General features: G+C 48.5%; 1 protein-coding gene across 1 annotated transcript; it reads right to left on the bottom strand.

The window, feature by feature from the left end:
• Nucleotides 1–7,626: 7,626 nt before the first annotated feature.
• GALNT14 (polypeptide N-acetylgalactosaminyltransferase 14) lies at nt 7,627–99,185 on the bottom strand. The gene is made up of 15 exons (XM_066316313.1): nt 99,051–99,185; nt 66,310–66,479; nt 47,484–47,582; nt 38,923–38,990; nt 36,365–36,430; nt 34,212–34,333; nt 29,793–29,880; nt 29,077–29,161; nt 27,579–27,682; nt 23,076–23,202; nt 20,417–20,509; nt 19,005–19,088; nt 17,726–17,870; nt 9,446–9,565; nt 7,627–8,873 (listed from the first exon to the last, which is right to left on the bottom strand). Exons 1-15 carry the CDS (start codon nt 99,177–99,179, stop codon nt 8,715–8,717), a joined length of 1,659 nt encoding a protein of 552 aa, XP_066172410.1. The 5' UTR covers nt 99,180–99,185; the 3' UTR covers nt 7,627–8,714.
• Nucleotides 99,186–109,935: the final 10,750 nt, after the last annotated feature.

The raw sequence follows: 109,935 nt of genomic DNA, 5'->3' as shown, positions 1-109,935 counted from the left end.
AGAATACACACCCCTGTATTTTCATGCTCACACTTCTCCCAGGCTACTTGATACCAAGTTGTAATCCCTTTGTGCTACTGAGTAGAGCCTGCAGCCACACTCTGAATACACAGGAATGAAATGAGAGCTCCAATTTTTCCCTTGATTTGCTACCAGAAAGAAAAAGAGGAGGAAAAAAAAAAAAAAAGGGAAGTAAAAAAACCCCTTATTATCCTCAATCTAATTACAGCCTCAATAGCTCCTGAGGATTTGGTTTCATGAAGTGGTTCATAAAACCTTCCTTGTCATTATGCCCACTAACACCCTTTGGTCTCAGGCACTGATAAGGGCTTGTGTGATTAATTTTAAATTAGCTGATAATATGCCAACAACTGCAGGACACTCCAGGCACAGCCAGGTGTCCTAGAAAGAGCAGCCTCCAAGGAACAACCTGCGAGTGCCTAAAGAGAGCTGGCTTCTCACTCTGTGAGGTCCCACCAAAGCTCCCTGTGCTCCCCCTGGCTGTGCTGGGACTGGCATCGGGCCCCAAGAGCAGGAATGTCATACCGGGAAGGGGCAGCACAACCAGGGGGCACAGCATACCACACGGATCCCCCCACAGCCAGCACTGATGGAGCCTCCACAGCCCAGGGAGAGAGGGTTCCTGGCAGCCCAGCAGTGCCCTTGAGCATGCAGGACACCTGACAGAGCCAGCAGAGCTCTTCACCCTCTGTTGCCTCACATTAAGGCAGCTCAGGGCTGACTTTTCAATCACAGCCTGGAGAACACACAGTCCCTTCCTGCCCATCCGCCCACCCATGGCTGCTGCCATCATTATTTGCCACAAAAAGTTCAAGTCAGGTTAAGAACATGTTCTTTTTCTTTCCCCAGTCTAGTAATTTCTTACAAAATCCACTTGAAAAATCCACAGATTTTTCCTTTCACTTATGGATGCTCGTGTTCTCAGGCACCTTTTGACAACTGCCATTAATTACTGTGATCCATGAACACAGCACCTTTCCTTTCCACAGCTACATGCAGCCAAACCAACAGAAGATTTGCTTTCTGCCATCAGAGGCAACAAGCCCAGCTGTGAATATCACCCTGCTCCCTGCAGAACAACCAGTGCTCGCCCCAGGCCTGGTCAGCTGCAATCTTTCCCCCTGTAGTCTCATGGACAACCTGAGTTGGCATCTCTTGCTAGAAATCCATCTGCTCCTGTTGGGAGAAACTTCTCCATGTTCCTGAGCCAACCTGACACTTGTGCAACGCGACCCACAAAATGTACCCAGTCTTAGAACTGGAGCTGACAACCTTGTTCTCAGGGAAGAGAAGGGAGGGCTCCAGCCCAGAGTTGGACTGCAATTCCACCTGGGATCTTCAACACCACTGTAGCTTCCCAAGCCCTGATACCTCTTAGATACCCTACAAATTAGATGCTACTACATGCCAGGGATACGGATTACAAAAGACCAACAGACTGGGAGAAGGGAAGGAGGAAACAGGGTGTGTTTGTTGTGGTTTTGTTTGTTTTTCCTCACTGCTTTTCCCTTCAAAGCATACTTTCTGTTTTGCTTTCTGTAGGTTGGCTACCACGCTACTCAAGCTAACAGGAACCAACTGCAGAGCAGACTGGAGGGACTGAATCAGACAGAAGATACAAGATACCAAATCTATCCAGAAAGAAAGCCACATAAGTGACCCTCCAGAGCCACCACCTACTGGGTAGCAGCACAGGTAGAACTTCACAGACCAGCTTCTAGATCAGCAGGAGCAATTTAGCATTTTATTTATGAGGCTAGTCCCTCAAAGTAGATAAAGCTGCCTCACTTGCCATGGTTATATGCTCAGTGTTAACACCCCAGGCCTCTCTAATCTCTGTAATATCATTAGGAAATATGATACACCTGTCCTGAATTAGAGGAGATAGGTTTATCTCATTTCAGAGCCAAATCACAGATGGATGGAGATGAGATCAGCTGTAAAAATATTATTTTTATTGTGCAACTTGTTACTCCCAGCAGGGTAAAAACGCCTTCAAAGGTGATCTTAGGCACTCTGAGGGGTATCTTCTGATCTCTAATGTAGTTTATATAAACCAAATTGGTTTTTGCTTCAAACAGCTTTCCATAGAAGAAAATCAATTTCAAGATGCAATGACTGCAATCCTTCACGCTGAGGATCCATTGCAAACACACCAATGCATGCTCTGGCAATGCACAGCTGCAGAGGCTGGACAAGCAATGCCTGTTACCAACACATGGGCTGTGTCCAAATCGAGGTTTCATGTCCAGGGCACTGATGTGACACACTAATAACAGTTCCATGAACACAAATGAAAGTATGTTGTGACCAGATAAGCAAATCCCTTTTAACCCCTAGAGTGTTCTGGGGCAGCCATTTCAAGCACTGGATCAGTTATCAGTCAAAATAAATCCCCCCTGAATCCGAGATCTGAGTTGCTGATCTGAGATCCACCCAGGCTCTCTGCACCCCTGTGTGCAGGTGTTTTCATGCTCAAATCATTTGAGTTTTCCTTGGTTACTCCCCAGCCTCCACATCCTGTGAACACACTCACCTTGCCCTCCATCAGCTCATGTCAGGCAGCGCTTCCCACCACTGCCAAACCTCCAGGAAACCTCCTTTTCCCCTTGCCTTCTGCACAGCCCCCCAGATCAACTTCCCAAGGATTGGGAAGGAGGTGATAGCCGCCTCAGTGTGAGGATCAGAAGTGCCCCCTCCCAACACCACACGTTCTTCTGCTTCTAGTGAGATGATCATTGTTGCATGTCCTTGTTGTCAGTGGCCTCGGGCAGCTGGAGTCCAGTAAAATTTGTAAAAGCCATCTAAATTGTGTGGACTTAGGCCAAGAGGGTCAGAGCTAATGTTAGTAATACCCTTGGATCTGTTGTAACCACATCTAGGCTTTGGGTCTGACTCTGTATTTAGAGAAAATAATCATCTCTGCTACACAACATAAGCTGGATGTCCATGGGGAGGATCCAGGAATGGTCAGCAGGATCAGAATTCATGAAAACTGCTCGAAGTGCTTGTAACACTGATTCTTCTAAAAGCATTTCAAATGCCAGAACACCATAAAAACACCACGATGCCAGTCTCCATTAGAAGAGGCTCACACCACTGCTCCAACAGTGTGAAAAGGAGGCAGGGTTTTTGCTGCAGAGACACAGACACGTGGATCATCAGGTGTCTCCATGGGTAGAGTTAGGACCACACAGTACATGTTTCACACCTGACACAAGCACAGCTTGGGTCACACGAGCAGTGCAGAGGCTTGTGATCTTTCAGAAAACTGAGTGCTGGGGAGACTTTGTTCAGGTGCTGTGTTACAAACTTGTCTCAAAGTCACTAGGGCTCTTAAAAATTACCCTAAACACGTTTCTACTGACTTGCAGACTCCCAAATCTTTCATCCTAGGAAAAGTCCTAATTTCGCAATAGCCTTCTTTTATTACATCTATCAGGTTACATATAAGCTTTCAATGCTCCTTCTCCTTTTTTTTTTTCCTCTTTGTTTGGTTGAATGGCTGGTTGATTTTACAAGTGAATTTAACCCTGTGCAGTAGCAATACCTTGTCTGGACACTTTTTCATGTAAATCACAGGAAAATGAGAGACATCATTCATTGTGATGGACAGTTAATAGATAATTATTAGACAAGTGCTTATGCAAAACTCAGCCTTGAAACTCAGTCATGGCTTCTTTTGTACATCACACAGAACCAGTTTGGGTTTCTTTAGTGCCCAAGCAGTATCAGAGAAGACAAAACAAGACCCCATCACCACAAAAGAAGAACTTTAATCTGTAAATTTATGTGTTGCTTTTTGCTATTTGCACTAAAATGTAGCTCCATTTGAAACTTAGACTCAGTTGGAGAGGCAGTAGCTTGCAACAGGTTTTTATTCTTACAGGGTTCTGAAGGCACTTCCAGTGAAAAACAGAACAGTGGACATTGGAAAAACATCCATAAATCTGGAAAATGCCACTGGATTTCAGCATGTAAGTCTCAACATAAGCTTTAACACCCATACCAGGCTTCCTTTAACTCTCCAGCCATCTAAAGCAGCTGCACATTAAAATTGGTGCTGGACTAATCACGCAAAATTAATTTAGCCAGAACATTAATGAGCAGCAGAAGTTTCCTCTGTTGCTTGTGTGAAACCTACTTTACTTCGCTTCCTTTACCCTCTCTACAAACAATGGTAGCCCCCAGCTTGTCATTGGAGCTTTTAAAATCTGAAACGTGAGCAGTGCAGATGGTACTGCAGAGCTGTGATCAGACCCTGAGCCCGAAGGAACACCAGCCTGTTACACCACACACCCTGGTTTGCTTGGGGCACTGGGGTGGGCTGACCTTGTCTGGCAGCTCAGCCCCTACTCCCTCTCTGCCCAACAGGATTGGGAAAAAGAATCTGAAAGGCAAAAGTGAGAAAAACTTGCAAGTCAAGATAAAGATAGTCATGAAGGAAAGTGAAATGAAACAACCCAAAAACAACCAAGTGATGCAAAGGCAGTCAGCCACCACTTGCAGCCTGATGCCCAGCCAGGTAAGAGACCTCCCATGGCAGAACTCCCCGTAGTTTTACCTCTGAATGTCACATTATATGGTATGACATGTGTCTTTGGTCAGTTTGGGGGAGCTGTCCCAGCTGTGCCCCCTCCCAAGCCTCTCCCCCAGCCCCAGCCTGCTCACAGGGGCAGCAGAGTGAGAGATGGGGAAGGCCTTGACACTGTGCAGGCACAGCAATAACTGAAACGTTGTTGTGTGTTATCAACACAGTTTTGGTCACCAGTCTAAACCACAGGACCTTACAGGCTGTTATGAAGAAAATGAACTCCATCTGAAGCAGACCCTGTACAGACAGATGAAAAGGGTCCAGGAAGACTGCCAGCCCAATGCTGGCATTGCATGCAACAAAAACGAATCCTTGGCTTTTTCTCTCTTCAAGACACTCACTAAAATTTTGGGAATCTGGCAGGGAAATTCAGTAAGCTATCCCAAACCACTCCTAGAAGCAGAAGAAGGGATTAGGACTCAGGGCTGTGCTTGTCTTGAACCACCACGTTTTCCAGTCTTCATCCACCAGCCCCATTCTGCTGTAGCACTGCTGGATAAACAAAGATCTTTGAATTCAGCTTCCACCTCTTTGCCACTGAATCAGTACCTCAACATGTTGTAACCTGAGGTTCTATGCACAGATGATTTGTGTTGTTACCTTATGGTACTGCACTGGTACAGAGAGAAATGAGCCCAAGACACCTAGAAATCACGTAAGTAACAATATAAGGACAGCAAGACTTCTCCAGCCCAACTAAAACCAGAGAGATTTTTTTTTCTCCCTCTCCTTTGGGAGGGAGGGGAAAAGCTTTTTTTTTTTTTTTTTTTTTTTTTCCCTTACTTTTTCTGGTGTGTTTTGGGTTTTGATTTTTTTTTAATAGCCTCAGTTAGCTCTTTCAGTAGTAGTTCTAGCCTTGAGTTTCCTGCTCTGAATCTAATTTTACCAAGGCACAAGACATGACATACCTGGAGATCATAAAGGCTGTCACAAAGCTCAACAGCCAGGATTAGAATCATATTTTCTACTTTATCTTATGTTCTTTCAAGTCAGTGCAAAATGTTGCCAAAAAGCATTACTAGCAAATGACACTGGGGCTTAAGAAGCATTGGCATGGGAGCCCATCTAGATCCCAATCAGTCACATTGTACCTGCTCACCGCATGATAATAATTTGTCTAGGCATTGAAAAAACACAAAGCAAGAAAAGTTCATCTGTTTTCAGTGTATTTTAATAAATGAAACAAACCTGAAGGTGTGAGTTGGATTTCAGCAGCAAGTTAACCTTCTCCCTGACACAATGCAAGGTCTCTGCAGGGGTGTCAAGCAGATTTGCTAAATGCCATATTGGGGCTAAATCTGGAGACTGCCAGACCATCGCCAGCTTTATTTAAAGCTCCCCAGGAGTCAGGCTGATACTCTCAGGCTTCTCTGAAAACACTGCTGATCCATAGGGATAATCTCATTTCCTGGACCATGAAATAGCCTAAGGGTTACAGCCGATGGCTGTGTGAAACACAATCACCAGTTTGACAAGTGCTGCTGTTCCCCAGGTCTTTGAGGTATGTGGTGGCTTTTGGGCCTGCAAGAGACTCAGCTGAACTTGGCTGCTGCTCTCTGGTAGGGGACACCATGCCTGATGCCTCCCTCTCCACTGCCTGCCTTCCACTGTCTCCAGACACGTTCACAGTGATCACTCAGAGCATGTTTTAGAATAGGAGGGATTTGCTATAGAATTTGTATTTCCCAAAAGGCAAGAGAGCTGCAAATCTGGTCAAACAACTCCTTCCTAGAACACATCCCTGCAGGTCCCACGGGTCCATGTGCCCAAGCACACACACATGTAGTGAGGTAGCTGTTTCTGCTAAGGCAAAGAGCAGTTGCGGGAGCTTTGGCTGTCAGGAAAACGGAGATCTTCAGCTTTGGTGGAAAACAGTAAAGCTAGATAGGTCTGAGGTCCTGCTCAGAGTGTACCTGCCAGGTGCTGACCTTCAAAACCCATGCCAAGTTGTTCAGCAATCTGAATTTTCAGAATGGAATTGCCAGCCCTGGGCAGCCCCAGGCTCCGGGCACAGTACAGGTGTGAACGTGTTACGCTTCCAGCTCTTGGGAGCTGCTCTCTCTTGTAAACATTAGACAGGGAATTACTACCCCTTGCCTGTCATCACCATTGTAAGAACTAGATGTGCTATGTCCCTGTTCAATTAAAAAGAAGCCCAAGGTCACTGCCCTCCTTTGTGAAATGGGTCCATTCCATTTGAAGTGCTCCCCTTTGTTTCCTGCTCTGAGCAGTGGCAAGGAAACAATGCCACCTCCCACCATAAAATGACAGCTTGCTCCAGCCCTTTCATAACAGAAGCCCTTGAGGCTGGCACCAAGGGAGCTTGATGAGGTTAGTAATCACTGCAGCACATGAAAAGCATTTTGCACTGCGACCTTTTGCACATAAAGAGCTATACTGGTTCTGCTTCTAAAGCTGGGAAGATTTATACACATGGCTTTCTCCCAGCACTGAGGGAGGAGAAACTGAGGCAGTAAAATCCTGAAAGCCAGCAATTTATTCAAGAAAGGATGCTGAGAGCACTTGAAGGCTTAAAGCTTATGGTATTTCACCTGCAGTTTGCAGCACAGGAAACAAAGGATAGGATTTTCACTAAATCCTAGCATTTTTAGACAGAAACTATGTATTTTTTTTCAAGTCACATTGACAGTCCTGTGAAAGTTCTCTTTGAGAGTTGCTACTAGACGAGAGCTGTGTGTGCAGCTCTTGGTGATGCACAGCCTGTTACCTGAGGCTGTAGTCACAGCTCCCCTGAAAAGCAGGCCAGAAAGGACTTTTTAGTCTATTTCTATTCCTACGACCCCTCCATCCGTCCTACTCTCCTCAGGCAGTCACCTCGCTCCCACACAGTGGCAGCACCTGACATAATCTCTGGTAAAAGACTTATCTCCAAAAGCTGAGGAAATAATTTCTGCCCGGTCTGGCTATGCTAGGGGACTTGGAGAGAGAGGTACATCGTGGCCCAGGCTGCCCGGCAGGTGTGAATGGGCAATCCCAACCCTTTTCTTTACATTGAGGGCTACAAGGGAACTGGGAAGCAGACCTAGGTAATATCTCTTTTCCTTTCTTCGAGCAGTCTTTAATTTTCATTAAAAATTAAACCTTCACCGTTCCATCAGTAGCAGCATTTTCTGGGAGTCCCTTAATCTGTAGTTTGGAAACTGGGAAACAGAAATATGACACGATTACCTTCAATTACCAAAAATATTACTTTTATGGAAGTGAAAATTTGAATTAGTTCAGATCTGAAGCAGAGCAGTGAGAGACACATAGCAAAATTTTAGGGAAGTTTTCAGTGACCCATGGCCTTCAGAGAGGAGAAATAATCACGTTCCTGCCTTTCCTCCCAGCGAGACAGAAATTTATATCCTTTAATCTCTCGCAGTGAATCCTCTGTTTGCTTGGGCTTTGGAGATTCAACAAGCACGGTGTGCAGTTAGCACAGAGCAGGACTCCCCCATCACTCACTGTTCTGATCCTGGCCACAGCCATCAAGGACTGCTCTGCCTCTGTACACACAGCATGGACATGGATCACATACCAATTCAAATGGGCAACACAGCTCCATCCATGCTGCCTGCAGAGGACAGGAACATCCACAGCAAAGTGCAAAAATAATTTAGTGTCTTCCACTTCATCCCCCACAATGTTTCTTAACATCCCTTGGCACGTCCCACCTGGTGCACCCACCTCAACCCTCAAGAGCTACTGAGATGCTTGTTTTGCTCAGCCCAGGTCTCCTTCAGGCATTAAAGGCTCTTCCACCAGCGTTTCCAAGGAGACTATTCAATGCTGTGCATGCTGAAGTCCATACAGCCCGTTGCAGGAGCCCCAGTACCCCTCTAAAACATTTCAAGCTTGTTTTTCTGCAATCCCTCCTCCTTGGCCATCACCAGGCCAATACCAGCTGCAGACCTGGTGGTCAACCTTCGCTGTTCCACCTGCAGTGCCGTGTCCCATTTTTATGTGAATGATTCTCCTCCTGTCCCACAGCACCCAGGAACCCCCAATGGTTTGGATTTGAGCCCCATCTGGTGCATCCCAGCCGCGCGTGGCCACATCCCGGTGCCCGTCCCCGCCGTGCACGTCCTCCAGCAGGTCAAGACATCACCATGTCCCAGCGCTGGCTCAGGGCTGTGCTCTCACAGGGGTTAATGACGAGCTCTTTGATGCTCTCGTTGGTGTCCCCGATGGTCTCAGTGTCCAGGCAGAAGCGAGAAGCTATGTGCTCAATGTGTGACCCGACCTTGCCCCAGCGCTGAGGGGAGACACACGACAGGACAAACAAGTGAACGAGCTTCCTCCTCACAAGGCTTCTGCTGCACTGGTCCAGCACTGAGAGGACAGCTGTAATCAACCCTTGTGGCCTGATGCTGTCAAGTACAGCGTCCCCAAACCCACACTGAGCAGAGCACACGCTGAGCATTTTTCCCATCAGAAGCACACTCATTTAACTCGCCCTGTGCCTGGCTTCAGGAAGATAATATTACTAACAGCTTTTTCCCCAGGTCACTGGTTCAAATGCCAGCTCAGTGATTAACTGCAGGGAAATGTTAGCATCTGCTGCCTGACTGGCAGCCCATGTGAACTAAATTGCCAGTTTGGGTTTGACTTCTGCATTGAAGTATCCAGATCACCACCCTCACTAATAGACATCCTTATCAACACACTCATTTAAGAGGCAAAGGGCTGAACAGGCCAGAGCCTGTACTCCCAAATTGACTGTGCTTCCCAGATGAAGTCAGAGCACAGGCCATTTAATGTGCAGTAATATTGTGATGAGAGAAAGGAAACTTCAAAGAAAATGGGGGATCAGTGAAAAGGGCTCACCTGCTTGTTGTCACCTTCTTTACAAGGTGACAGCAGCACCTGGGAACCAGGGAAGAGGGTGTACACAGACAAACACAGCTGCTGCTGGCGGACGTGGTGGTTGTACGTGTACGTCCATTCCTGCACAGAGGAAAAAGAAAAGAGGTGGTGAGAGAGCAGTGTTGATTCTTGCTATTCTTCTACCTGGAAAATAAACACTTTGGCTTGGATCCTTACAGAATCAAGCACAAACTTCACTGACTTTTAAGAGGCATCAGGAGAAGTCACTGGGATGTTTCAAGCCTCCACAAAATTGCAGTTGTCATTGAGGGACTACAGGTACCAAAGCAAATGTCTACAAAAGCTGCTGGAAGGATATGTTTCAGGAGATAAAAGATTCCATAGCCGGAACTGGGCTGTGGTTGGAGAACAAAAGGATGGGGAAAAAGCAGAAAAGAGGCAAGAATGCTAATAACCACACAATGTGCAATCCTATTTTTTGGGGGAAGAGCAGCAGAGATGCTTTGCAGTTGTCAGTGGGAAACAAAGAGTTGATACATGGCAAATGTCTTCATCTCCTGGGGCTCTGTTCCCAAATATCACAAAAATAAGAGGTAAAGTTCTGCTTTCTATCAAGGCAGTGGGACCAAATTTCAAAGGTTTGCTGTACTGATTTGCTATAACCATTGCTATTCCTGTTCCACCAGGCTGTCTTGGAGGTTTTTTCCTTTTGCTGCTTTTTCATGTTCACCAGCTTTTTATCAGCTTCTCAGCCCCAGAAATAAACTCTCAGGAGCAGACTCTTTGCCCTCTGTGATGCTAACCAAAGAACAGGGGATCTCTGGGATTACCATCTTTTTCACCACTGGATGTTTCTAGGAGAAAAAGAGGAGCAGCTGACAGTTTGACAAGGATTTCCAGATGTGCAGGACAAAGCATCACGGAGGTACAGACACACTGCTTAGCCCAGGAGTGTTTCACAGGAGTTTAGTCCAACATTTATTCCAGCTGAACATTTTCTATCACTTACCTGTGCTCGTATTACCCAGGAGCACCTCCTGAGAGGATTCCAGCCAAGGGATGTCTGTCTCCCTGTTATTCATGTGTGTGCACATCAGACAAGAGCTGGTTTGGCTGATGGGAAACCACAAACCATGCTTTTACATAACCCTGGAGAGAGACTTCTGGAACAGGTGTTTTGCTCGTAACTTCGTGTGAGCAACAACTTTGAAATTAGAAAGAGTGGGGCTGGAAGGGTTTTCTGAGGGCTCCCAGACAGGGTGTAAAGCAGGATCAACTCCTGCTGTGTAAATGGCTCTGAGCAGCAGCAGTGGGAGCAGATGGAAAGCAGGTTTCTGAGCTGTGGGAGGACAGGTGAGCAGGGCTGGAGGACCAACAGCAGGCTGCCTTCACCATCAGAGTGCAATAACCCTGCCAGAGACAGCAAGGCCAGGGAGCAAAAGGGCTTCCACTAGAGACTCCAGGAGCCACAGCAGATGCTTTGACAGGGCACAGGCTATGAGAACTCTGAGCCTGCTGTGAAAGAAAAGGTACAAAGAGGAAGCAGAACAGTTGGGAGCTCAGCTGTGGAGGAGTCAGAGCTCTGTGAGAGGTGATGTGAGCAGCAGTGTTGGCAGTGGAGGGGAAGGCAGTGCTCAAACATATGGCTGTTAGGCTGGGGCTGGAAAAATGGGGCTCCTGGGACACTTCAACCCTTTCTGAGTGCTGGAGGGGAATGTGAAGAATGGCTGCCCCACTCTCAGAGCTGGGATGCCTGCAGCTCCCCTGACTTTGAATGGTGGAGGTTATGGGTTGCATTAGCATGAGTTATTAGAGCAGGGAAACGCTTCCAGTCCTTTGGTATTTGTCACCGTCAGCAGCTGTAACTCCTTTCCTCAACTTCAAAACAGACAGCTACAGGCATTTAACTCCTGGGAATATAAATCCCACTTTCATTCAGGTTCTTAGCCACCTGGAAGGGAAAACACTCTTTTGCACAGCAGACCCAGCTCCACAAGGACTTCACACTGTGATCCTCATACTCTCTGCTTCTTAGCCCACTATTCCCCACCAGCTCATGGAAATCAAACCTGGCTTTCTGAACAGCCTGCCCACAGGCTCCTCAGCAAGAGCTGCCCAGGATCTGAGTACATAACAAGCATTCATTTTCAAAGCCATAATCCACACCCAAAGGGCCTTCTGGCAACTACTTTCCTTTGTCATATGGAGCAGGGTTTACCTGGATCCTACAGTGAACACGTTTCAGACATCCCAACCATGCACGCTGTCAGGTGCTGTGTAAACCACCAGCCTGGGAAATCAGGTGCCAAATCAGTCCAGCATCTGTGAAGAACTAAACCCTATGGGGCTAGCTCTGACATCTGTTCTTGGCACCCACGCTGCTACAAGCTGCTTTCAAAACCTGCTTTACATTTTTAACCAATTGTTTGTCATTTTAGCTCAGGATAGGGCTGAAGCTGCACCCCTGAGGCTCCTCAGCCAGTTAATTAACTCCTCATTAACTCCTGAGCCAGTTAATCCTGTAACTTGTGTATGTGTCGAATCCTCCAAGTAACTCAGGCCACGGGACTTTTTTGTTTGTTTTGACATCTTATCCTTCTGGGTTCACTGAGGTTATCTAATGGAAGACTGCTCCTACCAGAGGTTCTCCATGATTTCTTTTCAGATCAGGTTACATTCAAACCTTCACAATATTCACATCCTCTCAAGGCAGGGCCATTCTCTCATCCAGCAGTGGACCATGGCATAGAAAGGGTGGTGGTAACCATTTTCCCTAAGCTGCTGCTCATCATAAGAAGTGAGGGCTCCAGAGCTGGATGTGTGCATCACTTCCACAGCTGACACTGGATCCTACCCTCCTGCCCTCAGGCTGTCCTTCCACTGTCTTTATCTCAGCTGACAGATTTTCACACAGCTCATCTATCTCGGCAGAATGGCTTTTTTATGGAAGCCAGTCCTGTTGAAAATGTTTTATCCAGCTCTAATCATGTCTTCTTCCCTTTCAGCCCTAGATGAAAGCCAAAGAAAATTATGCAGAAAATGAAGAAATTTAAAGGAGGAGGAGGAGGAGGGAAGTCACTTGAACACCACAGAATCCATGAAGGGCTTTGAGTTAAAATACATGTCCATAACCACACAAATTTTTATCGTATCCCTTCTCTTGCCTTACTTTTATGAGTTGGGATCAATTTTTTTTTCCATGAAGAACTGCTGTATCTCCTAATCCCTGGCACACTGATGTGGCCAGCACAGCCATAACAACAGCAGAGCTTTGCACCACAGAGGTTGTGGTGGATTTGTGTGGCTGTGGGGCAGTCCATGGTGCTCCTAAGGAGCCCTGCAAGCAGCTAGCATGGCTTCAGGGCTGCAGACTCGCCTGAGGAGATGCCATCAGGGTTTAGAGCTGACCCAGAACCAAAGAAAAACAGATATATGAGGTAAAACTGTATCTCGGGTTATGTAACAAAAAAAACATTTATTCTATTCCATCTGTTGAAACTGGTTGGGTAGATGTAACTCCAGGGGAAGTATATCTTCTTACATCTTGTTACTCCAGGGGGAAGTGGGGTGGCTGTTTTCTTATTGTTAAAACCGGGTAGGGCATTGTTCTTTATCTCATTCCACCTTCCAGGGAGATACCTTCTGATAATGGGCCATTAAGGCTCACCAGTGACATGACACATACATCATCTCAGTGTTCCCTATCTCCTCCACGGGGATACCTTCTGGTAATGGGCCATTAAGGCTCACCAATGACATGGCATGTTATATTATCCCACTGTGACATGCTCCACCCAGTGGGGGGAGCAAAACCGTTCCTACCCAGATCAAAACTGAGACGTAGTGATACCAGACACTGGTTTTCCACTGGATTCCCAAAGGAAGACTGGACCCATCTCCCCATTACTGGACCCTTTCTACCAGACCATCTCTACTCCAATAGAACCACATCTGCCACTCCAGGAGGGCTTACTTTGGATGGCTTCCAACACCCTGACCAGCACGGTGTCAGGTTCTATTTCTGACTGTCACGCTTTCTAGGATTTTCTGTTTGTTTTTGTTTGCTTGTTTTTTTGTACATTTTGTACATTGTACATTTGTATTCTTAATATTTCTAGTAAAGAAACAGTTATTCCTATTCCCAAACCTTTGCCTGAAAAGCCTTTAATTGCAAAATTATAATAATTTGAAAAGGGGGGTGGGGGGTGGGGCAGTGTTACATTCTCTGTTCCAAGGGAAACTCCAGCTTTCCCTGGCAGATACCTGCCTTGCCAAACCAAGACAAACTGACACCAAGATTTCCTGCCTTTTCAAAGGTAAAGATGGAAGGGTGGTGGAGCCAGGAGAATGAGGGTGGACTTGGAGAAGACAACTACCAGCTGCACAGCACAACCAGCACCCCCCTTCCTCCAAAGCCTCAGGTAACACTAACCCCTCATCTAAGGCTTGTGACTGCTTCTCAAAGCTTTAGCATCATCTGAGCCGGCACCTGTCACTGTTACTCAGCGCTATTGTGAATTGAGGAAATCATTTTCCAGAGTGACCTTTGGCTTGGCATAGCCTGGCTGACAGATGGAACAAGGAGCCCCCCCAGCCTGGGAAGGAGCAGTCCATGGGAGCCCAGCATTCCGTGACAGCAAGTGCTCTGCTGGCCACCTAGAGGCCAGCCGTGCCCTAAGGCAGGGGTAATAGCTACAGAAATGTGCTTCTGAAGAAGGTGGAGCAATCTAATTATCAAATTATCTTCTTAAAATCCCAGGGAAGGACTTCCCAAGGCACGTAACTGCATGAGTCACCTAAGGATACCAGAGTGCTGCCCTGATCAAAGACCCTGGGATACAACTGGCACTTCCACACAACTCAGGAGAGGGAAAGCAAAGGATATGAGGTTCCCAGGACAGCCCAGGTACAGAGATGACACTGCTGCCCCTCTGCTCTGCTCTCTCAGCCTGGCTCCCACAGCTCCAGCCAGCCTACAGCTGGGGCAGGTCATGCCCATGGAGGAGAAGAACGAAGGCTTTTGAGGAGAGGAAGATCAGAAAAGAATGTTTATGGCTGAGATGTCTCACTAAAGTCACTTAGTTTGGATAGATGCTAAATGCTCTCCAAAAGAAGTGCAGATCTAGTCAGCACACAGAGGACCTCAAGCCAGCTGGGATGAGCATCAAAGCCACACCAGGCAGATCATCACACTGCTTTTCTTTCCCAAGAAGAGTCAAGCTCATGCCACTCAAATGCAGCTGCAAACCCCAGGTATTTTGGGGTGCAGGCCCAGGAAATGGATGCTGCAGTCTTCCCCATTTCCTGGCTTGTCTGAAAGACGCCTAAGCTTTACATTCCTCCTGCAGCAACTGCTTACACGTGTTATATCCAGGTCAAAGCATCTTCAGATTTTTTATCTGAAGTATGTCAGGTTTCCTGAAGCTGCTAATGACTTAAATAAATCCCAGTCAGATGTCTTTTCCAAACTCTCTGAACTAATACCAACTGACACTTGGTTTGAAAAAAAACCCCCCAACTACTCACATCTTCATTAGATAGATAAGGACAAAATTATGATCAATTATTTTCCCTCAGATGCATTTCTCTCGTGAAAAACTAAATCAATCTGTTCATTTAGCAAATGAGATGCAACAAGGCATGGAGTGCCAAGGCTCCAGAGCCTGCTGTGCCCTGGGGATGGGCACTGCACAAACATCTCTGCCTGTCACTAACTCAGGAGCCCCCTGACAGCCACTCTGGGGTCCTCAACCACCTCAAGATCCCTCTAAAAGCCACCTCAGGGGACAGAGCCCACCCTGACTGCTGCCAGGCCTTCTGGGGAGGAAAGGGTCAAGTGGATCCCCAGGATGAGAAGACAGAGCTCTCTTACACAAAGATGAAGGGTCTTCTTGTGCCTCAGTGCCCCTTTCAGTAACTCAGGACCAACACCAGACATCATCAGGGAGGTTTTTTGAGACCTGCTAAGAGTGTAAGTCTGATTTCACCACTGAGTGCTCATCTCAATTTACCCAAATAATGGATGTAGCTAGAGGTCACACAACACCCTCCCCCTACACTACAGGAAGAAAAACCTAAAATAAAGAGCAATTGATTGCCATCTGACAGCTCCTGTGCCTCTCTCCTCAAACCATGACAGCTCAGATCTTCTCACACCCAGTACTAAGATTTCATGCATGTAATGTTGGTAAAGGGCTGGGGCAGCCCAGCAGGGAGACAGCTACAGAAAGGCAATCAAAGCAACCAAATTACTGCTACTATAATAGTGATAATAAAGAATTTGGACAGCCAAGATATTTCCACGGCATTTACTGAATGCCAAGAAAGCACAGCTTTGATTTAGCTAAGCCTATTTTTCACAAAATGAAGCTGAGGGTAAACAAGACGTGACTTTAGTATGTTAAAAGTGAAGATTATTGCTCTATTCTGGTATATCAAATGCAAAACCAAGTAGCATTCAGGACTGCTGCATAATCAATCCTACACAGCCTGCTGACTGTAACACCCATGTCATCCACAAGTTCAGGTGGTCTTGTGGCAACTGAGTCATTAAAATTTAAGCTTCTATTCACAATAAAAGTTTAAATATCCTGCTTTAATCTGAACTATTCTCCATGGGTACAAATAACAAAGAACTATCCTAGAAAGACAGAGAAAGATAAAAAGGAAAGGCTTTTCTCTATTCCTGCTGTGTACTGAGTGCAGCCATTCTGCAATCTCTTTGTAATGCATTTTTCTGTTCCTCTGCAGAGTTAGTCCTGGATGTGCAAGAAATGGAGCTGCCATCCAGTGGGAAGTGTTGACCTATTGCAAACTGCTGCAGAATCAGAACAGGAAGATAAAAAGTTTGTGGTGTGAAAAATTCCAAAAATTTACTGCACAGAAATGTCAAAACAAAATGTGCTTGGTGGGAATGAAACAATCCAACTTGTTGGCATGACATTTCTCGTTTTAAAATACCACATCAAATTGGTATTTCAGAAAGACCAATAGCATTTCATTTTCAAACACTAACCTGCAGCAGCATTTTTCATTCCAATTTTCCCAGATTATTTTTAAAAAACAGCCAATTCATTGGAAGTTGCTGTTGTTGTTAGAACACTTTTTCTTCCTTCTGCAGCTAGCCCTAAAAAACATGATGACCTTCTCTCATCAGCTTGTTTTCTCTGCTGTTTGTGTAAAAAGTCTATGTAGCAGCGGAAGAAAGAAAAACAATTCTGGAACATGGAAACCAGTGAAACCTTAAGAAGTGTTACTGTGTGACACTTCCAATTATATTAACTACATTTTCTGAACTGACTAATATTCAAGTAGTCATTGTTGATTTTGCCATGCTGTGAAACAGATATTAATTTCCTGCCTACAGACAGGCATGCAACTGCCTTTGTAAGAGATGCACATAATGACATGCTTTGTTTGCACACACAAATCAGGGATATTTTAAGCAGTCTCCCCAAGCTGGGCCTTTTATATGCACAGCTACCTGGTTTGAATATATAACCATGAGGGTTAAAGATGTACAGTTGAGTGGAAGCAAGCACACCACACCATTTCCTACTGAACTGTTTCACGGCAACCATGGAGAAGCAAGGGATTGTTACCCTCCCTGTTTTATAGATGGGAACACAGAACTTCAGAACTTACTGACATGCCCAAAATCACAAAGGGACCCTGAAGCAAAGGTGAGTTCTGAAGCTGTGTGTATCCTCAGGGTCTTGCTCCAGAAATTCTGCTGCAAGGCACATGTGCATGCTCTTGGCTCTAGCATCTCCTAGGCTGTGCTTTTGAGAACATCATTCATACAGCTTTTTCTTGTCTCAGTGAGACTGAAAAAACTGAGATCATCTTCATTAAATTCTCGCTTGTTAAATGGGCAACCCAATACTGAGAGAATGCAGACTGTGAAGTTACAAACACCACTGTGACTCAGTCCATTTTGAGAGAAAAAAGGCTGAGAGATGAGAGGAAGTTACAATCCTCTTTGCCTTTGATCTGCGTAGATGAGCAGCTCCTCCTGGGCAGCAGGACGAGCTCAGCATGGGCTCCCACAGAGATGAGTGGGACACACTGTCCTGCGGCTCCTGCAATGGTCCCTGCTGCTGCCCAGGGCCTCCACCAAGGTCAGGTGGAGTTGCCAGGGTTTAAGGACATGCTAAGGAAAGACACTTGCAGAATGTGCAAATCCTCCAACAGAGATTTATCAACCTTAAGAAATCATCTTGAAGCTGCCCCCATGGCTTCTACCCATCCAGCATCATGGGGATACACAACACATCTTACCTGTGCCTTTGGTACTATACCCTTGCTGCTGTTACAAGGATTTAAGCTCAGGATGGGGAGCTCTTGGTCTTCAGACTTGTGTGACTCCAGGCAAGTCTGCCTTTGCCTGATTATCCCAGTCTGATAGAGCGATTCCTCAGGAATCCTGTGGGAACAGGAAGAAAACAAGATGGTACTGCCCTGCGCACAGGGAGGCTCAGTAGAGTAAGGTTGCACCATTTCACCTTGAGAAAATGAGGGGTAGCAAGATCTACCACAATACTGGAGCACTGAGAGCAGCATGTGGACAGGGACGCTGCAGAAGCAGCGCTCTGAGATGGATGGCTGACCTTTTTAAGAGGAAAAAATAAATAACTGCACAAGGCAAACAGGGGAGCCAGGAGTAGGCTGTGAGCAGACTGAAGGTCAGCCTTCAGCTTACAGGACATGGGAACTTTATAACAAATTGTCACAGAGCCCTGGCATTGGCCATGAATGCTGCTGTGCAATCCCACATGGCAAAAAAAAAAAAAAAAAAAAAAAAAAAGAAGCCATAAATCATCATTTTCACATAGTGATTCTGCACTCAGCAGGTCCTTGAAGGTATCTCTAGAAGTTTACTATCCTTTCTGGGGATGGCTCCTGATAGGGACCAGGGGAATGAATGCAATGGTTTCTGGAGTAAATTGGTGACTAAAAGATATCTTAAGCAATGATATTTAGCAAAGCATTGGGCTAGAAGCAAGGCAGAGCTCTTTGAATACAAGTCATAAAATCCTAGAGTGAATGGTTTCACAATAGAGAAGCCCTGAGTGCCACAGAACAGTGTCAAAGGACTAGAAATTAGGTGCTTGTTTAGTAAGAAGTAGTCATTAAGTACCAAAACACCTCAGCAGAGTTTATATGGTGGATTTTTTGCCTTGGGATACTTTTGCAAGGAAAACTCTCATTTCCTTACACAACCTGTTCCATAGCATGGGCAGGATGATACCTAATGAATTCCCAAGAGCAAATGGGAATAACTAGTGCTTTGTCCCTCACCAGTCCTGCAGCAGAACCTAGAGGAAGCAGAAATCACAGAATATCCTAAGTTGGAAAGGACCCCCAAGGATCTCCAAAGCCCTGCAGTATGTCACACTGCGAGCAAGCTGTGTTTAAAGCCAGCACAAAATTCACTCCGCCCTTCTGTGAAGCCCAAGGGAGGAGGTGCCTATGTTTCTGGAGCAGAAGAAAGCTCTGTAGGGCAGGAGGGAGGGATGGAGCACCCTGCTGGACACAGGTGGAGAGCGCACATCCGTACCGAAGTTCGGGATAAACATTTTCCAGGTACCACTTGAAGCTGTGGCATTTCAACTTCTTCCGCAGCTCCACTCTGCTCTGGACACTGTGGGAAGAAATATCACAGAGGTTTGTCAATGGAAATGATGAAGGTGAGACCCAAACACACCAAAAAGGGAGGCTGAAAGAAACCCATCAGAAATCCAGAGACAGCAAACACCAGAGCATCAGCAGCTCTGGTTTCTCTCTGCATGAGCTTGAGCAGTTGTTTTGATCTCTTTCTCTTTGGAGGTCTCACTTGGTAAAATGGCATGATGACATATTGTCATTTTAACAAGGAGTCTGGAGCTGAAATGGTTCATGGAAGAGCACAGTCATTTAAAAATTATTAGTAAAAAATGTATGCTGTCTACTATCCAATAACCCTTACCTGAATATATTAACATATTAGGAAATTAAAGCATGCTACGTGCTGTTCTAAGTTACTCTTGGTTTACAGAACTACAGGAGGCATTGATTTGAAAGAGCACCTAAATACACTGGTAAGCCAGCAGAAGTTAATCACACAGTGAAATACTTTTTTATTAATCAGGACAAGATTTCTGCTGAGGGATTGTGCTGTACAGTGACATTTTCAAAACTCCAGCTCCTCCCTGGGTCAGCCTCCACCTGTGGAGCTGTTATGAGCTGGCTTTTACGGAATAGTTAGAAGTCTCCAGTACTTCCTTTCCACACAGGTCACCTTCTCTACATCCTACTACACTAAGCAGAGGACAGAGCTGCTACTTCATTCTGTGCTGATGGATGGGAGGAGCATATTAATTCAATGGAAACAAGGGAGTTATCAGGACTTCAACTTATTTATCCTGGAGATTGAAGAGTGATCACAAGGAATTCATGTTTGGACTCAGAACCCCCTGGAGTCTGAAGGAAACTTTTTAAGGCAAAGAGGAGCATATGAAAACGAGAAATACAACACAAATATTTACAGTCCTCCTGAAAGGGAGGCATTTCTGACTCCTCACAGAATGAATGGCAAACTCCCTGCATACAAACGCTGCTTTCCAGTAAGGCATCAGCAGGACAAAAATCTGATGCTTTTCCTGCCTGTCAGCTGCCACCAACACCTCTGGATTCTCCCTGCCAAACTTCACTCTGGGATCAGAAGTAGTTCTATTTAATGCCAAGGACAGGACAGAGGCAGAGGGGGTTTTCCCCCACCTGGGTTTGGTTCACTCCCTTTAATAAACCAGCACAGCATTTAAACTGGCTGTTTATCCACCCCATTGCTGTAGCACGTGCCTATCATCAGTATTTTATTGTCACTACAGAAGCAATGCAGGTGGGTTTGCAGAGCAGGGGAGGTCTCTGTGAGCACGCACTGCAGCAGGCAGGGCACAGGCAGGGCACAAGCAGCAGAGGAAGAATCCTTACTTCCCAAAAGGCCTCCCCTGGGCGGCGGGCCGGGCGGCGTAGTAGTACTGCTTGAACTCGTCCATCCACACCTCCGCCGTGCGCTTGGTGTTCCTGAGGGGGGACATGGGACACACTGAAACCAAGGGATCTGCAAGGGGACGTCTTCCAAAATGCACCAACTGATCCATCCTGCCCTCCTCCCACCCTCGGCTTGGTCTGCACCCAAGCCCCGTCTGAGCCAGCCCATCCCTCACTACTAGAGAAGGTACTCCTTCCTTCCTGTTACTCCAGGGACCAAACACATCAGGCCAAATAAATAAAGCCTGGATGAAGAAGTCACCATTTCAAACTCAGCTGGATGCTTTTCACTCACCAGACCCAAAACTGAAGGTTGTCTTAAGCATCATCTCCAAGGCAGGAGTGCCCGGGGTTTTATTTAGTGGCCGGGATGGAGCTTTGAAAAGTTTGCCAGGTATTTGCAAATATTTCCTTTGTTTCAATCCCGAATGGACTGCCCTGCTTTGCACTCCTGGATTTCACTGAGGCAAACCTCAGCATTCAAAACTTAAAGAGAAACCACCCCACCACAGTGCTGCAGCACGAATGCCAATCTCCCACAGCAGCCAGGTGTCTGCAGAACCTCTCTGAACCTCACCAAATCTTCTGTTGATTTCAGATGGCTCTAACTCCTCTTGAAAATGCATTTCTTGCTCCATGCCTATCTGCCTATCCCTGCCCACATCAGGGGAGTCCTGCAAACTCCTCTCCAAGCAGGCCAGTGCCTCCAAGCTATTGCTGCCACACCACTTAACTGTAGGTGCTGTGGGCAGGCTCTGGATCCAGCCAAGTCCCAGGTGCCCAGAAAAGGATTACATGAAGCCAGCACTACACTGGAGCCTGAGCTGTCTCTCACACTGAAGTAGGGGCTCTGTGGAAAAATAATCAGTATCTGGCAGAAAGGTGGAGATATTTTTTGCTAACACCTCTATTTAAACTGAAGTGCTACAGAGCATCGGGTTGCCAGGAGCTGCCTTTCCTCTCAGTCTATACACTATAACATTAAGGCTGATAGATACCCTAAGGTTAATAACATCCCAGCTCCTGATGCCTACCGGTACATTTCTCCAGACTGATTTGCAGTTCCTTGCTGATTCACGGGCTTCCTCCTCTCTCTCTCTAAGGCAATAGTCTAAGTGCTCTTGCTCAAGAGATGACTAAATCAGTGTCTACATCTGTACCTAGCCCTCCCCAGGAAGCTTTGTTTGGCTTCCTGATCTCATTTGAGTTTAAAAGAAGCACGGGGATAAATGCCAAGCTCACACCCAGGCATGACACAGACACCCCCGAAGTCCCCAGAGGGCTGTGCCTGATGGGGAGTCAGACGAGCTGCACCCATTCCAGCTCCCCTTGCTCCTCCTGCAGGTGATGTAATGCAGGCACCACCTTTTCACTCACGTTTGCAGAGAATCACTCTCTGAGAGTGGAGATTCTGCCACATCCAGGCCCCTCTGAAGCAGTCTTGCTTCACCACTGAAAGCAAGAGCCCTCCTCGTGGTTCTCAAATTTGTGCTCTGCTCCTGGATGCCAGCAGTACCCTGTGCCTGTCACCGCCATCCCCTTCCTGCTCCACACACTGTGTGGCTGGAAGTCACACATTAGGTGTTAGTGAGAGGTCTAATTTGCACTCCCCCTTGACTCAAGCAAAGGCTGAGGAAGCTGCAGAGAGCCTGGGTCAGCAGTAACCCTGTGACAGACACCTGGGTCTTCACAAATGCTGCTGGTCCCTTTCTAACAGTGGGAAGCCCACACTAAAAGGAAAGCCTGGCATGCAAGCACTCATAGCTGCAGGTTAGCTCAGAAACAACCCTGCATTTACTGTAAGTTCCCCCAGTGCTTTTCTCTGTCATTCACTTAAGCAATAACGTTCAGGCTCACACTCTAAAAATGGAGGAAATCCTTCCTGACCTCACTAGCTGCTCTGATCATCTTTCCCATAGCCTATTCCCACTTCTGGATTTCCTCCTTCTTTGCCTGATGTTTCTAGGATCTTAGCACACTTCAGGCAGCCCTTTCAGTCCCTGATTCAGTCTGGGCTCCTGGGTGTGAGGAAGGGTGCCTTTCAGCTGGGATGCCCTGGCAGTCCTTTGGTGCCCATGCCAGCCAGTGCAGCCCAGTGCTGCCTCTGCTCAGGAGAGGCACCAGCCTGGAGACAGAGCCACCCACTCCAGCAAGCTGTTTGGCCCCCATCCCGGAGAGACACTGGGAACCAAATTTTCTGGTTCAGCTCAGCCACACTGAGCCCTCAGCTAAGGTCACTGGCCACTGACAGACATTGCTGGCAGCCTGATTTTAGGTCATTATAAATGTGTTCTGATGACCCCAAGGCCTAAACCACTTGATGTCCCAGCAGCCAGCACTCAAGAAATGTGCTGGGCCATCCCTCCATTTCTGTGCTGATGAAAGCTACCATATCAATGTCCTATTTCTGTCATATTCTCGACACTGGAAAAATCCTATGGGACAGTTGTATTGACTTACATTTTCTTCAGCTCAAGAAATTCTTGCCCAAGGATATTTCAAAGTTTTCCAAACAAACTCCCCTGCCTGTCTTTTCTGCTCCCCCAGTCCCTACAAGGCTGTTTCACAACAAAAACCAAAGCAAGTACAAATCACTTACTTAATATATGTATTGGCATTTCCCTCTGGAAAGACATACGGATGTTTCTTCCGAAAGACGTGCCCAACACGGCTACAGGGGATGATTTCCAGGCTCCCCCCACACATCCACACACGGAAAGAGATTTCTGTAAAAGAAGCAGCTTCAGCACTTTGTCTTTCTGTCCTGGAGCAGTCTGAATCCTGGTGTTAGCTCTTACTTCATCCTCTGCAACATTTAACTAGGGTAAATCAATTACCAGACGGGCTTTCCTAGGCACAACGGCCTTAAAAGCACATTTCAAAGCTTCTTTGCAAGCTGTTTGAAGTCAGTGCACTTGAAACCTGCCTCTAGCACAGCAGGTGCTATCACAATGGTGAGCGTGAGACCGTAAGCAGGTCCCTTTTCATACGCTGCAGAATCTTTTTGCCAGTTTTGTGCCTCCCTTATTACTTCTGCCCTGCCTGTTTCAGAATCACTTCCCTCCAAAGGGCTGTCTAGTTCACCAGGAGAGGCTGTGAATTCTCTCCATTAATGACTACAACTGTCATTATCTTCATGAATCCACCAATGACTCTGCAAAATGAGCTGTGCATCCATCTGCCTGTCCCAAAATGGACAGGAGCTTACCCTGCCCAGGTATTCTGGGCCTTCGGTGCCAGTGCTGCAATCAAGTAAGGCACACACCTTCATACAAGCAAAGGTCAGTGGTGGGAGGGATTATTCCAAAAATCGGGGTAAGTTGCCAGTATGAGAAATGTCTCCCAGACACTCCAAGCCACTCTATGGGTGGCCCACAGGGCCCTTCACAAGGAAAATGAGCCTGTGGCACAACTGACAGAAGTTATAAAGCGCTTGGCAGGGAGCTGGATGAGGTAGGAAGGGTAAGCAGAATGGCTGATCTAATGGGTCCATCTGGTCCTGATGCTTATGAAGCTATGAATCTGTAGCTCTATTGTCAGACAGTCATGCTCAGACAGAACCGGCGTGGAAAAGAAATGAAACTAAAATGAAAAGGCTTCTGCAGTTCTTTGAATCCTATTTTATCATCTGTTGACAGTGCAGAGCTGTATGTAGCATGCATCTACTTCAAAACTAGTAATTCCTTTTCACACATACCCCCCATTTAACTGCAGAATTAAGACAGGAGAACATCCATTGTCTCTGCCAGTATGTGCTCCCAGCAGTCCCCTCATATATGCCAGCACAAGGATGACTTGTCCCCAGGTCGGATGCTGGCAAGACAAGCACCTGTGGCAGGAATTGGGCAGTGTGGACAGCACTCCTCCTCCTTCAAGGGCAGGCAATGCTGGCTTACAGAGCTTCCAGCCCTTCAAAAATAGCTCACAGCTTCAGGGAGCAAAGGCCCATTGGAGCCTGGAACTCTAAAGCCCTCTGAGCACACACGGCTCAGCCCTGAGTGGCTGCAGAGGTGGGAGCCAGGCTCATGTTGCTCCCATCCTGCTCCCAGCATCCGCCTGCTCCTGAGCTGATGGGAATGCGAGGCTGACACAGCTGCAAAGCCTTCTTGCCTTGATGCCTGGGTCCAAAATCCAAGACTTTGATCCCATCCCCAACAGCTGGCCCTGGCAGCAGGGACAAGCAATGGCAGGAGTGGGAAAGCACAGCAGGGAGCAGTATTCCTTTCCAGAAATTCCCTCCCCTTCCCCTCACTGCCGTGTTTACATGCAAGAGCTGCCAACAGCAGCTGGAGCCTCACCACTTTCCCCAGTGCTGGGTATTAAGAGACCAATGAAACGTGCCCTTGTGCCATGTCCTGGTGCTATATTGGGAGCAGCCTTAATCACAGCTGCAGGGAAATGAGATTATGGTAGGATGAGGCCACTCTAAGCTGCTGCTCTCGGCTCCCCTTGCACGTGGCTGCTGCTGTCACTTGTCTGTGTGTCACAGCACTGGCCACTGCTGGCACTGCTGTGTCAGTCACAAGGGCACCCGATTCAAGGGGACAACCAGCTGAGCAGCTGTGGAGCACAGCATGGCCACTGCAAGTTGCCTTCCCCTCCTCTAGTCCTTCTGCTTGGCCTGGGAGAAGAGCAGCTCCCTGAGGTGCTAAAAGGGAAACAATCACACCGTTCAGTCCTTGCCTGATCTGTTTAAAGCCAAATGAAGAAGTCAATTCTGTGTATTGTGAACTGGAATGAGGACACAGTACACAGGAGATGCTGAGGAGTCCGAGCTCTCTGCTTCAGGCTAGTTGCACCCTGCAGAGCCTGCTCCAGGCACAGCAGAAACAATAAAAACACAAGTTTCCACAGGGAGGGATCACACATGGAGCCATCCATGGCAGGTAACACACAAGATCTCTGGACAAGCAGCCAAGAGCTAAGTGCCCCAAGGGAAGGTAAACTGAAGCACCATCTAAGGCACAGTACAGGGTGAGCTCAGAGGGGCCAGGGGAGCAGGAACCAACAGTGTGCTTCCCTTGACCATCAAGAGACATTGCCAGAGCATGTGTCCCCTCCAAGTGACCCCCATGAGGGGTGTGAGCAGTTCACATTGGGGTGCTTGGACTTCATTCAGCAAAATACCTCTAGCACTTCTTGCTGGCCTGCAAGTCCTTCCTGCCATTACTCATCTACAGGGAATTCAGTAAATTTGAGACACAGAACACCTACAGTGTCCTTGTGCCACTTTTGTTCTGCCTGAAGCCTCCAGCCCCCTCCAGCTGCCCCACCAACAACATCCAAGGCAGCAGCACTGCCCCTCAGGACCAGAGTCCTGCATTTCCCCAGGATGAAGCTACCAGGAAGAGCATGGTTCACTACAAGTGCTCCAAACAAGCAGATCAGCTCCTGCTGTCCATTCCCTGCCCAGAGGCCAGCAAGGTGCAAAGGAGAGATGGGACACACTGCTCTCAACTGCTGCACCTGCAGGAGATGGAGTTATGAGCCAGGCATGCCTCTGCCTCCTGGGCAATGGGCAAGATGGATCTGCCCTGCTGCTATGCTGACCTGCACTTTGTTGTTGCAATGTTAACCTTGATTTTGCTTTCCTTTGTCACACGAGGCCCTGGTACACCCTGCAGCATTGCCAGTGCATGTTTGGTCAGGACCAGCCTTCTGGGACATAGCATTTTCAGTAAGGGAAACCTCTCCTCTGCAGGATGGGCCATAACCAGGCATAAGGAGCACAATGCCTGCTGTCACAGGACATGGGACAAGCTGCCAGGCTGGAGCTTCCCCCAAGAGCAGGCTGTCCTGTCACTGCACATCTCCCAGGAGCAGCTCCTGCTGGCTGCTGTCAGCAACAAATGACGAGCACAGACAGACAGCAGGTCAGGCACAGCATGGCAGTTCCTCTCCTGCTCTTCTCCTGTCTAGATCCCTTCTTGAATGCTTTGTTTGGGCTATTGATCCAGCAGAGGACATGGGAGGGCTGCCACTCCCCCCCAGGTTTCCTCACAGCCACTCCACTCAGATACCTCGGGTCAGTCCAGAGGCAAGATACCCGCCCACAGAGAGAAAGCATGAAAGAGTGAGACTCCTACTGCATAATAAGATATAAATAAATAAAATATATCTAGAGGGACAAGGCATGTGAAGGAAACACCAGTGCCAGGCAGCGGACGGATTACTGCAAGGCAGCAGCATCTGCTCCCTTGGATGACTGACAGCATCGCTGTGTGTGTTAAGACACAAGAGCCTCCCTTCCTGGCTAGCCCCACTCCCCAGAGGTGCAAGCTATTACAGCCAGGGTCTGATCTGTCTGCCTGACATCGAGCGCCTCCCCCTTCTGTGGGTACAGTCTATTGCTCAGATCCACAGCACCACTGCAGCTTCAAAGAGAGAACAGCCCAGCCCCATCCAGCTCTGCTCGACAAGGGGACAAGGGACAGGCTGTTACCTCTTTCATGTGCCCTCTCAAATGTGCTTGCAGGAGATTTATGTCCATCTTGTCCCATGATAAGGGCCAGAGGGGACAGAATTTAGGTCAGCTCAACCCTTTTTTTGGTGCAGAAGTGATATTTCACAGAGAGCCAGGCAGCACTCAGCCACCCAGGGATACAGGAATGGATAAGCAGCCCTGGTACTTTGCCACCTGTTTGCTGCAAGCTGATGGAGCTACAGTTTCAGGTACTCTGCAAACTCAAGGAGGGACTGATACCTCAGTTCATAGCTTGGGAGCACTGCCATTAATGGAATAATACATATTCTTTGCTTTATTAAGGAGAAAATGAGATCAGAAAGGAATAGGAGGGAGCATGTAGCGTTCTCTCATCAGTTGGTAACACCAAAGCTGAAAACTGTGTGGCTGAAGGTGTTTACCTACAAAAAATCAAAGCAGCAAGGAAGGCAGGCAGTCCCAAACACCAACAATTGCTCACTTCCCATCACTGGTGGTTGCTGGATCTCTCCCTCTCCTAAGACCACAACCTATGAATATAAATGAGGGAAACCACCCAGAACATTCAAAGGGAAGTGTGAAATGACCTTGCATCCATCTGCCATGACTCAGAAAGGGAAGCCAATACAGCAAGGCACAGGAGGATGAAGAACAACTCACCAAAGTTCTCCCCACCCCAGATGTCCATGGCACTGTCGTACTTCCCCAGGTGGTTGAACCAGGCCTTGTCGATCACAAACAGCCCCCCAGCAATGATGGGTGTCCTGAAGAATGGACAAGGAAAAGAGGACACACTCTCAACAAACACTGCTGCAGCACCTGGATGCACAGAAGCAGCCCTTCCCTTTGCCTCCTCTTCCATGACCAGGACATTACCTATGTATCACCTTCTCACCAAGAAAAGGACCAAACACCTCAAAATGCATCTGAGCCCCGTCTTTCAGCCACCTTGGTGTTTTGCTGTCAATCATAAATTGCCTGGCACTTAATGACTGGCTAATGCACCCGTCAGCACAACTCCTACAAGCCCAAAGTTCACAGCCCTGATTGTAGGCTTCAGCATCAAAAATGCACTTAGCACTTGGGGGTTATTCACTCAGACAGGCTTTTTGCCTGGAGCCAGCCTATTAAGAGCACCATTCCACCGGGGAGAGGAAGGCAGAGCCAATTCAGAAGGGCTTTTTAAAAGCCATCACTAGCTGTGTGATCTTTATTTCAAACCAGGGTTATTTTTCTTTCTTGGATTAGCTAAGAAAACTGCACAGAGAAGGCCTGTGGGGGAGGGGAGGGCAGACCCAGAAGATAGCTTGAGGAGATTTGCTGTTTGCTGGCACAAGTCCCATCTCCATTCAGTTGAGTGTTGATGCCTCAGCATAGGCTTGGGAGGAGCCGGGGTGACTGCTGTGCCCAGGCTAATCTCCACAGTGCCCTATCCTGCAGAGTGATCAGGAATGCACAGCCAGCCTTTGGGAAGCCAGGGAGAGCTGCTGTTAACAGCAGCATCCTAAGCAGAAGCAGTGCTTTTCTCCCCTGGGAGCCTTCTGAGGCCCTGAGCTTCCCCAACACTTGGTGTCCTCCATGCCTCACACCTGGCTGGGGCTGCAGACACCAGCACCAGGCTTCCTGGAAATCCTGCCAGCAGAGATTTCCAGCAGAATGAAGGAACCTTCCATCCCATGCCTGGAGGACAGATGGCACCTCCTCTCCTGTTCAGCTTTGCTCCCTCTCCTGCACATCCCCATTTCTGAGGAGTCTTCAGTGAGGTCCAGAAGAGCAGTGCTGATGTGGGAAGGCTGGACTAGACACCAAGTTCATGATGTGGGCTGAGGACACTGCCTTGTTTTCAAGTGGTAGCTGAACTGAGAGAAGCAGCTGTCTAACAGCATTGGGCTTTTTCCTTAACCATAATCCTTAGCTCTACCAAAACCCCAGTAACCATAAATACACTCCTTCCATCTTTGTGGCATTCTCAGGCTTCAGTGTTGGAAGGTGAAGCTGTACTGCAAAACCCAGGCTAGCCAGGAGCTCACTAGAGGTACTAGAAGTTCAGAGCTGTCCTGGAAGAGGTTGCACACTGCTATGGTGCTATGGTGACACACGTGAGAAGCCTGTCCTGCCCCATGGTTACTCGGATGCTTCCTGCCCCCTCCTGACTTACTTAATGGGCTCGGTGGGATCAAGTCGTTTGGCTTTCTGCTCCGGGGAAAGCTGCTCCCATTTGAAATGCAGACTCCAGTCAAAACCTAAAACCAGAGTAGAGAAGTGCCATGGGGAGTTAGAAACTGATATGGATTAGGAGGCAATGCAGGCTGCAGAAGCTGTTGGACGGAACATTTTCCACACTTTCAAATGACTTAAGCCACAGAGATGCAGCTCTTAGAGAAAAGTCCAATGCCTACCATATTTTACTACTACATATGAACAAGAGACAACACATTGCATTACAATTTCAAAGTCAAGTGCTCCAAAGGCAAGGAAAGTCAGAATTAAAGCTGCTGCTGAAACCTAGTCCCCCTGTGCACACAGAGGCACGCTCTGATGGATACTGTGTGCTACAAATAGCACAGGCATACTAATAAGCACTACACTTGCATCCTCCAGTTGTTGCCTAGACATCTCCCATCTCCTCCTGTCGCTTCCAGGGCTGCCCAGGGTGCCTTTGACGTGACCCTTCTTTCCTGCTTGACCGCCTCATCCACTGCAGCAAGCACATTCCTCACACCTGCCTGTGTATGGAGCAGCCAGCGGGAGCAGGGAGCAATGTAAATGTGCTTTTCTGTGAGGCAGCAGGAGACAGAGGCGTGGTGCAAAGGCCGGTGCACATTCCCACTGCGGAATGGATGGCCACAGGACGTGCACAAAGCTTGGACTTACCTCCTCTGAGGTCTGAGGAAGCTGCCACGTAGGCGAAAGTGTCCAGGTTGATGATGTCAATGACGGGACTGACCACTCGGGTGGGATCCTGCAGATGCAAAAACACCCATGACTTCAGATGACACCATTCAAACTGGGCAAGGGACTCCGAATTCCTGGAGACACCAAGTGGCTGGAAGCATTGGTGTCAGTCGGTTTTGCCAGGGACAGGTGCCCCTCACTGCCTTCTCCTCCTCAGACTGTGCCTGTTCTTGGCACCCAGCTGGGCTGGATGCAAAGCTCCTTCTGCCTTTTGCAAATTCACCAAAACATTCTCCTTTCACCTCCCTTAAATACTTTTAACTGGATTTCGGAAGTCAAGTGACAAACAGGCAATTGAAATGACAGAGGAAAAAACACAGCCAAATAGCTTAAATATGGGTATTTTTTAAAATGCAGCGACTATGGCAGTAGTACAGTTAATTTTGCCAAAGGTGTGAAAGGGTTAAAAAAGAAAGACCTGATTTATTCAAAATAGTTGGTGGTGATTTAATTAACATCTTGTTATGGGCAAAGAGATTATACAAACAGTTATGAACAAAAATATCTACAGGAGGAAGAGACTCTGACAGCTTTGACTGGTCTCTTATCTCTCTTTTTCTTTTCAAAAATCCCAAACTCCAATTATAGCTCAAACTTCAAGGTTTTACCCTCACCAGATCAAATTGTTTTTCACAGCTATACAAAGGAAAGCATTTGGGCTTGCTCTCTCACTGGGGAAAGACTTTGTTTTAAAAATTAGTCCTGACAAAGAAGTATTCAAATGCAGCTGTAGGAAGAAGCAACCAAAGGCCATGAGCTAGGAGCTGGACCAGAGCTGATTTTCCAATTGAGCATGACAAATACTTTGTATTTCCATAACAGGGTCAAGCCAGGGGTCTCACCTTCACTTTCTGTGAGTCAAACATCTCGCTGAAAGGGCAGGATCTGCTGCACCTCTGTACTGCACGGGGAACCACAGCCACATCCAAGCAAGGTGAGCCTTTCAAACCCACCAAATCCATCGTGGCTGCTGCACAGTGCCCCAGTCAAGCTGCCACAGCTCAGTACAGCCAAGCATCCTTTAATTGCCTGAGGCTAGGGGGAAGGTTTTAAGCAAAGCATCTGCTTTGTGTGCTGAGCATTGCACAGAAAGGATTGCATCCACTCATTTAAAACCTGCCCCTCAAGCATCTAACTGGTGAGCACTTCTAGCCAGCTGACCCTCCCCTCCAATTTCAATTCCACAGCTACTCACTGCATGGCACAGCTTCTCTTAAGAAAATCCCTTCACATCTGGGCTGAGTACACTACTGCAAAAAGCTAACCTTGAGCAGTGCTGTCTTCTCCCTGCCTCACTTTCCCTGCCATGTCCTGGGAACATTTATATTTACTCAGCTTTCAGGAAGGTCTCTCTGACCCTCAAAAGAAAAGCACGACATGCTCAAGAGCACAGCGCTGTTGCTATGATTTATTTTGGGCTGAGCACCAGATCTTATTATAGGCAGCTTCATCCTTCTGGGTTTTTTTGATACCCACTCATACCAGGACATACTAATATTAAAAACACCCAAACCTTCAATTCTCTCTACAAACCTGAGAATTCATTTCTGCAATGCACTTCTCAAACACATCAATGTAAGGCTCTAATCCAAGAGGAAAAAACTCTGAAAATTACAAATAACAGATATATTTCAGCCTTACAGAAGAACCTCGGCTGCAGCATGGCTGAGCCTTTATATCCTGACCTTGTAATGGTCAACAAAAAGGGCCCCAGTTGCTTCTCTGGCCCCACGGCAGGAACAGGCAAGGAATAGGCTGGCTGCCCCTCATGTGTCTCCTTTTTCCCAGGACAACACCAGACTGGGGGGTATTTGAGCAGGGAGTAGGGGGTCACCATTCACTGGTTCATCCCAGTGCTGTTTGCAAATCCAGTTTTGGGGCAAGCTTGTTGAGTCATACTGTAAAAATACCTCAGGATGGATAATTACATTTTTAGAAAAGTTACTCAGTTGAAATGCATCATTAATGGCTTTAGAGATATTTGTTCCAGAAGTAAAAATAAGTGCCCAGGCCCAGACTCTCAACCACGTGTTTGCAAACACGCTGGTGCAAGACACTGACCATCACTGCTGCTCCCTGAGACAGGCACCCTCCCAGGCACAGCGCTGAGATCACCCACACCTCTCCCTTTCCCCTACACTCCATCACTTGCTCTTCCTGTTTGTTTCCAAATCCATATGGTGGTTACGTGCTGCCCACACCCACCAGTGAACATCAGGCTCAGGGGGAAAACCATCAGCTGCTGGGAAAGCTCCAGGTGGAGCATGAAGGGCACCTCCACACGGGTGCATGGTGGCACACATGGGCTCCAAGGAAAGTGGCTGAGAAAATAAGAGAAGCAAAGGGCAGGGTGGTTGGGCTGTGGTGGGAAAAAGTGATGGGTGTGCTTTGAGGCACTCACTGCTCATTTGCTTGGAACTTAAACCACATTAGCGCAAAACAGACTGTTCCTGGGAGCAACAGAGTGAAAAAACGCTCCCCATAGGCAGCTGATCCTCATGGTGCAGCTGAACAGGGAGCCCATCTCTTGAGCACAGCCTGAAGGTGGCAGCAGTAACATTTCATACACTTCACTGATCAATACTTTAACCCTGCTGGCAAGGATGGGTACAGTGGGCCTGGAAGGAGACTGAGGACTCTGCCCTCATTCCACATCTTCTGTGAGCAGTCAAAAAGCAGGCAAGCGGGACCCTTCTGGTTTTGCAGGCTCCTCAACACTCTTTGTAGTACATCTCCCCTGCTGCCTGAGGCTGCAAGATACTGGGCAAGGTCAGGGCAGCATGAGCAGCACTGCAAGCTTTCAGACTGCCTTACTCCCAGCTGGGGAAAGATTCAATCCAGAAGAGTTCACAGAGGTGATGTGTGTGTTTGATGCCGCATTCAGACCACAAGGCACTGAAGCTCCTTTGGTGATGCTGCACATGGCATTTACACTCACCTACCCTACAGGGCTGGACACAGGGCACTGTCCTGGAGCTGTGTAGGAAAGCAGACCTACCAGCCCCTTCCTGCTGCCTTCACTGCCCTTCTCCTGACAAAATACATCAAAAGCTCTGCTTGGGAAAGAGACAATTGCTCTGGATACTCCTCACTGAAGTACAAGCAGGGCTTTGGCAAAAAGCAAGGAATGCCTGCCTTTAAAAAGCCCAGAGGAACAAGAGATGCTGTGAAGTTTAGTAGTGAATCCCACCCTGGACAGGCCAGCTATGAGGCTCCAGGGGGATATCACAGCATGTGTTCTCATAACTCTACCAGAGCCATGATCAATGATATGAAAAGACCATTTCCATTAGATTACCATCTATCAGCAGTTCTGTGGCCCAGACTGAAAAACAAGGTTGGGACCTCTCCAGCACTGGCTGTGCTACGAGTGCCAGCAGCACCCACTGCCCTCGCCCATGCAGAGGGCCCTGACCTGCGGCTGTGCCCTCTGCCCTGGTCCCATCACCGACACACAGAGGGGATGCAGAGCCCAGCTGTCACAGTATCACATCTGCAGGTGTGAAAAGCACAGGATGCCTTAGGTGAGGGACACTGTGAACACCAGCCAGGCAGGTTTTTCCATGACCTACCACCTCAGCCTGCCCTTGCTCCTCAGCTGCCCCTTATGTCAATACAATTCAGTAGTTATAAAATTGCTGAGTAATTAACACTAGCCATCAGGAGCCAGAGGTGTAGCAAGGGTGAAGGAACAAGGCACAGTGAAGGGAAAGGATGGTGCATCCATACCAGAGCTGAAGGCTTCGATCCCTGCACTCTGCTGCCAGCAGGTCACGGGCACAGAGCTCCCCTGACTCAAGTGACAAGGCGCCAGCAGCCTCTGTGTGCACGTCTGGCAAGAGAGTCGCCGCCAGAGAAAGGCGAGCATCATTGTCTGCTCCGAAATCAGCAGAATTTAAATCCTATTAAATCAATTTATTAGCGCTTAATTTGCATGAAATTAAATTCGGCCCCTATTCAAGGAGCCGTCACTCCCTTAAATCATCATCACTGAGCATTCTACATGAGCCTAATTAAAATCTCTGCTGGAGCACTGCCCACGTATTCCCCTATCACCACTCAACCTGTGCTTGCCAGTTAAAGTCTCACTGCCCCGGGAGACACCTTGAGCCACCCAACCACATGTTCCCCCAGTCACACAGACACTCCACCTACCTGCTGGGTGGAGGAAGACCAGAAAAGGCCATTTTGTACTCCAAAAGATCTCTTTGTACTCCTTACTTGGATGCCTGCATGCAGCTGGTTATGGTTGGATGGTCATGCCCACTGAGAGGAAGAGGAGAGGGACATCGAGGATGCATCCCCTGTGGGTGACTCAGGTCCCTCAGGAGCACTCACCTCTTTGATCCTCTGCAGCAGAGGGAGCAGCCAGTCTTTATTCACCTCGCAGTGACTGTCCAGGAAGGTCAGGACACCTGCTTTTGCCACGTCTGCCCCTCGGATTCGGGACCGGATCAGACCTGTTCAGGGATGCACCATGTCAGCTGCTGCCCAGATGGCTGAGGAACATCCCCAGCCACCTCCACTCGTGCTTCTCCTGGGTTCTAATCTGCCAAAACCCCACCCAGACAAAACATGGCCCAGGTTCACTGTCTCCTTTCCAGTGCTGCAAGGTATATAGCACTTATATTCCTAAGATCCCCAAAGAAATAAATGGCTCCACCAAGGTTACTGATTTATGGCATTTATGCCAATATATAGTTTGCACAATTAGTTCTGCTGCCACCTTCTGGGACAAAACATGACTCAAAATGCTTTCATGACCCTCTCCAGGCAACAAATCTAACACAGATGTGAGGCAGTGGGGAATGAGGAGTTGAGGGTGACAACACCTTGTGCCAGAATTAAGCTTTTCTCAGACTACCAACTTTTTCCTACTGTGACCCCTTCTGTGTCCCAGTGACCCCCAGATCTCTCCCCCACCCTGGCAGCACTACTGATCTGCTCAATGGGAATATATTTTTCACTAAGTAAAGAGGGTTGACTTTTCAAGGTGCTTGAATTTGGAATCATTTGGAGATGGGAGTGGATTGCTTCATGCATTTGTGAGAAAGAAAAATGAAAAAAGAGTGAGGTCACGGAAAGCAGCTGCACACATGGATTTCACACTAGACTCTTTGGAAAGATTACTGCTCTTAAAAGATGCCCTGTTCCTACTTATGCAAGCTTTCCAACACGTCTCCTGCCTGCAGCAGATGCTCAAGGGAACCACTGCATAAGAAAGGAGATGGTTTGTTGGAGAACAAGAGGAGACACAGGTGACTCAAGAGGAGCAGAACTTCTTTGTGAAGGAGAAACAGTGGTTATACAAGGGGACATATGGGCAGATAAAGAGAGACACGATTTCAGGAAGCAGCGATACATCAGGTTCATGCAGAAGGTCACTGACTTTCATACTAAAAATCCCTAGGGGAAAGGGGTTAAGGAACAGCCTCTGAGCGGGAAAGGGAACATGTGAACAAAGTCTGGAGCATCCAGCATTTGCCAAGGTCTCCTCCTGCAATGCAGACTTGTGTCTGTGTCCCTCTCTGTGACTCCTAAGATCTTATGCATAGGTATGTTCTTCTTCACACACCCCTGGCCTTCCCAAATCCTGGCAGCCCCTGGGGGATACAGTTAAAGTGATGTACTCAGCAAGGTAAGGTTGAGTTCCCACATTGTGACTGATGTATAGAGCACCAATAACTGCAGGTCTATCAGCTGCTGGAGATGAGCAGACACATACCCCCATAACACAGGTGAGGAAGGTGAGAAGAAGGTGCAGGTTTATGAGGATCTCCCTTAATAATCTCCTGCCAAAGCAGGAATGTCTCTTACAACCATGGGACCGGATGGCACCCTGTCACCAGACCTGCAGAGCCGAAACCCTCTGCAGAAAGAATCCACAAAGAACCTTCTCCACTTCTCAGTCTCCTCAACCCAACACTGACCTGGACGCACACCTCAGATATGCAGCATCAAAAAACTTACTTGTTTTTAGTTATCCTAATACTGCAAACCAGCATTTTAAACACACATTCAGGCTACGGGGAATGGGAAGATGTCTCAAAAGGTTGCCAGCACCAAGCCCAGTAGGACATGCATTCATTCTCCATATAGCCCTTCTTAATCTCCCAAATATAATTAATTACTAAAAAAAAAAAATATCCCACAGAAGCAGCAGGAGCAGATCTTCTCTCTTTCATTAGAGCAAACATCTTTACAAATAAGACCCAGGGCTTTGTTTTGCCTGTTCTAATTTTCTGGCTAATAAGCTACAGCTGAGGCTCACTGGATATCTTAATAGTCCCATCTTTTTCAGTGAGAGAAGGGAGATCCATTTCAAATCCCAGCTCTTTATCACATTTTCTTTTATCAGGGCCCCCCTTATTCCCAGGAGCCATTGACCTCCTTGTTGACCACTCCATGGAGTAGGTTTTCCCCGGCTCCGTCACTCTCACACCTCCCAAACGCTGTGTTTCCCCCGTGGGTTGTGGGCAGGCAGCTCTTACCTTCCCGCCGTCCGTTCCGCAAGCACTTCACCTTGGGGAGCTGGCCCAGCAAGCGGCAGTCATCGGCTTGGGAGACACAAAGGGGGGACACGTCACCCTCAGCCCCCACCGTGGCTCTGGCAGCAGAAATGGGGACTCCTAGGACAGACTGGGAGCAGGGACAGGATCCTATCCTGGACTGGTTGATGGCTTATTAGGGCAATGGCACTGCTGGGTCACAACAGCCTTACCCCTCAGCTCATGGAGCATAAATTGGGCCTGGCACAGCAGCAGTTTTCATAAAACTAGTGTAAATTCAGCAGATTTACACTGAGAGCAGCTGAATTATGCTCTAAAATCAGCACAGAAAAGTTGTGGTTCGGGTCAGAATCTAAATTTTTGCACATTAATGCAAATGACTATTTTTGGTAGCTGCAAAGCAATGCACAAGCTGTTGATGCGTGTCTGCCTGGCAGGGCAGGAGCTTCCCGTGGTGGGCTGGAGCCTTCAGCAAGGAGAGAGGGGTGCTCAAAGAGAGCCCTGTGGAGCAGCTGGGGGCTCCTCATACCCTGGGCAAGAAGACCATGGGGCAGAAAGGCCTGACAGCCACCTACACCTGAGCAAGGGAGGTCCTGCAAGCCCCCACACAGCCTTAGGATCCCTCTTCATCTGAATTTCTCCCAGCAAAGTGGAGGGAGATGTCAGGTGTACCCATCACAGCCCCCTCCCCACACTATGACCTCCACAACCCTTTAATGGCTCTCACCCTTCTGCCTCCTCTTCCTCAGCACTATAAACACAGAGATGAGTGCCCCATCCCCTCTGCCCAACCCCTGAACCCACACACCCCCCATCAAGCACTTTCACCAGCTCCAGAAATCTGTCAGCAAGAGATCACTGTACCCACACCCTCAACAATTCAGGGACAGAGCTGGAACAGGGGAGCAGAAGTGGCAGGGCTTGGCTACAGACTCACAACGAAAATCTGCTGGGGATAGTGGGAACTCCTGTGCTGGAGAACTACATCCCAGTGAATAACAAGTCAGCAGGCAGAGAGAGGTGAGAAACAAGACACAACTGGGCACGAGATAAAAGCACTAATTGCTTGGGGTGGATTGCAGGGAAAGAACTGACCATGTGTGCGTAGTGTATTATGCAAATGCATGTATTTTATGTAAATGCATGCAGAGCAGATGCCAGCAGGCTCAGACTATCACAGCAAAGATGTCAGATAGCTGAGACGCACTGAGTAGCAGAGGGGCTGCCCTAAGTTACATAGGAAACAGGCTCCCCTCTGGTGCCCGGGGATGATTTAAACCCAGCCCTGTTCCTCCTCCCTGGCTCACAGCACTTGACATGCTGGGACAAGGGAGCTGTGTTCCTACAAAATTGCCTCCTTCCAGGAAGGCAAGCGCTTTGCCTATTTAGCCAAGTATCGTATTTACTTCCTCCACCCTCCAAAAATCCTGCTTTGCTGTTCTCCAGGGCAGCTCAAGCCCCTGCACCAGCTCCTCTTCCCTGTCACAGCCGTTCTGCCAGTTCCCAGACTCGCCCAGCCTGCTTGCCCCGTGTCCTGGAGCTGCTCCAGGGCTCACCATAATCACAGCAGCTCCTTCCCCTAGCTTCAGCAACTTCCCAGGGAGGTGTCCATGCCAAGAAGTGGGTCTTGTGTGAAATCTGTTCCTAATGCTCTCCAAGGCAGTGCCTATTTATAACATCCAAGAGCAAAGCCTAGATCCATTTTTTAAAAGAAACCTATCTGGCTTTGTTTTCACGTTTCCAAGTAAACAGCTTTATTTTGCAGCTCCTTGAAACATAAGTGCCACAGACTACTCAGCCAGTTTATCATCCTTTTTATGCCTGAGACAGTGTTCTTGAGCACTAGGATCTTCAACTCTCCCATCACACTAGGCAAGGTCTTTAGCTGCAGTGGTTCCCTGGGAGCCTCTGGGGTTTCAGCTACCTTCTACTGGAGACCAGAGCTATTGATTTCCCTTGAGTCATGCTATTAACGGGGAGAGAACAGCAGGAGCATGTGGGCTGTTTGTGTGGTGTACAACGCTATTTATGGTGCACCTCAGAAATGGGAAACCCATGCAGGGAATCCTCTTTCCATGGGTGAAAAAGAAGGTGAAAAAAAGAAAATGAAGAGTTGCTGACCACCTACGTAAAAGTATGCAGAACATATACACAGGGTCAAGAGGGTCAGACTGCCGTTTTCCCATGGAATTCCAGTGGTGTCAACCCAGAACCGCTCCTGGCTGCAGCTGAAAGCCAGATCAAACACACCACGGTCATGGTGTAGTACAGCCATGTAAGGATTGGATTCACATCTGCTGGGCAGAAAAATGATTTGCCAAGTGCTTTTCTTGCATTATTTTCGTGAGAAGAGGTTGGATCATCTGGAATTTGAATTCTAAACGTGGCGATGCAAACCCAGCACAGCAGGGTTTGCTCTTCACAGCTACAGAGCTTTAAATTTCCTTCCACTCCAGCAAACTCTCCCCTGTCTCAGTGCTAATCCCAGTCTCTCACAGGCTTTTTGGCCCTTTGCTTTTAACAGGGAAGGGGTCACTTACGGTCATCACTGAAGTCATCCACGAGAATGATTTCATGGACGAGGTGCACTGGGGTGCGGTTCAGCACGCTAAGGAATGAAGAGAGAAAATCCATGACAGTGCTTGACCAGCTTAACAACCCAGCAAATGGAGCGGAAAAACCGAGGAACTGACCCCGTGCCAAAGCACAGAAGACCAGGCTTGGATTTCCAGAAAGGATATACTAAATAAGAACCTAGAAACCACCCCCCAGTAATCTACTGTGCCTGGCCATCGACTCCCTGTAGCCTGATCTAGGAGCTAAGTGCTCTGTTTTCCTAGGAAATAGCTGAGATTCACCCTTCTCACCTTTCTGAGGAAAAACAGAGTCCCGTATAAAGCCAGGAAAAAGTGGTGCTTTTTTCCCCCAAATTGCACCAAGATTCCTAACCGGGCTTGCAGCAAAGCTGCCATCACCTCTCCACCTCCTCTGGGGCTAATGATACGGTGTCCAGCGACAGCAGGGCCAACACAGAGAAAATTACCCAGCTCAAACCCATCTTTACACAGCTCACAGCTGTGGCAGGACAACTCCTGCTTTTATCCAGGAGCTGATTGTGTTTCAGAGGCTGCCGAGAGAATAAGAGCAGGGTTGGAGCCCACCTAAGTAATGAAAGAGAGAGGCTGGGGATGTGGTTCACAGCTCCCCTCGTGTGGACAGACACTGTGAGATGTGACACAAAGCTACAATTTTCCCTTAATTATGCCACCAAGGGTTATTATTGTTATTATTTAAAAATCTAGACCTGTTCTTTCCCTTTCTCTCCTATGTGCAGAGGTCACGGATTGGTTGCACTGGCTCCAGCAATTTCCTCTCCAAATAAACAGCAGTGCAAAAGTCAGCCTGACACGTGAAACATGGAGTTGTAGTTGCTATTACACATGCTTAAAATCCTGCCCCAACAAAGGGTCAATGCAGTCTGCCTGATGCAGAAGCCCCAGAGCATCCCAAAAGCCTCCTAAGTGCTTGAGTTGGGCTTTGATCATGCCAGTCAGGTTCTACAGGCTTTTACAGCATTTATACTTCTTTGCTTCCATCCTCAGTATGATTCCTTTTCCACAAAGAATTTAAAATTTTCTCAAATTTCGTATCTTCAGACCTCCCACTGGCACAGGAGGCCAGTCACCCAACTACCTAAGAATCCTGCAGCCCCTGATCCCCTGCCAGATCCTTATTAACAGGTTTTCCCAGTCTCTCAAGCTCCCAAAACTCTGGCAAAAAACCACACCTGGAAGTCTGGAAAAACCACATCCCTGGCCCAGACCACAGTAAGAAGAGCTACAAAGGGCAGAAGCCCCAGGGGACATGGGAGATACCGAATCTGCTGGCAAAAAATGCCCACCCCACCCAGGGGGTTCCCCTTTGCCAGATGCCTTCTGTCTGCACTGGTGTACTCCCTCCTCTCCAGGTGCTGGAATTACAACCCTGCAGAGAGAGAAACAGTTGAACTAGTTTTTTTTGGAAGGCATGCATCCCAAGGCATGACATAGAATCACAGAAACAAAAAATGGTTTGGCTTGGAAGGGACCTTAAAGATCATTCAGTCCCAGCCCCAGTGTGACAGGAAAGGGATAACTTCCACTAGACCAGGGTGCTCCGTGCCCCATCCAACCTGGTCTCAAACACTTCAAGTAAATGAACACATACAACTTCTCAGACAACTCACAGAAAAGAATTTCTCCCATATATTATGAATCCTTCCCCATGCTGGTTTTTCTTTTCCCTGGGCAGAAATCCTCAAAAATGGCATTTTCTATCAGACCAGAGTGGGTAAGCCTAGCACTTCCCTTGTGGAGCTCCTCAAAAATCACCTCCAAGAATCACTTTCTCTGGAAAGACAATTCCTGCCTCTTCCAGTTTCAAGATCTCGGGAAAAAGCCATCCTTTTCCTCCACTTCAGATGCCTTGCATGCTAAGGTTTGAAGGAAGAGAAAGCCACTGTTCCCTAAGCAACAATCTGGAGCTGCTGTGGCCACCCCGACACTTTGGCTCTTACCAAGCAGAGCCAAACAGCACCTCTCCAACACCCACAGCCAGAATGGAGTGCTGGGAAAAAGTGGCTCAGCGCCCCTCCTCCCACTGGGGCACACAGAACAATTTAGATGTGCTGTTTCCACCTGTCAAGTGTTTTTTAATTATTGTTATTAATAGGCTTGTTATTTTTTAGAAATCCCCGTACGCCAGAGCTGAGTTCAGCAAATTACTGTAGCCGAGCATCAGTAGACAGAGACAGGAGAGCAATATCACGCTCAGTGGAATATTTAACAAGTGCTGATTGCCTGGAAACCTAACTCTGTGCAACCTGCAGGAAAGAAGCAGGCTTGTAAAAAAGCCAGCAAAATAAATAAATAACCCACCGAGAGCGGGAGGGGAAGAGGCAGCGGGAAACTTGGAGCATTCAAGGCCTGCCTCTGCCTGGTCTCCCCTGTAGATCTGGCTGCCAGAAACGCAGTGCAGGGCTGAACTCTGTGGGAAGGTGGCTGCAAAGAGGCTGATTCTGCTTTTACTGGTACCAGCCACACCAACTCAACCAAAGTGCCTTAGAGGATCTCCTGCCAGAGCATATCTCAGGGAAATAAATGGACCATTCCCAGCCCTAGGCTGGGGAGAGGTGCAGGCTCCCACTGTTCCCAGGTTAAGCAGCTTACTGCCAACTCTGTGCCTGGGCTTGCCACCCCATAAATCAGGGAAGATGACCCCTGAATGGCAACAGTGGCCATCTGTGGGACTGACCAGAGCAGGGGGGAAAAGGCCAGTGTGCTGACCCACAAGGGAAGGACGTCTCCAAGGACTCCTCTGGCTCCAAAAACCATCACCTTTCCATGGGGTTAATGACACACACCACTGTGGGTGGCACAGCACGCCCTCACCTGTACCACCACAGCCCTCTCCCATCAAATCCCTTGTGGGACTCACTCACCACACGACAGTTTTCCCGAATTCAAGTGAACAACTCACCCTGGTGAGGGCAGTCCGAAGGCTGGCTCTATGAGACCTGCTGTCCACTGCTTTCTGCACACCCTCAGCTCATTATTGCCCCTGCAAGTCAGTGCACAGCCCCCAGCAAGCCCCAAAACCACTGCTAAGCCAAGGGTCACTCGATGCAGCCACAGAGACATGCCCAGCAAAGCCAAATCCGTGTCTCCAACGCATTTTCTGCCTGGGGCTCTATTAACCACAGAATAACACACACATGATGCTGCAAACACAGAACATAAGCAGCCCTCCTGCAGCACTCCTGAGGGGGGATGGGAAAAAGAGGCATCAAATCCTCCACGTTTTCAACATTACGGTTTTTGGCTTTTTTTTTTTTTAGATAGACCATAAAAGCACTTTAAAAAAATTCAAAGCTGGCTTTTCTATTACTTGTGCCTCTGCTCAGCTTTGATTTTTTTTTTTTTAATACTTTCCTTTATGTCTGTGCACGGTTTTTTTTTTTTTTTCCTTTTATACGGGTAAAATCAGAAGACAATATTATAGTGCTTTGAAGTCCCTCTGTTATTATAGATTTTTTTCTCTGAAATCAAACATAGGTAGATATATACTGCAGTGATGGGCATATCTGAGCAAATCAAAACAGTTTTCAAGTTCTGCTGAGCCAAAGATCACAACATTTTCTCCCTTAAATTGCCAAAAGACCTGTTACCATCAAAATGAAAGCTCATGCCTCCAGTCCAGAAAGCGCTTACTCAACCTAATAAGAACAGGTTTGCTGCTAAATTATCTTGAAAAGACAATGCTAAAATTTTCTTTGTTCCAATTTATTTACCTTATGCAGACATAGCCATGGAAAATTTCACATTAAATTTTCATTTTAAGATCCCTCTTCCATCCTCCTCAAAAATTTGTTGGGATCCTTTTCCACCTACCCAGAGGTAAGCACTGGATCCAGCAATTTCATCTCCAAACAAACAGCAGTGCAAAAGTCACCCAGACCACATAAGACATGGAAAATGTGTGCAGGAAGGAATTTAGATCTTCTGACCAAGTCAGTGTGGTTTTGGTCATCACCCACTTGCTTTAGAGAGGTGACTGTGGACACCCATCCTTGAGAACTCGTGAACCCATTAATTCTCTCCATGGCAACATATCGGGACTTGTTGGGAGGGAAAAAAACACCTTTGGGAGGATAATAAAATATGAAAAGGGCCAAGGGTCACAATTATCGAAATCAGACAGAGTATGGAGAGAAAATACCCACCAAAACGAACTGCTTCAACAACCCCAAATAGCTAATTATGTAGGAAGAAAGACATCACACCAAGAATAACCATAATGAGCTTTGATTACACTGCGGCTTTCGCATTTTATTCTTTCAAATACCCACCAAGCTCTTTGAAATTCAAGAGTTCTCTTATGTTAACATCAAAAGGTAAGAGCGCACAGAGGGCTGTGTACTCAGTCACCGCGAGAGATGATTAGCAAATTAAGAGAAAAAAAAAAAGTCCAAGGTTTAAGCAAAAAGCAGAAAAGAAAAAAAGAAATGAAGAAATAGTCAGCACAAAGTGCTAATTATACAGTTTCTGTGCAACACCTGGCTTGTTTTTGCTTCTTTAATCAGGCTCATTTCAGTTATGGCACAGACTCTATATGGTGCCTAAGCAAGGAAGCTTCGTCACCTCCCTCTCTCAGATGTGTCTGGATGCAGACAAGGCAGGGGCACAAGGGGAAGGTGAGAGGTGCTGGCTACCCAGCACATCACTTCTCTCACCTATGAGCACTGCAAAATGAAAGGCATGATACTCACTCTGCTAATTAATGATTTAAATATTTGATGTGATATTCACAGCACTTGCATCAGGACTCCTGCCAAAGGATGTGTTTTGGTTTGTCAGCAAAAGGTAAATAATTTAAGTTTTCTTATTCCTGCCCTTAGCTCCCCAGCTGCAAGTTTGAAGAATAAATAAATAAAAACCACTCAGCAGAGTAAACGGGACTGTCTCACCATCTGCCCAGCAGGTCATCCACATGACAGCATTAGGATTCCCTTGCTAAATCCAGGCTAGAAAGACAGGAAAGAAGAAATTGTTGTTCTGGTGAGGTTTTATTATTTTATTTTAAATGCCTCTGTACTGCTTATTTTACTCCTTGCTCCTGCCTTCCCATCTTGGGTTTAGTCACGTGGTCCCACCTCATGCATTGTTGGAAACTCTCACCATTTTTTAGGCACTGAGCCCTGGAGCTTGAAATACGTGAAACTGAACCACACAGGGATAAGGAACTTGTTCAATAGTCCTGGTTGAAACAACCCAATGGTACTTTCTTCACTATCTGCACAGTAAAAAAAACCTTAAAAAATCTCCAGAGCTACTTTGCTATTGACCATCTCCTCCTTTCCGGCCTCTTCTCCTATTTTCTATTTCCCCTTCTCTTGACACCCATCCCCTACTCCCTGGACAGTTGTACAAGCACAATTGCACATGCATTTATAAATGCTGATCTCGCCATTTCCAGAGATGTGGACCCTCTGTAAATTTACTTTTCCTTTTTTTCTCCCCTACTTTACTTCCAGCTGGCAAATGGTCAGAGAAAAGACCATGAAACTTTCAAACGAATTCATTATTCAACACAATCCACCAGCTTCTCTCAGTAACTCTGACAACGCAAAACGTCCATAAACCAGCCATCCCAAGCACTCCCACCCTGACCTGGATAAGTAAGGGGTGCTGTGGAGGCCACGTGTTGCTGCTTCCTACCAAGAGCCTGAAACACACTGAGCCTGCAACACAGCCCAGCCTCAGCACTTGGGGAGCATGGAGGCTCCCAAGCATCCAGGAAAACCACAGGAATAGCAAAATCCTCCCTGTTCATCAGGAAACATGGTCACTTCTGCAAGAGATGATTCCCTCCCCTGCTGCCCTCAGCAGCACTTCCCTCTGCCACTCCTCTGTGTCTACATGGGGTCCTGTAGGAAGGGCTCCTTTTGCAGGGTCAGTGCCCCATCACCCATGGCTTTGGACAAAACAAGAAATGTCTCATTGTCCTGCCTCTTGCTCCTGCCAGGGCAATTAACTGAGAACACTGATTTTGCAATGAGGCTGGAAAACCCAACATACTGGAACTCGGGAAACCAGGTTTGCAACTCAGAATCTTCCACCAGCTACAGAGAAATCACCTCTCTCTTCCTCAGTCTGTCCATCTGTCACCTGGGTTATACCACTGTGGACATGTATTTGGGAGAGCAGGGTAGAAGAGGTGCCAAATTCACCCACCACAATGCTCAGAGCAGTTGGCCACAGACTTCCCCAAAAGGCACAAAGCACTGTCAGGAGGACAGAGTTTGTTTTGAATGGCCAAGGAAAATGATCCATGTTGTTACAGCTACTGTGGGATGGAGTCATCTGGAAGATCTAATTAAACTGAGTATTTGGTGAGCAAGAGGGAAAAAGCCCCAAGCAGTCAGAAGCACAGCAAATTAACCTACAGAGGCTAAAGAGGCAGATGAGCCCTCAGCTGGGTGCAAAAAGAGGCAGGGAGGTGGCAATATGTGAACAACCACATCTATAGAGAAAACAGACCAGGACCCATGTCACCAGCTTGCCACCAAGGATTAGTATACCGAGGCTTGGCTGCATCAAAGCAAGCCTCTAGACACTGCATCCAGCAGGAAAACAGTGAACTGTGATGCCAAAAGGCACCTCCAAACCACAGGGACCAGAAAAAAGAGGGTCAGCTCAGGAAAGTTCAGGATCTCAGCCCAGAGACAGGCAGAGGAGATGGGGACCCAAGGCTGTCATCTCAGCTCCTCACTGCCGGGGCTTGCCTCTGTGGTGCAATTCATTGGGATGCTCTGTGGGGCTCTGGAAGTGTTGAGGAATGAACCTATATGAAAGAGGGCTCACAAGGGTCCCTACAGCTGGGGAAAACCTCCTCACAGACAAAACATGAGCACTGGAATTAACAGGGCCCGTAAGTGAGGAGGAGCAGTGCAAAGGGGAAAAGCTGTGGTGAAAATAACACACAACCAGGTAGGGAAGGCAGTAAAGTCAATTAATCAAGTCAAGCAAAGAAAAAAAAGAGGAACAAGGAAGAAAGTCTTTCTATGCTGGAAATAAGAAACTTTAAAGGACAATCAGCTAGAGAAAGAAGTAAAAATTCAAGGTACCTGTATTTCTAACCTTGTCATCACTGCAATGAACCATTCTCTAATGAAGCCAGATATAGGGATCCAGGCCTAAGAGCTGTACCATGGTTGTAACATTTCTCATGTGATAACATCACTCATGATCACACCTGGCAGGACAGTCAGGTGCTGAGTTATGGGGAGAAATAAGATTAAAATCCATTCCTGCGCTTCACATGTTATAAGTCCCCTATATCTCAGGGGCTAGAGAACTGCACTTGCCACCTCTCTTACAAATACAACTCATTTTGGGGAATGGCAAACTTATGCAGGGCACTGTAAAGACGAAAGAGAAGGTCCAGGATCAAGGAGGTGGTACACAGCACCAAGCATCAGTGTCACCAGAATCCACACACTCCAGAGTGAGAAAGCAGTGACAGATTACTGAGGGAGAAGCAAGGAGACAGGATTGGGCATGAAACCATAAAGCAGAGCAGGAATTCAATTTCAGGACTGTCAAACTCACTTGTGGCCCTGGATACGCTCACCTGAGAAAGGATGCTGAGAGAAAAGCTCAGCAAACACATGACAGTGAACAGGGCACAGCTGAAGCCTCCCCCCAGCCAGCAATCCCAGTCTGACCAGCCCCAGCAATGGGAAGGGGTCCCTGGGAATGCCAGGGTTTAAAAAACAAGACTTGCAGCAGAGCACAGACCCCTAAGCACACACGAGACGCAGCTGCAAAGCACTACTGCCACAGAGTGCAGCAGACCCAGGCTTGCTACAGAGGAACCCACCAGCCTAGACCTGGACACACCTCACCAGATCATCCCACAAGGAACCTGCAGATTCAAGGCACACATTGGGATTAAACACAGGTTTCAAAAGCCTGCAGTGAAAATGAAGCCTTCAGTCTATCCATGACAGCAAAACACAGCCAAGAACAAACCGACAAATGAAGGAATGGCCGCAAGCCCAGAGTGCTCCACCGTGTCGCTGCAGGAGTACAGAAACCATCCTTGAAATTCTGGTCTGCATGCGTGTCATTAGGGCTTCTCAATTAGCAAGCCTTTCTGGCACTCGATGGGGCACTGGAGAAGCTCTAACAGCAGCACTGGAGCAGACACCCATAGAATGATAGCTGTCCTTAGGGGGCTGAGACAAACTACAGCTGAGCACTCACACCCAGCTGGACATGAAAGCTCTTAGCCCAGACTGTCTAATCTGCTGACGATCCCTCAAGAGTTTCCCGTGCTAGACCCTGCAAAGGGAGCACAGCTCCTCACCTTCCCGAGCATCCCACTGGAACACCTACTTCTCAGAGAGCAACTTTCAGACTGATTTCTCACAGTCACCACTTGAGACCACAGCTGGCAGGTCTGGTCCTGTTGCTGTGGTGAGTGCAAACAGATTCTGCCTTTATTCATGATGACCACTGGCTCACTGATCCTCTTTTAAGAGATCCCCAGGAGCTCTTACCTCCGAATTGTCCTTAACAGGGTGGACCTGGCCTCGTTGTGGAACGTGATGACCACGCTGGTGGGTGGGAGGTCCTGGCTGTAGTGCAAAGTTGTACACCTGGGGAGGGAAAAAGCAGAAAAGGCCATTCAGGTGCTGGAATTCAAAGCGAGAGCTCATTTCATCCACACAGGCAGCACAGTCCATCAGTAAATGGTCTCCAGCCACTATTACAATAAATAAGTAAGACTTTTTCTGTGTTAATAATTTCTGAAGGAGTCCAGAAACTGCCAAGTAAGTCACTGAGGATTAAAGCAGCAAAAACCTTAGCTGTCATTAATGGGAAGGGATGAGAAGGGAGGCACCCAGCTGATAGCCCTTTTCTCCAACCAGGGCTTCCCAGCTACCCACCAGTGCTTCTCTCATCCCTCCAGCTCAGGGCACCAGCAGAGTAAGAGCACCCCTGCAGCTCCAGCTCCAACGTGCCTCACTCCCACTTCCTGAGGAAGCAATTCCCACCAGCCAAGTGGGAAGTAAGTTGCAAGCCAAGCCTTGTTTCTAAATTGATTGTTTCTTTATTAATTCTGCCTTAATTGCATAACCAGACTACAGGGAAGACTGGGACTTAAAACTTTCCAAGGCAGCCCTCAGAAGGTGAAAACCCACAGCTGTAACCACAGCCCCGCTGCCTCCTTCCCAGGAGGAAATGTCACAGACTCTGTAATTACTTTGACCTTTAGCTGATTAAATTTGCAGCTTTTATAGACCGACACCAATATATTCCCAGCTCAGAAAATCCAGATACCTCTTAGATCCATGCTGCCCTTTCCAGGTCCCTATCAGTCCCTTAAGATGGTCTTGGGATGACAGTAGCTTTCCATCACAACCATTCCTGTCTCTTCCCATCCACATGCTGCTGGTCTGCTCTGGTGTCACTGCCCAGGTGCTACCACTACCATCCTCAAACACGGCAGGAAAGAGCACTGAGCAACCACTCTTCCAACAAACCATCAGTCTGCTCCCACAAAGTTCTGGACCACAGTACCTCTAAGGTGAAGTAAAAACAGATGGAAAAATTCAGTTGGGTGTGGACAGGAGGAAGCACATAAGAGCAGCCAGATATTGCTGGTTTATGCTATTCAGAACAGCATGTTGCACCTCTTAAATGTCAAAATGCTCCAGATATTATTTTTAATGAGGTTTTCCATATTTTAATTTTGAAATTGCGTTTCTGATTATTTACAAAGTGAACAAGATTGCACAACAGAAGAAACAATTCCAAATATGAGGAAAAAATGACATCTTGGGTGGGACAAAATATTTGCAAGCTCACACTAAATGATTTGCTGCTTTCTCTCATTGTTTCAGCCAAAACCCTTCCCAAATCCTGCTTGAACTGGACCAAAATCAGGTTTCTCGTTACTCTCCTGTTATTTCAGCACAGTCATCCACACCAGAAATTCACCTTCGAGCCAATTCTAATTCTGGGTCCATCCCCAAAGGACACCAAAGTCGCGCAGCTATTCCATATGCAGGAGAAAGTTCAGCAACACTGCCCTGTGCGACAACACTCCCATCCATCAAAATTGCAGCTCAGGGATGCTGAAGACAGAAGCATTCTGAATTATGAAACAGCACCGGGTCATGCCCCGAGCTGCCTCTCTGAGTCACTGCAGCCCCTTGCATCACCCAGTATCCCGCTTTAGCCAAGCCATCCCAAACTGCTGCTGCTCAGTCTCGCCACGCTCAGCTCAGCTCCCGTCTGCTCTGCGGAGCTGCAGGGACAGACGATGGCAACTGCTCTCCCTGCGCTATTTATACAGCGCTCCCAGATGCGTGTCCTGCCACCCACTTCCAGCAGGGCTCTGTGGAGCAAACAAGGGAAGCTATTTCTGGAAAAGAACGAGCGAGAGTGGAAAATACGAAGTCATCAATACTTTACTTACACTATTACAACAGCCAAGGAGCTGGTAAATAAAGCAGGAGCTGGGTGTGTCTGTGCCTCCCACGGCTGGGAGGGCTGGGGCTGCTGCAGGCTGGCTGAGTGAGGCTCCTCATGAGCAACAACTTGCTTTTAAAACTCCAGATGTCAATGCACCAGACTGGCCCACCCAGGCAATGTGCATGTGGAAAAAGCTGGAATGTCACATATGGGCACCTCCAGAGCTGCAGCTCACCCCTGGCTTCTGTCTAGGGAGGCTTGTCACATCCCAAGGACAGGAATGATGTTGCTATGGAGCTCCAGCCTCACTTTGCCTCTGTGACCAGCACTACACCACAGCTGGGACTTGCCTCTCCAAAAACTGCCTGCAAATAGTGAGGCAGAGCTGCTGTATCTTCCTGGGCTCCTCCTCCTGGGTGCTTTATGGCCCTGACTCCGTCCTTGCCAAGGATTTTATCCCTGGGTTCTTCTTTCAGGAGTTCTCCCAAAGTTTCCTCCACTTGGTCCCTTTTCTACCCCCCACTTCCTTCTCCAGTGTAACTGCAGCTAAACATCCTGGGTCCCCAGAAGGCAGATTTCAGTTTAAGTTGTTGACTACAAGTGTCTTTTTTTGGCATTTACTTGGGTAATAAAAACCACAGCTTGGAAAAACATTAAATCCAGCATGTCCAGAATTATTTTGTGTGACAATTACATCTGGGGTAATTTCAATTTAATACCTCACTGCAAGTGAAAATTGCAGCATGCAGCCTCAAAATTGCTGTAATAATGAAAATAAACCTGCTAAAAGCTGCCTGTGCTACCTCAGGCTGTCACTGGATAAACGTTTTGTGCTGCTGATGGTATTTCACAGGTCACCCAACTGCCAACAAAAAAAACAAAACAAAACCAAAAACAACACCCACAACATTTTCACTAAACCAATGAAAATTCGAGCTTTTTGGATAGTAAAAAAAAAAAAAAAAAAAAAAAAAAAAGAGTAAATAAGTAATAATTGCACTGCTCGATTTGCAGTGTGTTGAAACTCACTGGCTAAAGCCAATTAAAGTTTGATGCTTTGAAACCTTGCAGCAGAACTGGGGAGCAATCCTAGCACAGCAAGTGCCAGCAGGAATGCTGCCAGGCTGCTCTGCAGGTTCCCAGCATCTGGGTGGGGTAAAAGAAGGCAGGAGCCAGACTGGCCTGCCCTAAAATCCCCAGGGAGAGCATCCAGATGGAAAACAATTCTTATTTCCTCATGCAAGAAGTCAAACTTCATTTGATGGGAAGAGCCACTTTTTGATTAATTTTTTTTTCCCATTCAAAATGGAAATAATTTCAGAATCAGAAAGTTCTGAAAGGGGTAGTCTGGCTACAAACACCTTAGGAATCAGCCTTGGAAAATCCCAGCCTGGACTGGGTGCATGTCATACTTCCTTCAGGTTGGACAGAGCAGCATATCTCATCTCCATGTTCCCAGTGTGCTGTTAACAGCTCAGGAATAAATTATGCAGTGCCTGTTTGTGGAGACATGGAGCAGACAGCCAGAGCTCTGCACTCACAGCAGGAATTGCAAAGCTCTCCTGCAAAGTGCCAAACTTTGGACACTCTAGCATTGCCTCTAGGTCTCCAAAGTCCCTTTCCCAAGGTATTTGTCTTGAGTTTCTTCAGCCCTTGTGGTGTTGTGAGTGGAGTGGTATTGCAGACTGGTGGCCTCTGCACACAGCTGCCCCTGCAACCTTAGAGATGCTCCTGACAGGGCAGCACATGCCCATTCCCAGGGAATCTGAATCCATTTTACATTTAAAATGGCAAACTTCACTCACAGTGCCCCTCACCAAACCAAAGACCACCTTGCCACCACAGCTGCACAGCACAGTGGTAAAGATTAACAGTGTGAACAGAGATGGACCCTGTTCCACAGCCTCCTCTGGTGCCCCCAGGCTCATCCAAGGGCACATCACATGCCCACAGCACTGTGCTGTGTCTCTCAAAACCCACCTCTGACATTCACCTTCTCCTGTGCCTCATTAACTTCCTTCAATAAATGATCATCCTCATCCCACTCCTCCAGATTCCCCCTGCCAGGCTTCTGCTCCTTCCTCTGCTCTGCTTCAACAGCCATCACTTGCCAACAACTCTGCTTTGAATTTTTAACGTTTTCCATGAAGTCCAAACTTTCCCTCAACACAACTCATCACTTCCAAAGCACTCTCTGCATACTTATTTCGAACAGCCAGCTGCATCAGGCAGAGCTACACCATCTTTCACTCCCCTCCTGGCTCCTCTCCTCTCCTTGGAAACACAGGGGAGAGCAGTCTCATCACCACACATCCAATAGAAGGGTATTTGGGTTTTTCTGCACTCTGCAGGGCTCTCCCATCAGCCCAGAGGACAGGGACCTGCCACCACCAACAGGATGGGTTCACACCACCCCTAATGGACAAACCCCGCTGATTTCACATGACAATCCCCAAAGTGGGAAAAACTACTCCCATTGAGGAAAATGAGAATGACCACCCTAGTGAGAGAGGAAGCTACTATCCACCACGGGCAAGGAACGAGTTGCCAGCAGAAAGGAAGAGATTAGAGCCCCAGCTGGCCAATAGCAAACATTCCCAGGCTCTGCACACCTGTAGGAATGGGGGCAGGACATACAAACACCTTGGTCACACCTCTCAGGACAACCTCTCAGGGTGGTGTACACAACAGTGGAAAACAATTGTGCCTAAACCCTGTCTTTGAGCTGAAGCAAAATTTATACATCATAAACACACAGAATGATTTGGGTTGGAAGGGACCTTGGGAATCATCTAGTTCCAACTCCCTGCCTTGGGAAGGGACACCTTGCACTAGATCATGTTCCTCTAAATCCCATCCAACACTTGAACACCTCCAGGGATGTGGCATTCCACAGCTTCTCTGGGCAACCTGTTCCAGTGCCTCATCACCTTCACAGTAAAGAATTTCTTGCCAATAACTGGCCTAGAAGATTTCCATGCAAATACTCTAAAAACAGGAACCCTGGATATGGTTTGATTTAGGGCTATAAAACAATGTCTGTGCCAACTCATGTGGAATCTAGTAAGTTCGTAGGGCTTACTGCTGGACTGGGCAGTGCACCACCTCACCTGACCTCTGGGTAACAGAACCTCTGGCATTTCTCCCAGTTATTTCTGCATTTCTGAGCTATCCATGCATTAAGTCCAGTGACTTGTGCCTGACTGCAGAGTACCTTTCAAAAAATCATTACCTGATGACGTCCAGAGATGGAAAATCCAAGAAGTGCTGCTCAAGCCAAAGTCAAAGCATCAGTCTCATTCAACAATATAAATGGGACACAATAATTCAGAATTTTTTGACCAAAGCACAGAGGGGAGTCAAGTGATCTTCATGGCATTCACCTCCCATCAACACCCTCAGCTCTTCTTGGCTCTCCTCAAGCCACCCCTCCTGCATGTTGCCTCAAAATACTTTTTCACTCAGCTTTGAGAGGCCTTCAAAATGCTCCTTTGCATTCCCAAGTTGTGCCAGCATCTCCTCCTCCTTCTCTGGGTATGCTTTGCCCCTCCTCAGTCAGGAAGAAGTTGTCAAACAGAGGGCTGGCCATGGTCTGTGCATCTCCAGCACCCAGGGCCTCACCAGGGCACAGCAGTGAGCAGTGAGACAACTGCTGGCACATCCTGCACGTGGGGTCAGGTCTGGCACAAAGACCTACTGGGAAAGCTCTGGGGATCCCCTGTGGTGTTGTCTCTAAGCTCCACCAGGATACACCACACCCTGAGCATGAACATGGCAGCTCTGAGCACAGATGTGACTTCCACAGCACAACAGGAAAAGCAGTGGCTGCAGGAATTGCCACCAGCTACAGACCCTCTTGTGCCTAACCTGGTCCTGCAGGTCCACCTCAGGCTGGCCATGGCTGTGGGCAGGTTGGTGCTGCTGAAACACCAGAGCAAAGAGAGGCTGAAAACACAGCTGGAAGGCTCAACAGTCCGGAAAGCAGCCGTGCCAGAAGGAAAGAAGAAAGGACACGGAGTCAGATGTCAGCTGGCAGTGCCACTTGATTGCAGAGAATGCCAGCTCGAGTTTGGCTTGCAAAGTGAAAAAATACCCTTGAGAAAGGTCAGTAGGATTTCTCCGTGCTGGACTGGCATGTGCCTCAGGTTTGCATTCCCAAAAAGCAGCTGAAAAATCCCTAGGGTGGCACGCAGCAGATGCTGCTGGGGCTGGGAGAAACAGTGGTGGTCCAAAGAGAGGAACCCCTGGTTGAGCAGATGTCTTCAGGGTGTACAAGGGCTTCAGCAAGGGTAAGGAGGCACATCTGCAACAAATACTCACTGATGGTTAGCACCAGAGCTAACAAGGAATTCTTCAGCATGCTTGAACTAGATGTAATTTGATAAAATTGTAAAGAAGGCCATCAGGAAAAATCTGCTGGGGCAGTGAACCAGTTCTGGCTGCAGATCAGATGTCCAGAGGAACCTGTCCAAGTCTGCACCTTCCCCACAAAAATACTAGAAAATGCACAAAAGAGTAGAGTCTTGCAAATTGGTGCTACTTAAGCACTGGTTGACCTCAGATCAGTCTCCTTGGGTTGACCAAGAAGGACATTTTTCCACACAGCTTCTGGAACTTCAAGCAGTGCTGGATTTGGCTAGCATGCAATTAATATTTCCTCTAACTCACTGCCTCTTTCAGTCTCTTTCTTTCCCTGCTAGATAGATATCTAAAAAATTTATCAAACGACTAAATTTGAAGAAAAGGGGAAACGCAAGAAGGCAAAAATAACCTTCTGTGCACATGATGTGCTGCTGCCTGTGAACCTCAAAACTGATGAGAAGATGCATTTATAATTCATTAAAAATTTGCTGGATTTTTGTCTTCAGAAAAGGGGATGGAAAAAAAAGAGAATTTACTAAGAAGGAAGGGAAGAATAGCATGGCTGCCTTACAAGTTAAACCAGATTGTGTGTCTTCATTTTCAAAGCAGCTCATGAATAATTCAGACTTCTAGGGCCCCTCCACACAGACTCAGGGTCTGTCTTGCTTCTTGACTCCCTCCACCCTTCCTTCCTCAGAACTGAGGAAAAAAGAAAAATGGAGCCAACAAAAGTGAAAAGAAGAAAACAAAACCAGTACAATTCAGTAGAACTTTAAACTGATGCCAGTTTTACTGGAATACCAGAGCTGAGGGCAAAGTTTTTTACTTGGTAGAAGTAAAAGCAAAATCTCGTACCTTCATGGAAAACCACCAATCCATTATTAAAGATCTTTAGAAGCCAGGAAAACCTGAAATTACATTTCAGAAGGTTGGAACCCTGGATATCAAGATTCTTTAGGGAGAGTGCTTTCTGATGAGAGCTTTCTGGCACCACGTGGCAAATCAAAGCAGAGAAAGTCCCCATCTTCACAACATCTCCATCGTCACAGCCGGGGAAGCACAAACCCAGCCCCAAGCTGTGATAGCTCAAAAACACTTCCAACATGTAGGGATCTGCTCACAGCAGAAATCCACCCAAATGGCCCCAAAACAAAATGCCCTTTTGCTGCAGCTGATGGAGTAGGATTTTAAGGTGCTAGCTAGGAGAAAAAAAAACAAACTAGAGTTTGATGGAGGAAACTGTCTCATGGCCTTAATTATCAACAGGAGCGAGTCTCGGAGAATTAGTTCCATTATTTACTAATACTTCACTTTGATTTCAGCCTACATAAACATATTAGGTCAATAGAAATAGCGAGACAAGCACGAGAGTTAAACAAACAACTTCATTCTGTCAGAATTACTTGGAGCAAGTTATCAAAGTAATCGATGGCACATAATAACCATAAGACAAGTGGTCAATATGTTACAGCAGTGAAAGGCAGAGGATGGTTCTAGCAGAGGGTGATCAATGTTACCCTGGGAATGCTGAAGCACTTGGTGATGAAGGGATGGCCACCACAAAATCATCACTGGGCCCTGGTACTGTTCAGGTGGGTGCACCCTCTGAAGGACACTGAGACAGGCAAGGTGTTTTCTTCCCTATAAAATCCCCAGGGTCCTTTCAGCCCGTTGCAGGGAAGGAGGCACCTGGAGCTGAAAAAGGCAATCCTGTGCCCCCATGGACGGACTGATGTTGGCACAACCACCCCAAGAGCCATGGCTCGGTCTGCAGCCAGTCCTGGTCTGCCAGAGGCCCCCATCCACTGGGAAGAAGCCTCTCCCTGGTGCAGTGACTGCCTCCCCACCAGTGGTTCCTCCACCCGCCAACGCACGTTGCAGCATCACTTCCACTCCAGCACATCGTTTGTTCCTCAGGAGCCCAATGTGCACTTTTCATCTGATACACAAAATCACTTGCTTTTAAATACAGCTTGTCATTTTTAGATGACTAAAGTGTCAAAAACATTTGAGATCTAAATGAAATTTTTCCCTTTTCAGGATGAGAAAAACAGATCCCTTTGGCTTTAAGTTTCCCTGTCTTTTTACTTTTAGATTCACCAACAGCTTTGCTTTTGGTTTATCCTGAAATTGCTATCTCCCGGCTTTTCTTTCTCTTAAATAACCAAAGGACTGAAACACTGTTATTCACTCAGCTCTACTGAGCCCTATCTACCCACGTAGCCCCCAAACTCAAGCTCCAGAGATGTGGCACTGACAACACAGACACAGCTCAGGTGTAGGGAGCGAGGTGGATCCCACCACCCACTCTGTCTCTGTTCCCAGCTTCAGGCTCTTGAACAAAAGCAGCAGTGCCTGTACCCAGGCACTGCTCACCTTGAAATGGAGCAGTTTGTCCTCAGGGCACAGTGACTGGCAGGTCACTGTCTTTTATCAAATTCCCAGCTCTCACTCCTCTGTGTCCCCCATCGTGACAGGGACATGCAGAAAGATCAGTGCTCCACAGACAGGTATCTGGGGAACGAGCTTTTATCTCTGGGTGAATGTGTCACAGAAGTGGAGCTAATTAACTGGGGCTCTGTTTTTGAAAAAGGTTAATATTTTATCACATGTCTTCTGTCTTGAGGAATAATTAGCCCTGGCAGTAGTAGCTCTGCCATTTCCCAATGGACTGAGCAAGAGACTGGAGGCTGGAGAGAGACACGAGGTATTGATGGATAGACAGCAGCTCAACTCTGGGTTCACAGTGCATCTCACCAGCAGTTACTCCTCCACACAAACCAACCTGCCACAGAATATTAACAGAGGCAAACCCCTCTCTTCAAAGGCTGTACACATTCTTCTTGTCCATTCCATGCCCTCTGGTGCAGAGATGCTTTAAACCAAGGCACTGTGACTCAGCCAAGGGCAGTGACACTGGTGCACCAGTCCCAATCCCTTCTCCCCAGGCACTCTCTTCCCTTACTGCTCCAGCACCCCAGTATGCACAACCAAAGGGAAATCCCATGGGCTCTTCTAATTCTTCCATCCCAAAAACAAACCTGTTCTCATGGGGGAACCAACAACTGAAGCAAATTCCCACAGGGACTGTGCAGAAGAAAGTTCCCCCAGTGCTTGCACAGAAGTGCTCAGCACAGTGCACATCTCTCCAGAGGGCTGGGATGCAAGCAGGGAAAATGGAGAGACTGAAAAAGGATGAGGGAAGGGTCATTTCAGATTGAGCCAGAACTGTTTTGTGCATGCATTTTTCTTGGCAAAATGCACTGGACGGGTGAGTGGGGAATTTCCAAAATGAAATCAAAACTCACATAGGGAAACACAGGGAAAACTCTCATAGGGAAACAAAGCCAAAATGACTTAGGGGGAAGAAATACATCACTTGGAGCAGGGGAGGAGGGGGAAGTTCTCTGCGTTTTTTCCTCTCTGAAACCACAATTTTTGGCAAGGAACACAAAACAAAGGTGTTCTTCAGGGAAGGGACAGCTGGCATGGAAGCTGTGCCTGCTCCCCTGTGAGCTCTTCAGATTCTCCTTGGGAGGATGCCTGTCCTGTAGATGTTTTTCCCACCCAGCAAGGCACTGAGGGGCTGAGAGGAGGGACAACTTGGATAAACAAAACTCAGCAGTAAGAAATTTAGTATTATACCATGCTATTTGCTGGAACAGTCCAGTCATCCCCACTGCCGGCAGCCAGACTCCAAGACACCAAGTCCCTACAGACTCCCCCCAGTACCCACCCTGCAATCCCCTTTGGCATGCAGACATCTTTTAGCCAAGAATACAGCTCAGGAATAGTTTCTGCTCGCTGTGCAGACAAGTGCCATAACTCACACTCCTTGCACAGCCCACTCAGATGGCAGTACCTTTGCCCTCCAGAAAAAAAATGAGTAACACAACCACTTAACTGGCACATCCTCCTGCATCCCAAACACCTGCCTATACACTTCCATCAGCTCCTCAGAGAGCCTAGCTCACTCCTCAGCTGCTTCTCAAGCTACCCTCATCCTTCTCAGGCAAGAAAAAGAAGAGGGGAGAAATAGCACTGAAAATCCACCACTGCAGAGTAAGTACTGGCACATCTGCCATCTCCCCACAGCAGCCACAATCGAAACACAGGCAACCTCGCTCCTGGAGAAACGCCAGCCTCCCCCAGCCCCAGCATTCCTTCCCAGAACCATTTCCAGTGAAAGCTCCTCAGCCTGCCTTTCCTCTAGGCAGCCCCTCAAGATACAAAACTGCAGCATCTCACTTCGCCTCAGCTCCTGCCCCCTGGTGACATCCAGAGTCAGAACCCATGACTCCAGGCCACATTTCACAACCTAGGATCAGCTGAGCTCCAAAACCCTCAGAGGAGCCACTGCACTACCAGGGTGAGGAAAACACAGCACTCCCGAAACCAAGAGGGTGGCAGGAGCTCCTTTTCCTGGGATGGGGATGCAGTTACCCTGGTGGCAACAATGACCCTGTGTCACTGCCAAGGGGGCAATGCTGAGTGACCCAATCCACCAGCTCCAGCTCCAGGGAGGATTAGGGAGGGCTTGGAGGGCACAGAACAGTACCACAGGCTGCCCCAGGCATCTGGGTTTGGACTGGGGTCTCGGTGCCTGAAAGTCTCTCTCCTTTCCACAGAAGTTTGTGCAAGTCACACAGGGTGGTTTGGGTATCCATGATGCCCAGAGAGCACACCAACTCCCAGGAAAGGCACGGGAAGATCCAACATGGGCAATGGCGAAGCCCTGTCACATCTAAGGAGGGAAGAACGGGCTCTTCAGGACAAGTGAATGTCGGGATAATGGTCTAGCCAGGAGCACTGGCCAAGGACAGATCCCAGCGCAGACATGGGCAGCCATCCCCAGGAAATTCAACTTCTTTCAGAGCTCAAACCCACTATAATCCCATTTCATGCAGATCTTTGTCATCTACTATTTCTTCCCCCACCACATTAAAAAAATTCCAAACCAAGAAAGCTTCAAAAGAGGATATTATGTAGAAAGATATTTGAAAAAAGATCATTGCATTCATTGATTCTTGTCCCCTGAAGCCACCAGTCCCTGCCTCAGAAGCCATCAGGTCAGCTGAGCCCTCCACCTCCACCAGACAAACGTGGGGCGGCAAATGTCACAGACACTGGGGTGGCCACAGATATTCCCAGTATGGGGACTTGGACACTCACCAGCTATTTCCCAAGATTGTACAGTCCAGCTCAGTTCAGAGTTGGTGAGTCCCCAGAGAGACTCATCACACTTTTGCATGAGCTCTCCAGGAACAGAAAGTGCAGCTATCAGAAAGAGGCACCTTAACACAGGTATTCCCACACCTGTACCAGATACCAACTCCAGCAGAGGCAGGAAAACATGAAATACTGGATATCTGCAGTGCTAAAACGGTCCAGTGAGTATTCTTCTCCACTTTCAGGCAACATAATGGAGTGGAGACTCCATGGGAGTTTTGTCTTTGACCAAGTTTTCTCAAGCCTGTCTCAACCCCACCATTGGCAAAGCATTGCAGTGTTAAGCCAGAGAAGATATGTGAGTATGGCAGGTAAGTGAATGACCCAAAAGTGATGAACACCAAAAGAGGAGATGACAGCACCTCAAGCAACTTCAAAGCTTGTTTCACAAATACAGGTAGCTAGGGGGAAAGAAATTCCATGTGCTGCAATCAGGGTTTTTAAACTAGATCAGCTTTTACAAAATGCAGGGCCAATCCTGAGAGGCAGGAGTCCCAATGGGCTCATTGCTTTTGCATTGAGACAAACCTGGGCTGATTACAGAGCTGACCCAGCTTGGAGCAGGAGGCTGGATCAGAGACCTCCTGTGGTCTCTTCCAGCCTAAATTATTCTATGATTTTATGAAGTGCCAGTTTCTGATTAATAGCTGTCTTGCTTTCCTTGCTTAGCTGCCAAGAATTGCCAATCTCAATACTCCTTGTTCTCTGTGCTACCTGAAAACAATCTCTCTCTGTTTTAATCACACAATGGTTCCTCAAATCCCCTTGCAGTTTCAAGTCCAAATTCACCCAAAAACCCAAATGCAAATGCCACTATGTGAGGCGAGCCTCCACATCAGCATTAAAGTTTGAGATTTAGGCCACAAAAGCCATCTGATCAAGGGCAGAAGCAAGACCTTGACTATTGCAGGCAGTTCGAGTTTATCCCAAAGGGACAAGCCAGCTCCTACTCTACCTGAAGGATTGTTCTCATATCTTCATCCCGAGAGATCTCAGCCTAAGGAGGTGATGGAAAAATACAGTGCTGAGAGCGAACCTCTTGGGGTCTGGTACCCAAGAAAAGAAAGCTATCATGTCATTTCCTAATGGAAATACTTCTGCAAAAAATGTGTTTCCCACCACTGATTTGTGTGCCTGCTCACCTGCAGGGTCGTGCTCTGCTCTTGCTGTCACTAGAAATAAGGAGACCAAGACTAAAGGCAGGGGTATCCCAAATCTCCTCTTACCCAGCTGTTTCAGCTCCAAAATGCTTTGCAGGCAAACGGTCCAGCGACAGCCCTTGCACATACAGAATCTTGCCTAAATGTGATAAATCTTATTTTGCAATGAAATGACAAATATCCTGGCTCTACCCAGAAAACAAGAGTAACAGCTGGAATAACAGATCAAGCAACAGAAAAACTCTTCAGGACATTGCTGACTGCCACCCAGCAGGTAATAATGATCCCTGAAGGCCAGAAGAAACCTGTACCCTTATACACCCAGCCACCCCAACCTCATAGAAGGTGCTGCCACCCTTCTCCTCTCAGGGCATCATGCACTTCTCACAGGGAAGCACCCACACTAGAGGGTACAGGACAGAGCAAAGCCAGCAGCACAGACATCTGGCCACACGAGGACACCTCCTCCAGCTTCCATCAATGCCAGGTTCAGAGACGCGGCAGCATCTGAGCACTCCCTCTCCCCTATCCTCCTCTCCTGGCTCCCTCCTTCATCCAGCCTCATGGCCAGAGGTCCGCCCATCTGCACTGCACTGAAGGCTCCTCTACTCAGACCTGCCCCACCACCCCTCTGCCCCAATCAGATGCACCCAGCAGCACCAGGTACAGGGAGACCACAAGGACATGCACCTCTGCCCATACCACCTCTTGCCCCAGTCTACCACACAGCACACACGAGTCAGCAACTCATCAGACACTGCTGGAATAAGCACATTTTAAAAATAATAATCCCTCAGGATTTAGTCTGCATTACACAGGAAAGTGGATTAGCCCAGCTACAGTCCAGAGGCCAAAGTACGAAATGTATGGAGTCAGCAAAGTGAAAGATAAGAGGAGACCTCAAAAATCTATAGGTTTGGCTCTGCTCTCAGCTGTGCAAGATCCACCTAGGTCCCTACAAACCTTCCCTCAAATTCAAAGTGGGTTTGGTCACCTGCTAGGGACCTTAGTACCTGCTTCTGCAGGCCTAGTGTTCAGGTACCACTAAGAACAGCAAAGCAGAGCCCCCACTGTCCTGCCTGGGCTTTTCCATGTATGTTGTTCTCCAGACAAGTTCCCCCTTTGGGGCACTCAAGAAACTAGGCAAGAAAGGCAAGATGCTTAAATCCCTGTGTGGGGCAAAAACCACATTTCTGGCTGCTGAGATCCAGCGTTCACCTCAAGAACAAGCTCAAAGCGGTTTTGATCTGGAGGGAAAAGAAGCTGGAAGAAGACAAGGCAATGTGAGAAGTCCAAGGGCATCACAAACATGCTAAACCAAAATGCAGTGCTGTCAAAGCCTACCTTTCTCCCCTTACTCCTCATTCCCAAGAAGATATCCCCATATTCTCAGTGTCTGGGTGGCAATCATCAACTCACCCAAAAACAGAGCCACTCCAAAGCCTGCATGTGCCACAGCTGCCCTCTTGTCATCTGCACAGGGATGCCAACATGTGCTCTCAAGTGCCATGTGCCAGCTGTGTCCAAGTGGGACACAGGCAAGGGCAGAGAGCCCCACTCAGCCCCAGGTGCCCATGTACACAGGTACCACATCCAGCAGAGGAGACCCTCAGGACCATCTGTTCTTCCCAGTCAATGCCAGACTCGGGTATTTTTGCCTACCCCAACCACAGCTGCTCCACCACAATGTGGAATGTGCAAGCTCTGCACCCTCGGGATGCAAGCTGAAATTAATGGGTCAAAACAGCACTGCAGGGTGTAATGCTCCTGCTAGAGGGCTGAAATCCTGACATTTCTGGACCTTGAGAATACAAGACAGCAGCTCTCAGCCTCAGGGAAACCTCACAGGCATCACCTGTGTCTTCCCATCCCTCCATGAACAGTCCATATGAGCAGAGCAACCAGACCTAAGCAGCCTTCCTACTCAAAGGACACTCTCCAGCTGGCTTAGCACAGGGATTTAAGATAAGAAACCTGGAGGAAATCTTAAGAGTGTGTGCTGCTCTCCTCAAAGAGAATAGGACACAGTATAATAGCAGAGCTTTTCTAGGAGGCACACGTTGGTAGGACCTGGCTTCAGGGCTGCCAGGATGCTCTCACCTGCAGCAGACAATGCAACACCTCATCTTCCTGCCTGCAGCACCCCTGCCAGCCTCGTGTTTCAATCACAACCTGATCTTAGCAGCTGCTTTCTCTAACTCACACACACACATACACAAACACACCCCATAGCAGCTGTAAAATTAAACTTTAGCTGGGTAGGTACGACCTCTTGCAAAGCACTTGTGACTCAGGGAAGGAGGGTACTTCAAGAATGCAGATTCTTATGCTACAATTTGAGAGCTCCATCCTCAACCTTCTTGCTTTATCAGCTCTTGAGACAGCACTACTAAACATGTACCAGCACTGCTATAGTAAAAAGCAAGACAAACAGAGGGAAAACAGACACTAGGCGATGCCTGAAGCCGGCTGACGTGGTTCGCAATAGCTGGAGAAGTCTGCTGGAGGCTCTCACCTCCCCTCCAGCCTCTCATCTCCTCTCCTTGTCCCCAATTTCCCCTCTCTGCTTTGCCACCCTCAGCCAGCACAAGCCCCCGCCCCGGCCGGTGCCGTCCCAGCCGAGGCTGACAGCCACAACAGCATCTGCACATCCATCAAACCCAGCACAGCGCTGCGAGGCGGAGGTCAGCCCAAGCAGCATATGGAGCACTGGCGTGGTGAGCACCAGCCTCCCCAGGAGCTGTCTGCCACAGATGGAAAAAGCCCAGGAGCCATCACGGCAAATTCTTCTGGCTGGGGGCGACACATCCTCCCTGTCAGCTTTCCAAGCCGCTGAGCAATATTGGAAAACTCAGCTCCTCTCCCCCCGCCCCGTGCTCAGCCTGGCACTGACTCACTGCCGGTTCGGTCCCACAGTTTGCCAGTGGGAGTTGTAGGAGGTGGGATGTGGGGATGAGGTAATCCCAAGTGCATGTGGCTACTGTGGTGGAGGAGGACTAGCCATCCACTCTGGAGGTAAGAGCTGGCTGTGCACAGTCTGGACCTCCAAGTGCCTCCAAGCTCCAGGTACAATCTGCTGATGCAATTACAGAGACATTTTAACCTTGACTTTCAGTGGGCATGGGATGACCAACCACAGGACCATCCAAGGTCTTCTCCTTGGAGAAAGGCAGCCCTGTATGTGGTCCAAGGTCCAGTGATCCTAGTAAATGTGCAACCAGGAATGGAGTTAACAGCAGCAGAACTCAAGAAGGTCTCCAGGAACAATGCTCCAGCTGTGAGATCTCCCAGGCCAGGTGACACAAGGTAGTGCACAGAAAGCATGACAGCTCCCTGGCTGAAATCACCCACAAACCAAGCTGAAGTTCACAGCCCTGCACTAGCCAAAGGCAGACAAAGAGAGCCACCACAGTTTCTCCTGCTCTGATTTCTTGGAACACTGCAATTCCTCTCCATCTGAAACTATTCCACTGGCTGCAATTTAAAAACAAAATCAATCCAGCAAACATTGCTAAGCAACTGGCTGTCAGTGCCACATCCCATCCCATTGAAAGTATTTGCCCTCTCCCTGACCTCCTGGCAAGGAACTTGCTGCTCAGCCCTTGCCAGATTTTGTATATTCAGCTACCATTGGCAAGTCCAGATGCTTGGCTGGATTGGCAAGGAAAACACCAGGAAACTTTCTGCAACCATCCTAATGAAAAACAACCCACAGAGAAGCTGTAAGGAGCAGTATTCCCACATCCCAGCCCCTAGGACTAGGACACAATGCATGGGTCTCTGGGCATCACCACGGTCTGCAGGTCCGTGCATCTCACATGTCCTGCAGAGGCAATGAAGGATGGAGAGCCACCACACTGGAAACCTTGCCACAGAGCAGAATACAACAACTCACTGAGAGGCTGGAGAAGCTGCAATGGCAACAAGCTGCAGAGATGGATGAGACCCTCTCCACAGCCTCCTGAACACTCGCACAAGCTGGGCAGGAGCCTCTTGGCACAGTGGTACCCCCTAGTTTGGGGTCCTGAATTGCCCCAAAGTCAGCTGGAGTAAAATTGAGACCTGACTCTCTGGGTTCACTCTGAGCAGCTTAATCCAGGTTTTCCACTGAAACCAAGCCTCTAAACACAGCCTCCAGGAGGACAGGCAGCATGAGCACTGCAGGTGCCCTTTCTCCCACAACATGCTGGTCCACACAGCCCTGCTCTCCCCTTCCCAGAAGAGCATCTAGTCAACCCCATGCTGGATTCCCTTTCTTCCACAGCTATCAGAAATTTCTCCCTGCTCTGAGAGCAGGCCATGCTTATTCATGTTTTCCCATATATTTCTGCTACACAATTCAAGATCAGCTTTCAGGCTGCATGGCAGGGCCTGAGCATCACCTGCAGCAGATCCCGGGACACCTGCGCTGTAAGTAAGGATTATTTTTCCAGAGAGGGCTCAGCTCTGCACTCTCCTCTCTCCCTTAACCACCAATCCCAAGTCCTTCTGCCTCCTCCATCCTCCCCATCAGCACCTGCCTCCCCCAGATCTGCTGGCAGCCCCATTTCCTCCGTGGCCACTCTAATGCTTGGTTAATGGTGCATCATCCGCAGCGTTCTTCAGGCATATTCAATAAATCAGAATCCAATTACCGGGTTAAGGAAATTGGAAACAAATTAAATTAGCCCCAGCCCCTCCCACGTGCTGTGCCCTCACTTCCTCCTTAATGAGAACTTTTCTTTCGCAGGAGCACTCACTGCCACATCTGCCCGCCCAGGAACAAGGTGGCTGCCACTGCACAGTGAGGGTAGGCAAGGGGCAACCGAGCCAATCTTCTCTTTTAGTAGGGCAGATGGTTAATATCCCTGGCATTAATTCTCTCCAGGAATAGCACATTCGCTCTCTGCTCAGCTATAACAGGCGTCCGTCAGGGCTGACAGCTCCTCTCTGGAGAAAGGAGCATCTGGTCCTCACAACAAAAAGATGCTAAATAAATAAATAAGCACGTTGCTTCCTACAGGGCTGGGGAACTGGTGCTGTTTCAGCATTTCAGCCTAAGTGCTGCATTTGAACTGGAATAAGGGAAGTTCAGAGCTGGGTCAGATGCCAAGAGTGCAGCCACTCTGATCTGGGAGCAAGGTGCAGCTGCAGCAGGGTGCCGTGGCTGGGTCCAGCAGAGCTCCCACCAGAGCAGGACTGCCCCAAAAGGGCTCCCAGGACTAAGCAGTGGAGACAGCTGCTGCCAGCAAGTTAGGACACAATGCCAGGTACAGCTCCACAGAAAGAGCCTGCACCAGCTGTGGACTGGTGACCAACAGCAGGGGCCAGGCATACACTGTGTCCTCAGATGACAAGGAGGAAAACTGCATTGAGGGGACCTCAGGAGCTCTTCCTTCACCACTGGAACATCCTCGCATCACCCCATCCAGCAAACTAACAATTAACCTCACTGACCTTAAGTAGGAAGGGCAGCTCTTCTCCAGTGAGTTTGGAAAGAATACCAGAGGGAGACCACAGCTGAGACCTCAGCAAGTAAGGGTGCACCAAAACTCCCACCCCACTGGTGTGAGTTCTCACACTGACAAGGGAGTGCAGCTCCATCCACAAGGCAACTGCTGCTGCAATCCACCCTGCCTCTCCCAAGAGCTCCTTTGGGCACCAAAGGATAATTTTAACCTCAGTGGTCTGGAGCAGCTCATAACCCAACAAGCCCTTACCTTTCCCTCCTCCTCACTCAGCAATTACCCCTTATTTCCCACTCCTCTCTCTGCAGAGCAATTTCAACACTCAACAGTTACTTTATCCTCCTTGCTTCACCTCACTGCAATGTCTACAGAGCAAGAATTCCCAGCACCAGTGAAGACTCTGCCCATCTCTGAGACTCGCTCTTGCAAACCCATTACTTTTCCGAAGGGAAAATAAAGGCCTCTCCTTTCTTTCCCTATGGTCCTGGAATAATTTATACAGTTTCAATTAACAGGTTTAAGACTTCCAGACATGCCAAGAAATCAAGAAAAAGGAAAGACTCAATCCCAGAAATACAACCCCGGCAGACCCAATCCCAAGAGCACCCACCGGCAGCCCAAAAGCACAGCCCTGAAGGGGCACAGGACTACGCCCCATGCCACGAGGTTTGGTGAGGAAGCTCAGGAGGAGCCGGGGGAGGCAGAACCTGTGATGGCGGGTGTCGCGGACAGCGCGGTCACTGGGGATCCTCTCGCTCTCCCGCTGGTTAAAGGCATGGAGCCGGTAGGGGTCCTCGCCGCCCTTCCACCTCCGGGCACTCAGGTACCTCCGCTCTTCAAACTGATCCCAAAGGTCGTCCCAGTCCAGGTCCGGTTCCTGCGCGCACAAAGTCAGCCCCGTTAGAGAGAGCAGAGACCGCGGGACGCCTGACCCGCTCCAGACGTCCTCCCAAGCCCCGCCGGAGGCCGGTCAGCCCTGCAGCTCGGGCAAGCACGGCAAGGGCAGGCCAAAGAGGAGTCTCAGGAGGTCTTCAGGGTTTATTTTTCGTCCTTAGGTCCTGAAACAACATGTCACAGAGAGCCTGCCAATCTGAATTAAAATTACTAATTTGAAACCAAATTCAGGTCTCTGGTGAATCCCCCTCTGAAGCAGCACTGTCTCAAGAAAACATAAGAGCATAAATGTTTTATAAGGGTTTTAATTTCTCTCGGCTAAAAAAAAAAAAAGGTATTCTACATCACATGATCCATTGTTCCCTCAGCCTTTCAGGTAGGAAAGGAGTAACCTCACATTTCCACAGCCAAATCCTAGCCCCAGCTCCAGCAACAGGATCCTGGAAGAAGGGGGCCATCACGCTCCCAGCCCGATTTCAGTCCATCTTTGCCATCACATGTCTCCCACTGAGGACTTCAGCCCCACCACAGGCAGAAGAGCAGGGAAGCATGTGCCTGTGTGGTCCTTCCACTTGGAAGGATTGAAGAGCTGCATTTTGGGGTTACCCAGCAGCTTCAACAACCTTCAGGGGTTTAAGCCTTTCTTGGTGGCTCAGTGCTGTCAGGGTTTAAGCATCCCTGAGCAGCAGAAGCTGTCGGGGGTTTAACCATCCTTTGGCAGTGTCTGAGGCAGCCAGCACAAAACAGAGACGATAAGATCTCATCACTACAGCAGCACAACCTCTTTGATCTCAGCCTACCTGTAACACTGAGAGATGCAAACATTTACAGACATTCCAGCCCTAAAGAAAATTGTGATCTTATCCAATAATTGATCTTTTCTTCTGCTTTTCTTTCCCCCCCCTCAGTTCACACCGTCTCAAAGCCGATTCTGCCTCCTAATAGCACAAAATGAAGCTTTTCAAAAGGGTGATTTTTATCCCATAATTGATTTTACTCACATCTGGCAGTGCATTTTTTTGTAGTCACAGGAAGGGGAGGAGGGAGCACTGGCTCCTGCAAGTGAACCACTATAGGAGCAAGCCAGGCACTTCCAGCCACTGATGCCGCACTTCACTCTGGGTTACAGCAACGTGAGCACTCCCAAAGAGACAACAAATTCCAGGGATGCAGGAGTTTCCAGATACAGGGTTGTAGCATTCATCCTCCCCTGGTGTGACCCCATGGCCTGCTCAGGACCTCCTCCAGCACCTACCCCAGTGCCAGAAGATCAGAAGAAACCCCTGAGTCACCAGCAATACTGAGAGGAAGTTATTCAGGACTGGAATAAAGTTATTCAAGGCTGGGAGAAAGTTATGAAACCAGTATGGTCCCTGCAGGAGCTTTATGAGGAGGACGCACATAACCAGTCCGCAGACTTTCGGGAGGGCTGACGTGCACAGGGTGATAAATGCTGTTTATGTTGGGTTTTTTCTAAGGCATCTTGCAAAACATGATTTAGCACCGCAGTAAAAGATCAGGGGAAAGCGAGGCGATTGCATCGTGGAGCCACCGACAGCCTGATGTTTATAAGATTTCACGATGACCCCAGGAGGCCTGGCGCTGCTGAAACAACCACCAGAGCTGCAGTCCCTAAATTTTAATGCTGTGAAGAAAAATAAAAGTTGATTTTATCAAACTTAATAAGAAGAGAAATGGCTTTCAAAAGTGTCCACACAGCACTTAAGGCTGTAAGATATGAGTGTGTATACATGTTGTTTTGGTTTTTTGTGATGTCTATTACACCCAACAGCCTTGGATCAGCTAGGAGGGTGCAGCTGGGCAAGAATCTGATGGCTCAGGTGGGACAGCTGGTGGACTCCCTCAAGAAAACTGGAGCTTCTGCATCTGCTGCAAGGGCAGCAATGCTCTGGCCAGGCAGCAGAAGCAGGGTTTGACATATGGTAGGATCTTCCAGAGTCTGGCAGGGATGGCATTTTCCCAGCCTCCATCTAACTCCACTAATGTCCTGTTACCAGGGGTGGGGTCCCAGCAGTAAATGGATACATGTGCCTTATGGAAATGGAAAATACCAGTGCCTTACCCCACAGTATTCACTTCTCATCCTGCTCTGGATATACCTTGCATTCCAGGGTCGCACTCCTGGTTCACTCTGCAGTGACTAATTAACACTCCTGTGCAATCTCAACCTAAAAGACACCAGCCCACTTTGATTCACCCAGATTCTCCTTTCTGGGCTGAGGAAACCTACCAGAGGGATGGATACTAAATATTGGGCAATTAAATACACACCTGAGATCAACAGTAACTGGATGCCAGAGATTAAAGAGTTATTTCAATCCCTATTTGGCCACAAAACAAGACCAGGGATTGGATTCACTTTCTCAGCCGGAGGTAGATACTGGGGGTTGGTTATTTGCTTTTGATCTAGGTCACTCAGCCAAACCTTTTGGGTGTTCTTTCCATCCCAAGCCCCCCTTAAAGGCTAACTGAAATTGGAGCAGAATGTCCAACTCAGACACAGGTGCACACTGACCTCTGCAAAACATACCTGCTCACAGCATGAAAGAAAAGCATGAAAAGCCCCCAGCTGTGCAATGGCAGGAGACCTCACCAACCGGCACACAGGCACTCACCTGTTTCTCACCTGCACCTGATCCAAGACAGGAAATGAGAGTTAAAGCATCAGGAGAAACCCCCTTTGCTCACCCAAGAACAGCACATTGGTTACAGGTTACCAGTAAAGGTCTTCATTATAATATTTCCGCAATGCATTATCACCTCTGCCTCACATCAGAATTCTGTCTTGGGAGTTACTTAACTGATGTGCAGAAATCTAAATTTAATTTATTATGATCTAACTCACTTTAGAGGCCAAATTACCCTGCACTAGAAAAGGATCAAGTCGATACTCCACTTGCCTTTCTATTTATCTTCTACAGGGCTCATCTCTCCAAGTTTCCTATTCATTTTCTCTCACGTACTAGTAATAAATTTTCATATTTTTTTTTGCTTGGAATAAGGTAATTTCTCTTTCAACACTGCAGTTTAATGACTGGTATTAATTATAGGAAACACAGTCAAGGCTTAAAAAGAGTTCCAGAGACTCAATGAGCCTGAAGGAAAGAGAAAAAAAAAATGTATCCAAAGGGTGGCTGTCTGCTCTTGGCAAACAAGCATCGCCTCTTAGAACACCACACTGGGGGATCCTCAGGGGTGGTCAACAAGACCAACACCCACAAAAAACCACTGACAAAACTTACTGTGGAGAGAAGCTCCTATCTCACAGCAGCACCCAGGCAAGAGCAGGGCTCACCAAGAGCTTTCTCTGCCATTTCAGTAAAGCACCCCCCGAAAAATGACCCACTGAAGGCACCTCTTCCAAAACCACCCATCACCCTCGTTGGCTTAGGGCACACAGCCCAGAGCAAGCACAGAGGCAGCTTTTCACTGTAACTGTACATTAAAGATTAAAAGCCTCTCAGTGCAAAGATGTAATTCGTCATCTGCCTCTTAAATCACAGCTCAGAAACAAAACAAAACGAAAAAATACCAAAGAAACAAAGAAGAGAAAAAATAATATTTAAGAAAAAAAAGGAGTGGTGCTGCGGGGGGAAAATGGGTCATTAGCAGTAAAACTACAATTTTCTGGCAACTGCTAATGCCTTGTTTATGTGGATTTCTGCGAATATGACATTTTAATGGCATAATAATTGTGTGATTACAGTACAGCAGGGATCGCTGGAGCGGGGAGGAGGAACAAGCAGCCCAGCCGGCTGCTGCTGGCGCGGGCCCGCGGCGTCCCCGGCAGGCAGGCAGCCCCCGGCGCCCCTCCGGGCACGGCTGGACACCGGCAGGCAACAAACCGGGAGCTGGGCAGCGCCCTGGCCACCCAGGGACAGCCAGCACTGGCAGGGCATGGCAGGTGAAAGCCTCCCAAGAGGAGCCAGCAGTGACTGGGGACAGGCAGGGCACACGGGTCCCCAGGGCCAGCCTCCAGCTGCCCAGCGAGACAAGCAGCGGGCAGTGCGAGCCTAAGGGAGATTCTGGTTCACTTTCTTCTTTTGTGGCACTGCTTTAACACAGAGGACTTACACCTTTGCTAAAATAAAAGCCATTTTCCTTTGGGGACTGCTGAGTTCTGCCTTCACACCAGAGTGAATTGGACTAGTGCCACAAGCATCCTTTCAGGAGGCAGCAAACCCCAGCCAGCCCAGGAGGCTGGCAGAGCTGACAGAATTTTCCAGGGAACCCATTTGGCCAGAAAAAGGGTTTTGCCTGTGCAGGTGCAAAGATGACCACAAAGGAGTCTGGCAGCAGCCAAATGTGCCTCTACCTCTATTCCCCTCAAACCCAGCTTTTCCTGGAAAATCTCATCCCTACACAATACCTGATTGAGCACTTGCCACTGAGCCCATTCCCTGGGACTCAGGCATTAAAAAACAGGAGGGGAGGGGGAAATAAAAATTTACATCAGCCTATCAAAATCTCCAATAAACACGTGAAAGCTTTGTAAACTCAGATGCCATGCAGCACACTGCTACCTGGTCACACTCTGTCACTCCTCCACCAGCGAGGACATCTTTGTGCTCAGCAGCCTCGGGGGCACTGGAGGCAGAGGGCAATCTTTCAGCAGGAATTGCAACCAGGCATTATACAAATAAGATTTAGAAGTCTCACTGAAGCACGGGGCCCCTGCAAACAGGAGGTTCAATTATAGAGCTGCTGCTGGCCCAGGCGCTAATGCCATCTGAAAGGATTATAATACTTCAAACAGGATAGGGCTCATCCCTCCTCGTCCCCCGATGCCAGTGCGTGCACTTAAGAGGGTCAGCAGCACCAGAGGGGAAAGAACTGGGACAGCAACAGACTGCCTTTGTCCTCATCCCTGAATAACCCAGATGGAGCACTGAGGTATGAGATCCTTCAGTCAAGTTTTGGTGTAGTTTTCTCATCCCCAGAGCCCAGTGCCTCAGCTCATCCCTCAGCGAGTAGTGCTGTGCATCCTGATGGCCTCAGCCCCAGGATACAAGGGGGAGACAGACAGCACCACGGCCAGTCTCTGCCCCATCCAAAGAGGACGTGGTGGTGCCAAAAGCAGGCTGTGGGTCTTTGGAAGAAAGACTTGGTATTCATCTTGCACCGCATCCTCCAGTGCATCACATCCTCCAGGGCTAGGTACTGTTCAGCACGAAACCCGTACCTAGCCTGAAGTCACCCCCTTCCTCTTACCCTCCTTCTCCAAACTGCACAATCCCTAAGCCAATCAAGGACTTAAATACAAACTTAAGTGACTCTAGGCATTTGTTGGAACAGGGACAGAAACCCCTGTTTAAATGCTTGAAGTTAAGTACTCACTTAAGTGCTTCACTGGCTCAGTGCCCCTGCTTTGTGCTGACACAAACCACACACTGGGAATGGAGGCAGCTCTGGGCCCCTGCCATGCTCTGCCTGCCCTAATTAGTTTTCTGACCCATGGAGATTTTAGCTCCAGTTCCTTTATTTGCGGGCTGTGAAACTCCTCTTCCTCCTGTACTGGTACCTGGGCACAACATGCAGGAGCACCTTGGTGGCAGCTCTCCTGGGACCCCATGGGGACACATAACAGATCCAGGATCCCACCTTGCTCCAAGGAGGACCAGCACCTCCCCCAGTCTGGAGGAGATTATTTTGTCTCTCAAGGAAAAGCTTCAGATTTGAGTCTGTTCTGACCCCACTTTGGTGGAAGAAAGCACAAAACAAAAGAAAAATCAAATAAAATATTAATTCAGATACCTAATTAAAGCAAAGCACTTTTCCAGAAAGCCTGCCCTGCAGCTGGGGTCCCTGGAGAAGGTTTGAGCATTCACCATCAAGCTTCTCATTGCCACTGACCCTTTCCTGCTCATGCACATCCACAGGCATTCCACCCATCTTCAAAGGATGGAGCATCTGCTCCTCCTCTGTTGGCTCGGCAGGGAGCACAAATCCCTGAGGACCCTCCAGTGTCCCACTTTCTCACTCGGCCCTGAGGCCAAGATCACACTGTCCCCACCTTTTCTGCCCTTGCTGCTCACCACCCCTCTAACAGCTGCTCCCGTGTGGGCAGAGCCTGGATCTCTCCCTGGTGCACCCACACATTTATGCAATCAAGGCACCTACTGCATCAGGCAACAGGAGTGACAAAGGCTGGAAAGGGGCCATGGAAGAAGATGTGACCTTCCAGAATTGGAAGAAGACTTGACCCTCACAAAGTACAGCTGCAACTTCAACCTGGATGGAAACATCCCCCTCGAGGCTCCTCAGCATCTTCCTCATCATCCCTGCACTCGACTGGCAGCAGCTCAGTGTTGACCACTGAGTCAGGGCAAGCAGCTGACCCAGGGCTAAGGAATCTGGGCCACCATTAAGTCAATCACAAACAGAACCAGCAATTTGTACATCTTCTCGTCTGTATCTGTGGTAAACAATGTACACGGTCTGAAACACCCTCCAGAGGCTTAAAAAGTCTCCAGCCAAATATAACAATATGAAAAGCCACTGGAGAATTACTGATGCTTTTACCAGTAAGGGCACCAAAGCTTTAATTTAAAAATGGATGACCAGGGCAGCCACCAAAATGGGGAATTTATTCACAAATCAGGAGCAGGGGACTCCAAGATGCACAGAGGGAAAGATGACAGATTCATTGCTTTGATGAAAAGCCAAATTTTGCTTCAAGGGCTTCCCTTAGGAGAAAACAAGTCAGCCCAGAGTTCACACCACACTTATCAGCAAGCAACTGCTGCACTGGCAGCAGTGCCAGGTTAAAATATATCCACATCTCCCACAGGCAGCCAGAGCCAGAGCTCCATACATGGACAGTGCTCCTATCCACTGGCTATAGCACCAGGCCACCATCCTGCCCCTACAGAGGGACAGGCAATGCATACTAGCAGCCAGCATCACATGCCCCAGACAGATCCCAGGAATTCCCATGGTGACCCCCACCATCTCAAACATACTCTGTGATGATGGAAAGGAATGCAGGATCCAGGCCACTGACCTCTAGAAACAGCATCCAGCAATAAAATTCCTTGGATTTCCACCCAGAAAGATGCTCTTTCATCTTGAACCCCAAATCAGGTGTGTACCTAAAAGTCTCACTACATAAGGAACACAGACTCTTTAGAATTATAAATTAGCCCATAGGATAGCCTGACACATGGAGACAAATCCTGTATAATTAAAAAGGAAAGGAAGCCGATTATATCCTCCTGGAGAATATTGCTGCCTGCTTCTGTTTTATTTATACGTTGCAGTGTATAATGAGCTGAATATTTAGGAGGTCAGCACAAACCAAGCTGCTGACTGGACAAAAGAGAAGACCCAGCTCTGTCTGTGCTCGGAGTCAGGCAGAAGGATGGAGAGGATTTTTGGTCATTTCCTCCTACCCCTGCCCACAGCTCTCCTGGGATACTGCAGGACTTCTCAGTTCAACTGCTTGTGCTTGGGCTGCATCAGCCTCCCCAAGTTTCTATCAAAAAATGGTTTTCTGGATTTTCCCACAGCCCCAAGAAAAGGACAAGCAATGCCAGTCCAAGTCCACTGGCACCTGTGAGCCCCTCTAATGGGTTTACAAATGGTAATTCTGGATGGCAAACCAGACAAAATATGTTTTAAGGGTCTCTGCTTTCACTGAGATTTTTATTTTTTAAGATTACAGGTTTAAAAAACCAAACTAAGTGGAAAACATCTGTACCAGCAGCAGCTCCACAGTGAGTTGAGCATCAATTCTCAAGCCAACTCCCCTGAGCTGATGGGAGCAGTCCCCCACCAGTACTCCCACTACCACTCCCATCAGCAGTGGGATACCCACAGCTCCCCTGGGCTCTCTCCATCATTCTCCACCTGCTAATTCCCAAAAATGCCCTTGCCCCCTGCCAGAGGGGATCCCCTCAGCAGCCCTCTGCAGGCTCACCAGAATTCCAAAGAGCATTTTTGGGGCCATGGTGCCACACTCACAGGTGCACCACAGGCAGCCCCTCCCCAGCTCACTGCCACCACTCAGTGCCATCCTCTGCTGGCTGCATGGCCTGCGTGCAGCTGAGTGGAAGAGCTGCTCCTTAAGGGTTAACAGCAATTACAAAGGTAGGAATTAGGAAAGAAATTAAGGCAACATCCCATGTGTGCCCCCCACACCAGCCAGGTTCAGCACATTCCCAGGATCACCAGGTCAAATATATTGAGAAGGGCTCAGAGCCATGGTGGGCAAATAAAGTGGCAAAGGGAGTTACTGCATGGACAGACAGTGTTTTGTTTTTCTTCTGTGCCTTTCAGGACAGACATGAGCTCCTTCCCAGCCATGAAGGTCGAACCAGCCTTCCCAGGCTTCAGCAGGAGCAGCACATGATTTAGTACTTAGGAGCCCATAGCTGTACTCAGTCTCCAGCTGAGCTTTGCTCCTCCTCCTGTGTAACAGCCAAAACTCCTACCAAACCACAGAGCTTGAGCATCTCAGAGGTCAGGGAAGGTCTTCCCCTTCTCCGTGGAGCTGTGGATCCCACGTGCAGGAGGACAGCCCAGGACAGGGCACAGCAGGGGAAGGGAAAAGGGAACAGGGAGGGAAGAACAAAGGAGCCAGCCAGCCAGATCCCTGCTCTGAACGTCCTGCTTTGAACCCAGACCTTTAAAAATCAGGAGGTTAATCCCAACCACTCCTCCCAAGAAGGAAAGGATCGTGCTGTTAATATAGTCAGCATCCTCGACCCAACATGGCCTTTTCACAGCAGCAAAGCCAGGGGTAATCCATCTGGTAATTGCTTCCATGAGGATCTTTACACAGCTTTAGAAACTAATGCTACTATCCTTCTCTGAGCAGCCACCCTTCCAAGCCAGGCAGCAACGAGGGGTGATGGGAACAGCAGCATATGAATGTGAACTGTCTCCAAGGGAGGGAAAGGTTATAAAAAATCATATATATTACAAAAATAGGAATTAAAGGAAAATGCAACAACTGCAAACACACAGGACAGTTACATGCATGGCTTTAGCTGCCTTTAAGAAGCCACCAGGTTCACCCTTCCCCCTCCCTCTGACAGCTAGCTGCTTTGGGGAGCAGAGATGTACCAAGACACAACCTGCTCCAAGGAAGGAGCTCAGCAAGGACAAGAAATGCTGTCAGACCAAACTCCCCACTTCTGCACTTGATTTCTGGCTCTGGAAAAGCCTCGGACTCCCTCCAGCCATGCCTCAGCCTCCCTGCTCCTACAATTAAGTCACAAGGCTCCCACTGGGGGGGAGCATCACCTGTGCTGAACAGCTCCAGAAGAAGGGCTTTTTTCCCCTTTTCCCACCTCTCACCCTTAGCAGAGTGGGAAGAGCAGAGGAAACCCCTTCCTGGAGATTAACCAAAACGCCCCAAGCCCTTGCAGAGAGCATTCCTGCCATATGCCCACCACATAGCAATGTGCAGCCCAGCCCAGTCCAAACCATACCAAGCAGCTATCACGGTAGCAGTGGAGAAATTCCTGGTTAAAGCACAACTTCTCCAATAGATTTAAAAGCATCACCAGGAAACATGAGAGCTACCCTAACTCACATGATGTAGGAGGATGCAAGGGCAGCAGAGGCCGTGAGGTACTGACGTATGGGGCAAACTCTCAGGCCTCAGCTGGAACTCAGAACCTGCCAGTGCCTGCCTGTCAGACACTATCCCCCTGTCAAAAAGCACTGGTGAGCCACGTCCTCAACACACACATTTTGCAGAGGAAGATGTTTCTGTAGCCCAGAGCTGGTCCTCAACACACAGGCACAGGGAGATGAAGCTGAGGTCACAGCAACAATGCTCCCGGGTGAATGTACTCCTCAGATGTAGCAGCCCATCCTCCCCCAACTCCCCTCAAGGAGAAACTAGATATAAAACATTTGTGACAGCAAGAACAGATGTAAACCTTTGATCCTAGGTACCTGCTGCTGGGAGTGTCTGCAAGTTCCTGGGCCTGGGCGCACTGACTGACAGCGCCGGAGATACAGCAGCGTAATTTAGAGCATATGTGTCAGCCCAGCCTGCCTCTTTCTCAGCTCAGTAATAGAAATAAAAAAATCAGTGCCAGCTAGTGAGAAACGCACCCTAGGAAGGTATGGCAAGTTAGAAAATAATCAAGCCTGCTGGGGAAGGAGCGTGGGTCACAGCCAGCCATGAGCACAGGCGCTGCAGGAGCCTCAAGTGCTGTGCCTTGGGTTGATGGAGGCTTGGCTGGGGATGGGGAAAAACATAAGCAGGACATGGCTGGCGTGGCCTGGCCAGGCAGATCTCCAGGCTCTGGCCATTCTGCAGCAGCACAGCCCTGCTGCTTGCATGGGAAGACCCTGAGGAGAGCCACACCTGGGCATGGAAGCTACAGCATGGACATCACAAAAACCAAACCCATGCTGTCTCCTGATGCAGCAAACTCAAAACATCCAAGAGCATGGGGATCTGGATGGAAACCAGGAACCAGCACTGAGCTTTGCTGTTATTATCATTAAAAAAAAAAATAAATCTACATTTGGCACTGATTCCCTCTCTCACATACAAACACACGTTTAACTGCAATAAGGAAAAGAGCATTTTTGAGTCCTCAGTCACAAAAACACAGTATGGGAGTCTTGGTGGGCAGCTCCTGCTTGGGCTTGGACCAGTCCCCTTGTCTGATACAAGGCAGATGTTTCCTCCACTCAGGCGGTATGGCTCATGGCATGCACCCGTTAAGCTTCACAATTCCACACACTGTGGAGGCAGCAAGCCCTGCCACATATCTCGGTGTCTCAAACCCCCTAACCTCATCCCCTTCCATGCAGGAACCAGGGCAGTCCTGTAGATGACATTTTGTCCCCAGCTGCATGTGGGAAAGCAGAGCAATCACAATACAAGCCAGCAGCAAAGCTCAAATCCAGGCAGAAATAAGCTGCCCCAAATCTCTTGGGTCTTCATGCTATGGCAGCATTAGGCTTGGACAGTGGCAATGGTAGTGGGCACAGTACAGCTTCCTGCAGCACAGTTGCGTGGCAAGACAACCCATGCTCCCCTTACTGGCCTAGGCAGCACCCACGTGTCACCACCTGCTCCACCCAACTACCAGAAACTAGTTGACAGGCAATACCTCCAGGACCTCCAAACGCAGAGAGTCAGCTCTGGAACAGCCCCACGCTCACTTCCACGGGGAGCATCTCATGCTGTGGGCCCATCAGCTCCACCAGGAGCTATGCAGTGTCTGCTGAAGGCAAAGCTCCCTGCCCTCAGAATGCAATGGGAGGAGAGAGAAGTCCCCAGCATGATACAAGTAGTGAAGAGCAAAGACTGAACCCACACTTAGGCAGCCTCACCACCCATCTAGGCCACATCCAAACCCACAAACCTACTGCCTTTGATCCCTTTTGCTCCAGCAGCAACACGCTCCCCTTGCTGCAGAGCTGCATTAAGGATTAGGTGGGATCAGACGTGGGATAATACAAATGAGGTCGTGTTCACTGCTGGCAGTAGCTGCAAGGAAATGAGTAGCCAGTATCTGCAGCCGGAGGGAAACAAGATCTGTCAACCTCTAGCCAGGCAGGTGAGGAAAGGAGGGATATGGCTGAGACCAGGCTAATGCAGCTTCTCTGCCCACAGATTTGGACATATAGTGCCTGATGGGCCACAGCTACAGGGGAAGGGAATGTCCTTGCTGAAGAGCCATGTCTCCAGCTGGGCTTCCTGGTGGAAACCAGAGGAATAGAAACTGCAAAGGAGGCTCATGCTGCTGGAGGGAAGTGTCTCACACCACCTCTGTTGGGCCTGTGTAACCAGAGATGAAATATAACCTTCTGTTGTCTGGATGGTCCTGAAAGCACAAGGCAAGACCCAAACTGGCCATGGAACTTCCCTTAATGTTAGGCATCCACTGGGCTTGTTTCTTCTCACAGATCTTTCTCCATCCTTACCCTTCCTATACACTCCAGCTCTTCTCTTCTAGCTCCAGGCCTGTCTCTATCTCCCCTCACTACCCCAACCCTTGGCACCAGTCACAGTGTGTCTTCAAACGTAAAGGAGAAGATGCTTGGGGGTACACTCAGGATTTTTGAGAAGGATGCTGGAGCAAGCAAAAGCAGAAGAAGAGCAGAAACCATATGGACAGAGATGTGCTAAGCACCCAACATGCTACTCCATGATCTTTCCCAAAAACACAGCCAGTGTAGAGGTCCAATCAGCTGTGTATGAGGCATCTCAACCAGCACTGGTCCAAATGGCCGTAAAAAAACCCCACCTGACTGCTTTTATATTTGATTTACTGTTGTAAAGCCACCTTCAGAGCACAAGCTCCAGCTGAGAGCTTTCATAATCTTTATGCCCTCACTAGAGCCCAAAGGAGAAAAAAGTCTCATGAGAAGAGCTCTGGACACAGCACCACAGGCTCCCAGCTCTGAGCTGGATGACCTGCCCCTGGTTCATGCACGGCCCAGGGAAAGGCAGGTACACAGATCCCCAGCAGCAACACTTGCCACTTCCCTAGCAAGCCTGCACACAGATGGTGACAGGACTGGTCCCTCTGCAGCCAGCAGCATATGCTGCTGCTGCTGCTGCCCACATCAAGGCAGACGCCTGGAGAGATGCACCAGAAATAACCGGTTACACAAGCCAAGACTTTTCATCCATGCAGTCAAAAAGAGTTTTAATCCCAAACTACTGGGTACAGCTCAGCATCTGAACGCATCCCCCCTTTTTTTTTTTTTTTTTTGCAGCAAAAGGAACAACATCTCAAGGGCAACAAAGTGAACTTAAAAAAGCACTGAGACAAAAGAAGGCCAGTGGGATGTACTGGTGGCTACAGACATCCAGGCTGCTGAACATCTGTATGGCAGAAAGTTCCTGCTCCTGGTCTGCCAGCGACCTTTTATGTCTGCTTTAACATGGGGCAATAATGCTCACTTAAGAGTCTCATGCTGAATTAATCATTGCAAAGTGCTCTACAGTTCAGCCAGGAGAGATAGGAAGGCAGCACTAAGCACAATCATAGCTGTACTCAGCAAGACTAATGGTCTGTGCTGTGCTCTGGCCCCGGGAAGCACTGCTTTAAGCTCCTGAGCAGGGGGCACAGCATCCCAGCAGGGATGCAGCCTCCTCCCTGTCCTAGATAGGCACCAGAAACATCTGCCCAGCTGCCTGCACTGGCAGGGGGCTCAGCTGGACCACCCAGCTCTAAAATTGCTGAGCTGGGGAAGGTGTTGTTCAGAAGAGAAGGAGAAAAGGAAGATCTCATTTAACACCTGTCCAGACCTTTTTCCCATGCATCCTGTCCAGTCACTGCTGAACCCAGCCAGGCTCTCACCACCCAGAAAATGCAGTTGTATGGGACTCCATAAGCAGCTTGTATCCCAGCACACTGAACGTGCCCCTGCCAGCGTTCTTTGACAACCCCAGATTTTGTCCAGGAAGAGATGTGAGCTATTTCCACTATTTGTTTGGCATTAGTGACTTTCCAGATTTGCAGCACAAGCCCACTCCTCCATCCAAGTCTAAGCAGCCCAAGGCTACTTCCTGCAGAGAAGCCATCACCTTGTGTCCCCCCCTGCACCATTTCCACGTCTTCAAGACGGCAGGGAGCACAAAGCAGCAAAATCCTTATTATTCTAAAATACGAATCCAGGCTGCTGAAAGGCACCAGGATCCTGGTACACCAGGACAAGATGGTTTTCCCCTCCACAGGGCTTTTGGCAGGGGCTTTGCTATTTCACATGTCACAGCTGAGCTCCAGCAGGCTCACTGTGGCTTATCCCTCACTCCTGCCCAGCTTCAGCGATGCCAAACAGGAGTGGGCAGACAGCACTACCGGAGCAGGGCTCAGCTGCCAGCACCAGACTAAGCCCACCAGCCAGCCCTTTATTTCCCAAGTGGTGAAGATGAGGAATAAAATTAAAATTCTTCGTTGTGTTTTAACATTTTTATCTGTACTGGAAGCAGCAGGGAGAACGTGGGAAATGTGGAGCAAGTAACCACCCTGTAGCAGAAGCAGCCAGAAGAAACACTAGGGCATCTAGGGCAAGTTCTGAGAAGCTCATTTTAAAATGCTCCCTCCGCCAACACAGATAAATATTTGAGAAAAAAAAAAGCCACACGCAAATTCAGTTGACTCATGAAGAGCAAGCACGTTAAATATAGAAAATAAATTAAATAATTAAAGGGCAAAAGAAATGGGATTTTAGCCCTACTTTGAGCAGGGCTTTGAACTTTCATTACAGCCTTACCCAGGGAGCTGCGTTTCGCCACCAGACTGGGTGAAGTAAATGGCAAAAGGAGCTTTTGCCATGCTTATAGGTTACATTGCCAGGCCTCCCCTTGGGAAGCACAGAGCAATGACGTGAGTGCAGGGTGTGCTGCTCTGTACCTCCTCAGCACAGCCTCACCCAGGCCTCGCCATCCTTTCTCCATGTCCTGATGGGACAGCCAAAGCGTGGAACAGTGACTGCCTGGCCACAGAGACCCTGAAATTCTCCATGGGATGTAAACCCACTGGGAATGCACTATAAGATGTAAGCCCAGATGCTGGGCTATCCCAGAGCTGCAGGTGTATGTGGCAGCTCTTTGGGTACAGTCCAATTCAAGCTTAAAAAAAAAATTAAATTAAATTAAAAAATCCAGCTCCAGCTAGTCTCAGAAGCCTTGGGACAGGATGAAATTTAGGCTACAGATGTTACAGCCAAATCCTATTATTGCCAGGAGCCCAGCCCTGCAATTTAAAGGTGTCCTGGCACAAACCCACACCAAACACGGCTCCCAGCATCTGCTGCAGTCAGAAATTACACACGACAAAAAGGGCAAACTCAAAGAATCTGCAGCACTTTTGGGAGCTCAGAGCTGAGCTGGCTCACCATGAGTTTCCCCAGCCCCCAGGCCGGGCAGCCAAGCTCCACGCTCACTCTGCCGAGGAAGCCCAAGGCTGCCCAGGGAGGAAAGAGCCATGAGCTCTTCAACCCTAGAAACCATGCCCTAACACTGAGGCAGGAAAACACTCCTGGCAAGGCTGTGCTGGCAGGTGCCTGCCGTGGGCAGGGGAACAGCAGGGATTTAGGGCACCATCCCAACAGGCCTCTACTTCCACAGTCCACAAGATAGAGTGGACAAACAATGTGAGCAGTGGCTAGCAGCCAGGGAGAGGATAAGCTCAGGGTCAGGGTCCTTTATTAACATCCTTCTCCTTTTATCTGACCCTCAAAAAGGTCATCTTCTCTTTCTTAAGTGACATCCTCCAAGTCTGCACTGCAACAACAGCATCAACGCAGGGGTGACCTGATCAGCCCACAGAGGTGAAACAGGAGAAACAACTCTGAAGGACATTTTTGTGCCTGTGATCGGATGGCTGAGAACCAGCAGCACCAACTCCCTGAAGAGCACAGGGCATCTGAGGCCATGCCACCAAACTTGGCAACAATCCCTTCCCTCTCAGCTGCAGAAAACGTATACATAGGAAAATACACACAGGATATATACATACATGACTTTCACATTACTCTACCTTTTCTAGGCAATCCAGTAAGGCATCACAGATTTGCTTTGCCCAAGCAGGAGACCGACATGGCCATGGTTAAGCATCGTCCCCCATTTGCTGTGCTGCACTCCAAGTGTCAGCCTTTTGCTTTTCCTGCCTCACTTCAATGTGTGCAGCTCAGTTTTGGTTTTAATTGCAAAGTCCCCACATTCTGCAAACCAAATGCAATTGGAATTGAAGAGTAAAACTACCCATCAACAGAAATCAAAGCATCACAGTGCCAAAAAACAAGTGGGGTGCACAAAGCAGGGAGCCTAAACAGGGAGGGGGGAAATGGAAATTACAGTAATAGCAGGTTTTCATTTATAATAATCTGAGAGCCAGGTAATGACACTGGAAGGTGAGCTACCCTTGGCCCAAAGAGAGGTGGCTGTTTATGAAACCATCTGGCTGTCAGCAGCTCAAACATCACGTGAAGGAAGAGTGTAAAATGGGCAGGCAGAGCGGGGCTGTCAGCAACCCTCTGGGTTGGGAGAGGACATTCTCTCCTCTACCTGACAGAGAGGGACAAAAAACAGATCTAGAAATTGTCTGCATTTGGCGGAAGAGTAGTAGTCTGTGGCTTATGGGTTTGGTGTTTGGTTTTTTTTTCATTGTATCTAACTTGTTTATTTAAGAGGAGTTTTATAAATCATTCTTTTCTCAAAAGCAGCGCCAAGGAACAGTTCCAGGAGAGTGTTCCTTTGCTTTTAAGATAGCATTGCACAGAAATGATTAGATGCATTTAACGGGCTCTTGAAACAGTGTAAGGCCAGCCTCTTACGTTATCATGGTTCCTAATGATTTTACTAAGCAAAGAACTGGAAGAGATTGACTTGGCATTGCTGAGCTCTGCCTTTACACTCTGCTCAGACACACACAGCACAGCCGAACAGCAACAGGTGGGATGATATTTAATGCCCACCTCTATATCTTGACATTGTCTGGTTTGAAATAGAGTCCTCATGCCATTTACTGGCAGTGAAACTAATAGGATTCTGTAAAAATCAATCCATAAATGCACAGACGCTAAAATGAATGGTTTCCTCTCTGTTCCATTTACGGGAGGGCTCTTTTATGGATATCTATATGCCAGCGTAAAAATTGCAGGAACAACTTTCTAAGTCTTCATTAAATTCAAGGGGGCTTTTGTAGAGAAGATTGCTTTAAAAGAATCTGCTATTTCCACGGCAGCTCGTTATTACCCGCAAACCCAAAGGAACAACACTGGCTTGTGAGAGCTGTCCACGCCTGCTGGAGCTGCAGGAGGAAAACTAGGATCAAGGTTAGGATGGGACACCAGCCCCCCTGCCCTGAGCTGAAACTGTGTTTCACATTCACCCACATGCTGAACACTGCCAGCACTGCCAAACCCTCTGCCTGAGTCTGCCCGGCCAGCACAGGGACTGCTGTCACTGCAGGGTCTCCAGAGAGGAAAAACGAATCCCTAAACTAAACAATGGTTCCTGACAACATATTTAATGAAAGTGAATGAAACAGAGATGTATTTCTTCCTTGCCCTACCCACCACGTTAAATGGCAGGGTGTCGGTTTTTGGGATTTAGGGGTTGTTTTTTTCCAGAGGAAGCACAAAAACTGCATGACCTTTTTGTCACTCCTGAAGACATCAGTTTATCAGAACAGTCTGCAAACTGAGAGATTATTCAGATTTCTGCCTCTACATATTTCTTTCAAGACCACTTTCCTGAAAACCTCACAGTAATTCCTGCCCCAGAAGCCAGTTGTGAACGCTGAGCAAACCTCTGCACAGCTCTGCATTCCCTTCTCAGCTCCCAGCAGTGCAGGCTCCGGGGTTTGCCTTAGGTCCCACTTTGTGGTTCTCAGCACCCCTGCTGCAGGCAGGGCTGCTTCCACAAGGCTTCCCCTGGCACATGCCCTCCTGATTCTGCACCACTCAGAAAAAATGACTCGAATAAAATGACTCTGCCAGCTCCAAGGGCTGAAAAGAGCTGGGCAGATACGAGCCAGCTCAAGCACGCGCAAACCACAAAACCACAACTCCAGTCCCTCCTGATCCATAGGCTTACTAGCTAAAGGAGGAGGAGATGGGGACCCCACGGACTGGCTCCACCACTGCTGGCCAGTAACACTGACACCCTTGGTTAGTTCACTGGAGCTGTCTCTGGGAAAAGCCAAAGGCCAGAAAGCCACCAGATCCTCTACCAGGGATAATTTTCCATGGGGCTTACAACTATCTCGAACATAAATTGGGATAAAGGGAAAAATGTACATCCAAGCCCTTTGTACTTCTGCAACAATCCATCTTGTTTCTGTCAACTTAACATCTGCAGAAAGATGTAGCTCTGCTGGAGGAAAAATAGCTCCTAAGTGCTCCCGGTCATGACAGATCCCGAGGCACACAGAAGTTCACACCACATCCTCCTGGCCAACAGCCAGGCTCACAGAATTGGATTTCATCTTACCCTCTTTCGCCTCCTCCTTCAGCCACTTCCAGAGGCTTTTCTTCATCGTTCCTTCCTTGTATTTCACTTCCAAGGGCACAGGACTACAATAGCGCTGTTTTTTCTCCATACCAAATGGCACAAAAGGAATCATTCCCGACACATCCAACAAAGCACCTTGCCTCCAATACAGGGCAGGAAGGCGCAGATCTCTCTGCACTGGCAGCTACACACAGCTCCCCTAGGAGTGATGCTCTGCCCCATTTTTCTGCCCTCAAGATATCATCCCAAGTCATGAGACACTTCTTTCCCCATCTCTTTTAGCTCTTCTTAGAAAAGCTGTGGCTGAGGGTGACCATGAAGGCATTGAATCCTTGCTGCCAGCCATCAAGTGCTTCACACCACAAATGCCTGGCAGCAGTTAAAGTCCACAAAGAAATTACAGTTATCTTCCTGCAAATAACTTCCCACCATCCACCTTAATTTCTTCCAGCCCAGGACCTGTCCCAATGAGACACCCAAAACTCAGCAGCATACCCAAGGCAGGGGCATGTGCCTGCACTACCAACTGGTGTTACAACTTCATCAGTGCTTCACTTTCCCCTTCAATTTCTGCTTTCCCCCATCCAGACTGACAGTTTTCCAATGGTTTTAGCTGAATTTAGCCCATTTTTAGTTAATTCGGCTAAGATTTCGCTAAAGTTAGCAAAGTAGCTAATTATACAAAGCGTCTGCCATTAAATCTTCCCGTGCCTCAAAGTCCCTCTCTATAAAAAGAGACTCATTATCACTGATTTGTCTCTAAATGACGGAGACTTTAAATCACTGCCACACAACATCTGTTTTGCGGCCCATGGGGAGCCGCCAGGCTCTGTTCAGCTGGATAACAACCCACTGGTGGAGATGCCACTGACTTAGCTCCGAACTCCCTTCTACATCCCCAAAGCATGGGCCGGGGCTGAGGGACAGCGTACAGGCAGCTCAAGGACCTAGAAACTGTTGAAATCAGTAGAAGGCTTAAGCCCTGGGGGCTTTCAGCCTTTCACCAGCAGGAAAGCATTTTAAAACTAAAAAAAAGAGGAAACCCAGCTAAGGCAGAAACCAAATGAAGGGGTTGCAACCTTAAGAGCTGCAGAGACATTCAAACAATAGTATCTCAAACCTTCCCTGCAGCTGTAGCCAGCAGGACTATAAATTGGCCTATGATTTAGCTCCATTTGGTGTCCTCTATCCAGCCCTGCGGCACAGCCCACGCAGCGGATACCAGCTTCCATCCTTATCTCCACCATCCATCAGCTTTCAGCAAGTGTGGGGAGAAGGTGGGGTGCCAGCACAGCTCAGCTTGCACAGGAGCCCCCTTTTCCTCCCCCAGCAGATTCCCTTGCAGCACCTCCAGTCTTTGCTAGGACCATGCTGCTGTGCTGAGGGTCAGATTTTTCATCTCATGGCCCATCCATTGTTGGGTATGCTATTTTCTTCCCAATTTTTCCTTCTGTTTCCCCTTCCTTTTTTTTTCCCCCCTCTTCTCCCCATTGGTTCATTACATCCATCATTTATATCCACAGCACCAGCCAGCTGATTTACTGCCTCGATCAATGCAGCTCCAGCATGAAAAAGAGACACAGCAAGCTCGGCATGCAACAGGGACCCAGCTGCGGGAACCTGGAAGGACAAGAGGGAGGGACAGGGAACAAAATCATCCCACAAGCAGAAGCATCAGCAGCACAACTTTCTGCACTCCCTCTCCATACAGCAAGTCTGCAAGGATAGGACAGTGCCAGAGTAGATGGACAGATCCTGCCAGACACTCCTGGAACACAGGAGGTTTGAGGCTGAAAACTCAACGAGCAGAGAAGACTTGGGTAAGGAATTTTTTTTGCCCCTAAACAGGCGGCAGAGAAATGTACTCCATCAGGATCGACTTGGAGCACTTCTGCTGAGCACCTCGTTTGCTCTCCCTCTCCTAATGAACAGCGTGACAAGCCTAGAAATCAATGGAGGCTGGGCGAACCCTGAGCGCAGCTCGTGGCGGCGCCCAGCCAGGCGTCCCCGGCACCTGCTCTCCCTAACTGGAACCGACGGGGAGCGATTGCCCGACAGCTCCGCTAATGGCACCCTGTCAGGGCTCCTCACCCACACCCGGCAGGGCAGCCCGTGGAAACAACTCACTGGGGGAGCTGCCAGCTTTCTCCCTAGCAATACCTGCGCACGAAAGGGGAGCTGCTGCAGTGCCGCCAGGAACCGGCCTTGGGGAAGTCCCCAGGAATTCCCCACAGCTGAGGATGCTTGGCTCAGTACTTCTCTCCCAAACATCCACTGAAGTCTCCAGGCCACTGGCCCCATAAGCAAAATTAAAATCTTTATGGCTGGATGGACGCTGCATATTTTGGGCCAAAGAGGAAATGTGGGGACACCTCAAAGACAAGTCACCTGTTTGCAATACCTGAGGCTGGAAGGCACACAAGGAAGTGCAAACGCAGCCCTGGGGGACAGAGAGGGATGCAGAGCAGACCAACAAAGTGGAACAGGGCGCCAAGAATCTGCTTTTGGCTCTTTTCCCTAAAATACCTGGCATACTGAAGATTGTCCAAGGCAGCTGAGGCTGCTCATGAGGGATAAGGTTTTGTTGGAGAAATAGCTGCATCCCAGTGCCAGACAAGGAAACACAGGAACTGTGGCAATGGCGCAGACATGATGGGGAACAAACACTCTCCAAATCCAAGCCCAAGTGGGAGCAGCTCCTCTGAGCACCCAGAAGAGGTTAGGATGCAACAAGGCTCTCTCACAACAAACAACCCCCAGCTTCAGCTCCAAAAGCCTCTCCCCACCACAGTCATAGCACCCCCTGCCACTATCCACTCTGTTGCACCAAGTACATACCAGTGTATATACACAAATATATATTACTCAGTTTGCTGCTTCTCCCATCTATGCCTGAAAAGAGGACAAGAAGAAGTGTGCAAAGCACTGCTGCATCAAGCACTGGCTGCCCCTGAGCCTTCACAGTGCCCATGCCCTATTCTCTTAACCTGTCTGGCAAGGGACTCATTTCCCATCTTGTTTTGTGGCTCCAAACTGTCCCACTGTGCTTTGTTTGCTTAAAAAATGTTGTTAAGAGACAGCAAAAGAAAAAAAAAAAAGATGTGGACAAGCAGGAGGGATTTAACTCTGCCTTTGCATCTCCTGGCTGGAGGGGCTTCACACACTACTCACTGCGGCATTGGTGATTTAATCATCAATGCAATGCAACTGCAAACAGCAGCAGACAGCAGAGCTGGCAGCAGTAATGCTCCCTCCGACAGCGTGAATATTAAGGACATTTAACAGCCCTTGTAATCACACTGTGGCTCCTTGCAGGAACACAGCCAGGCAGCACGAGGGAAGGTACTGAACCATGCTGCTGGGTTATCAAACCTCCCCATGCTCTTCACGGCACTGAAATCAGCCCTGCTTACAGAAAAGCAAGTGCTGGCTTCCCTGTACATTCTCTCCAAACCAAATCCCACGTGGCAAAGGCCCTTAAGCACACACCGGGATGAACTGGGTGGCTTGAGAGCCTCCTTCAGTGAAATCCAGCCTCTTGTGGAATTTGGGTCCCTGTAACATGGAGCAAACATTAAGAGCTTGAGCAAATTAATCTCCTGTACCTGTCTGATGCACTGGGAAAGGATTACTGGGGAAGGACAAGAAATCCTGAGCATGGCATCAATTTAGCTGTGCCTCAGGACTTGAGATACATCATACTTTTTAGGTCAAGCATTAGTGTGTTCTCAAAGAAGAAATGTCCTCAGCTTTTATACTTTGAAAGTTTTTACTCTTTCACTGGATTAATGTAGTTCAGAAAAGTTCTCTGTGATTCTGAGGCAGAAATGGCCAGTTATCTACAGCATCCTACTGTAATGAAACACCTGTGAAACACAGCCACTCCAGCCCTACAGACTTGAAACACAGCTTCCAGAAACAAGGAAAAAAAAGTGTGAATTTATCTGCTTTATCTCTCACATGCAGTAATGGCTGCTGGTTCTGCCTGAGGATGAGGAGAGCATCTTGAGAGCCAAGTCTCATTCACACAGAGAAATGCTGGGTTGCCCAAAGCCACACACACAACTGGTGCCAATGCACAAACCGAAATCAATGTGAGGAGATCAGCATCAAAAATTAGTTGATCCCAGTTGATATTTACAAATAGAAACTCACAACTGTTCGGCTGTTTTGGCTGGACTAACATCTGCACTGCCAGGAGCTCCCTCTTCTAGGTTTTCTCAGTACAGCCTGTGCACCAGAGGGAAGGGAATTAGCTACCTGGCCTTCCATTCACACCTTTAATTATTCAGCTTATATTGATATAAAATTAATTGAAGCAGAATAAGCTCTTCTCCTAAATAGAGGTGCCCACACACAGGAATCACCAGGATTAAAAGGTGCAAATTACTTTATTTAATGAGTTAATTTCCAGCAAATCCCCGTGCTGGGCCAGCACCTGCTGCTGCACCAGCTCTGCCCCAGTGCTACGGCTGCTGTCCCAGCACGACGCTCTGGGGAAACAGAAGATGTGCAAAGTTCGGTCACACAGCAGAGACGTGCTTCACTTCTGTGAACGAAACTTCTATTTCATTCACCAAGTCAGGATTTGGCCACAATGATGGCAGCAGGAGCTGTGCTCCCAAGGATACAGCAAGGCACCAAGAGGAAGGAAATCCCATTTTCCAGAACACCCCTTGTGCCTGTTGGGGAAGGCTGACCACCCTCCACCTCCCAGCAGCAGGTGCCCTAAAGCACCAACACAATTTTCTGCTGCTCTCCCCATGCGAGCAGAGCTTCTGCCTGCAAAGGCCAAATTGAAACTGACTTTCCTTTGCTGACGTTGCCTTCAGGAGGGAAGGTGTCCTCACCTTGCTGAATCCTGCCGTGCCTCGGGTGAAGAACAACATCTGAACAACCTTCCCTGGCATTCAGATGGCTGCTGGAGCTCGCTCTCACCTCGCAAGGTAGATTGTGTTTATAATTTCTGGAAACACTGTGTTTTCTGAGTGTGCAGGTGCATCCAGGAGGTCCCTGCTGAGGAGACCATCCATGCCCAGGCACAGTAACACAGGCCATGTCACCACTTCTCTCATCATTCCATTCCCTTTTTTGTCACTTGCAAGTCTAATTTCAAATTTCAGATATTTCACTTTCTCACCATTTCTTGTGCTCCTGACCAAACCCTTCACACATTACCTCTGCCAGGGGTCTCCACCCCAAAATCAGCTCCTCTCATGCCAGGGCCAGCAGACAGGGCTGCCAACACACTGCTGGGCTGAGGGAACATCCCCAAGGACTGCAGAGAGGTTGGTTCTTTTTTCTCTGAAGAGACTTAAACCAAAGATCATCCTGCAGGATGGGAGGGCAGGACAGGAGGTTCTTCTTCACAAAGTGTTTTGCTGTACCACCGAGAGCAAACCTACACATATGCAGCCTACACATCGTACATGGTTTAACTCCAAGCACTATGTGTATATTCATCCATTTGGATCCTAGTGGCAGCAGCAGATGGCTGGGTAATGCGTGTTTGAGGCTGCCTCTCTCCAAATTACACTGTATTATGGCACCGGGAAAATGCAATGGGCATTATGAATGCCATGACTCCTCCCTGCTCCTTCTCCATCCAGCTCCATTCCTGCTGAAGGCAGGACCATGCTACAGAAGTCAGAAGTCCCCTTCCCAGCTTGGCTCCCACACAAGAGCTCCAGCAGCTCCCAGTGTCTTCCCACCATCCAGCTCACTGGGAAAAACACCTGCTTTGCCCAACCAGACCCTGAGTTTCACATTTCATCTAGACAAGGTCAAAGTGCAAAGGGCTGCATCCCAAATATCCCCCAAGGCAGATCCCAAAGGATATCAGAGGATATTATTCTATCCTGAACGATCCTGAACCAACCCACTGTGTAAAGCCGATTACCTGGACCTAGATGAAAGAACTTCATTTAAATAACTTTTTTTTTTTTAAAATCACTGTTTTTTAAGAAGAACCTAAGCCAGCCATTGAAATTGAGTCTGCTCACACCTGTAACTCCTCCCTCTCATCTTTTCTCCATTTCACCTAACAACAAGCAACTAAAAATTCAGCACACAAGCAAGAAAAGACGTGCACAAACTCTATCCAGCCCGGGGGGGCTGCACCACTGAACATATTCATGTCTTATTTGCGAGCCGTGTGTCTCCATAACGGGTTATGAGGTGTGGCTGTAACTGGCGGATGCCGACGGTGGTCCTTGAGGAGGAAATGGTGTGTGTCTAAATGCAGGCAAAGCTATTTGGAAAGCCAGGACAAAGCAGCCTTTCTCTCCTGGCATGGGCCAAATCACATCCTTTGGACTTACTCCTTCAGTGCCTCCAAAAGAAAAAGAATCATCCGTCTCAATTTTCCTGGCTCTGTGAATAATGTTTAGAGAATAGAGGGTGATTTCATAGCTCATTTGTTTTTGCACTGCATGAACCCTGCTCTCTTCGCATCGCTTTCCAATCAGGTTTATTGCTGGTGTTTCCACAAGCAAACCAAGGAGGGAAAGGCTAAGACCCTCAGTCTCACTTGAGATTGAGGGAGAAAAAACCCCAAAAGTTTTTAAAAAAGAAAACAAATAAAGGAGAATCTCTCTTTCCCTTGTCTTTCAGCCTGATCTGAAAATGAACCTGTTTTGCTTCTGAATCAATTCTCTCCTGGCACTGCACTTCCCGCAGTACTTTCCGAGACGAGATGCAATCATTAGCTCACTTGCTCCTCCAAATAATATCACAAAGCTGGAGCTCGAGCTGCTTTGCAGTAAATCATCCCTAATTTCTGCCTATGTGTGGCAAGGCAGGGTTTGGTGGGGGACACAAGCCCTGCCACACCCTCCCAGTACCACCACCCATCTGCACACCTGGTGCCTGAGGACAGTCCCCCATCCAGCATGTCACCTTGTCCCCCGTGGAGAAGTGACACTGGCACATCTGAACACCTCCCCAGTGACCCACAAAGGACCACCACACCTCTCACTCCCTCAGGCTGCAGGAAGAGTTAACCAAGGTTCATAAGGGGTTTCCAAACAGCGGGATTGAGGCAAACTATCAGTACAAGTCATGTTGCCTCCATGAATGAAGGGGTGAACTCCTGCTGAACTTGTCACCACTGATCATTTTCCAAAGGCACGCGTTAAGGATGAGAAACAGTCCTCGTGCAACTCATCCCAGCAACTCTGTGCCACTGACACTCAGAGCCCCAGCCACTCCAGGAAACCCAATGCCCATCCCACAGCAGGAGACTTTCCAGGTACCCTACAGACTGATCCAGCCTGACCTAGAGCTGCCCTTCCCACCCCAGCAGCAGCAGCAGTTAGGTGGGAAAACCTATACCTAGGCAGCCTCACTTTCCCAGCTCCTCTGGAAATACATATGAAGAGTGGAGCAATACTGATTCAGATGAGCAGAAGATGGGGCTCAGATCTCTTCCTTGGCTTACTCTTCCCGTAACACTGATTCCTGCTGAGATTCTGGAACCAAAAAGGGTAAAAAGGGTGGGAAATCAATTTAATTGCAGCTTAGTAAGCAACTGCACTAAGTGTCTCTGGCAAAATCTGAACATTTTGCTATTCGAGAAAGGGGAAGAAATGGCTTTTTCATTGCACGGGAAAGTGGATCGAGAGCAAACTCCCCCCCATCATCTGCTCCTCACCCCTTCCTTCTTTAAACAGGAGGAAGCCAGCAAGAAACACACAGCTAACGCCAGCAATCTCCCGCTCCTGCTACTCCAATTAATAGTCAATCCGCTGCACCCTTTGTCGTTAGGCTGCACGTAATTACTCCTTCACGAAAACGTCTTCCTTAAACAGATCCTACTTCTGCTTTCTCCGCAGATACTTTCCCCTTAATTGGTTTTATTGCACCAAATGCTGGCCTGCCCTCACAGATGAGGCTCTCCCAGGCGGAGTACGTTGCTTTTGCATTTCCACAACTTCTTCCAAGCTTGCTTTTCCCACCGGCAAAGAGATCACAGCACAGAGAACACACACAGAGGCACCAAAGTGGCATCCCGTGAGCTGTGCACACAGAGCACACACATCCATGGACCCAAGAAAAACACTGGGCACACAAAACCCCAATATCCAGTTTCCCAGGGATTTGTCAGCTTGGGACAATAAAGCTGCACCTGCATTCATGAGGGATCACAAGACAGTGTTATTTGGAAGGCTGCATCTCCTGGCAGTGCCCTTCCCATCCTGGAGCTCACCCAGCTCACACCTGTGGAGCCACAGCAGCTCAGCAGAGTGTGTTCTCCACGCTCTGCCCTGGTCTCTACACGTACAACCAACCTCTCAGCTTCAGGAGGCACAGAAAATTTCTAGCCAAGTACCATAAAACGCTCCCTGGACCTGCCTTCCCCAGGCACAACATTCCCATTTATAGCTCTCACCCTCCAGACATCCAGCGTGCAGAGTCCCCTGCCTGTGGGAAGGCACAGGTCATGTTGCAGAGCCAGGGACAAGAGATGTCTCAGCAGAGCAAGAAGTAAACCCAGCCAAGACAGGCCCTGGGCCATGAGCCCATCAAAATAAATCAGGATGATGCTTTCTTATCAAGGAAAGGAAGAGCGAGGAGAAAACAGTGCGTTTTTGAGTAAACAATCCAACTCTGTGCATATCTGAGGTGGTGAAAGGACAAATAGGACAAAGCATCTTCCCTGATGAAGATCAACATCTTTCTCAAGTGTGGAGACACTTCGACATATGTGCTGTGTCTATCCAGACACAGAGCTGATTCTGGAGACTTCCCTGCTCAAAAGTAGGGAGAAGTAGGGATCCCTTTCATCAAGCCCACCCCTAAAGGTCACCAAGGGTTGCAGGCTGTGAGCCAGAGCCGAGTGCTCCTAAAAACCCAGCAGCAAGGGCTTGAGCCCCTCCCTGTTACCTATGAGAAGATGATGCCACACCATGTCACACCAGCTGGAAAGGAATACTGCAGCCTGGAGTAATACCACGTGCAGCGTGCTCCACAGGGACCCTGACACAAGAAGCCATGACACTCCTGAGCCCAACCCACCCTCAGAGCATAACCACCTCTAACACCCCTTCAGAGTGAAAGCAGCATGGCTCTTCCAACTCTTTTTATCTTTCCAGAGCACAACAGAAAATATTTTTCTTCATCTGGTGCTCAACGGTTCTTGCCAACAAAACACATACCACCTGCACAGAAATTTATTTATACTCTTACCAGGAGAGAAGCAGAATCCTTGCTTCTCTCTTTCCCTCTCTGATACTTCTTTTAAAAGCACCAAGCTAAAAAAGGCACCCGTACATTCCAATGCTCACTGTTTTGCAAAGCAAACAGGTCTTGTTCAATCAATATTTATGCCCCCATCAGTCACAGCTGCAACACAGAGCTCCATCAGAATGTAATGGAGGCAAAATTCATTCATTGCAATTACCAGTGAAAAATTAGGAAGGTTTTCATTGACTGGTTATTGTTTCACAGGTATCCCAGGGAGCGCTGTAATGCGCAGTGGGCAGGTTAATTAAATGAGGTGCACCAGGCAGGCTGTTCCATTTGTCCACAGCTGGTTTAGTCACCCAGGTGACTTCCTCACCTCACCCCTGCTCCACCAGACCTATCCTGCCTGATCCCACAGATGAGGGCAGCTTGGGCATGCTTTTCTGTTTTATCCAGCACTAAACACACAAGCAAGAGTGAGAGAAATTGGATTCCATCACAACTCCTTAACAAGCAAAGCTCTGCACATCTTAGAAAGCTGGTCTTGCTCCTAGAGATCTCAGTGGGATTTCACCAATAAAGCATGAAATAAGTTTCCCCTTTTCTCACATCCTGGACCTATCCATGGCCCCAGCCAAGTCCCAAGTCCCAGTAAATACAAGCTTCCTGGGTATCAAACACTCTGCCTCTTTTTTTTGTTTCGTTTTTTTTGTTCCCAACAGCTTTGCCACTTCAATCCCTTAATTGTCAAGATCTGAATTTTTGCAGGATACACAGTTATTTTAATCTGTTAAGTGGCTCTGCTGCTATAAAATTGACAGGAATTTAATATCTGGAGACTGTCAGCTGAGCACCAGGTGCTGAGGCTTTCTAGATGGCAGTGATGCAGAAGGAAGTGCAGGCACATAAGCCCAAAGCTGTCAAGGCTCCCCTCGCACGGAGGTCTGACCCTGCAGGGTGCTGAGCACCCTGGAACACCTGGAGCAGGCACTGAGGATGCTGAGCTCCGTATCTCCCAGGAGTCATTCCCCAGCTGCATTTGAGCACACTCAGAAAGGAGATGTTGCACTGCAAGCACTAGTACAAGTCAAGTAGAACAGGTCACTTTTTTAATAAAGGAAACTTTTCCTTTGCAGCTTTTCTCCTGCAGTCAAGCCCGTCACAGACCCGCTTTCCCACCAGAGGCTGTCAGCTGTGCTTCAGCCATTCATCAGAGGGAGCAAGCTAGCATGCAGGATGGAATGAAGGGAAATAAAATCCCAAACCGAACAAAAACTATCTTCCTGCCCCTCCTGCACACACTGCTGGCCCAGAGCACAGGAGCCCAGACCCCTGAAAACCCCTCCCTGCTGCAGGGCTCTGCCATACAGCCACTGTGGTCTGATACAGCTGCAGGAAGTGAGATGACCAAGGGCTTGTCACCCACCTACTCATCTCCTGCTCCTTCACTAGCATCCCCCAGGGCCACACAGCCACAGCCTGGTACAGAACACAGGAGCCAGCACACCAGCAAAGCATTGCTGCAGAGCAAGCTACAAGTACTCCTCACAATTAATTTGGGATTTTGCTTGTAATTAATCCCGCATATCAGCTCCCCTCATTATTCCTTAATGTAATTAAGTTATTAGTTTACATGTACCCTTACTCAAAGCAGAGCAGCGGGACGGCTCAGAGGGCGGCAGGGGAGATGTGGGCAGGAGCATGAGGCCATGAGCCCCGATTACTGAACACATGCCCCACCAGCGCCTCCCTGGGTGACTTCAGGGGGGGTCACCACCAGCCTCATTTTCCAAGACGACAAAACTATTCCAATTCCTCGGGAGTCAACCCGGAGACAGAAGGATACAAAGTTCAATTAGCCTCTCCGGGTCCTGGTTTATCCAGCTGGAAAACTGCCGGGACAAGGAGACAGGCTGGAACTAATTAAACCTTGCAAAGTGTTTCGAAACCCTCCGCCAAAAGGCAGGGAAGGAAGGAGGCATCGACGAGCGGCAGCCGATCCATGACCCCAGCCAGCCCCGTGTCCTTACAGCCCCATCCATCAGGCTCGGCTTCCCTGCAGGATGAGCCCAGGGCTGCTAACCAGGCACCCGGCCGAGTACAGCTCCCTGGCAGGGGCAGGCACGCTGCTCCGGCTCCTCGTCCCAGCCAAGTCACAGGACTCACTGCACAAAGGGCAGCGAAAGGGCGAGTGTTACTTACCGCACTAATAGGGCTTTATCTGCCCCTTGGAAGAGAAAGGAAACACAACCCCCAAACCCCAAGTAACAGCGGTAAAAACAGTACCGGAGGGACGGTGTCCAAGGAACAACTTCATGGTCCTAAAACAGCCAGGTTTTTTCTTCCATACCCTACCAGCCCTGCAAGGTTGCTACACCTCACGGCCAGGAGGGAGTCCCACACCCTAAAATCCAGCCTCAACCTGCTCCTGCTGCCCTGACGTGTACCACCAGCGGCTGCAGGCAGCAGGGAGGAGGAGGGAAAGGAGGTGACAGGGATTGAGGGAAGCAAGGGCTGGCAAGAAGGGGGCCCTCCACCTGCCTGCCACTGGGCAGCAGCCAGAGAGCCATACAGATGGACTGCAGGGCAAAAAACTACAGGGAGAGGTGAAGCCAAGTGAATTACAATAGACTGCTGCACCCACCTCTTTGGGCATGAGCAGCTCAGGAAAGCTCAGCTACTGCTGCAGGACCTCCCCTGAATGCCTGCCCTTACCAGGTTCTCGAGACACCAAGCCAGCAGCGTGTTTTGGGCAAAGGATGGATTCAAAGACTGCATCAGACCCTTCACACCAAGGTCCTGCCTTGGAACCCACCCCAACACAGGATCCTCTGGCTGCAAGAAAAATATCACCAGCCTTCCTTTGGGAAGCTGAGGCCCAGACCTGGCTCATGATCTGGGCTAAAGCAGGGGGCAAGGTGCAGAACAAAATAACAGCAATTGATGGGCATCCATGGAGCCAAGGGCAGCAGCTCCGTGAGCAGCAGCTCCGCTGTTGGCTCTTACCAGTGTGCCACAGCCAGCAAGGGAGCTCAGGCACCATGGCCTTCCAGCATCCCTGTGTGCCAGGAGCCCTGCCAGGGACAGGCACAGGGCAGGAGGCAGCCTTACCAGCTGGAGCCTAACTGGAAAGGTCTAAAGGGTAAACCTACACGAGGCATGAGACATGGTGTGCCCATGCACACAGAAATACAGCTCAACTGGGAGAGTAGGGGGAGGAAACGAGTTAGAAAATGCTGCCAGGAAAGTTTATGTGGATTTGCTCCATTTCTGCTCGGTACCTGTCTTACAATGTTTGAGCTGCTGTTAGCAGTCCACCACCTCCTCTTGTTTCTCAAAGAATTTGGGAGGACAACCCTTAACTGCTCAAGTTTTCATCAGTGGCAGCCAGTCCCGCTGTCCAGGGCAACAGGACACAGCAGCAGGCTCCTCTCTGGCCCCCAGCATTCCTGTCTCTGGTACCCCAGTCAGCTCTGCCGCCCTTCAGAAGTGCTAACTGAAGTGACACCACATCCCCGCGCTCATAAGCGGCTTATAAGTCATACTGCTCCAAAGCAGTTTCCAAAGCCAAAAAATGCAATGCATTAAGAAATAAGAAACAATCTGCACTCTATGGATCTCAAGGGGATGCAACTGTTTGGATGGAAAATTCAGAAAAAATGAAGGAGAGGCAATTTAAGCAGTCAGATGGCTGGAGTTATGGCACCTTGGCAGTGGCAGCTTCAAAACGTGGGGACAGGTCCTGTGTGGCAGAAGTTCCCTGCACCTGCTGTGGGAGCCAGGCAGCGTTAGCAACCTACACCCAGAGGTGGGGGGCAGAAAGCAGAATGTCAGGAGCAGAAAGTCAAAATGGGCTGCAAAATGGCAGCAATTCAGTGGCGGCTGGTGCTAAGCAAGAAGCAAGGCTCATTTCAAGGAGATTACAGTAGCCTCTTGTCAAATACGGGAGGGCTTTTTTCGCAATTTTTACAAATACAGTTCCGACACCAAAGCACAGTTCTGGTTAAGAAAGCTCTTGTCTTCTAACTCTGCTTTCAGTGACTTATTTATTGCCTTTCCCTGCTTAAATAAATAAATAAATTTATGGAGAATTATTTCTTTTTGGGGCCTGAAGTCACTCAGATTCATTCCCTTCTTCTAGGATTGAAAGATTTACAAAAGCCTGAAGAAACCTCCTCAATCATTTTTATTTAAAAAAAACATGGAAAACCAATAATTCCTCAAGATGAAAAAAATCAAAGTAAGCTTTATGAGTTCTGACTTCTATTTTTCCAATCGGGTCGTTAATTCAGTTGCTGAGGCGACAGACACATATATGAGACTCTGCAAAGATGTGTCGAACATGTAAAGCTGTCATATATTGTGGGCCAAACACCGCTGGGTGTTACTGATACAAAAAAAAGGGCTGAGGGCTCACATCCTCCCTCTGCCACAACAACCCTAATCTCGGTGAATTTCAGGAGCTGGGCTCTAACCCGGATTAATTAATTCAAGATTTACAACAGTACAACCAAGCAGCATCTAATCCCTGTCCTTTGGAAAGTTAACCCTCGGCTAAGCCCCAGCCGCTCTCAGCCGAGGAGGAGAGGACACGGGACCCCGTTCAGCCGAAGCTGCTCGCAGCTCCCCTGCTTTTCCTTTGGGCAGTGAAACTGCTCGGATTCACTCCCTGTGCGGAGCGAGATGCTCCTCGCATCTCTGCCGTGCTGTCACTCCGGAGACTCAGACACAACACAGAAAGTCGCGACTGCACGGGTACCCTCCTCCCAGCCCGGCTGGGGCTCCCAGGGCAGCAGCATCCTGCCCGTGCCTGCTCTTCCTCCACAACCAGCCCCGAAAAGCCCCGGCGCTTTAACCGGGCTCGCCCAGCCCGCGTACACCAAACACGGACCATCCAAGTCTGTTCCCCTCTGCTTTCCGCCCGGGCAGGACCGAGCCCTGCTCCTTTAGGGAAGAGCTCGGGAGCACGGTGAGCCCCATGGGGGAAAGGAGTCGCCGGTCCCCCACCCGTGACACGAACCACGCGTTTCGTTTCCTTGGGGCTCGCCCCGCTCCCCAGGCCCGGGAACTGGGATGCTCCAAGTTGGCGGCGGGACAAAGGGCCGGTACCGCCGGCGGCACCGGCCGGGGCAGCCCCGCAGCCCCCGGTGAAGCGAGGCGGGGAGGCGGCTGGGGCTGCCGCTGTCCGAGACCGAGCGCAGGGAGGGGAGGGGGAAAACAACACCGAGGGGTACGGAAAGGGCCCCGGCGCCCCGCTCGCAAAGGCACGGGTCCGGTACCAAACTTGAAAGGGAACGCGATGGGGTGGGGGGTCCCGAAAACCGCCGGGAACTTCTTCCCCGGGCGGCGGCGGCATCGCGCCCAAGTCCCGCCGGAGCAGCCGCGGCTCCGCCACCCCTTCCTTACCTCCGGCGTGTGTCCCTCGGGCTCCGCCGCCTCCAACTTCCTCCGCGCCCCGAAGAAGAAGAGGAGGAGGGCGGCGAGCCAGAGCACCCCCAGCAGAGACAGCGCCAGCCGCCGCGTCGGCCGCCTCATCCTCGGCAGGAGGGAAAAGTCCGGCGGGGGCACCGGGAGGCGCTGGGGGGGAGCCGCGGGCGGCTCGGGGGGCAGCGGGAGCGCGGCTGCCGGGGAGGAGGGTCTCGCCCGCCCGCCTCGGAGCCGGCGAAGCGAGTCCCGGGCTGTGCATGCTCTGCAGGGGAGGGGAGGGGAGGAGGAACGGGAGGAGGAGGCGCCGGGAGGAGGGGGGCTGGAGCCGGAGCCGCTCGCCGGGGAAAGGCGCGGCAGTCAGGCAGCCGGGCTGGTCCCCTCGGAGCCCGCTCCGCGCTTACGGGGAGGCAGCCCCGGAGACGGGGACACCGAGGGGTGCCGGGGTGTCTGTGTGTAACCGGGGACGCCCCTCTCTGCCCTGCCTCCGTCAGGGAGTCCGGGCCACTTGCAGGCGAAGGGATGCGCGGGGCTGGGCAGCGCCGCTGCGAGTTTGGCCCGGGTCGGTCCCGGACGCCCCCGACAGCGGGGCCAGGGGAGGCCACCGTTCAACAACACACAGAGGAGGCTCAGACATGATGGGAAGATTAATTTAACCAATTGAAACAGCAGGGGGAATTCAGGTAGGTGGAATTTAATTACTGGATTTGGAAGAGAAGATGTGTGTCTCCAGAGCTGTCAAGAACACTTAAAAAATAAAATCATAATCATCAGCTGTTGGTATTCCGGCAGCAGCTTAGTGCCGGGCCGTGGTCTTGCCAAGATGGCCCTGAGCCGTCATCCCTGTCCCATGGGGTGTTCCTTGCTGGCTCCATACACAGCCCCAGCACAGCAAGCCTGTCCACACAGGGCAGTCAAAGTGGGAGTTACAGACCTTGCTGAGGGGGAAAAAACCCTAACACAACTACAGAGTAGGACTCCAGAAAAGAGCTGTCTCACCCAGCTACCCCTGCTCACCTGCCTGACGCTGCTCTTCCGATCTTGCCGCTGACAAGTATTACATGAGCTGAGCAAACCTTTGCAGAAGACATTAGAGAATAAATTAAGTATCGGAGCAGATGTGAGTCATTCATGTTAGTACAAAAACTATAGAACAAACCCCATAAAAACAGGAATCCATGCATAAAGTAACATATGGAATGAAATAGAGATAAGATGTCAAATGCTGGAAAGTCCAATGCACATGTTGTAAACAACCTCTCCTATGCATTTCTCACACAGTTCTCCTGGCTTTATTATTTCCTGCAGTTGTTTTCTGTCACTTGCTAATTTATCATTTGCAATCTTCATCCTATGTCCTCCTCTGATTTATTTCCAGGGCTCAATAAGCCCTTCTCCCTAACATAATCCATGCCTCTCAGGCCCAACATTCACAGAAAGATGCCCAGATAAAAATTTCATTAGCATCCACAAAAAGGGACATTTCTCTTTCTTTGTTTTAAAGCCGTGTGACTTTGAAACACCTTTACCAGAATGAGGAAATCCAGGTCCAGCAGGAGTTAGTCTGAACTTCGTTTTACAGCCAGGCAGGAGCAGAACTAACCAGGTGGGAAGAGGGCAGAAAGCCCTCATGCCCTGGGGGCCACCAACCTGATGTCACGTGGGAAGCCCACACCAACCAGTTCCCATGGTGTGCATCATTTGTCATGCCAATTAGCCATCCTCAACCTTGCGTTCAGGGCAGCTGGACCATGACACTTCATCTCTGCCACCATGAGCCATCTCTACCCAACCTAGTTGGGACCTACAGATGCTGCTCTCTCCCCCAAACTGTTGCCTTATGCTTTCTCTGGACAGCCAAAGTAAAACACCTGAACAGCTTTCAGCAGCTGACGCACATCAGTGGTAGTTTTTATTAGGGCTTATAGTTGTCTTCTTGCCTCATGCTCATCCCTGCTGTCGGGACAGAGTGGTTGCTACCTCTCACATACCTCCTTTGGATCAGGAGCGGCTTTCTGACCAAAAAGATCACCTTGCCATAAGTAGAAAATAGCCACGGGTGTTTTCCTGACTGGGACAAAGTGACCTTGGCTGCTGTTAAAGTGTTCCCCAACACAATTGCAGAGGGTGCTGAGTTTTTCCTACCAGACCTCCCTCTGCGCTAGGAGAGTTTCTCGAGATAAAGGCACCTGGAGGGTGTTATCATTCAAAGCTGGATTAAAAACCTTGTCTTTTTTTGTAGGTCAGACTTTCAGGGGAAGCTATTACAAAATACAGAGGGGAAGTATAGAAAATATCAAGGAAATACATTACAAATTAGATTACAGGTAAGGTAATAAATAGGACATACCTGACAAAAATGCAATCAGATAATGCTTTCTTATTACCTTGAGAAACAACTCCCTCTGCTGAGGGAAAGCTTCACTGGCAGGGCTCGGTGCCGTGATGGATAACTTGCTGTGCCTGGCAGAGAACAGGCAAAGGCCCAATGCTTCCCGGCTGGCACTGGCACCACTCCAGCCAGGAGGGGACCCTGCAAATCCCTGCTCGTGCAGGTGTCCCGTGTGGGGGCAGGAGACTCAAGCAGCTCTGGCAATGTGTCGTTCCCAAGGAAGTATATTCCTCCTGACGTCTGCCTGTGTGCTGGGACAGATAATATATCAAGCAGATGATGGTAACAGCTATTTAAACGAGAATAAGGCAAGAATACAAATCTGGAGGTTCAGAGTTATTTGCAGTCGTAGACTTTCAGAGACTTGTATAAAAATCCTACTGCAATTCCATTAAAAACATGGCAATAAAAAAAAATCTTCTGTTATTGACCCATATCTTTCCTATCTTTCTAATTTTTCATCTGCCAATCTCAGCTGCTTCACAAGTGAGGTCCATAACATATTACCTGTTTCCAACACAGCAAAATTTACAGGCAGTACAGCTAGAGACAGAAAAACAGTCTAGGAAATGGGTGGCTGGCATTTGTTGGTATCAGCACTGAAAAGCTGATGAAAATAATTGTTTTATGAAAGCAAAAATAGGACATGATTTCTGAGTGGGAGGCGGACTCTTCACAATCACAGCTCCAGACGATGGCCCTTCAGGGTCCTTTGAGGAATGGGTGGAAAGGGAAAGTAGCTTTCCTTCCTGTTTCAAGGGCATCTGTAAAGCACATTTCAAGGGAATCTAATCTCACTGGGTCTACAAACCAGCTGGACACTGCTTCAGTGCAGTTTTTACTAGGAATACTCTTGGGTTTGAGTTGAGTTCACATCTGAGATTCCATTCACAGAGTGTTTTTTTTCCAAAAGGACCACAAATACTTTGCAGTTTTTTCTCAGAAAGTTGAAAGGGGCTTAAACAGATACAGTCAAGAAGTGATCAGAGAAAAAGATCAAAATCCACTCCCAACTTGGGGATACTGAGGAGTCTCAACTGAACATGGGAGGTTATTGTAAGATGGAGGAGCCCCACCGAGCTCTGGATTGAAAGGGACTTCTAGGACAGAGAGCTCCACTGCCAGGGGAAGATCTGGTTCAGTCAGTGGCTTGGGGTGGCCCAGCACTCGATGCTGTTCATGGCAGCAGTGCAGCACCCCCATGAAGAGGTGCTGCTTGCAGTAGCACATAGATCGGAAGAGATCAGCGTTAGAAAGGGTCAGCATGGTAACAGGTTATACAGGGTGCTGGATTTCATTCAGTGGTACCAGGCTTGGGGGAAGAGGCTCATTCCCAGGTTTCTCTCCCACCCCTGGCAGAGGATGTGCTACACTTGCTGAATTTAAGCACACTGAGGACAGGGCCAGGAGAGAAGGGCGAGCACAACAAGCTGCTCCCAAATAGCTGTTTTGGCAAGCGCTGAGCATTGGCGTGTTTCAGCAGGAGCCCAGCTGTCCCTCGTCACCAGCAGCAGAGGTGCCAGCCTGGGTGCAGAGGCTCCAGGACAGCAAGCCAGCACATGCCCCTGGCCCAGCACCACCCCACAGCCCCAGCCTGCTCCCAGAGATGACTCAGCACCATCTGATACCCCTCTACGGGTGGAGCTGTGCTTCAAATGTGAACAGTCCTGTCAGTGACTTCCAGGCTTATATTTAATACTGGAACAAAGTTCCCTTTTCTGACCTGTAGCTGTTCAATAAGCCTCCAGATCACTTGGTCAGTGTGAGGAGAGGAAGGGCAGAAGTCCTTCGCACAGGAGCAAGGAGGTTGTTGCTTTGCCATGGGAGTCCCCAGCTCTGCAGCACTTGACACCACCGTGCCGTGGCCCCCTGGAAAGCTGCTGCAGGGGTGTAAGTGTGGTGTGCTGAGCTGGTGGTTCCTACCCACAGCTGCCATCTCACACAGCCTTCACTGTTGTGAGGGCAGTAAAGGCTCTCTGCCACCTCAGGCAGTACCCTGCCATCTCAAAAAACAGCTTCCATGACGGCTGTTGAAGATAATGGGAACAGTATTCCACATTTTTGTGGCAGGTAAGATCTGCCTTTGTTTTTGTGCTGTAATGGAAGCCAAAAAAAATCAGACCCATGCTTATATGAAAAATGTTCTCCCTGGGTTTCCTTGGAGAAAAATGTTAGAGAGAGCTCTGACATAATACCAGAAGAATTGTAAGTATTAAAAAAAAAAAAAAAAAAAAAAAAAAAAAAAACCCAAAACTTTATATTTGCTGTCTCCTCTCCCTTGCTGCGGTAACAGAACTGTCGTTTGTCCTACATCTGCAACTTAAATGGGAGGGTCAAACGTGAAGCTGTGAAGCACTCACCTTCTCCTCTCAGGTGATGATATTGCTGTGCACCTCCTCACCTACTGCTGCACTCAGAAAAGAAAATGCAGGAGTTCCTGCAGGCTTTTTGCCACTATCAGTGTTGCAAGCAGATCTCTTCCAGTACCTCTAAAGGATTTTTTTTCCTTTTAATTAAACCGCAAGCATTCTTCTCTAGCAAACTTTCCATTATGGCATCTCCAGTTAATTAAACGTTTAAGCTGTCAGGAAATGCTATGCATTAAAAAAATAAAATAAAGAGGAGAGCTATTTTAATAGCATTTGTTAATTGAAGCTCTCATCAAGTCAGCTGCAGCAACAGAAGCTGCTTCCCAAGTCGATGGGCAAGAGCACACACCCAGACATTTGCCTGCAGTTCCTACAAGTCAGACTCCCACCTCCACGCTAGTGTCTGTGGCACTGATGGATGAGGCAGCACTGAGCTCCCTCACCATTAGAACAACTGCAAAGACTTCTCTGTAGTAAAACTGGAGGAAGGCTGGGAGGAATTCTTGCTTACCTCAAGGTATTCTCCATCTCCAGCAACTGCAATCAAATGCAGTTGTGCACCCACTTGCACTTGTGTTTAATTCACATGCTCCCCAGTCCTTGTCTCCATTGGCTGGAGCACAGGTTTTTCTGGACTAGATTTACTCACAGCATTTCCAGGTGCCAATGATGCCAATCCAAGCAGGTGTGGGAAAAAGGGAAAAGCAACGGGAGATTTGAAGGGAGACACATTAACTTCAGTGTGTGACTAAGGGACATTTTAGCAAAGAACAGTTCCTTGGACAGTGCTCTCCACTGAAACCACCTTCAGTACTTGTTTACTGGTTGCTCTTGACCAGCCCTGCCTCTGGGCTTCATTGCTACAATACAGTTTTCTGGATCCTGTCTGTCCCCAGATGCCTCTGGTGCTTGTTAGTCCCTCCTGATGCACCCATTTTCTGGAAAAAGCTCCTGGATGAGCATTGCTGATCCCACAGCCTGGTTTTTCTCAGTGTTTTGGTGGGGTAAGCTGCCTAGCTCCAGGTCATTGCACTAGCAGCCAGTGGCAGGCACTGCAAATGGCCACAAAAGAGCATTTGAGACCAGAGGCAGCAGAGAGTTTTATGGGCCAAGATGCAGCAAACAATAAACAGAGCACAGGACAGGTGAATCTTTAGCAGCAGCAGCTGAGCCTGTGAGGTCCTGGGCACCCTGCAGTTCTCAGCACAGCTCTGTAAAACACATGCTCCCATGGGACCCCAGTGCTGCTGGGACATCAAGGGGAAGCAAAACTGCTCGCCTGCCTCCCAAGGAGCTGTGCTCCTGTGTGCATTCACACACGTGCACACCCCCCACCCGCCATACATCTCTAAAAGCAGAGAACCCTGCCAGAATTCAGACCAAGCCCTTTTGTTGCTTTGAATATGCCAAATCAGTCCCTTTCAGCCAGCTGCAGGACTGTGTCTCTCAGACACATTGAAGCCCATAATTGTGGTTTGGACAGGTGACACTTAACAGAATAAAGAACAAGTCATGTGATGGGTGAGAGAACATATTAGCTAAAAAAAAGCTTTGTCCTTAAAGCACCTTTAATGCCTCTGTCCTTTTGTGTGCAGGTGTTAAGCAGACTTCAGAATTAAATCTCTATTTCTGGGATATGTAAGTGTGGCCCAGTGCCAACTGGGATCTGGGCATCTATTAACACAGCTGGCAATATGTAATATTGCACCAGGCACTTTTGGGGAAGGAGGGTTTTCACAGCTGGGTGGAAAGTTTTAACCTCATCTTCCTCCTATAAAATTTTTCATAGAAAAAATTCCTGACTGTTTATCTCTCCCTTCTCCTGAGGGATACAAAAACTGGAGACAAGGAGCCACACATTACCTTACTTCTTAAGATTTTAATCCCATTATTTAGGTGAAGTGTCTAGGAATAGACATTTCTTCATATACAATCCAGTGCTTTAAGCATAAAGACAGTGATTTCTATTTGATCGGGCAACCTCCCTCTCTCAGTACCAAGGTCCAAGGGGCTAACCCCACAGCTCCCTGAAAAATAGTTAACAAGCAGTTGCTCTGTACAGAAAGAGTGAGTAATGTCAATGTCTGTGTTTGCTCCATGTTAATCTTTTCATAGGATCCACTGTGATCTCCTACACAAGAACACACACGGTGCTAGAAATCCTGCCTACCCACAAGGGACTGGTATTCCACCCTGAACGTGCTCAGGTGGATGAACATCTTTCCCATCACCAAATCATTGCTGTTGGCTAGACAGCAAAGCAGCAGCTTGATTCCCCCACTAGCAGGACAAAATTTCAAGGCTGCTGTTTAGAAAACAAAGTAATGTTTAATTGCACACATTTGTTTTGCTGTTATTGAGCAAGAACAAGTCAGAAGCCCAACAGCATTATTTTTCTTTCCCTGCATAGAACCTCATGAATGCATTCAAACCTGTTAGAGTTTGTTAGTCCCAGAGGGCCTTGTTGAACCAGAACGATCAATAGATGCAAACAGAGCAGGTAAAGAGGCAATCAGGGCCCTAGAAACTTGAAATATTTTCCATTAGGACACCTTAATAACTTCCCCTGAACAAGTATTTCAACAGCTGGTGCTACAAGCATGGAGACATCCTGGATAGGAGCAGCCTGGGTGAGAATGAGAGGGATGGAACACATCTTGATTCTATCACCTACAGCCAAATGAGCTCTGGACAGCAAGATGTTCTCCAAATAGCTTGGGCCATCCCATGCAGGAGAGGTATTTCACAGGAACTTCTGCATATGGAAGATAATTGGAGGGAACTGCTCCAACGTTCGGGGTTCTGATCTCCTCGCAGTAATGAGCGCACAAGCAGGGGATGCATATGCATAAGAACATAATTAAGAGTGGTAAAACCTGGAAGATTTTCAAACTCTGTGGCGATTACCAACTTAAACACACAAAAAATTAAGATAGCCTTATACCCAAAGGAAAGTTATTATTCAAAGTGCCTTGCCTCATTATGGTTAGCTGGAGCTCAAACAGCAGGCTGGTGAGCAGGGGAGAGCTGCCTTCCATTAGCAGCAGGTGCTCTCCTTGGGATGGAGGCAGGATGCTGGCATCCTTCTGTTCTTGCCCAGACATCTCAAACGGTCCCAGAATGCTTCATGGGACCAAAAATAGAAAGCACAGGGCACACATGACTGGCAGCTTGGCCTCCCTTGTTGCCCTTTGGGCCTCTCTGGTGAAGAGCGTTCATGGACAGAGAGCTATCCTGTGTAAATAGATTCACTAAATAAATGTGGTAATTATACTGAATATTATTCTCAGTAGAAATAGCAGCAGGGAAATGATTTGCATAAGAAATGTGGATTATTCATGTAAATGAATGTGTTATTTGTTTGTAGAAAAGATTAAGTCTTGTCTAAAGACCTAGAACTCGGCTATACATAAAAGCAAACACTTAACCAGCCTTTCATGCCTCCACTGTGCTCTGCCCACCTTTATCAAATTCATCTTTGCAGTACTACCTATGTTTTTCTCATCAGTCCATTTTGCTAAAGCTCAAACTCCCCTTAGTGCAGGGGATAGTTCATCTTCTCTAGGGAGTCTGTTTGGGCTGCCATTGAAGAATCTTTAGTGGAATCTAGGCTTTTAATCTTTGTTTCAGCCAGCTGAGCCTAGTGCCAGGAGAAAAAGGAGTGGTTTCTAGGTTTGAACAGCTGTACAAAAAGCCTGACTTGGAAGGGTGACTCCTTTAATTTCCCTCTTCCATGTGCTGAATGCAGGGAGGGGCTTAGGTTCCAGGCTAGCTGTCCCTGCACAGTCCAGAAGCAGCCAGGAGTAGCCTCAGTTTGGGGACAGTAGGGCAGGTGAGCATACTCTTGGCAGCCCCCAAGAGCTGGGCTAGTGATGGAGGTACTGTGTGCCCACCTCCCACCCACTGAGCCACTCCACGGCCTGCTCACCCATGGAGTACTGTCACTCTTCTACCCAAGCAATGCAGAAGGGCTTGATCCCACTGCAACCACCTCCTGTTAACTTCAGAACAGCCTGATCCGTCACCACAGCAATCCCAGGCCAAGTTTATTCACCAAAGGAAAAACACTGACTTAACACAAAGAGCAGACAGGCAGCCTCAGCTGATGCTGCAGGACCTTCACCCTGCTGTTCAGCCCTGCAAAACAGCCAGCTCGGCTCCTGCACCCAGCCTGGGAAGGACACAAGCACCCAGCACAGCCTCTTAGGAAAGCAGCTTTACCAACAATCAGGAGACCTTTTCTCTGGGCTTTGTTAACTAAAGGCAGCTCTTCATATATTGCCAACCACATCCTGGGCTGCATGAAAGGAAGCAAAGCCAGCAAGTCCAGGGAGAGGATCCTCTCCCTCTACTTGTGAGACTCTGCTCTTGTGAGATTCCACTTGGAGTACTGAACCAGCCTTGGGACTCCCAACAGAAGAACGATGTGGATCTGTCAGAGTGAGTCCAGAGGAGACCATGAAGATGCTCAAAGGGCTGGAGCACCTCTCCTACAAACAAAGGCTGAGAGAGCTGGGGTTGTTCAGCCCAGAGGAGAGAAGGCTCCATGGAGACCTTAGGGCACCTTCCAGTACATTAAGGGAGCAAGCAAGAAAGCTGGAGAGGGACTTTTTACATGAGCAGGTAGTGATAGGACAAGAGGGAATGGCTTTAAACTGAATGAGGGTAAGATTTAGACTAGATATAAGGAAGACATTTTTTTTCCACTGAAGATGGTGAATCACTGAACATGTTGCCCAGAGAGGTGGCAGATGACCTGTCCTTGGAAACATTCAGAGCCAGGCTGGATGAGGCACTGAGTAATCTGGTCTAGTTGAAGATATTCCTGCTTACTGCAGAAGAGTTGGGCTGGATAACCTTTAGAAGTTCTTTCCAACACAAATTATTCTATGATTCTATATGCCAGGTCACTGAGGAGAAACATTCTCAGTTGATCCTAACTTCCAGGCACATGTAGCAGCATGGGCCACTGGGGGATCTGTTGCCTCTAGTTGTTCTAAATAATTTGAGAAAAGAGAAATGTCTGCCTCACAGCAGGAAGGGCTTATTTCCTGTCATGGTAAGCTCTCCAGTGACAGCTGTGTCTAACTCAGGTTCTGGCACCTTAATTCAGCAAAGTAATGTGGACTTCAGAGCTTCCTTCACCTCCATCAGGCAGTCAGAACTGATAGTAATTCTTGGATGTTCTACAGATTTATTGCAAGATTTTTCATAATTTAAAGAGTAGTGTTGAGGAATGGCACCTCCACATGGCATTTCCACCAAACTTCTCATGCCATTTTGTATTTTTAGGTACTTGTAAACCATAAAAATTAAAATAAAAATGAAGAAAAAATGGGAGTTCCTTAAACTGGACTCAGCAGTTTATTCTTGCAGCATATGAATTATTTTCTGTTAATTCATCCCCTAAATTCTTTATGTACTTAGCTATGTGTTGGTTTGATAGAGTATCCCTTTCTTTTTTGCATTTGATACAATTAAAGTTCTGCAAAACTCAGCGGTTTAAACTCTTGGAAACTTATGCACATTGGAAAATATTGATCCATACGAAGGAGGCTGTGAAATGCCCAAGCCTTGCTCCCACACTCTGCCCTGCACAAGTAGAAAAGCAAGCTGAAATGGAAATTGAGTTCTCAGTAATGTTCAACTCAGCTGTTCAAAAATAATGAGCCCTTTAGATCAAACTATTTTGGAGATGCTCAGGGTTATTTCTCTTGTCCATACTTGCCTGGTGAATGTTGGGAGGCCAGGAGTCAGAGTCCCTGGGGATAAGCATCTTAACATCAGGCTGACACTTCCCCAGCCTCACTGAATGTAGAAGTTGTGCACAACTCCTGTGCATTCAGCATGGACACTACCTGGTTTCAGAAAAGGGTTCTGAGACAAGCATGGCTCCAAGTTAAAAAAAAGATTTCCAATAGCCTGTGCCAGACCTCCCCTGGATGCAGTCACGCCCCAGTGCTGGGACTCATGCTCCAACATGAGCCAGTTCCTGCAGGACTTCAGACATCAGTTTGCAGAGCTGGAGCTAATGAACAGCTGGAGTTAATGTTGGCCAGAGGATCAGGGGGAACACCTCAGCCTTTTGTGTTAGCCTTTTGCTAAT

Source organism: Sylvia atricapilla, chromosome 3 (genome assembly GCF_009819655.1).
Source record: "Sylvia atricapilla isolate bSylAtr1 chromosome 3, bSylAtr1.pri, whole genome shotgun sequence".
NCBI classification, from domain to species: domain Eukaryota; kingdom Metazoa; phylum Chordata; class Aves; order Passeriformes; family Sylviidae; genus Sylvia; species Sylvia atricapilla.
Note: the sequence above shows the minus strand (reverse complement) of the source record. Positions and strands in the feature narration are given on the sequence as shown.

What these genes read in the sequence shown, in the direction of transcription:
- GALNT14 (XM_066316313.1), bottom strand. Translation starts at nt 99,179, where the DNA reads ATGAGGCGGCCGACGCGGCGGCTGGCGCTGTCTCTGCTGGGGGTGCTC. An exon ending in GGATGACTTCAGTGATGACC is followed by an intron (nt 36,431 to 38,922) that starts GTAAGTGACCCC and finishes GTGTCTCCCAAG; the next exon opens with CCGATGACTGCCGCTTGCTG. An exon ending in GCGGAACGGACGGCGGGAAG is followed by an intron (nt 34,334 to 36,364) that starts GTAAGAGCTGCC and finishes ATCCCTGAACAG; the next exon opens with GTCTGATCCGGTCCCGAATC.